The 140,226-nt window shown below is 54.7% G+C and overlaps 5 protein-coding genes across 9 annotated transcripts in view; all 5 read right to left on the bottom strand.

Moving 5' to 3' along the window:
- Positions 1 to 15,963, bottom strand: part of CELF5 (CUGBP Elav-like family member 5) — a 51,891-nt gene extending 35,928 nt beyond the window's left edge. For 2 of the 3 annotated variants that reach the window (XM_049875777.1, XM_049875778.1), the window contains exon 1: positions 15,675 to 15,963. In XM_049875777.1, coding sequence (XP_049731734.1) covers positions 15,675 to 15,933 — 259 coding nt within the window. In that variant the 5' untranslated portion in view covers positions 15,934 to 15,963. The remainder of the gene's footprint in view (positions 1 to 15,674) is intronic. The other variant, XM_049875774.1, reaches the window with a different exon arrangement.
- A 6,692-nt stretch (positions 15,964 to 22,655) lies between these two features.
- On the bottom strand, positions 22,656 to 47,811 carry NCLN (nicalin). 3 transcript variants are annotated; one of them, XM_049876358.1, is made up of 15 exons: positions 47,402 to 47,811; positions 39,414 to 39,604; positions 37,489 to 37,633; positions 35,502 to 35,596; positions 33,911 to 33,991; positions 32,104 to 32,207; positions 30,056 to 30,144; positions 29,820 to 29,959; positions 29,248 to 29,426; positions 27,634 to 27,721; positions 27,515 to 27,553; positions 26,448 to 26,611; positions 25,272 to 25,325; positions 24,476 to 24,554; positions 22,656 to 24,280 (listed from the first exon to the last, which is right to left on the bottom strand). In XM_049876358.1, the coding sequence occupies exons 1-15, from the start codon at positions 47,583 to 47,585 to the stop codon at positions 24,221 to 24,223; spliced, it is 1,692 nt and encodes a 563-aa protein (XP_049732315.1). In that variant the 5' UTR covers positions 47,586 to 47,811; the 3' UTR covers positions 22,656 to 24,220. The 3 variants fall into 3 exon arrangements, with proteins under 3 accessions (XP_049732315.1, XP_049732316.1, XP_049732317.1); XM_049876359.1 differs by having other exon boundaries at positions 26,448 to 26,608; XM_049876360.1 differs by lacking the exon at positions 47,402 to 47,811 and adding an exon at positions 40,171 to 40,346.
- Positions 47,812 to 58,448: 10,637 nt separating this feature from the next.
- S1PR4 (sphingosine-1-phosphate receptor 4) lies at positions 58,449 to 59,940 on the bottom strand. Its single transcript, XM_049876366.1, has one exon. It carries the CDS (start codon positions 59,930 to 59,932, stop codon positions 58,793 to 58,795), a length of 1,140 nt encoding a protein of 379 aa, XP_049732323.1. The 5' UTR covers positions 59,933 to 59,940; the 3' UTR covers positions 58,449 to 58,792.
- Positions 59,941 to 64,034: 4,094 nt separating this feature from the next.
- GNA15 (G protein subunit alpha 15) lies at positions 64,035 to 96,614 on the bottom strand. The gene is made up of 7 exons (XM_049876367.1): positions 96,101 to 96,614; positions 83,310 to 83,494; positions 81,520 to 81,674; positions 80,611 to 80,739; positions 78,575 to 78,704; positions 72,805 to 72,958; positions 64,035 to 66,611 (listed from the first exon to the last, which is right to left on the bottom strand). The coding sequence occupies exons 1-7, from the start codon at positions 96,243 to 96,245 to the stop codon at positions 66,385 to 66,387; spliced, it is 1,125 nt and encodes a 374-aa protein (XP_049732324.1). The 5' UTR covers positions 96,246 to 96,614; the 3' UTR covers positions 64,035 to 66,384.
- Positions 96,615 to 108,481: 11,867 nt separating this feature from the next.
- GNA11 (G protein subunit alpha 11) lies at positions 108,482 to 138,851 on the bottom strand. Its single transcript, XM_049876368.1, has 7 exons — positions 138,680 to 138,851; positions 116,217 to 116,401; positions 115,088 to 115,242; positions 114,463 to 114,591; positions 113,328 to 113,457; positions 112,975 to 113,128; positions 108,482 to 111,548 (listed from the first exon to the last, which is right to left on the bottom strand). The coding sequence occupies exons 1-7, from the start codon at positions 138,813 to 138,815 to the stop codon at positions 111,358 to 111,360; spliced, it is 1,080 nt and encodes a 359-aa protein (XP_049732325.1). The 5' UTR covers positions 138,816 to 138,851; the 3' UTR covers positions 108,482 to 111,357.
- Between the last annotated feature and the right edge of the window lie 1,375 nt (positions 138,852 to 140,226).

Here is a 140,226-nt window from a genome sequence, read left to right as displayed (position 1 = left end):
GATTGACACAGTGGCTTCAACACTGGCTCAGGAATAACAATGATTGTGAGGATGGTGTAGGACCGGGCAGTGTTTCATTCTGGTGTACATCCAGTCCCTATGAGTCCGAAGTGACTCGACTGCACCTAACAACAACAACTGGGCAGGGTAAAGGAGACCTGAGGTGAAAACCGTTATGCACTTGGCTGCTAACTGAAAGGTGGGCAGTTTGAACCCACCTAGAGGCTCCGAGGGAAAAAGACCTGGCAATCTGCTCCCATAAAGATTGCAGCCTAGAAAACCCTAAACGGCAGTTGACCCCTGTCATATGGGGTCACTGTGAGTCGTACTCGACTGGATGGCACCCAACAACAAGAGGGCTGAGGAAGGGGGAAGGGGTGGTTATCGCTTAAGAGGGCCTGACTTTCTGTTTGCGCGGGGAGGGGGGAGGATGAAATGCTTGAGGAAGTGGACGGTCGTGATGGTTGCACAAGGCGGTGAATGTAATTAACGCCACTGAATCGTACCCTTAAAAATGATTAGAACAGCAATTTTGTGTTATATCTATTTTCCCACAATGAAATTAGTGGAGATGGAAGAGGACACCGGAGCCGCCTTTTTGCGGCGGGGAGGGGGGCAGCTGTTAATTAAATCCGTGGCTGATCCTAGATGAAGGGTGCTAAGATCGCCGGGCCAAGCGGAGGTGGGTGCGCAGAGCAGCTGCTCCAGGGAGCAGCCCCAAGGAGCCAGACAGGCCCCTGGCATTAGGATGGGGAGCAGTGGGCTCTGCCCCTGGCCTGCTGTGTGGCTTTGGGACAGGTGCTACCCCTTTCTGGGCTTCAGATTCCCGCGTCAGAGCAAACCATTGCCTTCGGGTCGATTCCGACTCCTAGCGACCCTACAGGACTGAGTAGAACTACCACGTAGGGTTTCCAAGGAGCACGTGGTGGATTCTAACTGCCACCCTTTTGGTTAGCAGCCATAGCTCTAGCTCGTAACCAGTGTACCACCAGAGCTCAGAGCAGATGGTCTCAAACTGCCGTAGGACAGAACAGCCACGGGCGGGGGCGGAGCCAGAGGGGGTGCGGCTCGGCGGCCAAGGGCAGGGCCAATGAGGAGAGGCGAGGGGCGGGGCCAGCCCTGGGGTGGACCAGAGTGAGGGAGTGAATGGGCGGCTTCCTGGGGTGGGGGGCGTGACAGCGACCAGAGACACCGAGCGAGACTCAGAGGGGCGCAAGAGGAGAGGGCAAGAGAAAGATCAATGAGCAAAGTGTTTGGAAAGCTGTTTCCCCAGAAGTGGTCGGGGGCAGGTTGCAAGATGTTGGGTCTGCAGAGTGGTCGCAAGACCTCCCTAACCTCTGTGGGCCTCAGTTTTGCTGCCTGTGAAATGAGACCATCCTGGTCTGGTGTCTCTCTGACTCTCTCCTTGGGCCTCCCTGTGCAGAGCTCCCTGGAAATAGACCCATGGTGTCTGCTTCCACCCCAGGTGGGAGCTAATTAACGCTTCGTCTTGCTGGGCTACTTGCTGCGCCGTGGCTCCCACCTGGTGGTGGGGAGGGGTCTGCTCCAGGCCTGGAGCCTGAGAGAGGTGGGGACCAGGCAGAGCTGAGGGTGGTTTCTAGCATTTTTTAAACATTTGTAACTGGGGTATATTACAAACACACCCGAGGAGCCCTGGTGGCGAACCCACCACCTGCTCTGCAGGAGAAAAGACCTGGCAATTCGCTTCCATGAGGATTACAGCCTAGGAAACCCTATGGGGCAGTTCTACTTTGTCCTATAGGGTCGCTATGAGTCAGAATCAACTCAATGGCACAGAACAACAGCAACAACACCAACATACCCCCCCAGAACATGTAAGTGTACAATGTAACAAGCAATTATGAAGCATGCAATCAGGGAAGCAGCAGTCAAGAAATCAAACGCAACATTGCATTGGGCAAATGTGCTGGAAAAGGTCACTTTAAAGTGTCAAAAAGCAAAGATGTCACTTTAAGGACTAAGGCGCACCTGACCCAAGCTATGGTGTTTTCAATCACCTCACATGGATGTGAAACCTGGACAATGAACAAGGAAGACAGAAGAATTGATGCCTTTGAGTTGTGGTGCTGGCAAAAATAATATTGAGTATACCACGGACTGCCAGAGGAATGAACAAATCTTGTCTTGGAAGAAGTACAGCCAGAATCCTCCTTAGAAACAAGGATGGCGAAACCTCATTTCACATACTTTGGACATATTATCAGGAGGGACCAGTCCCTGGAGAAGGACATCGTGTTTGGTAAAGTAGAAGGTCAGCAAAAAAGAGCAAGACCCTTAACGGGATGGACTGACACAGTGGCTGCGACAGCGGGCTCAGGCATAACAACCATTGTGAGGATGGTGCCGGACTGGGCAGTGTTTCACTCTGTTGTACACAGAGTCACTATGAGTCAGAACCTACTTGACAGCACCTAACAGCAACAACAATATCTCTCAGGTCAAGAAATAGAACGTGGCAGAACCAGGAGACCCTTTGTTTCCCCCACCCCCATGTCATCACATCCCCTCCCTCCTTCAAAGGTACTTTGGTTATCTTGTGACGGCCACATCTTTGCTTTTCTTTATGGTTTACTATCCTGTGTGCATCACTAATCAACGCATTCGAGGGCTTCCTGTTTTTGAACTTCTATAAATGAAATCATTGCGTGTGTACACTTTCGTGTCTGGCTTTTTTCACCTAACATATGCTCAACAACAGGTGGCGGTGTGTAAAAATACCAGTTGCCGTCAACTCAACTCCAGCTCATGGCAACCCCACGTGGGTCGCAGTAGAAGTGTGTTCCATGGTGTTTTCAGTGGCTGATTTTTTGGAAGTAGATTGCGAGGCCTTTCTTCTGAGGTGTCTCTGGGTGGACCTGAATCTCCAACCTTCCAATTAGCAGCCAAGTGTGCTCACTCTTTGCACCACTGAGGGACTCCTGGTTGTATGGGTCAGTGGTAATTCATTTTTGTTTCTGTACAGCATTTTAGTGTACGAATATACTACAAATTGTTTATCCATTCTCCTGTTGATGAGCATTTGGGTTGGTTGCCCCTGGGGACTATTACAAATAAAGCTGCCATGAACACTGTTGTACAAGTATGTTGATGCACAAAAACATACCAGAGAGTGGAATTGCTGATCACAAAATGGACATATGTTTAGCTTTAATTGATTTTTTCAAACAGTTTTCCAAAGTTCATTATACCAATGGATACTCCCACCAATAGGATATGAGAGTTCTATTAATGCTTCAACTTCACCAATACTTGGTTTTGCCAGCCTTTTAAATGTTAGTTATCATGATGGGTGTGTCCTTGTACTTCGTTGAGGTTTCAGTGAACATTTCTATACTTATTAATGAGGACGGGCACCTTGTTGCTTTGTAGGAGTTCTTTATATATTCTGTATGTTTATCCTTTTTTAGTTATATGTGATGCAAATGTCTTCCCCCATGCCATGGCTTGTCTTTCCACTCTCTTTTTGGTCTTTCTGTGTTCTGAACTTAATTCGCCTAGGTTTTCAAGAAGGAGCACTGGTGGTGCAGTGGTTAAGCGCTCAGATGCTAACCAAAAGTCTGGCGGTTTGAACCCACCAGCCACTCTTTGGAAGAAAGATATGGCAGTCTGCTTCCATAAAGATTACAGCTTTGGAAACCCTAAGGGGGCAGTTCTACTCTGTCCTATAGGGTCCCTATGAGTTGGAATTGACTCGATGGCAACGGGGTTTTTTGGCTTAGGTCTTCAGAGAAAGGAGATGGGCTAAGACAACGAGCCCCTAAGGCCTGAGAGAAATGAGGCATAACTGGCAAGAAATTGGGCTGTAGGCAGATTAAAAAAAAGAAAAAATCAAGGGCAAAAATGTTTCTGCTGGGATTTTTTTCTTGCCTGTGGCATTCTTGTTTGCAGAACTTGAAGGGTCCTGGCCCCGGGAGGGTAGGGGTGGGGCCCCTAAGCAACCTTCAAGGCCCTTTACCCTCCTGTCTCGGAGGTTTTCATTTCAGCAAGAGGGAAAACCCCGCAGGTCGCTGTCCCTGGTGCTGAAACGCTTTCCGGTAGCCCTCTTGGTCTCTTAGCTTTTCCAGTTAGTGAAGTCTTCACTAACCAGGGGCCGATTAACCCGTAAGCAAGGCATGCAGGGGTTTATTTGTGTTTACTTACTAATTTGTAGAGCACAATTTTACATGGTTTCTACACATCTTTAGTAAGTAAGCCCGTGCGTACCTTGCTTATTGGGTAATCCTTCCCTGAGTGAAGATGTGTGATGTTTACTCCGTTTCTGCATAAGCTTTGACTTACAATCCCCAATCAGCATACCTTTAATAACATTAATAAAGTTCACTGTTTTTTAATACTAATCAGCTTATCCTCCATATAGCACTCATCACTGTTTTAATTACCACACGTAGTGATTCAGTCCTCACCACAACGCCCTCAGGTAGCTGCTATCATTGTCCCCATTTGCAGATAACAGGAGAAGTGATTTGCTCAAGGCCATACAGGCAGTAAGTGGTACTTCCAGGGTGTGAACCCAGGAAGTCAGGCTTAGAGGCTGTGTTAACCCCTGAACAGACTGTACTCGGCATCTTTTCCGAACTTTTTTCCCAAGGACATATGGGAAGGGTCACAGGCCCCTGCCTTACCCCATCTGTCTGAGAGTTTTGAGGAAGTTTGGGGGTGGATGGACTGCTGAAGAGGTCAGGGGTCCTACTTCTGTTTTGAGGGGCCTGGGCTGCTGTGCTCTGGGCAGAGAGCAGAGGATCTGTGTGTGAGGAAGGGGCCTTAGGATTCCCTGGTTAAGAAGTTCCTTCTCTGTGGAGTCTCTACTTGCTTACCTCCAAGGACAGGGAGCTCCCTCCCTCGTTCCCAAGAGAACTATGATGAGGCAGATCTAGTTATTAGGAAACTTTCATACACTGAACAAATCTCTCAGCCTGAATCACAGTCTGTCCAATGCCCATGGCAGATAAGACTCTTTCCCTGAGCCCAGCCCCAAGATCCAGGTCCACACACCAGCCCCGTTGAGGACAAAGGAGTGACTGAGGTGGGATGCTGCAGCCCTCCCCCAGGCTGGCGAGGCAGGGGCTCCGAGGGGATGAGGTGGGTAGAGAGGGCAGTCCCACCTGTGAGAAACGCTTGACAATCCTGTAATTCCTTTCACATCCACTCCCATTTTTAAGGCCTCGCCTTTGAAACCGCCCTGGGCGGGGGGGTCATAGGCACTGCTCACAAATCTCACGAGACCCAAGGAGCAAAGCAGGGATCCATGGGGGGTTCTTGGGGAGCAGGAGATTTACTCAGTGTACAAAATTTTTCTAATAACAAATCTGTCTCATTGGAATTCTCTTGGGAAGGAGAGAGGGAGCTCCCTGTCCCTGGAAGTAAGAAAGCAGAGGTTCCATAGAGAAGGAACTTCTTTACCAGGAAATCCTGAAGTTTCCTCCTCACAAGTAGATCCCCTGCTCTCTGCCCCGAGATCTGACCTTTTATGATTTCATGACTTAAAATTGTAATAATGGTAATAATTGTCCGTGTTGATTGAGTACCAGGTGTCTTATTGGGCATGTCACCATATTAACCCTTTGAATCCACAGATTAGTCCAAGAGAATGACACTATTATTTCTATTCACATTTATATTTTACAGATGTGAAAATGGAGGCACAGGCCATTAAGTTGTTTGCCCAAAGTCACATGGTGATGGGGGTCAGAGGCAGGATTTGAACTCTGGAGGTCTGACTCAAGTTTGAGCCCTTTTCCCCCATAATATCCTCCCTCTTATAAAGATAATAGTAATAGTAACAATAGCTGATTCATTGGGTACTTTCACAGGCCGGTGATTTTGTGGGGTATCCCTCTCAATCCCTACAGGAATCCTATGAGGTGGGCGTTATCACCTTATGAGAGAACTGAGGCTCAGAGGCACAGTGACCTGACTAAGACTGCACAGAGCTCAAGGGGTGGAGCTGAACCCAGGGGTATTTGAACTCATGGCCTTCACTTCTATCCAAGCTGCCTTCTTGGGGTTTTGGTCCCTGGGACGTGAGGCATCAGAGAGACCCATTTGTGTCATCTCATCTGAAAGTTCCCTGTTGTTAGGTGCCATCAAGTCAATTTTCAACTCAGAGCCATCCCATGTGACAGAGCAGAATTGCCTCAGAGGGTTTTCTAGGCTGTAATCTTTATGAAAACAGATCACCAAGTCTTTCTTCCACAGAGGTGCTGGGTGGTTTGAACCGCCAGCCAACATTTTAGTTAGCAGTCGAGTGCTTAACCATTGCACCACTACCCAACAAAATTTTCCTGAACCTACTAATATTTAAAGACAAACGTGGCCCTAGGGACATCTGAGAAAAGGCAATTACGTGCCATCTATAGTCCAGTTTGACACAAATCATTTGATTTGTAGAGATAAGTTGAATCATTTTGGGGGTTGCTTAATGATACAGGCCCCTCAAACATGGAACTCTGGCTCCTGAAGGAGATGGAGTAGCATCCACTCCCCCCACGGTAACACTGCGGAAGCCCTCAATGGCCCTCCAGTGTGAGAAGAAGGTGCCCACCTTTACAGATAAGGAGATTGAGGTTCCTAGTGGCCCAGATCACTCACAAGTAGTGGCAGAGTCAAATTTGAACCCAGCACCGCCTGACCCCTAGCATAGTACTCTTCCCCAGCCTACAAGGACACCTCTCTTCCAGCAGAGATGCTGCCCTTGGGGAAAGGGACAGAGATGGCAACAGATCCCTGCTTAGCTCGGGTTCCAGGGGATGACACTCGGATGGATGGGTGATGTGGGGGCTCCCAGGCTGGGGAAAGCAGAGCTGAACACACCACCATGCATGATCAGCTTGGGGCAGAAGGCAGGACACAGAGTGGAGGAGCCCAGGGATGGGTGAGGCTCTGCCTGGGAAGTCAGCGAGGGCTTCCTGGAGGAGGGGCCCTCAGAGCTGGGAGCATAGAGGAACGGCCACCTGTTCTAGGGAGCAGACACAGATGTGATGTGCCTGGTGTCTGGGACCCAGGCTTTCTTGTGTGTGGCTGGAGGTGAGAGATGCCATTGGAGGTGAAACGTGCAGACAGGGGAGAAGAGTTTTGAACGACAGGCAAAGATCGTGAACTGGACTTGGGCTTTCACCCCGACGGAGGGGGGAGCCCTGGAGGGCTGTGAGCAGAGGAGGAACAGGCTCTGACTCAGGTGCTCACGGGCGCCCTCTGGCTGCAGGGAGGACAGACTGTGGTGGGAGGGCGGAGCCAGGGAACCGAGGCGCAGGCGACTGCACTGGTCCAGGCAGGCGATGATGGGGCTGGGCCAGGTGGAGGCAGAGGAGGAGGGAAGAGGACGGATTCGGGATAGATTCTGGAACCAACTGGATCTGCTGATGGAGGGGATATGAGGGGGTCCAGGGTGTCTCCCAGATTCTGTCCTGAGCTCCCGGACGTCTCCCCTCCACAACCACCACGCTGTCCACCAGCTGCTCAAGCCAGAACGTGGTGTCACCTTCAACCAGGGCTTTTCCTCCTCAGCATTGCTGACATTAGGGCTAGATCGTACTCTGTCGTGGGGGCCGTCCTGTGCACTGTAGGATGTTGAGCCGCATCCCTGGCCTCCACCCAACTGATGCCAGTGGCCATCCTACCCAAGTTGAAACAACCACAAATGTCTGCCAAAAAAAAAAAAAAAAGTTGCTGCGAAATCGATTCATGGCGACCCCATGTGTGCCAGAGTAGAACTGCACTCCATAGCGTTTTCGATGGCTGATTTTTTGGAAGTAGACTGTCAGGTCTTTGTTCCCAGACGCCTCTGGGTGGATTCGAATCTCCAACCTTTCAGTTAGTAGCTGAGCGCATTAAGCATTTGCACCACCCAGGGACTAAAATGTCTGCAGACATTGCTAAATGTCTCCTGGAGGGGACAGAATCTCGCCCCCTTCTCCGTTGAGAATCAATTCACTAGATCCTCTCTTCTTTACCTCCCCCTCCAATCAGTTGCCAAAAGCTACTGATTTGACCTGTTAAATATGCCTTCCTCTATTCCCTCCTCTCTATACCTATGCCCTAAATGCCCTAAGCTCAGGATTCATCTTCTTCCACCTGGACCCTGGCCCCACCTCCTCTCTCACCCTCAGTCTCCAGTCCTGCCCTTATTCTTCCTCTACACAGGCCACCAGAAAATATTACCCCCACCCCGTTCTGTTGGTGTCCCTCCCCAGCTCTATATCCCACCATGGCTCCCTAGTGCCCCCAGGTGAAATCCAAGGTCCCCAGCATTTAAGGCCCTGTTCAGCTGCTTTGCTCCCTCCTCCTGGCCTCTTTTCAACATTTCCTCCATGGCCCTTTAAGCTCAAGGAGCCCCTGTCCCCTCGTCCTTCCCCAGATCCACCAGCCCCTTCATGCCTCCAAGCCTTCATTCTTGCTCTGCTTGCCTCGGGAATTCCAGCCTCATCCCTGACAGTCGCTTCTCTCCTCTATATAGTTTCTTTTAATAGACTTAATTTTGTTAGAGCAGTTGAGGTTTACAGAAAGTACTTATATTTTAAGTACATACACTCACTCTTCCCCTGCTCGGTCTCTGCTATTATTAACATCTTGCATTTGTGTGGCCCATTTGTTACAATGGACGAAACAATATTGATACATTAATCACATTATAACAGATTAATTACAATGTTTACAACTGCTCTGAAAGGTAGCTCTTGTTCCTTCTCTTTTACAATGAGGAAACTAAGGGTCAGAAAAGATGAGGTGACTTATCCAAAACCACAGAAATAAAAAATGGAGCCAGGATTGGAAATCAAGTCTGTCTGATTGCAAAACTGACAACCATTCTTACTCACCAGGTGAAGAGGAAGGAGGTAAATGTTGGGGAGATACTCTCTTCCATCCATCCATCCATCCACCCACCCACACATCCTTCTTTCTCTCCTCTATTCATTTATCCAACCAACTTCTATCCATCTTCTTTCCACCCATACATTCATGGATCCATGGAGCCATCTATCCACCCATCCACGCATCCACCACACATCCATTCACCCATTCATTCATCTCTCCATCCTCCATCTATCTGTCCACCCTCCATCCATCCATTCTCTGTTCATCTATCCATCCACTCATCTATCCATCCTTCCACCCATCCATCCACCCACCCATCCATCCACCCACCTATCCACCACACATCCATTCACCCACCATTCGTCCGTCCATCCTTCATCTATCTGTCCATCCTCCATCCAGCCACCCACCCATCCACCACACGTCCATTCACCCACTGTTCATCTGTCCATCCTTCATCTATCTGTCCATCCTCCATCCATCCACACATCCATTCACCCACCCAACTATCTGTCCATCCTCCATTCTCCATTTGCCCATCCATCTTCAGTCCATCTCCCATCCATTACCCATCCATCCATCCATCCATCCATCCATCCATCCATCCATCCATCCATCCATCCATCCATCCATCCATCCATCCATCCATCCATCCATATATTCACCTCCCACCCATCATCCATCCATCCACCCATCCATCCATATATCCACCTCCCATTCATCCATCCATCCACCTACCCACTCATACATCTATTCATCCATTCAGCCTTCCATCTAGCTACCCAGTTTTCCATCCATCTGTCCACTTATATAGCCAGTGAGTCATTGTCATCCATTTACCCATTGACACCTTCATTTCTCTAATCATGTGTCCATCTATCTACCCATCCCGCAGCCAACCCACCCTCCCATCCCCCCATTCCCTGATGCACTCATTCACCCACATGCTGCACTTCAAAGACAGTCCCTGCCCTCACAGACCTTACATGTGATGATAACTAAGACCCCAGACCAACTGGACAACTCATAAGTCAGTGTCTTCCAAACCCAGCAGTCCCTTTCTCTGGGCCTGGTCACCTTTTTGTCCACAGACAGCCAGCCTCCCAGGATGGCTTTGACACTGATATGTATCCACCATTACATCTTTCTTTCCCTCCTTTAATTCCTCTTCCAAAGTAGGTCAGGACTCAGGCCTACTCTGTGTAGCTTGGGGCTGGTTGTTTCCCCTCTCTTGGCGTCTTCTGCCTGTATCTATGATGATAGGGATGTCCATCTGTCTTGTTCACTACTGTGTTTCACACCCATACTAGGGCCTAGAACACAGTACGTGCTTATGTAAATGACTAAATGAAACACTTTCACCTCCTGGCAAGCTCCTATTCATCCTTCAAAACCCTCCAGGCAGAGTCCCTACTTTCTTCCTTCAGTTTATTCAACTATGCATACCTCCCTCTGACCCAATGGTAACCACTGTGGCTATAGGTGGTGATGTTTAGCTCTGTCTCCACTAGGAGAGGGGGCTCAGAATTCTCTCGCTCTGCACAAAGCAAGGTCCTAAAGAACTTGCAGGAAGTGGATGAATGAATGAGTGTGGTCTTACTGGGTCTTACTGGGTGTTCCCAATGGCCAGGGAAAGACAGGAGCTTATTTCAGGGAAAACCTTCTGGGTCCATCCCCAAGACCAGTACCCCTCAGACAAACCTTGTTAGATGAGCCCCACCAAAGAAAGGGACACTTGGGACTCTCAAGTCCCTTTGGTCCCTTCCTACCAGGGCAAAAACTCCATCTTCCCCTCACCTGAAGGGTCCCAGAGTTAGCTCTCCTCTGGGCCTTTGCACATGCTAGTCCCTCTGCCAGGAACACCTTTCCTTGTCCATAAATTCTTCTCACCTTTCTTCCAGGTCTCAGCTTAGAGCCACACAGTAAACTCAGCTTCCACTGACCGAGTGTGTACCATGTGCTCACCCCTGTGCCAAGAGCCTTAAATCCCATTTCAGCCTTCACCTTTCCCTGTTCCCTCCATCCCCCAGATGGAAGGTGCCACTGGACTCCTTGACTCCACAGGAGGCTACATTGAGGCTGAGGGACATTAAGACACCTGCTCAAGCCAGCAAGACGAAGAGAAACCAGACTTGTCTCCACCTCAAGCTCTTAGCTGCTCTCCTACACTGACTGTCTCCTCCAGGAAGCCCTCCTGGCCTCCATGCCCACAGGGGGAGGGTCTCTGGGTTGTCACTGTCTGTGTATTTCCATCATCACAACCTTGAACTCAATGCCTTGTGACCTCCTAGCTCTCCAGCTGTCCCCTCCACCATGAATGAGACTGGGCTCGGGGCGGGGTGGGGGGAGTTGCGGGAAAGATTTGTATCTGTTTTGCTCAACATTGTTTATCCCAGGCTCCAGTATATGCTCAGCTGCTAACCTAAAGGTTGACTGTTTGAATCCACCCAGAGGCACCATGGAAGAAAGGCCTGGCAATCAGCTGCTATAAAGATCACAACCAAGAAAACCCTATGAGGCAGTTCTACTCTCACACATAGGGTCGTCATGCATCGGAATCGAAGCGACAGCCACATTAGAACAGGGCTTGGCTTACAGCAAGAGGGCAACAAATGTTGGCTAAATGGGGGGATGGAGCAATGTCTTGCCCACTCCATGTGACTCCCAACAGGGTGCCTGTTCACAGGAGTGGTCACTTATCCAGACTGAATGGGGGCAGGAGCCCTATCACATCACCTGCGTGGCCTCATAGAAGTCTGTTGAATAAATGAAGAAGGGGGAGCAGGGGAAACCGAGGCACAGAGAGGGGTGTGCCCGGTCTGACGTCACACAGCCTCCAGGAAGGGGCTCACGCCCTCCTCCCTCCCTTGGAAAGTCAGGCCAGCCAGCCTGGCGGCAGGTTCCTCCCTCAGTCCCCCGCCAGGCCGCCTCCCTCGGGCTGGCACGTCAGACTCTCACGCCTCGGAGCTCAGCGTGCTCCCGGCTTCCCCTCCTCCCGCCCAGAGCCCCGCCGGCAGCTGGCGCTCCCATGGAAACCGCAAGCCCCCACCCGGCCTGCCGCACCCCCCCTACCTGTACAGTCCCCCGTCCCCTGGCGCAACCTCCGCTTTAAGACAAATATTGTCATTAACATGCAAATGCATATGCGATTACCATAAACGGGGGCCGCGAGGCGGTGGCAGCGGCGGCCAGGCACGCTGTCGAGGCGCTGTCCCCGGGAAGGGTGGACATTAATATGCACCCCGTGAGGGACGGGGGGCGGCCGGAGCCACGCCGGGCACCATGGCCTCCACGAGCGCCCAGCCCCCATGGGAGGAGGGTCGGGGGGTCTGCCCTGGCAGGGGCTGGAGGAGGGCGGGGAGGCCCCAATCCCAGCCCCCCCCAGTCCCTGACCGAGGCCTGGGGGGCCGTGAGCCCCTCTCTAGAGGAGGCACAGATCTGCCTCTCCCCCCATGCCCCTCTCTCTTTTGCTGTGGGGTGGGGGTAGGGGCTGGGACTCTCCCCGTGTCTCTCCCTCCCCCTGGTCTCTGTGCACCTCTTTGGCAGTTCTCCTCTGTGTGTCTCTCCCTTTTCTGCTCTTTCTCTGTGTCTCTGTCTCTCCTTGCATCTCTTTATCTCTGTCCCTTGTCTGACATTCTCCATCCCTGTCTGCTTCCTCTATTTCTCTTAAAATCAAAATGAGCCAGCGAAGGGCCTGCCCCCTTCTTAGAAGCCCCTCATTCTGGCCCTCTCCCCAGTCCTACCTTCTCCCCCACCTCTGCCCATTCCCAGCACCTAGGGCCTCCCCCTGCCACTCAGCTCCCTGTCTTCTCCTGGCCTCATCACCAGGCTCACTGCACAGACTTTTAGGAACCAAGGCACTCCCACCCACCCATAGCTGTGGCTGTCAGATGTTATAGTCCTCTCCCATCCTCCACGCCATCTTTGGGAGCTCCCCTTCAGTTTGGGGGAACCTGTCATTCGTCATCACACATATCTGCTTCTGCCCCTCTGGGCCTGAGTAGGAGGTGGATGGGTGATGGAGGGACCCACCTCTGGCCAGTCATGGGACAGTATTTGCCCTTCTGGGCTTCAGTTTTCCTTCCACGTGAAATGGGTTGAACCTTACAAGCCCTCCTCAGTGGGGGATCAAAGGAGATCCAGAAGGTGAGACCTTGCAGAGCATAGGGTTAAGGATGGGATAGAGATGAAGATGATGATGGTGGCCGTGCTAGACAGCCCTTCCCACCTGGGGTCAGGGGTGACAGAGACCCCTGGTGGGCGGTTCCACCTCAGCCCCACTCTGCACCCCTTCATCCCCTCCTTGCTCCCCAGCACATGGGACCCCAGCACCCTTGGCCTGGAAGACTCTGGGGAGGGGGCTTGCTGCTTTTCTCAGGGACTTCTCTCCATCCCCAGGGGTCCACAGCCCCTCGCCCTTGCCCCTCTGACCCAGCACCAACTGTGGGTACCCTGTGCCCTGTCGGCTTCCCAGAAACAGAGCAGAATCAGGTAAGTAATAGCTAGAGGTGCCCGGACTTCCCTCACTCGAGGCTCCTCTCCTCCAGTTCATCACCCCACACCTCTTTGGCTGAGGCCCAGAGAGATGCAGCCACTCACCAGGTGTCGCACAGCAATCCCTCAACCCAGGAATCCTTGACATTTGCTGGCCCTGGAGGCCTCCACCCCCAGTGTGTCCCCAGCACTCTCCCCTCAGGTGAAAGCCAGGTCAAGTCCAGCCAGGCCCAGGAAGGTAGGGACCAGGAAGGAGATCTCTTCTTGACCCAAGTGTGCTGGGGCATTGGGTGGGCCCATGCTCCACATGGGCCTTGATTATCTTCATAGTGAAGACCCCCTCCCTGGGTATCCTGTGTCTGGGCTGAGATTGACCCAGGACCCATAGGAACTGGAGGGCGAAGCCCAGCGGACAGCCCGGTCTCCTGGCTGCCTAACTGCCACCCCCCAAGGAAAGATGATAAACGGGGAAAAAGGCCTCAGATCCCAACAGTCTCCAATCAGAAAATTAATTCCGCATTCATCAGGCAGCTCCAGTGACGGTGGGGAAACTGAGGCCTGGACCCAGGTGAAAACTCAGCCGCTGCCCCCCCACTCCTCATCTCTGCGTGTGAGGGGGAGATTTTGAAATGAGAAGGGGAAGAGAATGGCTGACCATGTGGGCACTCCATCTCGCCCACACCCGTCTTCCCCCCTCCCACCTAGAGCTCACTAACATCCTTTCCATTCAACGTGTGGGGGCCACGTGGGCACCCCCAACCCCCATCGGAATCTTTCTAGAAATGGGCGCTTTAGACATACCGGGGTGGGGGGTGAGTGATGGGAGCGGGGAATGGGGTGCGTGGGAAAAGCCCTCGGATCAGCCAGGGACCCCTGAGCTTGACTCCTGGACCCTCCTAGACCACACCAGGGGTTAAATTCTCCAGGCCTCATTTTTATTTATTTATTAATTTTCTGGTGCTAGTTGATTTTGAAGACGGGTGGGGGATGGGGAGGGGTTTCTTTCCTTCCCCTCCAGGGTTCCAGCTGCAGGGTCTGGCTGAAGTGACAGGCCTGGGCTCCATCCCACCAGACTCTCCCTGTGGCCTGCCTGACTCATCATTCATTCATTCACTTTTCATTCATTCATTCATTCGTTAAACAAGATCCCGTGCTTCCTGTGCAAGCGATGTTAGAGAAAAGGTGGCGACAGATGGGACTGAAACAGGGCCTTGGGCCCTCTCAAAGACCCCTCCAGGGGGTCCACAAAGCCCCAGATGCGTCTCCATCTCCGATCCCCAACACCTGACAGCAAACTGTCCAAGTCAGCCTAAATTCAGACACTGGGCCCACAAGCTCAGCCAAGGGCTGGGGCCACAGTCGCCAGACAACCCCTCAGGGAGGCCACCTGCATGAGAATCAGGTGGGAGGGAAGCAGGCCGGGCCTCTCCAGCCCACCTGCTTGCTCTGATGGGCCTGAGGTCGCCCAGGCCTCCCTCCTCCTCCCTAGCCACCCAAGGATTGGGTCTCTGCCCGGTTGGATGGTCCAGGTTCTCATTGTCTTTGGCCCCAGACCCCAACACACTGCTACCGGCTTGGCGGCCAGTTTTAACTTGAGCCAAAGGTGGAGGCCAGGGAGGGGGAGGGCAGGGAAAGGGGGAGGGGAGGTGCTGCTCAAACAGCGATGGTGGGCTAGCGGGTGTGAGAACAGGAGCCTTTTAACGACCCGAACCTGGCACTCTCCACCACCCCCAGCTCCCATGCCCCCACCCCTTCTTTCTTTGTAGTTACCGATCAGCCCTGGGTCCTGGGATCCGCGTCCCTGCCCCGCCGGCCTGGCTTTGTAAAAATGACCCAGGCAATGGAGTGCAAGGTGCAAACTTCGACGACGGGGGTCTGGGGAGGCCGAATGAATGGGGGGGGAGGGGAGGGGTGTCGAGGATCCCAGCGGCTTCCCCAGCAAAGAGGTAGGAAAGAGTGAGTGGGGGAGGGAAGGAAGGGTGGGGGTCTGGGGGGAATGGGAGGGAGAGGGAGAGAGAGAGAGACAGAGAAGATGCTGGGTGGGGGGGAGGTGGGAGGTAGAGGGAGATGGGAGAGGAGAAAAAGGAAAGAGAGAGAGAGAGAGAAAGAGAGGAGATGCCGGAAGGTGGGGAGGGAGAGAGAGGGGGCGGAGGAGGGGAGGGGGCCAGCTCCGATCTGTCAGCTGCACCCCCAGAGGGGGGAGGAGGGGGTGGATGGGGGATGATGCTGTGGCAGAGGCAAGTGGAGGGAGGAGGTGAGGAGGGGAGGGTGGGGAGCGAATGTGCCGGAAGGTGGGGTGGGGAAGCCGAGGGAGGGGAGGGGAGGATGGGGGGGCCCGGGGCGCCCACCTTTGTGCATGCCCGTGTAGGGGTCTTTGAGCACCGTGAGCTCGTAGATGCGGCCGAACTGCTCGAAGAGCGGCTTGAGGTCCTTCTCGTCCAGGTTGCGCGGGATCTGGCCCACGAACAGCTTGATGGCGTCCAGGTCCTTCATGCCGTCGGGCTGCCCCCCGGGGGGCTCGGGCCCGCTGCTGCCCACCGGCGAGGGCCGCGGCTGCAAGAGCTGCTGCTGCTGCCGGCGCGCCTCGCTCTCCGTCAGGCGGGCCATGGCGGGCGCGGGACCGAGCCGGCGGCGGCGGACTCGCAGCTGGAACGACGGACGCCGCCTCCCGCCTCCCGCCCGCCCGCCCGCCGCGCTCCCCGCGCCTCCTCCCTGCTCCGCCCGCGCCCGCCCGCCAGCATCAGGACCACAAAAGGGCGGCGCCGCAGCGACCCCTGGCGGCCGCCGCACGCCGTGCAGCCTGGCCCCGAGCATCCTCGCGCGCTAGGGGCCGCTTGGAGCCCAGAGGGAGAAACTGAGGCCAGGCGGGCACTGGACTCCAGGGGGCACGCGCTGCCGCTAATAACAGCTGGAAAAACACTACAAATAGCTCAGTCGGATAGGTAGTTTACTAGGTGCTTCTAAGTCTATAACTGATTCCTTAATTACAATACCATCAGCCACAAGAAGGGACACTTTGATAATGTCTACTAGGTGCCAAGCTCTGTCCTCAGGATTTTTAAGTATGTTAACTGTTGTTGGGTGCCACCGAGTCGATTCCAACTCATTGCGATCCCATGTGACAGAGTAGAACTGTCTACGTAGGATTTCCTTGGGTTTTTTTTTTTTTTTTTTTTTAAATCTTTACTAAGGTGGATGACCAGGTCTTTCTCCCCCGGAGCTGCTGTGGGTTCAAACCATCAACTTTTCAGTGAGCTGCCAAGCACCTAGCCATTGTGCCACCAGGGCGCCTTAGAATAGCATCAGCAGCAACAAGAGGGAACACTTCATACTTATTAGGTGCCGGGCACTGTGCTAGGCAGTTTTCAATTTCTAATGCATTTAATAAAAATAGCAACAATTGTAGAAGTCCCTGGGTGGTATAAACAGTTAAGCGCTCAACTACTAGTTGAAAGGTTGGCCGTTCAAACCCACCCAGAAGTGCCTCAGAAGAAAGCCTGGCGGCCTGCTTCCAAAAGGTCACATCGCTGCAAACCCTAAGGAGCAGTTCTCTGCACGTACGGGGTCGCCATGAGTCGGAGCTGACTAAATGGCCACTGACAACAACAAAAACGGTAATAATTGTGTTTATATCAACAGCTACCAGAAAGGACATGTTTATCACACTTGCTTTATGCAGATACTATTCAAACTATTTCACAATGTATTGACACATTTGGGCCAAGTGTTACATGAATTTCAGGTCACGTGACGTCACATCACTCCTGCTCAGAACTCTGCAGACATGTCCCCAAATCAAAGGGAAAGTCCTCCCCACCATCCTCGAGGTCCTGCTCTCCCCTCCTCCTGCTGCCCCCTCGGCTCTCTCCGCTCCAGCCACATGGGCCTTCTCAGTATTCCTCCAACTCACCAGGCATGGTCCTGCCTCAGGGCCTTTGTACGGACTCTCTCAGCATACATTCCCTGGAACACTCTTCCCTCGAGTCTCCTTCAATTTCCTGTTTTTTGCTTCTCTAGAGAACCCAGCCTAAGACAGCTGCTAACTGAAAGGTCGACCGAACCCACTCAGCGATCTGCTCCCATAAAGATGACAGCCTAGGAAACCCTATGGGCAGTTCTTCTCTGTCACACGGGGTCTCTGAGTCAAATTTGACTTGACAGCACCCAACACCAACAACAACTTGTTCAATCCACACAGCAAACCCTGCGGTGGGCGCCAATAAACAGGACACTTTCAGACTGTGATAAATGAAATGAAAGTGCTAGAACTAGGGAAGTGTTTGTGAGACTTGAGGAGGGCTGCTCGGAGGAGGCGGCCTTCAAGTTAATATTGAATGGTGAAGGGGTGGCCTAATAAGAACTGGGGAAAACGACGCCTGGGCTGAGGGAACAGCCAGTGCAAAGGCCCTGAGGCAGGAAGCAGCCCGGCAAGTTGGAGGAACAGTAAGGAGACTGGTGTGGCTGGAATAAGATGAACACCGCATTGAGCAACTGGAGGCAGAAGTCTGTGCTGGGCTGTTGCAGGGGCTCCAGGCAGGCACCGAGTGAAGCAATTTATGTGAAGGTTAATCCTCAGGGCTGGGACTAGGGCGAGGAGACTGACACATTTTCCTCAAGTGCAAAATTCAAGGTGTGGGAACCAAAAACCGCAGTTATCAAGCTAAACAATATTCCGTTGTACAGATATACTACGTTTTGTTCATGGTATATCCATACAGTGGAATACCATAAAAATGAATGAAGTTCTCATACTTGCTACAGAATAGATGGACCTCAGAAACACTATGTTAAAGTGAAAGAAGCCAGACACAAAAGACCACATACTGTGTGATCCCTTTGATAGGAAAGGTCCAGGAGAGGCAAATCCACAGACAGGAAGTAGATTGGTGGTTGCCAGGGGCTGGGGGGGAGGAGGAAATGGGAAGTGACAGCTCCTGGGAAGGGGGTTTCTCTTGGGATGATCAAAATGTCTTGGAATTAGATAATGGTGATGTTTGTACAAGGAGCCCTGGTGGTGCAGTGGTTAAGCACTCAGCTGCTAACCAAAAGGTTGATTGTTCCAACCCATCAGCTGCTCTGCGGAAGAAAGAGCTGGTGATCTTGCTTTCGTGTGAAGAGTACAGCCTTGGAAACCCTATGGGGCAGTTCTAACCCGTCCTAATGGGTAGCTACGACTCTATGGCAATGGGTCTGGGGTTTTTTTGGGTCTGATATTTACACAGGTCCCTGGGTGGTGCAAGTGGCTTGCGATTGACTAGTAACCTGAAGGTTGGTGGTTTGAACTCACCCAGCAGCTCCATGGGAGAAAGACCTGAAAATCTGCTTCCATAAAGATAACAGCCAAGAAAACCCTATGGAGAAGTTCTAGTCTGTAACACACGGGGTCGCCATGAGTCAGAATCGACTCGACGACAACAGATTTGGTTATTTATTTACTTTTTATGTTTGCACCACCTCAAGAATATACTAAAAAGCCACTGAGTTGTAAAAAAAAAAAAAAAAAAATGATATTTTCGTGAAATATTTCATGTCCATTTTTAATAAAGACAGCATTGGGATGGCTGAGTTTTCCTTCTCCTGGGCACGGCACTGTTACTGATCCCGTCTTCATCGTAATTTTGCAATAGTTGTTTAGTGTCTTTATTTTTATTATAAATTTAAATTAAATAAAGAAAGACAAGACGGGTACCAGTGCCCCGCTGAGCCAAAAGGAAAACTCAACAATGCTGAGCCTGTCTATATTTAAAATGCTGGCACTTTGTGCATCATGAATTTTGTTGGCATTAATTTTGATTTAAAAATATATTGCATTAAACTATTCTTGATCCTGACGACGGAGTTCCTGCTCGTTTCTCCCAGCCACCTGAGGACACAAGTACTGTTCCTATACCCATTTTATAGAGGGGGAAACTGAGGCTCAAAGCAGCCAAGTCGTTTGTGCAAGGCCACACATCAGGGTACCTGGGATTTGAACTCCAACAGTTGGAATTGACTTGATGGCAATGGGTTTTGGAGCCAGTTCCAAGGAGCCTCTGGGTGGCTATTAGGTGAAAGGTTGGTGGTTCAAAGCCATCCAGAGGTGCCTTGGAGGAAAGGCCTGGAAATCGACTTCCAAAAGATCACAGCCTTCAAAAGCCTATGGAGCATGGTTCTACTCTGATACACACGGGGTTGCCATGAGTTGGAGCTGACTCGACGGCAACCCGCAACAACAGCAGCCAGCTCCAGAGCCCGTACGCTTCCCGTGATCCCTTATCGTATTTCCTATGCTTTAGGAAGCTAAGCCTCAGCCTTCTCATTTGCCAGATGGAGCTGAAAGAGTGCGGATCCTTGGGAGGACTAAATAAGCTAAGTCCTGGGACTTAGCATAGTGCTTGGTATATCCTTAAAAAACAAACAAACACCCCACTGCCACCCAGTTGATTCTGACTCATGGCCACCCCATGTGTTACAGAGTAGGACAGATCCATAGGGTTTTCTTGGCTGTCATCTTTACCAACAGGAGCCCTGTTGGCACAACGGTTAAGTGCTTGGCTGCTAACTGAAAGGCTGGAGCTTCAAACCCACCCAGCAGCTCCGAAGAAGAAAACCCCCAAAAAACCACACCCACTACCATCGAGTTGATTCTGACTCAAAGTGACCCCATAAGGTTTCCAAACCTAAAAATCTTTATGGAAGAACACCACAAATCTTCCTCCCATGGACAAAGACCTGGTGACCTGCTCCTGTAAAGATGACAGCCTAGGAAACCCTATGGGGCAGTTCTACTTTGTCACATGGGGTTGCTATGAGTCAGAACCGACTTGATGACACCCGACAACAATCTTTATGGAGATCGCCAGGCCTTTCTACCACAGCATTGCTGGGTGGACTTCAGGTTATTAGCTGAGAGCAAAAAGTTTGCACAACCCAGAGGGCTTGGGACATCCTTGGTGCTCAATAAACCGGCCACTGTCATTATAACTGGCAGCCAGCTGCTCACCCCCAGATGGGTGGGATGTTGGGGTTGGGTGAGGAGCAAAGCAGGGGTGAGGGATTAGGAGTGTTCTCACTACACTCCACCCCTTGGCCCTGCCCAGCCCTGGTACTCAGGCTCAGCTGAGGCCTGGCCAGGCCCAGGGAGGCAGCTACTGTCTCCATGGAGACCTGAGCAAGATGCTCAGAGCCCTGTGGGCCTCTGCTGTGATGCAGCATCACTAAGAAGGCACACATAAAAACCCACCGACCCTCCCATGAGCCAAAGACGTGTCTGTTTAGCCCCTTCCTCCTCCTCCTTCCACATAGAATAATTGTGTGTGTGTGTGGGCGGGGGGGAGGGCTGAGGGAAGCCTAATGCAGCTCAGGTCTGACCTCCGGGGGCTTAAATCCAGCGTTTTGACTCCCAAATGACACTCATCCCTGGAATTTATTCCCTGAGATGACTGGGCATAGCTCAGCCACATCAGGGAATGGCTGAGGGAGAGAAAGGTGAGTCTGTGGGCCTGGACACATCGGAAGCCCGCCCACAAAGTGGGTTCTGAGTTATCAGTGTTGTGTTGTTGTGGGTTGTGTCAGCTCTGACTCACGGTGGCCGCACGTACAAGAGAACAAAACATCACCCCCTCCCGCGCCATCTTCATGGTTGCTGGTATGCGTGTGGCCATCTCATCGAAGATCTCCCTTGTTTTCACCGACCCTCTACGTTAGCAACCATGGTGTCCTTCCTTCTCCAGTGATCAGCTCCTCCTGATGACACGTCTAAAGTAAGTGAGTCAAAGTCTAGGACAATATGTGCCTTGGAAGAAAGGCCTGGCAATCTACCTCCCCCAAAAGCAGCCACTGAAAATCCTATGGAGCACAGTTCTGAGACATATGGGGTTTAACTTACGTTTTATTGCCTTAAAAAAAAAAAAAAAAAAAAAGGTCCTCCAGGAACAGATGAAAGCCACTGGCCGCGGCCTCCTTTTGGTCCCCGGTAGAGTGTGCAATGCCCTCGAGAATGTGTCTCAGTCACCTCCTGTGCTGCTGTCCGGGTGGATGGGGACCTAAGGGGATGCACAGGGGCACTGAGGGAGCCCTCGCATCTGTCTGGCCTGAGCATGACCTGAGTTCACCTTCATAGCCGTCCTCAGCCTGTTGGGGACCTTTCCAAACTGCAAGCCTGGCCACATCCCTTCCCAGGGCTCCCATCACATTGATCATAAAATGCAAACAACGCCCCAGGCCCACAGCCCTCCCCTGAAACACTTCCCCTGACACCCACCTGGTTCTCGCCCACACCCCCACCGGCTGTTCCCACCGCGGCCACTAGAGGGCGCCCATAAGCATCTGAGTCGAGCCAGTCCCTCCTTTGCTCAGACTTCCAGGGTTCCCACCTCCCTCGGTGACAAGCCCAAGTCCTTCGTCAACCCACAGGGCCCTGCACGACCTGACCTGACCCAGCCCTTCCCTCCTCCTCTGCCCCCTCACTCACTCCACCGCGGCCACAGTCCTCCTAGCTGTTCCTCCAGCTCACCAGGCCTGGTCCTGCCCCAGGGCCTTTGCTTCCTGCCCATCCCCACATGGCTTAATCCTTGTCATTCTGATTTCCCTCAAAAGCCCCTTAGGGGTCTATGTGAACTGTACTTTCTGCACTTTTTCAGCAAACCCAAAACTGCTCTAAAAAATAGTCCATTTACACATCACGGCCTGTGTTCACCTATGCTCTGTCCCCACTGTAGGAATGCCCTTCCTGCCCTTGTCTGCCTCGTGGCAGACTCCAACTTTTCGTGGCACAAGACCCCTCCTCCAGGAAGCCTTCCGTGACTGCCATGCCTGACCCACGACCAAACTAGAACCAGTCTCACCAGGCCTTCTGGACAAGCCCCCCTGCCCCAGGTCCCTCTGTGGGCTGTGTCCTCCCCTGGCCTGTTCTGCCAGCCTGGGGGCCTGTGAGGGGGGTCCAGGGCTGAGCCCTTCTTGGACCCTGGGATAGGGTTGGGCACCCAGAGCGAAGGTTGTCATTGCTCCCCGAGTGGACGGGCCAGAGTCTTCAGTGGTGCCTGCACAGGGCGCTAAAGGATGCTGCGTCTGGGTGAAACCTTGTTCCTATTCGTGACCCTGGTGCCTGGCATTGAGAGCCACAGGGGTGACAAATGCTCAAGGACACAGATAGACACAAGGCGGCAGGTGTATCTTGGCTTGTACAAGGAGGCGGGCCGGGCTTGAGACCAGGCGGGGACCCCCCTCCTCCCACTGGGCTCAGGGCCAGCTTGTCCTTCCTGGTGTCATCCATCCACAGTGGCGGCAGATGACCCCAAGACAGGGCACGGACCACAAGTCCTCCAGGCGCCCACAAAAGACACTTGCAGTCGATCGTTCAATATGGCTTTATTTCTCTCCCAGAACAGCCACTGCCCCCACCAGCGTGGGCCCCCGGGACAGCCAGGCCACTGGGAGGCCCTGCCCAGGAAGGGGGAAGTGCTTGCTCAGGGACATCAGTGTTAACAGCTCAGAGGACCCCCACACACGCCTGGACCCCACCACCATGGCTGGGAGCCAGTCTCAGTGCTGCACCCGGCCCCTGGTATGCTTGATGGACAGGCTCTGAGGGGACCCCCAGGCAGGGCAGGGAGAACCTCCGTCCCCACGGCCGTGCCTCCCTACACGAGGAGCTGCTGGACCTGGGAGTCCAGTGACGCCAGGCTGGGCTGACATGGTGGGGGACAGCCCAGCTGGCCCTGGGAGTCGTGGGCCTGGAGACATTGCTACCAGGAACCTCCAGCGTTGGGGGGGATGGGACGCAGGGACTGGCTGGGCAGGAAGCTAGGCTCCCCCCTTCTTCAGTCCTGAGTTCTCAAGGACAGCCAAGGGCTGTATGTGGGCAAGGACCCTCCCAGGGCAGCCTGCCCCTCAGCATCAGAACCTGGCGACCATGGACACAGGGCCTCAGCAGGTTCCAGGCCCCTGTCCCTGCTTCCCTACCCTGGCCCTCTGGGGAACACTTCATTAATTATATTGCTAACGAATGGACACACCTGGGTCTCCCTGAGGTTAACTGCCTGCCCCCTCACACGCCACACGGCCTGGCAGGGTGCTATCAACAACGCCCCCCCAGTTCCCTGGTCTCCCACCTCCTCCAGGTCCCAGGAGGGCAGCCGAAAGGGGGTTAATGAGGGCACAGTGGGGCTGGGGGTCCCGGGGGGCCAGCGGCCCCTTCCCTCTTTCAGACACCTGCTGTCAACCTGTCTGGCCCAGCCCTTCTGATGCTGAGCCGCGCCCCGGCCCCGGGTCACCACAAACACCTGGATACCCAGAGAGATAGGCCACAACTGTGGGGCAGCCGTGGAAAAGCCACGAGGGGAGGGTGGGGCCAGCAGCCGTGCTTGGTCACTTTCGGGCCACATCAGCAGGAACACGACAGGAAGGGACAGAGGGGAGGTGAGAGGTGCGGAGGACAGAGCACCTGCAAGGCCACCCGGAGCCCTGGTCAGGGCTGCTGTCTTCAGGGCTCATGAGGTCCTGGCCTGCATTGGCCCCTCAGCTCTCTGGCCCGGCCGGGGACACCACACAGGCTGGCATGTGGGCAGGACAGAGGCAGAGGTGGCTGCCCAGGCCAGGCTGCCCTCTTCAGAGCACAGCCAGGTCCAGGTCAGCATCCTGGTGCGTTTCCTCTTTAATAGCTCATGCTACACGAAGCTGGTGGGGCTCCCCTGGTCCGGGGCTGCCCCTGGGCTTCTACCAGGCTCTCCTCCATGAAGTTCAGAGGGAAAAAAGGAAAAAGGAAAGCACCCCCCAAGTCCGAAAGAGCAACACGGAACACCTCTGTAATTCGGTGTTTCAACCACAGGTGTGGAAGGTAAGCTCTGTCCCCAGCTGGCACCTGGGCTGGCAGGAAGGCCTGGGGGGTCCGTGTGGCGCGGCCCTCCGGCCTGGGTCACTGCATCTTGGCCTTCAGGAGCACCCTCTGGACCGTCTTGTACAGGAGGTCGAAGTGCTGGGCACCATGGGAGGGAGGGAGGGAGGGCAAGGTGAGGGCCAGCAAACCCTGGGGGCCACATGGACACCTACAGGTGTCTGTGGCCAGCAGCACTGGGTGGTCACCTGCTCGGAGGCTGACACCTGGGTCTAGCCCCCACCACGTCAACCCCAGTCTCCAGGTGAGCCCCCAAGCCCCACCCTGCCTGCTCACCTGCACAGCTGTGTAGGCCATTCCGAGGTAGGCACCGATGCAGACAGCCAGGAGCAGGTCGAAAATGGCTGGTTTGACTCTGGGGGGAAGGGCAGGTGGTGGGTCAGAGAGTGCAGGGGCTGTCCCTGCAGCTGTAACAGGAGGTGTGCAGGGTGAACCTGGACTGAGATTCCGCGAGGTTCTGCACGGTGACCTGTCAGCCCTGGGGTGCTGGGCCCCCTGAGGTGGTCTGCCTGCCTGGGGCTCTGGTCTCACTGAGCAGTCCGACAGTGCTACTTAGGGTGGGGGATCTGGCACTCTCGTGTTGGTCAACTTGGAGACTGAGAGCAGCCACGTGGCAATCAGTGGATCAACGGGTTGATCAATCGTCCTATGTGACGGAGCCCCGACAAGATGTCTGGATGCCGAGGCTCAGGGAAGTGCCCCTGTTGGCAGAGTTCCGCGTGTCGCCAGATGTTGACACAGCAAGGCTGACGTGTCCCCCTGGACCCTGCCCCCGGCGCCCCTTCCTCGGGCTGACTTTAACCTGTCCCTTTCCCAGTGATACACCGTGACCTCGAGTACAACGGCTTCTGGGAGTCCTTCTAGCATTACGGAGCCCCTGGGCTTGTAGGTGGTGTCAGAAGTAAGGGTGGCCTTGAGTACGCTGCCTTACATCCTCACATGTGGGGACGATGTACGTGCATGGACTCCTGGTCCAGGGCAGCCTGACCCTGATGGACGGGGTGCTGCTGCTTGACGAGCTACATAAAGACACACTCCCAGAGAGGAGGCCAACCCACCACCTGCCACTCACCTGTACGCGTTCATCACTTGCTTCAGCTGGTCGTAGAAGACAAACTCTGGGTCCCTGGGGAGAGAGTGCGCTGTCAGGGGGCCAGCCCCATCCTGAGCCAACACCGGACTTAGCCCAGGAACACTAGCACCTCGTGGGTGTCGGCACAGGGCTGCCGACGGTCCCTTCTGGGGAAGGCTGTCTCTTGTCCTGAAATAAGATCCCTCCTATGACCGTTTCGGGGTGTTTAAAAGCGAAATGTGATGACTGTACAAATTTTTACTGTCCTGCAAGCGTCTCTGTAGAGGGAGGGAAACCTCGGCCTGCGGGTTTTGGGTCCACTCTGAGCTTCGGTTTCCTTTTCTGTCTAAGACTTCTGTCTCTCGAGAGAGCTATGAGCAGCCGTGAGACAGAAGGACAGAGTCGAGCCAGTGAGGGAGCACTGGGTGGTCTCAGGGGACATTTCCTGCCTATGATGCCCAGTGGGCCCCCCTCCTAACACAAAGGTCTTGAGGTGTTGGCTTGGCCCAACTGGGGAGCTCAGAAGCTCCAGGTGCAAAAAAGATAAAATCCGGGGACGCTGGAAGACACTGGAGCCTGAAAGGAACTCAGTGGGTGGGTGGGGTGTAGGGTCGAAACACAAAATGCGGGACCCCCAGTTCATACTGAACTTTCAGATCAACAATGAGGCCAAAACCAAACCCATTGTTGTTGAGTCCATTCTGACTCACAGTGACCCGACGGGACAGAATAGAACTGCCGCGTGGGATTTCCAAGGCTGTAATCCTTAAGGAACCAGACTGCCACGTCTTCCCCCTGCATAGTGGCTGATGGGTTTGAACCCATTAATCTCTCTGGGCTAGTAGCTGAGCACTTAACCGTTGTGCCACGAGGGCTCCTAGTATAAGTACAGGCCGTGCGATATTTGGTGTATACTTACACTTAAGAAAAACTTTTTCTTTTTAAAACTAACATCCAAATCTAACTGGGTGGCCTATAGTTTTTTCTTTCTATCCTCTACTTGTATTTGCTAGAGCTGGCTCCCTGGGGGTGGGGGGCTCCATAAGCTCCATCTGAGGTGAGGGCCCGCCCACTCGTGAGCTCCATTGTTTGGGAGACCAAGGCCCGAAGAGGGGCGGGCCAACCAGGATGCACGTAAGCAGCTGGGGGGAGAGGGTGGGGACACCCGCCCCGCACCGCTTGTCGGCCTTGACGTAGTGCTGCTTCACATCCTTCAGGTAGCGGCTCAGGTAGTACTCCAGGGTGCTCAGGAAGGTGCTGTCTTTGTCCACCAGCTGGGCAGCCCGCGGCTGGTGGGTGAGCCAGTCCATCACTGAGTCCAGTTGCTCCTGCTGGATCTGCTGCGGGGAGCATGTGGTCACCGCCCTGCCCTCCACATGCCACGGTCACTGCCCCCCCCACTGTGGTCACCACCCATCCAAGCCCCCACACCGTGGTCACCACCCCCATCCACCCCATGCTGTGGTCACCGCCCTGCCCCCCAATGCTGTGGCCACCAACCCCACTCACCCCCCTACACCATGGTCACCGCCCCCACCCACCCCCACACCATGGCCACCACCCCCAACCACCCCCACGCCTTGGTCACCACCCCACCCACCACCCTACACCATGGTCACCGCCCCCACCCACCCACCCCCAAGCCGTGGTCAGCACCCCCCACCCCCCCAAGCCGTGGTCACCACTCCCAACTACCCCCACGCTGTGGTCACAGCCCCCTACCACCCTCCAACACAGGGATCACCGCCTCACCATCGCCTGTATACCGTGGTCACCGCCCCACCCACATCCCACCATACTCACTGCAGCCTGCCCACCCCCACGTGGCAGTCACTGCCCCCACCTGCCCCCATGCCATGCTCACCGCCCTTGTCCAGCCCATCTGGCACGTTCTGCTCTCCTCCCATAGGAGACCCCCCAACACCCACCCTGCCCCCGTTCCCTTCCCCTCCCACCCAGCCCCAGTACCACCCACCCTGCACTGTCCCTACCAGGCTTCCTGTGCCCCTCCTACTCAGCTCAATCCCCTCCCTGCCCTGCTCCCCTCCAGCTCTGCCCCCCGCCCCAGTATTCCCATCCCTCCCTGCCCCCTTCCCAGTCCCCCTACCTGGCTCTTCCTCGCCCAGTCCGCCCTATTCACCTTAAGCTCACCCGCCCCGGCCCCCCTCCCACCCTGACACCCACCTTGGCCCCATCCCGCCCTGTCCCCCCACCCTGGCCCCCTCCTGCTCCGGCCCCCTTACCATCTGCTCGGTGAAGACAGGCATGTCAGGAGGGGTCCCCTGTGGAGAAAGGAGGGACGCCTGAGCCCAGGTCCCTGGTGGGTGGGCAGAGGACGGGTGCCCGCAGCCTGGGGGCTCACCTTCTCGGTCAGGTTGTAGATGACTCGGGTCAGGGCCTCCGCGATGATTCTTGTGTTCCGTGTCAGCGTTTTAGAGTCCACCCGGGACCTGCAAGGAGATAAAAAAATATGTCTTTTATATCTGTATTGCTTATAAAAAAAAAGCCAAACCCGTTGCTGTTGAGTAGATTCCAACTCATAGAGACCCCACAGGACAGAGGAGAACTGCCCCACAGAGTTTCCACAGAGCAGCTGGTGGATTCGAACTGCTGAACTGTTGGTTAGCAGCCAAATTCTTAACCGCTGTGCCACCAGGGCTCTGATGTAATAATAATACAATTAAAATACACATATTTTCAATCAGGGAAACCCTGGTGACATAGTGGTTTCGTGCTATGGCTGCTAATCAAAAGGTCGGCAGTTCGAATCCACCAGGTGCTCCTCGGAAACTCTATGGGGCAGTTCTACTCTGTCCTGTAGGGTCACTATGAGTCGGAATTGACTCGACAGCAACGGGTTTGGTTTGGTTTGATTTTCAATTGGCATCATTTGTAGTAACACAGTGATATAAAACAGACAGCCTCTAGGTTACCAATGTCACGCTTAGGTACAAACCAACCCGTAGTTAGGAACCAAACCTGTAAAGCCTATTATATTAAAAATTTGAGGTACATAAACAATTGTTTGTAATAACAAACATGTTATTTTGCAACGGCCATCAAAACGTTATTATTCATTACTGTATTTGTATATTAAAGATGTTTTAGTACACTTAAAAGTGTTTCTTTACTGTTTTTATGCACAGATACACAATATACTATATACTTAGATAAACATTTGATTAACTGATGTTAGATACAAACTGTCCCTGTCTGGGCTCATGTACAAATTCACCTGAAGACGGACTTTGGAATGGAGCTCAGTGGTAATCTGAGGATTGCCTGTATCTAACACCATAATCCCCAAGGGGGGAAGAGCCCTGGACTTAAGGGCAGTGAGCAGCAGGCACTGGGGGAGGCCCATGGGACCTCTCAGATCCAGGAGGGACATAGAAAAGGAATGCAGCAGGTGGGTGGGGGTGTAGGGTTGCCAGTCAAGATGCAAGGTGCCCGGTTAATTTTCAATTTCAGATCAGTGAGCACATTTTCAGTATAAATATAACCCGTTCACGTCTAGGATATACTAAAAAAAAAGCAAACCTGAAATTCAAATTTAACTAAGTGTCCTATACTTTTCTAAATTGGGTTTTATTTAAACCCATAAAACAGGTACTTCGAGGGCAAAACCTCACCATGCAAGTGGGTGCAAAAAGCAGAGGCCTCCAGGGAGCTGAATGAGTGGGTAGGGGCACCTGAGACAGCGGCCTGGAACCCCTGTGGGGACTGGCCTAGGATGGTTCTCCAGCCCCGGGACCCTGTGCCCTCACGGCTCCCTCTGCCTAGGACGCCTGCCCCAGCTCACCCTCAATGTCAATGCCGCCTCCTTCAGGCAGCCCTCCCGGGTGCCCTGACACCCCCCAGCCACCTTTCCCCTCAAAACACCCCATCCTGCTTTCACACTGACGACAGCTGCTCCCCAGACCTCACCCGCAACCCGCCTCTCTTCTCCCCCAGTGGCTGCAGGGCAGGACCTCACCGCACATCCATGATGCTGCTGCGCTGGCCATCGCGGTGGCTCTCCAGGTGTGAGAGGGTGAAGGCAGGCAGGCGGCGGATGGCGAAGCGCTCGTGCTCCCAGGCCAGCGTATCCTCTGCCAGGTTGATCTTCTTGTGCACCATGGAGAAGCGCACCTCAGGGAACTGATGGGCGGTCACCTGTGGGGGCGGGGTGGGGGGATGATGACGACGCTGTCAGGGCTCCCTGGGCCAAGCTCCCTCAGGCCCAACCCCACACTGACTGGCTCTGCTGACGTCCAACCAGGGCCCTGGGAGGCTCGGCCCAAGTCACCGGGGCTCTGGTGTGTCCCATACTACCTGTGTCTGAAGAAGGGGGACCTACGCCTACTGCCAGGAACTTGGTCTGAGCAGAGTGCAGGGCCAGGGGTGGGCAGGAGCCACACCCAGGACATGGCAGGGGACGGGGGCTGGAATGAGAGCCAGGGGCTCTGGGGCACAGGGGGGTTCCCACAGGGGTCCTGCTGCCCCCAGGCCCTGCTCATCCCGGACTGGCCCCAGGGGTCACAGTGCCGCCTGCCAGGGGGTGCCTACCATCTCGAGCTCCCGAAGGAAAGCGTGCTGCAGTGTGCCTTCCCGGGGGGGCTTGGACACGTGCAGGTGCAAACTGCTGCCCCGGCCCACAGTGTCCAGGCACAGGACGAAGGCCACGTTGTCCTGGAGCAAGCTGGAATCTGGGAGGCGGGGTAGAGCTGGTGAGAAGGGGAGAGAACTGCGGGGGATGAGAGCGGGGAGAAATCAGAAGGTGCCCTTCCCTCCCATTCCCTCACCTGTGTGGTCCAGGTTGTCTTCCAACCAGCGCTTGGTTCCCTGGTAGTTAAATTTGCCCCCTCCGGAAGCAAAGAACAGGACGTTGTACCTGGCGGGGGAGGACCGGGTGCGTTACTGAGACAGGTGAGCATCCTAGGCTGGAGGAGAGACAAGGCCAGGTCGCAGATCCCCATGAGGACCGGCAACTTGGGGAGGACCACCCACCTGACAACACCTGAGCAGCCCTTTGGGGCAGGTGTCTCCCCTCGGCACTGCTGACCCGGTGGCTGAATCTGTCTCTGGGGTGGGCCGTTCTGTGCACTGTAGGGTGTTGAGCAGCATCCCTGGCCTCCACCCAGTCAATGCCAGTAACGGCCCCCTTCCAGTTGTGACACTCACAAATGTCCCCAGACATTGTCCAGTGTCCCCTGGGGGCAGAATCACCTGGGTGAGAACCCCTGGGTTAGGGGTTTCCACTGACCCCCAAAAGACTCTGCATCCCATAATCATCTGATCGACTGATGATCTAGGATGCTGCCCACTTTTAAATCCACACACCGGGTAGGGAGGAGAAAGGAGGAAAATCACAAGAGCTGGAGGGTCCCCCTGGCTTACACTGTCTAACCCAGCAGCAGTTTTTTCTGGTGTACAGAGTGAGGTAGGAATTAAACTACAGCTTTCCAAATATTTAACGCAGGAATCCTCCCCCTCGGCACTGCTGACACGCGGCAGGTCATGCTCTGGGGGGGGCCGTCCTGGGAGAGGGCAGGGACTCGGTCTCTGTCCGCCCTTCAGTGTAGTCCTGGCTGCAGCCCTGCGTCAGGGGAAGCGGGGCTGCTTTTCTTTCATTCTTTATGAGGATAATTCTATTTCAGTTTTTGGATAAGTGGCGGTTGCTCATTTCAGTCAACTGACCCAGCCCCTCCCGAATCTGAGCGAGCTCAGAGAACCCTTTTCTGCCCCTCAGGGCACACCTAGGCGGATGTCTGGAGACATCTGTGGTTGTCATGACTGGAGAAGGGGGAGCTACTAGCATTGATGGGGTGGGGGCCAGAGATGCTGCCCAACATCCTGCAGTGCCCAGATGCCCCAACCCAGAGAAGGGTCACCCTCACATCAGCAGCGCCAGGGGGAAGGAAGCCGGCTCTACGCTTGAGGCTGTAGTACAAAGTGGTGGGAGCTTGGCCCCGGGTCTGGTGAAAGAGCAGCTCCCAATGAAAGACCACCACTGGCTCTGCGGTTGTGATCTCCAGGCCAGAAGCTCTTATGGGAACGGGCGTAAACATGCTGCTTGAACACCGGACCCCGTTGGTGAGCTGCCCTGCCCCCACCCAGCAGCTTCACGTGCACTTACATGGTCTGGGTGCCTCCCCCCGTGGAGCAGCCCACCCGTGAACACTTAGGTGACGTGGGTGCCCCCACCCCCCGTGAAGCAGCCGGCCTGTGCACACTTATGCAATGTGGGTGCCCCCCCCAAAGCAGCCCACCCGTGGACGCTTACGTGGCGTGGGTGCCCCTCCCCCCCAGCAGTCTGCCCTTGGTCACCTACGCAGCATGGGTGCGCCTCCACCCCAGCAGCCCACCTGTGCACACTTACACAGCATGGGTACCTCTGCCCCCCAACAGCCTGCCCGTGCACACTTACTTGGCGTGGGCGCCCCTCCCCCCCGGCAGCCACCCGTGGGCACTTACGCAGCGTGGGCGCCCCTCCCCCCCGGCAGCCACCCGTGGGCACTTACGCAGCGTGGGTGCCCCTCCCCCCCGGCAGCCACCCGTGGGCACTTACGCAGCGTGGGCGCCCCTCCCCCCCGGCAGCCACCCGTGGGCACTTACGCAGCGTGGGCGCCCCTCCCCCCCGGCAGCCACCCGTGGGCACTTACGCAGCGTGGGCGCCCCTCCCCCCCGGCAGCCACCCGTGGGCACTTACGCAGCGTGGGCGCCCCTCCCCCCCGGCAGCCACCCGTGGGCACTTACGCAGCGTGGGCGCCCCTCCCCCCCGGCAGCCACCCGTGGGCACTTACGCAGCGTGGGCGCCCCTCCCCCCCGGCAGCCACCCGTGGGCACTTACGCAGCGTGGGTGCGTTTGTAGGTGTAGAGCCTAGAGAAGAGCCGGGCGAGCTCCAGCAGCACGGAGATACCGCTTCCGTTGGAGTCTGCGCCATGGGACAGCCACTGCAGACGGGCCAGAGACCGCACGGTCAACTCGCAACCGGCCACACAAGTGCACCCTCACCTACTGTCTAAGGGACCCTAGGGGCGCAACGGTTCCATGCCTGGCTGCTGACTGAAAGGCTGGCGGCTCGATCCTACCCTACCCCTCTGCCAGAGAAAGGCCTGGCTGGTGATTTGCTCCTGTAAAACCACAGCCTTGAAAGCCCAGCAGAGCAGTCCTACTCTGGCACATGGAGCTGCCCTGAGTTGGAATGGACTCCAAGGCACCAAAAACAATACACAGTCTGGAGGCACCCTGGGGGCTCAGTGGTTAAGAATTTGGCTGCTAATCAAAAGGTCAGCAGTTCGAATCCACCTGCCCTTGGAAAACCTATGGGGCAGTTCTCCTCTGTCCTATAGGATCTCTGTAAGCTTGGCGTCCCTGGGTGGGGGTGCTGGCTAGGCAACCCCCAGGGACATTCAGAATGGGGACTCGGGAGGGTTCCCACCATTCCCCGATAAGAGCGGCTCTCTGTGCCTGCACCACTCATGTCAACAACGTGATTTGTGTGTTCCTTCTGAGGGTCTGAAATTCTGGGGGGTGCCAGGCAGGGGCACCTGTGACCAGCCCCCGAAATGACCACCCTGGGCGCTGGGTCTCTAAGAGCTTCCCTGGTGGACAGCCCAACTCCCTGCTGGGAATGAAGCACGTCCCGAGTCACCCCACGGGGAGGAGACTGGGTGCTGTGCCTGGGGCTCCCCGGATTCCACCCGTGCGCCTTTTTCTGACCATGCTGTGTTTTATCGCTGAGTCCTCCTACCAATTACCCAACTGCTGGTGGCCTGGGGGACCCCAGTGCAGATGTGCTGGGCTCGGTTCCAGAATTGGCCAACTGTTTGCCGTGGGTTATGGGTTGAATTGTGTCCCTCAAAAAATGTGTTGTAAATCCTAACCCTTATGCCTGTGGAAAGCAGCCCTGGTGGTGCAGCGACTAAAGTGCTCAGCCGCTAACTAAAAGTTCGGTGGTTGGAACCTACCAGCCACTCTGCAGGAGAAAGATGTGCCAGTCTGTTTCCATAAAAATTACAACCTCGGAAATCCTATGGGGCAGTTCTACTCTGTCCTATAGGGTCACTATGAGTCGGAATCAACTTGAGGGCAACAGGTTGACAGGTTTTATACCTGTGGATGTAATCCCATTTGGGAAAAGGGTTTGCTCTGCTATGTTAACGAGCCCACAGTGGTGTAGGGTGTGTCTTAAGGCAATCACTTCTGAGATATAAGGAGCAGACGAGGCACAGAAACCAGACAGCACAGATGGGGAAGACAGGTGCCATTGGGAGATGTCCAAGGACCTCCCCCCAGAGAGGACCGAGAGCGCCTTCCCCTAAAGCCAACACCCTGAATTTGGACTGCTAGCTTTCTAACTGTGAGAAAATAAATTTGTTCTTTAAAGTCACCCCTTGTGGTCTTTCTGCTGCAGCAGCACCAGGTGACTAAGACACCTGGGGGACCCCAGGCAAGAGACCCGGCCCAGCTCGCTTGACCTCCCCCTCAGCCACATGGTGACACCCAACCCCAGGGCCCTGGGGGATGTGAAGGAGGTAAAGGCCAGCATGTGACAATGCTGCCCTTCAGACTGAGGCCACTGGACAAACTCATGAATCTGAGCCAGGCTGAGGGTAGCCAAGGAGGGGCCATGTGGGAGTTGAGGGTTACATACGGGAGCCACTCCGAAGGCGTCGTAGTGGGCCACAATGACGATGGTGGGCAGGTCCTCTCCGCCCAGCCCAGTCAGCCGCCCCTGCAGGGAGAGTCTGTGAGGGGCCTGCTGGGCCAGGGACGGGCAGACAGACGGGCAGACAGAGACAGCCCCCCCCCACCCCCGGGCATCGTCACTGCAGGTTCCACATTGAACCTGTTACAGCCTTGCTCCCAGCCTTTTGTGGCCCCCTATCCCCATTTTACTCCCCAGGGGAACAGGGACCTCACCCCTGCCTCGGCACCCAAAGCCCCACTTTTTATATTTTCCATATCAAGGTTCTGTGGAAGGCTGTGTCTACAAGAGGGATGTTATACTTTAATAAAAGAAGATGCGCTGTTTAGATCAATGATTCTCTAGAAGAATCTTGGTCAAAAGGAGAAAATGCAGAAAAGAATTTCAAATTCTTAAGGAATCCAGACTTCCAGGAGCTAAGGGTGCTGGATGGGCCCCAAAACTAATCCTCGAAGATAATCTTTAAACCTTAAACCAAAACTGCTCCCTGAAGTCTTCTTTATATCAAACGATAGTCTAGCTTAATTAATAAGGATTTTTTTTTGTCTGTCTTGACCATTGTGCTCTTTTAAAGAATTATCTATATGGGATCAAACTGACAACAGCAACTCGAAAGGTTAGACGGGAAGCTTAGGAGGCAGTGAGATTATGGTAATGGAGGAGGAACAACTCAGAAAAAGAGGGTGAGAACGGCTGCACAACTGGAAGAATTTCATCAATATCACTGAATTATACATGGAAAAATCTGAAGTGCTATTATGTTCTAATGTGTATATTTTTACAAAAAAACAAAAAAGAGAGAGGCATGAGAAGAACTTTCCAGTAGGACAAAGGCCAAACCCCTGCCCCAGCACTCCGGTCCCAACTCTCCCTGCCTCTAACCCCGCCCGATCCCAGCTCTCTGCTCTAGCCCAGGGGTTAGCATATTTTCTGCAAAGCTCCAGATAGTATCTTTGACATTGTGGGCCGCATGATCTCCTTTGCAACTGCTAAGCTCCGTCATTTTAGTGTGAAAACCGCAAAGGACAGTCTGTCCAAAACACGGTGTGGCTGTGCGCCAATAAGACTTTTATTTGGAAACACAGGTTGTTGGCTGTTCTAAGGCCTCGGGGAGAGCTTTCTGTGAGGCAGCAACAGCCTGTGTACAGGCTCTGAGGTGGGACAAGGAGGCGCGAGTGGCTGGGGCGGTGATTCCAAGGGAAGATGGCAGGAAACAGGCCAGAGGGGCTGGCCGGGCCCAGCCACTGCGCAGGAAAGAATTTGGGTTTTATTCGGACACCACAAGAAGCCACTGGAGGGTTTTAAGCAAAGCAGAGGCACCTGACCACAGTGCCCTTGCTAAGGGCTCCCTCTAGTGGGAAATGGGTGGAAAGGCGGCCAGCCCAGTCATTACAGCGAGGCCCCAAAAGCATGGCTCCCCCAAGTCTCCTCCACTCTGGTCTGGTCTGGACCCCCGGGGACAAAGGCAGGGCTCAGCTCAGGGCCGGGGTCTTGGGTCCCGGGGCCGAGGTCTCGGGTGGGCAGGTGGAGCACTCACCTCCACGCTGGTGATGAGCCAGTCACTCACGGCCTTGCTCTGGACCCCGCTGGTGACCATCTGGAAGCCGTTGGCGGTGGCCGTGTGAAGCAGCACTGGACACAGAGGGGTGCGTCAGGCCGAGCCCCCCAGTGGGCTCGTGGTATGAGGTGCAAACAGCCCTTTGGGGCTCCTTTAGGCTGCACTTCTTTGATTCTTTTTTTTAATAACTTCCCATTCTTCCCCTCCCCAAGCCCCTAGCAACCATTAATCTTTCTAAGGGTTTGCCTCTTCTAGATGTTTCATGTAAAGAAGACCATACACTATCTGTTCTTTTGTGTCTGACTTACTCCACCCCTGTAAGCAGGTAACAGACCCCTGGGTGGTGCAAACAGTTCACGCACTCAGCTGTTAACCAAAGGGCTGGTGGTTCGAGTCCACCCACAGGCACCTTGGAAGAAAGGCCTGGCAATCTACTTCCAAAAGATCAGCCTATGGAGCACCTTCTCTGACACACAAAGGGTCACCGTGAGTTGGGGTTGACTTGATGGCAACTGGTCTTTGGTTATTTTGCTCGCTGTTTCTGACACAGGGGCTGCAACAATGAGCTCAAACACACAATGATTGTGAGGATGGCGCAGGACTGGGCAGTGATTTGTTCTATTGTACGTGGGGTCACCACGAGTTGGAACCAACTCGACAGCACCTAACGACAGTGTTTCTCGGGTTCATCCACGTCATGGTGTGTACCATAGCTTCATTCTTTTTTACAGTCAAACAATATTCCACAGTACAGACAGGAGCTACTTCGCTTATCCATTCGTCCCCTGGCGGCTCTTTGTTATCCCCGCTGGCCACTCTCTGCTCCCTTCCGCCCCACAGGTCCCAGCTCCTACTCCAGTGCTCAGTGTTGGTCCACCATCGCACTGGGTGAAGGCAGTGTATTTTCTTTCAGGATGCTACTGACTCACCCCAACATCCTCGACCAAGATCGTGGCTCTGAGGCTCTGCGTGGCAGGTGGGACGGACAGAGAGAAATGAATAGATGCCCGCGTTTTCACAAACCACACGAGAGGCTGAATACGGGACATGTCTCCTCTGAGTGCTCAAACATTTGTGTGCATTGGAATCTGGGGGTGCTGGGAGAATGCAGGGTGCTGGCCCTGGCCCAGAGGCGGAGATGCTGCCAGCGGGCGGGCGGGCAGGTAGAGGTGCGACAACCTGCACCTTAACCACAGGCCAGGAGGGCCACACGCTCACTTAGAGAAACACCCTCGGGCCCCTTCCCGCAGGGAAACCTGTTACATATAAATGAGCTCAAGGTGGCCCTGAGTGCTGGCCCCAGGTGGTTTAGTCTTCACACAGGGCTGGGGCCCGTTAGCCCCAAATCAAGCCTGCCGGTGCCAAATTCAAATTTGTGCACGTCTAACTGCTTTAAAAATAGCCCAAAGAGATAGATTCTTAGCCACTTAGAGCCTGCCTGCTTTGCATACCCCAAGAAAACTGCACGCAACGTCTGCCGGCCATAGATCAGACCCGTTGTCAGCTGTCATCGAGTCAGCTCTGACTCATGGTGACCCCACGCGGGCGAGGTTGAGCCGTAACCCATAGGGTTTTCAAGGCTGCGACCTTTTTGGAAGCAGACGGCCAGGCCTTTCTTCTGAGGCGCCTCTAGGTGGGTTTGAACCACCAACCTTTCAGCCAGTAGTTGAGTGCTTAACCGTGTGTGCCACCCAGGGACCTAAATTAGATAGAAGCTTGTAGTTACAAAGACTCCAAGGTGCTGCTGCCCTCCAGAGCTCTCTGAAGGAGAGACCCCCCACACCTTGCTGGTGGGGGACATCATCTAGACACACCGGGCCCCCCACCAAACGCGTCAATGCCCCGGACCCAGTAAAGCGCTTGCTGGGCAACACTGCCACCCTGTGGTCCTGTCTTTTTCCTGTCAGTCCCCACATCCCTGACCTCACTAGACCTCTCTGCCCGGGCCCCAGTGCCCTGTGCCCACCTTCAGCAGCTGAGGCAGAACCCTGGGAGGCGGATGCTGCCTGTGTCTGCTCGTAGATGGACAGCAGGGCCTCGTCCTCCACGGCAAAGTACACGGGGACAATGGTCTCCATGGCCAGCATCTCAGGCTCAATCTCCATGAATTGCTGCAGGACAGCCAGTGTTAGGGGGCTTCCGCCCAAAGTGTCATGTCGCTGAGTCAAAGAGAGCTCCTGTGTCCTGGCCCAAGCTGGTTACCTCTGCACCCAAGCTGAGTGAGGCCCGCTGGCCCAGAATGCCCACTGCACCAAACTCAAATTCGTACACACCCCATTGTTTTAAAAACGGCCCAAATAAGCAGACTTCTAGCCACTCAGAACCTGCCTGCTTAACGCACCCCATGACACTGCACCCAACAAGTGCTAGAACTTTGTTGTTGCTGTTAGGTGCCATCAAGGCGGCCCCGACTCATGGCGACCCCAGGCACAACGGGATGGGACCGTTGTGACCCACAGGATTTTCGCTGGCTGATTTTGGAAGTCGATCCCCGGGCCCTTCTTCCTAGACCGTCTCAGTCTGGAAGCTCCGTGGAAACCTGTTCAGCATCACGGCAACACACAAGCCTCCACGGGCGGGAATCAAAGTCATAAAACCCTGGTGCTATAAGGGCCCCAAGGTCCTGCTGCGTTTGGAGCTCTTGGACCCTGACTCCCCACAGTGCTGCAGAAGGACGTGGTAAAGGCTCCCTTCCCTCCTCCCCTCTGGTGACTCCAGTGCCCTTGCCTCTGGTCGACTTCCTGCTCCAGGGGTCCACCCCACCACATGTGGCTGTCACTGCAGCTGCCCCGGTAAATACCTTGTAGTACATGGTCCTATCTTTGTCCTCCACCAGCCCTGGTTTCCCTCAACCATACTACAGGCGACCAGCGGGAGCAGGGGGAGGGGCCCTAACGGCTGTCCCCTCCCGGAGGCACTCTGAGTGGGGTGTGAGGAGCAAGGGTGAGAAGCGGTCCAGCCGGGGTGTGAATCACGCAGGCAACTAGGATGAGAGGCAGGAGGCAGACGAGGGGACCAGGGGATGGGGAAGGTCTGTGGAGACCCCTCAGAGCCCCTCTGGACAGTCAGTGTTAGGAAGCGGATGGGCTGGGTGGAGAATGAATGGGCTAGGGAGCCAGCCAGGTCTGGGTTTGGATCCTGGGTTCACTGGGGCTACCCTCCACTGGCCCTCAGCTTCTTCAGCTGTAAACTGGATGATCAACGTGGGCTTCACGGGCTGATGGCAGGAGCCAACCAGCATAAAGCCAGCCTTACCACCTTCACCCACGGTATCTTCTTGGTGTTTATCAGATCCCGTGACTTAGAGGAAAATCCCAGAAGCTGGAGAACCAACCTGCTTTACCCTGTCTAACCCAGCAGGAAGCTCTCCTGCTGTATGGTGTGAGGTAGGGATCAAACTCACCCTTCCTCCCCGCCCCCCAATAATTAAGGCAGCCCTGCTGACACAGGGGGCCTGATCCTTCTCTGGGGTGGGTCATCCTGTGCACTGTAGGGTGTGGGGCAGCATCCCTGACCCACACCCACTGGATGCCAGTAGTATCCCCCTCCCAATTGTGACAAACATAAATGTCCCCAGACATCTTCAGTGTCCCCTGGGGGCAGAATCATCCCAGATGTGGACAAATGATCAAGGGGAACAAGCACCATCTCTGCTTTCCAAAAGCAGAAAGGCTCAGACAAGGCAGGCGACCTGTCTGAGGTCACATAGCTGGCTCCACAGAAGCTCCTGGAACTGAGCCAAGGGGAAGCTGTGTGGGCAAGGGAAGGGCTGGGAGAGCAGGGGGCGAGGGAAGAGAAGGGGTGGTACAGGCTGGAGGGGCAAGGAGAGCAGGGACTGGGGGAGCAGAACGGCGGGGAAGAAAGAGAGGGAGGGGGAGGTTCAGGGCTCACCCGGATGACGTCCTGCGGCACAGCGGCCATGGCGGGCGGCAGGATGATGACCACGGCGCCGGCCGACTGGCGCAGCGCCTTCTGGTACTGCTCGTAGGAGAAGTCCACCAGGCGCATCATGACGCAGCGGCGGCTCAGCACGTCCGCGTCCATGGTGCGCGCCTCTGTGTTGAGCACTGCGTTCCGCGTGCCTGTGGGGACAGGACGGGGGCCCTCAGCGGGTGCCAGGACACATGGGGAGGACAGCAGGCCATGTGGGGAGGACAGCAAGACATGTGGGGAGGGCGCTGGGCCACGTGGGGAGGACAGGTCATGTGGGGAGGACAGCAGGTCACGTGGGGAAGGGGGCAGCGTCCAGCCCCGTGCTGCCCTAGACACACACACCCGCCTGCACCAGGCGCTGGAGTCTCTGAGACGTCGGCTCAGGATCCTCCCAAGGTCCTTCCCAGTCTGTCCCCAATGTAGCTGGTGACGGGGACCATGGGGGTACGTGGCTCAGGTCCATTAGCAGCCAACCCATCCCACTGCCCAGGGGTACGTTGTCATTAGGTGCCTGGAGTCATTCTGACTCATAACGACCCCATGTATCAGAGAACTGCCTGATAAGGTTTTATAGGCTATAATCTTTAGGGGAGCAGATCGGCAGGTCTTTCTCCTGCAGAGCTGCCAGGTGGGTTCAAACTGCCAACCTTTCTGAGAGCAGCATCACCAGGGCTCCTTCCCACGGGCTTAGCGCTCGCTTTAAACCGAGACTTACCCTCCGTGGAGCTACAGTGTCTCCTGAGAGTCTGACAAAAGCCACAATCCGTCTCCTGCTCGTAATCCTAGATCAGGGGCCAGCAAACGTTTTCCCAAAAGGGCCAGAGAGCCCATACCGTCAGTTTTGCAGGCCACAATGTCTGTGTTGAGGACTCGGCTCTGCCACTGTAGTGTGGAAGTAGCCACAGACAATACGGAAATGAATAGGCGTGACTGTGTGCCAATAAAACTTCAGTTATAAAAACGGAGTGGGCCATCTACCAAGAACCCAGGTCACCCCTGCAGTTACTGTGATGATCTGTCCACAGCAACCAATGCCCTGGGGAAAGAATTCAAACTCCACCCCTTGCTTGCCTCAGTCCTGAGCCCCTGGCCCTGCCCTCCAACCTCACCTTGCCCACTCTGTCCACCTGCAGCTCTGTCCCCCTCTCTTGGGCACTCTCTCTGTGGCTCTCTCATGCCAGGCGTACCCACTCTCGATCTCAGGAGGTCTCCCTGGCCACCCGGTCTAACAGCCATTGTTTGCTCCCTTCACAGACCTTGGTACCTTCTAGAATTGGTTTGTTCACTTGCTATCAGCAGGCATTCAGGGTGGGCCCAGGACTTGTCTCGGTGGGGCTGTAGCCTCAGCATCACACACACTCTACTTCTGAAAATCAGCCACGGAGAACCCCGTGCACTGCAATGATTCGACTGGCAACTGACCACAGGGATGGTGCAGGACGGGAAAGCATTTTGCTCAGTTGTACGCAGGGTCACCATGAGTCCGACTGACTTGACAGCAGCTAACAACAAGCAACGAATCCAAAAGACTTCAGGGCTGTGCAGACCAACCCGAGAACATACAAAGCCTCCCCAACACTGTGCAGCTGGGTTTGGCCCCAGGGCCTAGGCAGGAAGTGCTCAGAAATACTGAGCTCAGGCAAGTTCAACGCCCAACCAGAGCCAACCTTGGTCCTAAGGGTCGGCCACTTGCGCTCAGGGGCAGATCTCTGTGAGGCCTCAGTGCTGCTTTGGGGTTGGGGCCAGGAGCGCAGCAGCCTCTGTGTCTGCTCTCCAGGGACATCTGGAGAGGCGGGCAGAGCGTGAGAAGAACCAATCCCAAATGGCACATTCTGACAGGCTCACACAGGGGTGCAGATAGGACCCAGGAGGAACGTCTGTCCCAGCTGGGCCGCCAAGGTGTCTGACCAAGGAGCAAGAGCAGGCCACCCACCCCAGGCCCTGGGCTCCCGCCTTGGCCCCCTGCCCCCTAGAATCAGTGGCTCAGGCCCTTGCCCAGGCCTATGCTCTGCCTTAGGCTGGGCCGGAAGGCCCCAAGGGAGAAAAAGGAGAGGAAGCAGCAAAGACCTTGAGGAGGTCCTTGGAGCCCTCGGATGCTGGGAGTGCCCCTCCCCCTCACGCCACCTGTCTCCTCAAGCCCTCAGCCTCTTCAGCCCCATGACCCTGCCGGGGGCAAATGTGAGCCCCATTTGTGAGAGGGAGCAATGGAGCCCAGAGAGGAGGTGCCTGGTGGCACGACAAGGCAGGGCGGGGATGGCTACTGGGCCTGGGCTCCCTGTGGGTCCCGGTTGGGATGAAGCTCCCCAGTAGCTCCACCTGGAGCCTGGGGCTTTATGGACGTGTCCTCAGTGAGCCTTGTGGTTCACTGATGGGGAATCTGAGGTCCAGAGGCAGGAGGGGACCCACCCAGAGCTCAGGCTCCTCCTCTGGCCCCTAGCTGCCAGGGAGGTAAAACCAGAGTGGCCTCCCTCACACCCGTGTCTGGACAAGCACAAGGCAGGGCGTGGTGGACAGCCACAAAGACAGGCGCTGGGCACCTGGACAGAAAGAAGAGTCTGGTTCCCCACACGGGAACAGACTTGGCAAACTTCTTTCTGTCAAGGGCCAGATGGTCAATATTTTCACCTTTGCTGACTGCACACCTCTGTTGCAACGTTCACCTCAGATGATGCAGTCAGCGCAAAGCAGTCACAGGCCATAAAACAACACATGGGGCATGGCTGTGTGTCAATAAAACTTTATTGACAAACACAAGTGAGGGGGCAGTTTGGCCTACTAGCTGTAGTTTCTCGAACCCTACCAGATTAAGTCTGGCTGGCAGGGGTCTTTGGAGCCGGGCCTCCTGAGGGGTGCTATTCCCACCTCAGAGGGTCCTCATGGGGATCAAATGAGATGGGACGGAGGGAAGCGGTAAACACAGTGCCCGGCACAATTTATGTGTTCAAAAAAACACTTGGTTGCTGTTATTAGCTGCCGTCTACTTGACTATGACTCATGGCAACCCCAAGCACAATGGAACAAAATGCTGCCTGGTCCTGTGCAGTCCCCATGATCGGTTGCAGATCGGACCATTGTGATCTATAGGGTTTTCACTGGGTGATTTTCAGAAGTCAATCGCCAGGCCTTTCTTCTTAGTCCCTCTCAGTCTGGAAGCTCCGCTGAAATCTGTTCAGCATCCTAGCAACACACAAGCCCCCAGTGACAGACAAGTGGTGGCTATGGATGAGGTACACTGGCTGGGAATCGAACCCGGGTCTCCCACATGGAAGGCGGGAATTCTACCACAGAGCCTCCACTGCCCTCCAGCAAACACTACCTGTTGTTATTAACTAACGCCTGGGACTCACACCAAGGAAGCATTCAGGGAAGGAGGGCCAGAGTCCGTCCAGCAGGAGGGGAGCCTTAGATTGCCTGCGGCCCTGAACCTGGCCAATTACCCTCAGACACCCAGCTCACACCTAAGCACAAAGAGCACACAGCTTGTCTTCCGACAGTTGGAAACAAATAGCCCGGCCCTAAGTTTCTCAACAGCCGCGGAAAGGAAGTTGGGAAAGAAGAGTGAACCAAGGGCGGCTCAAACAAGAGAAGGCTCTTAAGAGATCAGGAAGGTGATTGCAATCAGGAGTGACTCGGCAGGGGCAGAGGCACTCAGGCTGTCCCGGGGCTCCCTCGGGGATCCTGGGCCCATGGGCGAGCCAGGGAGCTCTCCAGCCCTCACCATACTGGCCTTTGGGCTGCTGCCAGAGAAGACAAGGAGTCAGATCTCCTGGCCTTGACCACAAGTTCCCTATTTTTTTTTAAATGCCTCCCCCCACCACACACACACAACCAACGTCACGTTGATCCCTACTCAGGGCAGTCCGCCTGTTACAGAACTGCTCCCTCCATAAGGTTTTCTGGCTGTAACTTTATGGAGTCTTTGGGTGGTACAAATGGTAGACATGCTTAGCTGCTAACCAAAGACTGGTGGTTCGAGTCTACCCACAGGTACCGCAGAAAAAAGGCCTAGCAATCTAGCTTGAGTCCAGCATAATTAAATGGTGCCCGGCTGTCACCACCGACTGCTCTGACAGGGATCACAACAGAGGGTCCCAGACAGAGCTGGGGAAAATGTAGAACAAAACTCTAACTCACAAAAAAAGACCAGACTTACTGGCCTGACAGAGACTGGGGAAACTCTGAGAGTACGGCCCCCGGACACCCTTTCAGCTCAGTAATGAAGTCACTCCTGAGATTCACCCTTCAGCCAAGGATTAGACAGGCCCGTAAAACAAAATGAGACTAAATGGGTACACCAGCCCAGGGACAAGGACTAGAAGGCAGGAGGGGACAGGACAGCTGGTAATGGGGAACCCAAGGTAGATAAGGGAGAGTGCTGACATGTTGTGGGGTTGGTAACCAATGTCACAAAACAATATGTGTATTAATTATTTAATGAGAAACTAATTTGCTCTGTAAACCTTCATCTAAAATACAACATTTAAAAAGAAAAAAAAAAAGAAAGAAAGGCCTGGTGACCTGTTACTGAAAAATCAGCCATTGAAAACCCTACTCCGACACACACAGGGTCACCATGAGTCGGAGTCAACTTGATGGCAACCGGTTTACAGGTGCCTACGATCGGAAACCCTGGTGGCGTAGTGGTTAAGTGCTATGGCTGCTAACCAAAGGGTCGGCAGTTTGAGTCCGCCAGGCGCTCCTTGGAAACTCTGTGGGGCAGTTCTACTCTGTCCTATAGGGTCGCTATGAGTCGGAATCGACTCGACTGCACCGGGTTTGGTTTTGTTTTGGGTAGGATGGGGTGAAGGAGCCCTGGTGGTGTAAGAATTAAGCACTCGGCTACTAATTCAAAGGTTCAAACCCACCCATCAGCTCTGCAGGAGCCTGGCGATCTGCTCCTGTAAAGATAACAGCCTAGAAAACCCTGTGGGCAGTTCTACTCTGTCACATGGGGTCGCTACAAGCTGACTCAATGACAACTGTTTTTTTGTTTGTTTTAGGGGGAAAGGAAGGGAGGAAACACAGAAGCTGAGGAAAATTCGAGAAAACAAAGGACTGTGGGAACAGAGGAGGAAATACGGTAAATGACAAGTAAGGTGGTGAAAAGAAAAGAAGGTTCCAGAAGGGTCTGCAAGGATTGGGAGGGAAACTAAGAGGACCATTCTCCCAAGTCGGAAAGTCTGTCCCAGTGAAGAAAAGGCGGGACTGCCACTTCCTGGGCAGGTTTGCAGGGAGAGAGAGGGTCCCCCTCCGTCTGCAAGCAGGACAGCACGTCAGCCAGGGGACGCCTGAGGGGGGTCAGCTAGATCATTGCTGCCCGCTTGCCCAGGGGCTGAGAGAGAAGTTGGGGGTGCTGGGAGGGGTTGGCAAGAGCCTCTTGGCCAGGCTGTGGGCAGGCGAAGGGGGCAGGCGGGGGAGGGGCTGAGACAGGAACCAACAGCCACTTGGAAGGACCTGGAGAAAACAGGCTGACTCCAGTTCTGGAATCTGGGTTTCCTCTGGGAAATCCACTAGAGCCCTACACCCGGGCTGTCCAATGTGGTAGCCCCTAGCCGCACACGCGAAGCCCCGAGAGGCGCAGCCGGTGAACGCGCTCAGCCTCGTCTGACTCTACCCAGAGGCACCTTGGAAGAAAGCCCTGGCTATCGACTTCTGAAAAACCAGCCACTGAAAACTCTATGGGTCACAAAAGAACACCGTCCAACTCTCTTGCTCTGGACATGTCTATTCCGCATCCGTTTATCATTCATCTACTTAGGAGTCCCCGAGTGGCACTATTGGTCTGAGTCCACCCAGAAGTGCCTCAGAAGAAAGGCCTGGCATCCGCTTCCAAAAATCAGCCCCTGAAAACCACGCGAAGCGCAACTGCACGCTGACACACGCGGGGTCGCCGAAAGTCACGGTCCACTCGACAGCAGCCAGTTAGCATCTGTGGCTATTTAAATTTATTACAATTACCATTCAACGTTTGATTTCTTGGTTGGACTCAGCACATACCAAGTACTCAGCAGCTGCATGGGGCTGGGGACCGCTGTACCAGGCAGCGACGTGTTCCTTACGGCAGAAATTCCACTGGACAGCGCTGGTAAGGACCCTCCCCAGGAAAACACCAAGTGATGCCTACAAACGCGCTCATACTGCCGGCGGCTCCTTGCTTCCCACTCTCACCCCTCTGGGGCCTGGGACCTCAGACTTAGAATCTGGCTTTCTCCACGGTGGCTTGGCTGACACGGGGGTCGTCCGCTGCATTGTACCGGGTTAAGCAGCATCCCTGGCCTCCACATTTGAGGTGCCAATAGCACCCCCCCAAATTGTGACAACCACGGACATCACCAAGTGTCCCTGGGGGGCAGAATCACCCTCGTGAGACCCACTGCCACAAATGGAAACAAAGTGGCTTTGGGTAGGGGGTTCTGAGGGATGGTCTGGATCAGTCTCCAGGGACTGGGGGCCCCCAAGGGCCTGGCAGACAGCTGGAGGGGGCCAAGGGACCCCAGGCTGGGCCTGATATGTCCCAACAAAAGGGTCAGTTCAAGAGAAGCTGGACTTAGAATCCAGGGGGACAAGAATTTGGGAATGCAGGTCCTTTACGGGAAGGTCAGGCCTTGACTTGCAGGGGGCCAGGCTGGAAGAAAAACCAGGGGCTTCTGGTAATGCTAGAAGATTCTGGAACACCTAGACCTCACTGGGGGTCCCGAATACCTTCACAGTCAGGAGACAAGACAAGGGGATTTAGAATGATTTTGGCACTGGGGGAGCGGCCCTGGTGACAGAGTGGTTAAGTGCTTGGATGCGGACCAAAAAGTCAGCAGTGAACCCACCAGCCGCTCAGCCGGAGAAAGATGTGGCAGTCTGCTTCTGTAAAGATTACAGCCTCGGAAACTCTGTGGGGCACTTCTACTCTGCCCTATGAGGTCGTTAAGAATCAAAATCAGTTTGCATTTTTGGGTTTCAGGCACTGAGGTCAGGCCAGTAGGGGGCAGGACTGGTGAGAGGAAGCTGGGCAGGTTCCGGTGGGGGGCGGGAATCCTGGGGGTGCTGACTTGGATGAGGGGCCTTAAAGGAGGGGTGCTGACCCAGAATCAGAGACAATCAAGAAATCCTGGGACGATGGAAGAACTGAGATTATGGGAGGAGGGGGATCAGCATGCAACCCAGGAGGAGACAAGGGGTGGGGTCCAAGAGAACCCCAAGGAGTCCAAGCAAGGGGACTGAGCTGGGGAGGCAGGTGAAGGGATTACTCTGAGGAATCTCGATCTGGCCCATGAGCTGGGAGTGGGGCAAACTGCTTGGCAGAAAGGGGGACTTGATGCAGGCGCTAGAGCTGGGAAGTGGGGAGAGAGTGGGCATCGGATAAGAAGGACAGGAATACGCAGGGGCCGTGGAGAGTGGGAGCGAGGCAGAACCCGCAGAACCCAGGCGACGCTTAACTTCAAATGAAGCTGGCCAAAGGTTCCACCTCCGGGGCACCGGCCTGGGTGGTGGGCCGTGGGAGGGCGCCTGGGGCTGGAGGTCAGAGCAGGGGGCTCTGGTCACAGGGGCACTGGCCAGGCACCTCGGGGGAAGACGCCACGGCAAGGCAGCTGGGCTCGGGTCCGGATGGGGACCGGACAGGGGACCAATAAGGATCCAGAAGGGGGAGCCTGGCCAGAGGGTCGGGGCCACGAGCATGTCAGGGGGAGTCAGAGGGCCAGGCCTGGGTGCTGCGGAAGTTCGCGCGGATTACGGGGGCACCTGCCAAGGACAGCGGGGGCCGAGGAGGGGGTCCAGGACAGCCGAGCTCTGCCTCGTCCGGGGCCCAGGAGACGTCTGGCCGCCCAGGTGAGTTCTGCGCGGGACTTCACCTGGACAGGCCGGAGCGGCGGGTGCTGGGGCCCGGAGCGCCCAGCCCGGGCCGAGGGGGCCCGGGGCCGGAGCAGGGAGGCCGGGGGCGCGGGGGCACGCACCGTAGGGCTGGCCCTGCAGGTCGTACTGCTGCATGCGGTAGACGGTGAACTCGTGCGCGGCGTCGGCGGCGGGCAGCGGCGGCGCCACAAGCAGCAGCACCGCGGGAAGGAAGACGATGAAGCCGAGCGGCAGGCACGAAGCCTTCAGCATGTTCTCCAGCACCTCGCCGGCTTCCTCCAGCATCCTGGCCGGCGCGGGGCCGCTCGGGGCGGCGGTGGCGGGGACGGGACGGCGGCAGCTGCTCCCGCGGACTCACCTCGGCATGGGTAGCCGCCGGGGTCCTGTGGGCACCGCGCCGGGCAGCCCGAGCCCGCCGCGGGGTCCTGCAGGCAGCGCCGCGGACCGGCACGCCTGCCGCGCAGCCTCCTGGGAGCTGTGGTCCTCCCGCCGCGCACAGCCACCTGGGAGTTGTAGGCCCACTCTGGTATTCCTCCCAATCTCTGCTGGAAACTGTGAACTATTTGGCTAACGCTGCTGAAGTTTCACATAAACTCATGGTCCCAAAATAAAATGATTAAAAAAAAACTTGCAATCGAACTTTCTTAAAACCTGTCTTTATGGCGAGGGCGAGGGGCGAGAGGCGGGGCCAGGACGTGACCTTGCGACCCAGAAGGAAGTTGGGCACTAGGGAAGGGAGGGCCTGTTTGGTGCGCAAGGCCTCCTGGGAATTGTAGTCCTGGTGAACAAGCGCAGAGGCTCATGGGAGTTGTAGTCTTCCTGGCAGAAGTTTCAGAGGTAGTCAGTTAAAACTCCCTGGGAATGTAGATTATAAACTCCATGGAGGGAAAGACTTTTGTCCGTTTTTGCGTTGATGTATCCCCAATACCTGACATAAGACCCAGCACACCATAAGTGGTCTATGCAAGGTTTGAATGAATGAAAGAAGAAATTACGATAGACGTTTCCTAGGCAGTGGATTATGGGACTTGTAGTGTGGAGAGAGAGATAATATTTATATTTATACTTATCTATATTTTTTACATACTCCCAATTGCTCTCCCCCTAATGAGACAGTTTGCTCCCTCCCTCCACTCTCTCTTCTCGTGTCCATTTCGCCAGCTTCTAACCCCCTCCACCCTCTCATCTCCCCTCCAGGCAGGAGATGCCAACATAGTCTCAAGTGTCTACCTGATCCAAGAAGCTCACTCCTCACCAGCATCCCTCTCCAACCCATTGTCCAGTCCAATCCATGTCTGAAGAGTTGGCTTCGGGAATGGTTCCTGTCCTGGGCCAACAGAAGGTCTGGGGGCCAGGACCACCGGGGTCCTTCTAGTCTCAGTCAGACAATTAAGTCTGGTCTTTTTATGAGAATTTGGGATCTGCATCCCACTGCTCTCCTGCTTCCTCAGGGGTTCTCTGCTGTGTTCCCTGTCAGGGCAGTCATCGGTTGTAGCTGGGCACCATCTAGCTCTTCTGGTCTCAGGCTGATGTAGTCTCTGGTTTATGTGGCCATTTCTGTCTCTTAGGCTTGTAATCACTTTGTGTCCTTGTGTAGGGTAATGCTATTCAGCTATATGCATTCCCTCCCTAACGGAGTTAGCTTTGGTCTTCCCTGAAGCATGCTGGGGATGAATTCGGAATGGACTCAGGCTAAGGTACAAAGCCGGGAGTGGCATGACTGAGCCAGCGGTCAAGGCTGAAGAATGCCTTAGCAACAAGAAGGAAAACATCTGGGCCTGGACATGAAGTCCCTGGGAACACTGACTGCCCAAGGACGTGGGAGAAAACGATGAACCTTGGTCCCAGCTGGAATGGTATATAAGCTTGGGTCCCTTGCTAGGTGGTGGAGGAAAAACTCCAGCCAGCCGCCACTGGACAGCAGCTGCTTGCCCATGTCAGTAAGTTTCCCTGAATAAACGTATGAATCTGGAAAGGGCTATGTGTCAGTTCTTCGGATTATCTGCCAGGATGCACAGCGAGGGTCTTTCCTTGCTGGGGCTGTTCCCCGACAAGTGGCGCAGTCAGCAGGATCTGAAGGGCACACCATGCCTTCCCAGATGCATGGGGAAAAGCGGGCTCCACTGGGGGAAATCCCAGGGTGGCCAGGGACGCATACCCTGGGACCACTAGCCCAGGCTGTTGGTGCCTGGGGACCTGTGCATGAGTATGGGGACGCCCCTAAAGTGCCACAGGGATTGTTGCAGTTACTAAAGCCTTTGCATGCTGAGAAAGAAAAGGTTGTTCGTGGTTTGGTTGCGGGAGTTGTGTGGCTGCTGTTGTGGGCATGGCGATATTCTTGGGAGGCCCCAAAGCAAAAGCCACATTGCCATACTGAGGCGGCTTGTGTGGGGTGGCTTCTACTGGCAGCGCTGAGAGGGGCGTCCGATCCCGAGCCAGCCGCTAGGGCCCTAACTAGGCAGCTGGAAGCAGAGCTGCAACTGGAGGATTTGCGGGCAGCATACTCCTCCTCCCCTGAAACATTAGTGCCCCGTTTGCAGAAGCAAGAGGCATTTTTGGGGGACAACGACCTCTGTGTGGGGAGGTCTGGCCTGTATGCTTTTCTGTGGGAGAAATCCTGGGATGGCCAGCGACCTCTATGTGGGGAGGTCTGGCCCGTATGCTTTTCTGTGGGAGAAATCCTGGGATGGCCAGCGACCTCTATGTGGGGAGGTCTGGCCCGTATGCTTTTCTGTGGGAGAAATCCTGGGGTGGCCAGCCAAGCCTGGCTAGCTCAATCAGTAGAGCATGGGACTGGAGCTACTTGGAGGGGATAAACAGGTCCCTGGCGCTGAGAACACCCTGTAACACCCAGTGCAAAGCAAGAGTTAAAACAGCAGGGAAAAAAGAAAAAACAGGAGTAAAAAGCCCGTCAGGATAGCTCGTGTTGAGCGACCTTGAAGAGACCTCAGAATTCTCTGACAGCTGCCCCCACCAAGGTAACTGAACAGCAACCTAGCTGTAGCTGCAATGGTAAGGGGAAAACTAAAAGAGGGGGCCCACCTCCAGGTTACCAGGTAACTGGGCTGGACCCATGCTTGCACTTGGTGTGATGGAGGTGTGGCCCCATAAATGAGTGAGGGCTCTGCCAACTTTTCCCAGATCTTTCAGAAATAATTAAGATTGAGGATTAAGCCTAATTCCTCTGTTACCAACGAGGAGCAAAGGCCTTGTGTTAAAATTAAAGTCCAGTGAGGTATACTTTGGGTCTGAGGTCACTCTCACTGAGACACTTACCCCAGCCTGACTATGGAGAAGTCCCTTGGAGCCCCTACAAATCCTTACTGCATGTACTGATGATGTCAATGTATTAATGCACACCTTTGTAGACTTTTGCCTCCAAGTCCTGATGGGAATTGCTGCAGTTAGGGCCATTTTTAGAGGGGCACGAGGAAACTGTGACATGGGCTATAGCTAACAGCCTGGCCATTCAATCTGGCCACTGAAAACCCTCGGACTGACATGTAAAGCAATCCCCTACAGAGATGAGACATCTGGACGAAATAAATAACAAAAGCAGTCCTGCTCCTGAGAAACTTTTGTTACTTGTGTGGATAGTCATCAGAAAAGCCCCTGTGCTGAGAGTGGAAAACAGCCAACGAGCAGACTGGTCTTACCAGCTGACTGCAGAGGCTGAAGCATTGTCTGCTCCAGGGTGAAGAGATGTGCAATCGACCACCTCCTGGATGTAAGAGAGGACTGCCCATGGAATTCACGCACCCTCCTAGACTTGCCCTACACGCATGGACTGCCACTGTCATCAGAAAACGTTGGATAGCACAGGAAAGCTGACCTGCCTACGAGACCCTGGCCAAGACTAAACCTGTGCAGGGACAGATTCCTCAGCCAACAGGCCAGGGTGTTCTCAGCAGGTAAATCGTATCGGGGCATTTTATCCTATACAGAGGCTTCCACTGGATCTTGAATGAACTCTTCATACTCTTTATCACCCCAAGACATAGGGGCAGTTGAGCACTTCAATGGACAGGTTTAAATGGCTGATGGGAGGGGACGAGACAACCCCAGCCCGGACCATGCATCTCAGAGAAGCAGTCTGGGGTCTCAGTGCAGCAGTTCCCTGCAAGGGCATTTATTTGTGCCGTATGTTCGATCAAACTGTCTATTCTATAAAATGTGTGTCTTTGGTGTAAAATTGTTCCTGACAAAAGATCTGAGTTCCACAAAGGCTCTGACCAGAGCCCACGAGAGAGGAGGCCAAGCCTCAGGCTCCCCGACCAAGGGGTGGGAATCTCCCTCACCCCTGGACTAGAGGTGTGGCCAAGGTGCACCGCAGGTGCAGGAAGCCCTCCGCTGGGTGACAGGGGACCGGAGGCCACACATTGAAATGATCATACGCTGGACCCTCACCAACAAGCAACATGTTTTGACTTTGGTAGACACCGGAGCAGAATGCAACCTGATGTATGGTAACCCAAATAGCTTTAAAGGGCCACTAAACAGCTATCGATGGATACGGGGGTGGGGGTGTCAGGGTGCAGCAAATCAAACTAGTGCTGCAACTTAGAAGGCTACCCCCAAAGGCCTTCCCATGCCCTGATACTGGAATTCATTCTGGGCAGAGATACCTTGTTGGGGCTGGAGTTGCAGACCTCCGGTGAGTTCTGCCTGCAAGTGAAAGCCATAAAAACTGTAGTACAGGGTAATGCTAAATGGTTCCCTGTGCAGTTGCACTCCCCAGCTCAGGTCATGGCCCTTAAGCAGCACTGCCTCCCTGGTGGGCACCAAGAAATCACTGAGGCCGTGAAGGAGCTACACCCAGTGGGGATTCTGAGACCAGCCAAGAGCCCCTTCAATAGTCCTGTCTGGCCAATGCACAAGCCGGACGGCTCCTGGAGAATGACGGTAGACTACTGGGAATTGAATAAGGTGGCTCCCCTCTTGTTTGCAGCTGTACTCAACATCACGCAGATGATGGGGCAAATGGGGGAGGCATTGGACACTTACCACTTGGCTAGTGCTTTCTTTAGCATCCCTCCACACCCAGACAGCCAGGACCAGTTTGCCTTCAGTTGGGAAGTGAGGCAGTGGGCCTTCACCGTGCTCCCACAACGATACCTGCGCAGTCCCACCATATGCCATGGCGTGGTTGCCACTGACCTCAAGTGGTGGATTCCCCTTGCTGAGGTGGCTGTATTCCACTATATTGATGATGTCATGCTGACCTTTGACTGTTTGCTTCTTTGCAGACTGCAGTTAGTGAAGTAGTCATGCACTTCCAGTCGCGGGGATGGGCAGTGAATGAGGGAAGAACGCAGGGGCCTGGTGTGTCGGTCAGGTACTTGGGTGTTTTGTAGTTGGGTAAGACACAAGTGATGCCTGAAGCAGCGATAGATAAAGTCCAAGCCTACCCATGCCCAGAAACTGTGAAGCAACTACAGGCAATTGACTGGCTCCTGTTCTTGGGGTACTAGCACCCCTTAGTACCCCACATAGCCCACACCCTATGGCCCCTATATAGGTTAGCGAAAAAAGAAGTGAGACTGAAGGAGAGAAACAAAAAGATTGGATGAGAAAGCGATATGGGGGGCTAGAGGGGAAGAGAATGAGAGAGAGAGACAAGTGAAACTAGGAAGAGTTCTAGAAAGCGAGGGTATAAGAAGAGAGACAGAGAATGTGAAAAAAGGGCAGTGTGGGACTGAGAGACAAAGGAAGAGGAGGCCTTCCAGCAGGCCAAGTTCGCTGGAAAACAAATACAGGCTTTAGGAGTGTTAATACAAGGTCAGCCGTGCCAACTGGACATACCCTGTTACCCCGAGGGGTACAGGTAGGGCCTGTGGCCACAGCAAAGCAATGAGAGAGTGCCACTGGGAATTCGGTCCCGGTTGTGGCGAGGAGCGGAAGAGAGGTACAGCATGTTGGAGAAAGTCATGCGCAGTGTATAATGCCTGACTGCAGGTGGAAGCAAGTCCTTATAAAGGGCCAAGCTCCCCTTTACTGGGAGCATCGGAATGGGACTAATACCTCTTGTCCCCTCAGAGTGATGGGTTGGACCCCCAATAACAGTGTGCTAGAACCCTGCTAGTTGTTGCCAATAGTTGGTTAGGGAAGCAAAAGCAAAGCCTATGGGCAGGGGCATGCCCATCACCCAAGGGTGGCTTTGGACATGCGGCTTCCATGGGTGGCCATAACTGCCCTACAACTGGGTGGGGAACTGCACCTGGGCGGCTGTACATAGCTGTTGGTATTTACACCACAACTGGCAAACTGTAACAGTCCAGCACAGATACCAGCGCGCATCGTGGTGGTTTTGCCCCTCGTCCCTGTTCTCATCCCAGGCCACCACTATAGATGTGGACTGGCAGGTAGGGGTGCTAGCCAGACACACCACAGCTGCACTTAACACCACCAGGTCGGTTAGCACCCTTCTGAATGGGGTGACTCAACAAATACGGAAGGTCGTCCTTTAGAGTAGGATGGCCCTTGACATCCTGACTGCCACCTACGGTGGCACCTATGCCATGATAAAAGTTGAATGTTGCATGTATAGCCCCGATGCCTCTAAAAATGCGTCTTTGGCTCTGTAGGACTTGCAGCAACACCACACTTCTATCAAACATGACGCTGCTGACCCTGTCTCCAGCTGGCTGCAATCCCTCCCGTCCGCCTGGCGCACAGGCTTCTGGGTGATATTGGGACTCTTACTACTATGTCTGTTCCTGTGTTGCTGGTTATACTGAGAATGTGGTCTGGCTTTGCCACGCTCCTCTGCATGCCAAGTCCGAGGGCTATCACAGAAGAGGGGGCCGTAAGATTGTAAGGACAATAGGAGGGTATGCAGGGGTGGACTGTAAGGTAATGTTATTCAGCTATATGCATCCTCCCCTAATGGAATCAGCTTTGCTCTCCCCTGAAGCGTGCTGGGGTTGAATTCGGGATGGACTTGGGCTAATGTACAAGGCCGGGAGTGGCATGACTGGGCCAGTGGCCAAGGCCAAAGAATGCCGTAGCAACAAGAAGGAAAACATCTGGGCCTGGACATGAAGTCCCTGGGAACACCGACTGCCCAAGGACGTGGGAGAAAACGATGAACCTTGGTCCCAGCTGGAATGGTATATAAGCTTGGGTCCCTTGCCAGGTGGTTGTGGAAAATACTCCAGCCGGCCGCCACTGGAGAGCAGCTGCTTGCCTGTGCCAGTAAGTTTCCCTGAACGTATGAGTCTGGAAAGGGCTATGTGTCAGTTCTTCAGATTATCTGCCAGGATGTGCAGCGAGGGTCTTTCCTTGCTGGGGCTGTCCCCGACACCTTGGTATTCTTCATTCTCCTTTGATCCAGGTGGGTTGAGACCAATTGATGCATTTTAGGTGGCCACTTGCTAGCGTTTAAGACCCCAGACGTGCGGCAATGATTTTAACAGGGTATACCTGTGGTTATATCCCGTTTGGGAATGAGCTGTCTTTGTTATGTTAATAAGAGGATTAATGTAGGGTGTGTCTTGAGTCAATCTCTTTTGAGATATAAAAGAGATTAAGCAGGCGTGAGAGAAGCAGAGATGGGGGAAGAGAGATGCCAAGACACATGAAGATTGCCCAGGAGCAGAAGCTGAAAGGAACAAGGACCTTCCTCCAGAGCCGACAGAGTGAAAGCCTTCCCCCAGAGCTGACATCCTGAATTCAGACTTGTAGCCTCCTAAACTGTGAGAAAATAAATTTCTGTTTGTTAAAGTCCATCATTTATGGTGTTTCTGTTATGCAGCACGAGATAACTAAGACACTTCGGCATCTCTAGGAATCCAGGTCTCGGGACCAGTGGTACTTAAAGACTATCAGCCACTCCACCCCTTGTACAGATGGGAAGACTGAGGCTGGAGGATGCAGAAGATTGCAGCTCTGGCCCTCAGCGAGTTGACAGCCCAGGCTCTAATATGGTTGCCTCCTAAAAGGGCTTGAGACCTCTCTTCTTACCTGCATAAGGCTAGTCACCTGACTACCTCTCTGTGCCTCAGTTTCTCCATCTTTCAAATGGGGTTAATGGCGGTACCTACCTGTGTTCCTTGCTTCCAAGGAGCATTCTAATGCATGTCATCAGAAGGGACTAATGCCTGGAGAAGGACATCATGCTTGGTAAAGCAGAGGGTCAGAGAAAAAGAGGAAGATCCTCAATGAGATGGGTTGACATAACGACTGCAACAATGGGCTCAAACACAGCAACAATTATGAGGATGGCACAGGACCGGGCAACGTTTCATTCTGTTATACGTGGGGTGGCTTCAGGGCCAGATTACCCAATAAGCAAGGTATGCACTGGCCCAATTGTGCCTTCCCACCGATCTGCAGTGCACAATTTCACCTGTCCACTACCACGTCAACTATATGATGAAACCCATGTGAAATTGCTCACCACAGATTAGCAAGTAAATACAATTTCGTACCTTCGTACCTTGCTCAATGCAAAGCGGTGCACACCATGCGTACTGGGTAATCCGCCCCGGGTGGCTATGAGTCGGAGTCAACTTGGGAGCGTCTAACAGTAACAACGTGCATTAGCTTTTTAAGGCTGTCATAACAAAGAACCACAAAGTGGGTGGCTTTAAACAACAGAAGTTTATTGTCTCACAGTTCTGGAGGCCAGAAATCAGAATTCAGGGCATTGGAAGGGCTGCGCTCCCTCAGAAGGCTCTAGGGAAGGGTCCTTCCTTGCCTCTTCCATCTTCTGGTGGCCCGAGGCATTCCTAGGCTCGCAGGTTCACCTTCACGTGGTTGTCTGCCTTCTCTTTTTCCCTGAGTCCCCTCTCCTTTTTCATAAGACACCACTCAGGTGGGATTAGGGCCCACCCTACTCAGTATGACATCCTGTGAATTTAACCGATACCATCTGCAAAGATCCTGTTTCCAAACAAGGTCACATTTACAGGTACCGGGGGTTAGGACTCCAGCGTATCTTTTTAGGGGACACAATTCAACCCATAACAGCACCTTATAGGGGTTTCATGAGGATTAAATGAGTTAATACAAACTGCTTAGAACAATGCCAGGCACCAGGCGATACATAAGGGTTTGTCGTTATTGTTATTCTTTAAAACACACGCGCACACGTCCCATTTCGTGAACACTTGCTAAGTGCCAGGGTCTTTATGTGCCCGATCTTGCCAAATCCTCACAGCAACCCAGGAGGGCAGGGGCTACCACCATTCCCATTTTACGGATAAGGAAACTGAGGCCCATGGTTTGTGGCAGAGCTAAGGAGCAGCAATTGTTACAGATGCCAGCACAGGGGTCATTGTTAGCCACTGAGTTTTCCAGCCAGCACAAGTCAGGGCTCTTGAGGACAGTCCTGCTGCCACCAGGAAAGAGGCTGAGTGGAGAAGGAGCAGGAGAAAGAGACTTCCAAGGCTCAGCCACAGGCGGGCTGCTGGGTGCAGTTCTCCCAGAGCTCTGGCTGCTGAGCGACTACTGTGTGCTGGGCTCGGTGCCGGGGACACAGAGATGACCAAGACAAAGCTACAGTCTCCACCTCATGGAACTCACAGTCCACTGGAGGAGGTGGATATATAACTAGGGGATATCAGAGCCTTAATGGGGGGGCACACAGGCAGCTGGGGGAGCCACAAGGAGGCCTAGGGAGGAGAGGAAATCAGGGGAGCCTTCCTGAAGGAGGTGGTACTTCAGCTGAGACCTGAAGGTTGAGAAGGCAGCAATCAGGAGGAAAATGAGAGAAGACGCAGGCCAGGCAGAGCCACAATAGGGGGTGCATAGGCAGCTGAGGGAGCCCAGAGGAGGCCTAGGGAGGAGAAACTGGGGAAGGCTTCACGGAGGAGGTGGTGCCTCAGCTGAGACTTGGAGGATGGGCAGGTGACAGTCGAGTGAAGAATGACAGACAGTGCAGGCGCCCAGTGGCTCCACGGTAGAAAGACCTGGCAATCTGCTCTCGTAAGGATCAATTACAGCCTTGGAAACCCCATGGAGCAGTTCTACCCTGTCACATGGAGTTGCTGTAAGTTGGAATAGACCCCACAGCACCCAGCAACAACGACATGGGGATATTTAAACATAAATTAATGGACATTAAATAAAGTTAAAAGTTCAGTTCTTCAGTTGCCCTGGCCACCTGTCAAGTGCTCAGCAGTCACACACACAGGCTGGTGGCTGCCGTACGGGACATCGCAGGACATGTTATGGGACCACTGAAAGCCCAGCACAATGACCAGCTCTGGGTGTGTACCTCGGGTCATAGGTGCTGCCACGAGCCCATTTTACAGATGGCACTGAAGGGAAAGCTAGAAGAGTGGGCCAGATTCCCCCAGGCCAGGTGGGCCAGGCAGCCCCTCTGCCAGTTCCCAGGCTGAGACCTGGAAAGACAGAGACCAGAGCCCGCGGACCAATTTAGCTTCAGTTTGTGAAAAATTGGCTGGACAACTCCTGGGGGGTGGGGGAGGAGCCTGGGGGCCCCCAGCCTGAGGTCAGGGGAGGGGAAGGGAAAGGGGAAGTGAGCTAGAAGGGGCGGGCCTGGGAAGTCTCCAACGGCCGGACCAGACACATGGTGAGAGTGATTGGTGACACACATGCACACGCACCCAAACATGCATGCACAACACGTGCTGACATACACGCACACAGGCATGCACACGCCCGTGTGCACACACACGCACACACGCCCTCGCACGAGAGAACCGACACGCAGGTGTCTGTGCACACGCAGACATATGAACATTATCTACTATTTATGTTACACTCAGGGCACACACTCACGGGCACACCCCGAGGTACTAGTTCGCCTAAGCACACACGTTCAGAAACATCGTACACACAGATGCACTCACACAGAGTCAGAAACACACGGCGCCCCAGATGCCTGTCTCTCCCTCTCTCCCTGTCCCTCTCTCCCCCTCTTTCTCTCTCTTTCCCTCCTTCTCTGTCTCTCTCCTGTCCTTCTCCGTCTCTCCATCTCTCACACGCGAGGGAGGGTACCCATCCACTCGCAGACGCACGCACCCCCACGCCCCCTTGTCCTCACAGTCACACCCCCAAGCCCAGACTGCCCACCCTCCGGCTGGGGCCACACCCACCCGCACGCTGCCGGCTCTCGGCCCCACACATGGCCCCTCAGCACGCACACACACGCATGAATAAGAGGGAGACCTCGGCATGTCATACCGTCATCGAATGTCATTGTTGCCAGGGCATCAAACCCACAGCCTGCCCCTCGCAGCCTGGGGCCAGGACTCCCCAGAATCACACAGGCGCCGGGCTGCAGGCAAACCCACTGGCCCGCCTCCGGAGTGCTCTCTACTCCAACGCGCAGTCCTCTCCTCCACGGAAACGACCGGAAACCTGCTCGGTATCAGGGGAGGCCTCCGGAGGGCCTCAGGGCCCGGCAGACCCCTTCTCTCGCACGCCTCTCCTGAACCCGCTGGCCCCAGGCCCCCCTCTTCTGCCGAAGGAGGACACCGCGTGGGCACACGCCTGGCGGCTGTCCTGTCACCCCCGCCTTGGCCCTAGATGCTCCTGACGCTGGAGATGCTGGACAGGGGCTCCCGCATGCGGAAGCTGAGCGACCTGGAGCCCCGGAAGCTGTCCCTGGGCCTCAGCGAGCTGTCAGTGGTGGAGGCGCCGGAGTGGGCCTCGGCGGCGCGGGCCAGGCAGTCCCCAGGGCCTCGAATGCCGAGCCACAGACAGCCCCCGCACAGGAAGGCCAGCACAGCCCTGCACACCTCGCGGCTGCGGAAGGAGTAGATGATGGGGTTGATTGCAGAGTTGAGCACGGCCAGCGTGAGGATCCAGTCCATGCCCCGCAGGTACTCCTGGGCCCAGATGTTGGAGCCGAAGATGTCGGCCAGCAGCAGGCAGAAGAGCGGTCCCCAGCACACGATGAAGGCCACCAGGATCATGAGCACGGTGCGGAGCATCCGGCGGGACCGCGGGGCCTGGCGACCGTTGAGCCGCACCAGCCTGAAGATGGCACCGTAGAGCACGGTGATGGCAGCCAGGATGAGGGCGAAGACGACCACGCAGAAGAAGATGTACTCCTTGGCATAGAGCGGGAGGAGGCTGGAGCAGCGCTGAAAGGTGCACACACAGTTCCAGCCCAGCATTGGCAGCAGCCCCATCAGCGCGGCCAGCAGCCAGCACAGAAAGATGAAGCTGAAGACTCGACCCTTCTTCGTGGTCCGGCTCTCCGCCACCAGGTGCACCATGGTCACAAAGCGCTCGCTGGCGGTGAACAGAAGGCTGAAGGTGGACGCGGCCAGGGCTGTGAAGAGCAGGCCCTCCCGAAAGAACCACATGGTGGGTGTCAGGTGGAAGGTGCGGGCGCCGGAGAGCAAGACGTTGACCAGGTAGGCCACACCTGTGAGCAGATCGCTCATCGTGATGTTGAACAGGCAGTAGAAGACCCAGCGCCGGGACCGCATGCAGGTCGTGATGGCAGCCAGCACTAGAAGGTTCTCCAGCACCACCAGGCAGCTCACAGCCACGAAGAGGCCCCGCAGGGCCCCCAGGCCGCTGTCCTCAGGCCCCCCGCGCCAGGCCAGGCGCCCCGAGTGGTTATAGTGCAGCAGGATGAGCCGGCTGTGCCCCTCGTCTGCCAGCTGCTGGCAGAACTCAGGGGCCACCACCGGGTACCCTGTAGCATTCATAGCGGGCCCCGGGGCAGACTGCCGCCCGGTGTGGCTGGGCCGGGCAGGGTGGAGCTACTGCCTTGCCCCGGCTGTTTCCTGTTGTTTGAAATTTCCTGTTATGTTCGAGGTACCCCCAGGGTGGTGGTGAGGCCTGGGACAGGGAGGAGCAACCCAACGGTCGGCTCGATGGGGCCCAAGGAGGGTACCGTGGCCAGTCTCTGCTGCAGACCCTGGCCCTGCCCCAGCTGCCCCCTTCTGGCCCTCGAAAGCCCTGGAGGTGGCAGGGGCCAACTGCTGGAGTCACCCAGTGGCGAGGGTCCCCACCCTCCCTTAGCTACGCCCTCCAGGTCTTGTGGGTCCCCCGACTTCTAGAAGCATGCCTGGAATGGTCCACTCTTCCTGGGCCAGGTTTTGGGGTACGGGGGTGGGAAATGGCACAGGAATCCAGAGGTGTGAGTATGACTGTCCCTGCCTGGCCCCTCCCCCACCCCACAATCACCTCCTCGACCAACCCACCAAACCCCCGAGGGGTGACCTCCAGCCACCTGAGAAGGCCCTGCAGGTTCCCCACATGCCCCTAGGCCCCCTCCCCACCCCAAGGTCATTTGATCAAGAGCTTACCCGAGACAATGGTGGCCCCTGGCCATGGGGAGGAGGTGGTGGAGGCAACTCTACTAGCCAGATGTCCCATGAAAGGCACAGGTGTCCTGTGAAAAGTACAGGTGTCTCATGGGGGACAGATATCCCATGGGGGGCTCAGGTATCCCGTGGGGGCATAGATATCCCATGGGGGCACAGGTGTCTCATGGGGGTTCAGGTATCGTATGGGGGCTCAGGTGTCCCATGGGGGCTCGGGTGTCCCGTGAAAGGTACAAGTGTCCCATGGGGCACAGATATCCTCAGGAGAGACATAGGTATGCCATGAGGGGCATTGTACTGACCCTGGACTGAGCCCCGACCCCAACCGAGCACGTAGCTCCTGCTGAGGCACTGAGCCCAGGCCCAGACAGTAAACTCAGGTCTAAATCAAGATGTGCTGAGAAAGCAGAGGTCAGCTGAACGTAGGCAGATCTGTCCAACGGGGACCTTCCATGAACTGCAGCCTCCTGCGTGAGAGGCTTTACCTGCATCGTTGTTGTGAGCTGCAGTGGAGTTGGCCCCCACTCACGGCGGCCCCGTCGACAACGGAACAGGATTTTGCCCAGTCCTGTACCACCCCATGATCAGTTGCGAGCTGGACCTTTGTGCTCCTCGGGGTTTTCACTAGCTGATTTTCAGAAGCCAATTGCCAGGCCTTTCTTCCTAGTCCCTCTTAGTCTGGAAGCTCCACTGAAGCCTGTTCTGCACCCCGGCAACATGCAAGCCTCCACTGACAGACGGCTGGTGGCTGGGCATGAGGTGTGCTGGCTGGGAATCGAACCCAGGTCTCCCACATGGAAGGCGAGAATTCTACCACTGAACCACCGTTGCCTCTTATGTACATTTGTTGTTGTTAGGTGCGGTGGAGTCGATTCTGACTCATGGTGATCCCATGTCACAGAGTAGGACTGCCCCCGCCATAGGGTTTCCTAGTCTGTAATCTTTATGGCAGCAGATTGCCAGGTCTTTCTCCTGCGGAGCCACTGGGTGGGTTCAAACCATCAACCTTTTGGTTAGCGGCCAAGCGCTTCTCATTTAATCCTACAATTATCTCCGTGTTATAGACATAGTCCCCCCTCTAGGAGATTACTCTGAAGATACAGCTCTAACAAAATTAATACGCAGAGGTGGATTCATCGATGAACAAACAAATCTATCTCGGAAGAAGTGCAACCAGAATGCTCCTTAGAAGCAAGGATGGTGAGACTTTGTCTCACGTAGTTTGGACATATTATCAGGGGGGATCAGTCCCTGGAGAAGGACATCATGCTTGGTAGAGGGTCAGAGAAAAAGAGGAAGACCCTCAACGAGATGGATTGACACAGTGGCTGCAACAATGGGCTCAAGCATAACAATGATTGTGAGGATGGCGCAGGACTGGGTAGTGTTTTGTTCTTTTGTACATATGGTCACTGTGAGTTGGCACCGACTTGATGGCATCTAACATTCATTGATGTGTAGTTTGTAAGTGCAAAATAACAGAAAATGCCCAAATGCCTATACCCAGGAAAGTGGCTGAATAAACTAATCTGAGCCCATGGTGGAGTACTATGCAGCTGTGAAAAAGGAGGAGGATGGCTCTATGAACAGAATGGTGTGATTTCCAGGACCTAGTATTACATTTTTTGGAAAAGTGCAAAAAAGTGTATGTAGTATGCTACCTTTTGCGTAATAAAGAAGGAGAAAAAAATACACACATCTGCTTATTTTTGCAAAATAAACACAGGAAAGATAAACCAGGAACTAATGAAATTGGTTACCTACAGGAACTAATGAAATGGTAAGTAGAATGGAAATTGGACAGGGAAAGGAATGATGCTCTGTGAGTGGGTCGTATAGTAGTCTTTGTGACGTTTTTACAGGAGTCCCTGGGCAGCCGAACGGTTCAGTTCTCCGCTATTACCTGGAAGGTTGGCAGTTCAAACCCACCCAGAGGCTCCATGGAAGAAAGGCCTGGCAATCTGCTTCCCAGTGGCGTTACTAGAGTTGGTGTCATCCAGTGCGGTAACTCATGGTGTCACCCCGCCACGGACTTCCTCCCGTACCACACCATACAGAATCCTTAGTCATGTTTTTTGCACTACTGTTACTTATACATGGTAATTCCCGTATATCACTGCCTCCTTCAATTACTACTTCGTTCTCAAAAAAGTATTGATATTAGGTTCACAAATACTCATTACCACAATATTGTAGTTAAAACATTAAAAAATTTGGCAAAGTCAGCGACTATAAAAACACCGGCAGGAACAAAAACAACAGGGTGTGCAGACGAAATCACGGGACTTGCTGCATCATTGTGATTGGGTAACAATGACAGCTCTGACCGGAGGGCGTTAGAAGGGTCAAAAAGTAAACGGTACAAAGTTTTAGCTGCGTAGATACCTTGATACCTTGTAAGCTGGGCTTCCGAAAAATGTTTTTGTCGTTATACTAACCACTGAGATATTTTTTTTTATTAAAAATGATAAATTTCTGCTGAAACAACACAGGATAATTTTATAGACAGTCATTTTGGTGTTGCCCCCTCTGACAGTGTCACCTAGTGTGGTCTGCACCCCCTTCATCCCTCTAGTGATGCCAATGCTGCTTCCATAAAGATCACAGCCTTGAAAACCCTATGGAGCAGTTCTACTCTGCACACATGGGGTCTCCGTGAGTCACAACTGATTTGACAGCGACCAACAAAAACAACATAGTTTTTATAACTTTGTTAGTGTTGTCTATACTCAGAAATGTAAAATTAAATCAACAAGGATGGAGAAAAAAAGTGCTTTAAAATGAAACACAAATAGAAAACAAATGAACTGAAATGTATTTCAAATGAACAGCATAACCACAATGAAAAAAAAAAAGAAAAAAAAGAACCAGTCCATGTAACTTTCAAACACAGCACTGAGTCTAAAGATAAAAAGAATGACAAAGAAATCGTGAGATTTATTTAGTCGGTTTGTAGTTGGGAGCGGTACGGGTGTAGCAATTCTGAAACTATCACGGGTATGATGGCTTCGAGAAACGTAGCAGATATATTGATATTATCAGGAACCATGTTCTTCACTGGGGGGGAAAGAAATATCCAAAATAAGTGAGCTGAAGTCTCACCATCCTCGCTTCTAAAGGAGCATTCTGGCTGTCCTTTCTCCAAGACAGGTTTGTTCATTCTTCTGGCAGTCCATGGGATAGTCAATATTCTTCACCGACGCCATAATTCAAAGGTGTCAGTTCTCTGTCTTTCTTCCTTTTTCACTGTCCAGCTTTCACGTGCATACAAGACATTGAAAATCTCATGGCTTGGGTAAGGTGCACCTTAGTCCTCAAAGTGATTTCTTTGCTTTTTAACACTTGAAAGAGGTCTTTTGCAGCAGATTTTCCCAGTGCAATACCTTGTTTGATTTCTTGGCTGCTGCTTCCGTGGGCGTTGATTGTTGAGAATAAAGTATGGAGTTCAGTTAACAGCAACATACCAATGTTGGTTTTTCAGTTGTGACAAATGGACCACACTAATATAAGATGTTGTTGTGTCTTTCACTGTACTTATTTAATCTGTATGCTGAGCAAATAATCCAAGAAGCTAGACTATATGAAGAAGAACGGGGCATCAGAACTGGAGGAAGACTCTTTAACAACCTGTTTTATGCAGATGACACAACCTTGCTTGCTGAAAGTGAAAAGGACTTGAAGCACTTACTGACGAAGATCAAAGACCACAGCCTTCAGTATGGATTGCACCTCAACATAAAGAAAACAAAAATCCTCACAACCGGACCAATAAGCCACATTATGATATAGGGAGAAACAACTGAAGTAGTCAAGAATTTCATTTTACTTGGATCCGCAATCAACACCCATGGAAGCAGCAGTCAAGAAATCAAAAGACGCATTGCACTGGGCAAATCTGCAGCGAAAGTCCTCTTTCAAGTGTTGAAAGGCAAAGATGTCACCTTGAAGACTAAGGTGCACCTGACCCAAGCCATGGTGTTTTCAATCGTGTCATATATATGTATGTGAACGCTGAACAATGAGTAAGGAAGACCAAAGAAGAACTGGCGTCTTTGAATTGTGGTGTTGGGGAAGAATAGTGAATATACCATGGACTGCCAAAAGAATGAACAAATTTGTCTTGGAAGATGTACAAACCAGAATGCTCCTTAGAGGCAAGGATGGCGAGACTATGTCTCACATGTTATCATGTTGGACACATTATCAGGAGGGGTCAGTCACGCTTAGTAGAGTATAGGGTCAGCAAAAAAGAGGAAGACCCTCAAAGAGATGGACTGACACAGCGGCGGCAATGATGGGCTCAAGCATAGCAACGATTGTGAGGAGGGCACAGGACCGGGCAGTGTTTCTTTCTGTTGTGCGTGGGGTCACTATGAGTTGGAACCGACTTGACGGCACCTAAAGACAACAATATAAGGCGTTACCAACAGGGGAGACTGGGTGAGGGCTAGAAGGGAACTCCGTACCATCTTCGAATTTTTCCCTCAGTCTAAAACAGTTGTAGAAGATTGTTTGTTTTACAGTAAAAAAAAAAAAAACAAAGTGTATATTTTCACCAAAATAAAAATATAATAAAAAAAAAAAAACCAAATGTGATGGATGGATGAATGGATGGAATCTTGGCTCTATCGCATTCAGGTGTGTAACTTCGGTCAAATCATTCAACCTCTCTGTGCCTCAGTTTCCTGATCTGTAAAATGGGGGTGATACAGCTCCTACGTAATGGGGCAGCTCTGAGGGTGGCGGGAGGCATGAACCAGAGTCTAGGATAGACTAAGTGAAGCCATCCTCATCATCTTCCTCGGCCTCAACCAAGCTGGGCTGGGGCTGCTGCTGGAATTTGGAGGGGAATGTGGCAACAGAGGGTCTGCCACTGTCTCCTCAATCGGGGAGGGGGCTGGGAGTCCACCGCCTGGCTCAGAGTGACCACAGTCCCGCTTAGCTCTGGCACTGCTCCTGGCACAGGTGGGTGGATAACAAGTAGAACTTCCCTTCCTTCTCTATATTGCTATTCCCACCCCCTCAACCACCAGAACCGCTGGTCCCGGGGAAGACGATCTAAGAAAGGAACAAGAGGGACAGAAGCAGGATGCTGGCGACCAGGTCCTTAAGAAATCATAGGTTTCCAGAATGTCATTTTTTTAATGCTGCAAGGGGCCCCGCAGAAGGTGAGGGAATAAATACAGAAGGGCGGGAGAGGCAGTACGCCCTGGCCCCGGCCTCGCCTGGACAGGAGGGGGTGCCTGTGGGCCTCGGGTTTCCTAGTCTGTAAAACGGAGTTGGCGGGGAGGTAGTCTCTGAAAAGGGCAGCGTTTCCTGGTGGCCTCTTGGTCCCTAGGAAACAGAAGACCCTACGCTGCCCATGAAGTCCGCTAGGTGGCGCCAGAGCCCGGGTCTCTCGGCCTGAAGGACCAGGCCTCGCTTCCCGGAGGTGCGTCCCCCCTCCAGGGGTCCCAGACCTCTAGACAGGAGGCGACATCCTGGGGGTGGGGCTCCTTCGAGAGACATACCCACTTAAGTACTCGAGCCCCCCCCTTTTTAACTCTTTCCTCCCCTCTGGCAACACAAGTGGCCATTTTGCTCCCTTTCCAAGCAGGGAAACTGAGTCAAGGAAACGCGAACTGTCCTGGTGAAAGGCAGAGAGTGGCGGCCACCAGTCTCCCACCTTCCGAGTTGCTCGATCGCGGCCCTCCTGACACCTGGGCCTAGGAAGACAAGGGGCTTTGAGGTCCAACGGAGCAAGTGGCCCTGCGCGCAGCCTGCGCCCTCAGGATGCCCCGCGCGCCCCCGCCGCCAGGGCGGATCTGAGCCCCATAGGAACCGGGCCTGGGTCACAGCAGGTTGATCTCGTCCAGGTAGCGAGCGAGCACAGAGTCCCGCACGTCCTTGAAGACCTTGCGGATGTTCTGCGTGTCCGTGGCGCACGTGTAGTGGCTGAAGAGGCGGCGGGAGCGCGGACCCTTCTTGTTCCCTGTGGCGCCGTCTGCGCAGCCCGTGTACATGCCGGTGTACATGTCCAGGATGAACCTCTTGGCTGCCTCAGCATCCTGCTTGGGGCCTAGGGGAAAGGATGCGAGGAGGTCAGGACAGGTGGCATGTAGGGGGCTCTGGAGAAGCTTTGATGAGGAGCACCCCTCTTCCATAACCACAGCATCAGGGCTGGGTGCGCCCCAACAACTCCTGCGGCCAGAGTTCCAGTATGTTGACTCCACCTTTTGGTTTTATAGCTGGTCACATGACTGAGTCCAGCCAATAAGAGCATCAACCGGTTCACATGACCTGAGACGGCCAAATGGGATTTTGCTTTGGGACTTTGGGCAGAACTGTGCTGCTGAGGGAATGGGAGCCTGAAGTGGCAGAGACAGACATCCCAGTACTATGCAGAGGGGAATCTGAGGCCAAGAGAAGGGGAGGGCAGTCCCCAAAGGCACCTTAAGTGGCTCCCCGGTGAAGCGCACTGGAGCACTCGTTACATATGTGTTGAAAACGCAACGGGAATAAGACCTTCTGGATTCCCAGACCCGGCCCTGTGACTTACTGTTGTTGGGTGGTGCCGGGTGAATTCCGACTCATAGCGACCCCATGTGACAGAGCAGAATGGCCCCATAGGAATTCCTAGGCTGTAATCTTTATGGGCCACCATGTGTCTGGCAGTTTGTCATACTGTGGTGCCTTGCAAATTGCTGTGATGTTGGAAGCTATGTCACTGGTATTTCAAATATCAGCAGGGTCACTCATGGTGGGCAGGCTTCAGTAGAGTTTCCAGACTAAGACAGACTAGGAAGAAGGACCCGGCAGTCTACTGCTGAAAAAACCTGACCAGTGAAGACCTTATGAATAACAATAGAACATTGTCTGCTTTAGTGCTGGAAGATGAGCCCCTCAGGTTGGAAGGCACTCAAAATAGGATTAGGGAGGAGCTGCCTCCTCAAAGAAGAGTTGACCTTAAAGATGTGGATAGAGTCAAACTTTTGGGACCTTCCTTTGCTGATGTGGCATGACTCAAAATGAGAAGAAACAGCTGCCAAACATCCATTAATGATCAGAACAGGGACTGTACGAAGTATGAATCTGGGAAAATTGGAAGTCATCAGGAAATGAAATGGAACGTATAACATCAATATCCTAGGCGTTAGTGAGCTGAAATGGACTGATATTGGCCAATTTGAATCGGACAACTTACTATGCTGGGAACGACAACTTGAAGAGAAATGGTGTCGCATTCATCATCAAAAGAACATTTTAAGATCAATCCTGAAGTATAAAGCTGTCAGTGACAGGATAATATCCATACGCCTACAAGGAAGACCAATTAACACAATTATTACTCAAATTTATGCACCAACCACTAAGGTCAAAGATGAAGAAACTGAATATCTTTACCAACTTCTGCAGTCTGAAATTAATTAAACATGCAATCAAGGTGCGTTAATAATTACTGGTGACTGGAATGAGAAAGTTGGAAACAAAGGAGAAGATCAATAGTTGGAAAACAAGGCCTTCGTGAGAGAAATGACGCTGGAGATTGCATGATAGAATTTTGCAAGATCAATGACTTCTTCATTGCAAACACCTTTTTTCTACAACATAAACGGCGATTATACATGTGGACCTTACCAGATGGAATACACAGGAGTCAAATTGACTACATCTGTGAAAAACTATGAAGAAGAAGCTTAATATTATCAGTCAGAACAAGGTCAAGAGCCAACCGAGGAACAGACCATCAATTACTCATATGCAAGTTCAAGTTGAAGCTGAAGAAAATTAGAACAAGTCCACGAAAGCCAAAGTACGACTTTGAGTATATGTCACCTGAGCTTAGAGACCATCTCAAGAATAGATTTGAGGCATTGAACACTAATGACCAAAGACCAGATGAGTTTTTGAGATGACATCAAAGACATCATAAATGAAGAAAGCAAAAGGTCATTAAAATGACGGGAAAGAAAGAAAAGACCAAACTGGACGTCAGAAGAGACTCTGAAACTTGCTCTTGAATATAGAGTAGCTAAAGCGAATGGAAGACATGGTGAAGTAAAAGAGCTGAACGCAAGATTTCAAAGGGGAGCTTGAGAAGACAAAGTAAAGTATTACAATGAGATGTGCAAAGACCTGGAGTTAGAAAATGAAAGGAGAAGAACGTGCTCCACATTTCTCAAGCTGAAAGAACTGAAGAAAAAAATTCAAGCCTTGAGTTACAATATCAGAGAATTCTATGGGCAAAATATTGAATGATGAAGGAAGCATCAAAAGAAGACTGAAGGAATACACAGAGTCACTGAGCTGGCAAGAATTGTTTGATGTCCAACCATTTCAGGAGGTAGAATATGATTAAGAACTGATGGTATCCAAGGAAAAAGTCCAAGCTGCATTGAAGGCTCCAGGAACTGACGAAATACCAATTGAGATGTTCCAACAAATGAATGCAATGCTGGAAGCGCTCACTTGTCTACACCAAGAAATTTGGAAGACAGCCACCTGGTCAACCTACTGGAAGTGATCCATGTGAATTCCTATGCCAAAGAAAGGGGATCCAACCGAATGCAGAAATTATTGAATAATATCATTAATATCACACACAAGTAAAATTTGGCTGAAGATAATTAAAAAACAGTTGCAGCAGTACATTGACAGGGAACTGCAAGTTGGATTCAGAAGAGGACGTGGAACCAGGGATATCGTTGCTGATGTCAGATGGATCCTGGCTGAAAGCAGAGAATGCCAGAAGGATGTTTACCTGTGTTTTATTGACTATGCAAAGGCATTTGACTGTGTGGATCATAACAAATTATGTATAACATTGTGAAGAATAGGAATTCCAGAACACTTAATCGTGCTCATGAAGAACCTGTACATAGATCAAGAGGCAGTCATTCGAAGAGAACAAGGGGATATTGCATGGTTTAAAGTCAGGAACAGTGTGCGTCAGGGTTGTATTCTTTCACCATACTTATTCGGTCTGTCTGCTGAGGAAATAATCTGAGAAGCTGGACTGTGTGAAGAAGAATGTGACATCAGGATTAGAGGAAGAGTTGTTAACAACCTGCGTTATCCAGGTGACACAACCTTGGTTGCCGAAAGTGAAGAGGACTTGAAGCACTTATTGATGACAATCAAAGACCACAGCCTTGTGTATGGATTACACCTCAGCCTAAAGAAAACAAAAATCCTCACATCTGGGCCAATAAGCAACATCATAAAAAAGGAGAAAAGATCAAAGTTGTGAAGAATTTCATTTTACTTGGATCCACAATCAATGCCCACGGAAATAGCAGTCAAGAAATCAAATGACATATTGCATTGGGCAAATCTGCTGCAAAAGACTTCTTTAAACTGTTAAAAAGTGAAAATGTCACTTTGAGGACTAAGGTGTGCCTGACCCAAGCCATGGTATTTTCAATAGCATCATATACATGCGAAAGCTGGACAATGAATAGGGAAGACCGAAGAAGAATTGACGCCTTGGAGTTACGGTGTTGGCTTAGAATATTGAATATCCCACGGACTGCCAGAATAACAAACAAGTCTGTCCTGGAAGAAGTACAACCAGAATGCTCCTTAGAAGCAAGGCTGACGAGACTTCATCTCACATACTTTGGACATGTTATTAATAGGGATCAGTCCCTGAAGAAGGATGTCATGCTTGTTAAAGTAGAGGGTCAGTGAAAAAGAGGAAGACCCTCAATGGGATGGATTGACACAGCGGCTGCAACAATGGGCACAAGCATAGCAACGATTGTGGGGATGGCGCAGGACCGGGCAGTGTTCTGTGCTGTTATACAGAGGGTCTCTATGAGTCAACTGACTCACCAGCACCCAACAACAACAACAACCTCAACAACAATCTTTATCAGAGCAGATCACGAGGTCTTTCTCCCACTGAGCCACTGGTGGGCTCAAACCACTAACCTTTCGGTTAGCAAGTGAGCACTTAACCCTTGTATCACCAGGGCTCCTTCCTGAGTTACCTCATATAATCCGTGCTAACCTCTCTGAGGCTCAGTTTCCTCGTTTGTAAAATGACGATTGTAACAGTCGTGAGCCCCATAGGCTTGTTGTGAAGACACAACGCTATCATGTAGAGGACTTTGTGTTCAGTTGTCAGAAGCCTTTGTGATCTTGTGTGATCATCATTATTTCAGAAGGCAGGATAGAATAGTGGCTAAGGGCGGAAGGCTCCAGATTCAGACACCCTGGGTTCAAATCATACCTCTACCACTTACTGGCTGTACAACTTTTGGCAAGTGATTGAATGGCTCTCTGCTCAGTTTCCCCATCTATATGATGCTGAGAAGAATAAGTCCTACTGCATAGTGTTTGAATGAGGGCTAATGAGTCCCTGTTAGCTCTAGGGGGAGCCAGCTGCCATGTACCGACTACCCTGAGGCTGCCATGCTGTGAGGAAGCCCAACTTACATGAAGAGGCCCTGGATTTGAGACACCAAATGGGGAGAATGAGACAAAGAGAGGAAGAGAGAGACACGCCAAGGAACACCAAGGCACCAGACACATAGGAAAAAAAGCTGTCTTGGAAAGATATCTCCAATCCTAGCCAACCCCGCTCATTCTGTGTGGATACATCAGAGGCGAATTCACCCAGCAGAACCCCTCCCGGATGGCTAACCCACAAAATCGTGAGTGTGTGGCTGAAACCCTGGTGGTGTAGTGGTTAAGAATTCAGCTGCTAACCAAAAGGCTGGCAGTTCAAATCCACCAGGCGCTTGTTGGAAACCCTGTGGGGCAGTTCTACTCTGCCCTATAGGGTCGCTATGAGTTGGAATAGACTCCAGGGCAATGGGCAATGGGTAAGCCACTAAGACAAGGCACGTGGGTGGTACAAATGGTTTGTGCTCGACTAGTAACTGAAAGGTTGGCAGTTCAAACCCACTTAGCGGCACTATGGAAGAAAGGCCTGGCAATTCGCTTCTGTAAAGGTGGCAGCCAAGAAAACCTGACGGAGAAAACCCTACTCTGACACACATGGGGTGCTATGAGTTGGAATCAACTTGAAGGCAACGGATTTGCTTTTTTTGTTTGTTTATTTAGTTTAAGCCACCAAGCTCGTTACCTCAGTAAGGGGTAACTAGGATCCTTCTATCACCTCTCTGTATCCTCAGAGTGGCTCTCTGGGGAAGGTGCTAGCTAATACATACCTTTCCTACCCACATCCCTGGATTAACCAAAAACCTACATCCCCTCTGTAAAATATACTAAATGGTACCCAACACTTTAGGAGCCCTGGTGCCACAACAGTTAAACATTCAGCTGCTAACTGAAAGGTTGGTGGTTCAAATCCACCCAGCAGTTCCACGGCAAAAAGACCAGGCAATCTTCTCCAGTAAAGATTACAGCCTAGGAAACCCTATGGGGCAGTTCTACCCTGTCACATGGAGTCTCTATGAGTCAGAATAGACTAGATGGCACCCAACGACAACCCAGAGTTTACTGTGTTTCTCCCCAGTTGGCCTGGGGCCTTTGCCCTTCTGGTCGAACTGAAGATTTGATCCCAAACCTGTTTATGCCAGTTGTGCTTGTCTTGATTAACACACAATTAAACAAAACGTTAACCCATTGCTGTCAGTTGATTCCAACCCATAGCAACCTTATCAGACAGAGTAGACCTGCCCCATAGGGTTTCCAAGGAGCAGCGGGTGGATTCAAACTGCCAACCTTTTAGTTAGCAGCTTAATGCTTAGCCACCGTGCCACCAGGGCTCCAACATGTATATGTATATATACACACACACACACACACTAAAACCTGTGAAAGCTGGAACCTGTGTAAGGCAGAAGCCTGTCAGAGAAGGAAAACTCAAATATTTTCCACTGACAGAGACAGAGAAGTGGTAAGATTGCACCCTGTGAAAGGCAGAAAACTTGTGAGACCTGGAAAAACAAGGCGGTCCTGTCGAGTTCTAGCTCTCAAAGGTTTCATAGTGTTGCTCTGAGTCGTAATTAACTCAATTGCACACAACAGCAATATATACATATTTTATAATTCTTCACTTTAGTCTAGATTGGATAACCTAAGAGGACTTCTTCTCTTTTATCCCCATTTTACAGGTGGGAAAACTGAGGCCCAGGGAGGTTGGGAAGGGGAAGGAGTTGGGCCTGGAACTCAGGTCTGTCTGGTCAGAAGTCCTGTTTGAAGCCCCAGGGACTCCAGGCTGGGGTAGGACCCAGAGTGGTTTTTCTCTTGGGAGCTTCTTTTGGGAGGTGACACTTGTAGAAAGCCCTAGAACCACTTACCCTGGAAACTGGGGAAGTAGGTGGCCAGGTGGGAGGTGGGGATCTTCTCCTCAAGGATGTCAGTCTTGTTGAGGAAGAGGATGACAGATGTGCTTTTGAACCAGGGCAGTTCCAGGATGGTGCCGAACAAGGCCAGGCTCTCCTTCATGCGGTTCTGGGTTGGAGACACAGACACGTTAGTGCTCCAGTCAGCTAGCTCCGTCTTTACAGGGAACCCTCGTCCACGTGGACATGTGTCCCTTCCTGCCCTGCTGGGCCTGAGGGGGTGTGCCCATGTTTCTGTGTGGCCAGCTGCCTGACATGGCTTTGTGCCCACCCTCAGCTTGTGTGCCCGCTGTGCCTGGACACGTGTGGTCGCTGAGCTGGGTCTGTGGTTGGGGGTCTGGGTGTCCTTCCTGAATGTGCACTGTCTGTGGCTTTCTCTCTGGACCCAGCTGTGTGTTGTATATCTGGTCGCATCTTTGCCTGTGCCCCCCGTGAGGCTGCACATCCATGTGTGATGACCGTCTGAGTGGATCTGAGTGCCTGGGAATGTCTTTGTCTGCGTAGCTGGGGATGGCCCCCGTGTCTGGTTTTGGCCACAATCTTCTGGCTGTATGTATTTCTGTCACGTATAAGTAAGATGTGGTCTTGGATACGTGGCTGAATTCTAGGAAGAGGCGTGTCAGAATGACCCAGAATTCATTCGACCTGATTCCCTCTGAAAGCTGAAATTCTCACATTTGAACCTCAGAGCCCCAAACCGTGTGAAACTTTAACCCCTGAAGGTACACATCCCTTAGATAATCACTTTTCTGACTTGCACATTTGGGTGTTAATTAGGAGGAAAGGAGAGAGGTTCACACCTACAGAAGAGCCACCTCCAGCCTTTCCGAGTCAAGGCAACAATGTGACTGTAGAAAGTGTCCAGTCTTCCTGCGCGAGGCTGTGAGGGCCCGTGAGGGGCCGTGAGGGCTGTGAGGGCTGTGAGGGGCCGTGAGGGGCCCTGAGGGCCGTGAGGGGCCCTGAGGGCTGTGAGGGCTGTGAGGGGCCGTGAGGGGCCGTGAGGGTTGTGAGGGCTGTGAGGGGCCGTGAGGGTTGTGAGGGCTGTGAGGGGCCGTGAGAGGCCGTGAGGGCTTTGAGGGGCCGTGAGGGGCCCTGAGGGGCCGTGAGGGGCCCTGAGGGCTGTGAGGGGCCATGAGGGGCTGTGAGGGCTGTAAGGGGCCCTGAGGGCCGTGAGGGCCGTGAGGGGCCGTGAGGGGCCGTGAGGGGCCGTGAGGGCTGTGAGGGGCCGTGAGCGCTGTGAGGGCTGTGAGGGGCCCTGAGGGCTGTGAGGGCTGTGAGGGGCCGTGAGGGGCCGTGAGGGGCCGTGAGGGGCCCTGAGGGCTGTGAGGGCCGTGAGGGGCCCTGAGGGCTGTGAGGGCCATGAGGGGCCGTGAGGGGCCCTGAGGGGCCCTGAGGGGCCATGAGGGCCGTGAGGGGCCCTGAGGGCCGTGAGGGCCATGAGGGGCCGTAAGGGCTGTGAGGGGCCCTGAGGGGCCCTGAGGGGCCATGAGGGCCGTGAGGGGCCCTGAGGGCCGTGAGGGCCATGAGGGGCCGTAAGGGCTGTGAGGGGCCATGAGGGGCCGTGAGGGGCCGTGAGGGCTGTGAGGGGCCCTGAGGGCTGTGAGGGCTGTGAGGGGCCCTGAGGGCTGTGAGGGCTGTGAGGGGCCGTGAGGGGCCGTGAGGGGCCATGAGGGTTGTGAGGGCTGTGAGGGCTGTGAGGGGCCGTGAGGGACGTGAGGGACGTGAGGGTTGTGAGGGCTGTGAGGGGCCGTGAGGGGCCCTGAGGGCCGTGAGGGGCCGTGAGGGGCCCTGAGGGCTGTGAGGGCTGTGAGGGGCCGTGAGGGGCCGTGAGGGCCGTGAGGGGCCGTGAGGGCCGTGAGGGGCCGTGAGGGCCGTGAGGGGCCGTGAGGGCCGTGAGGGGCCCTGAGGGCCGTGAGGGCCGTGAGGGGCCATGAGGGCCGTGAGGGGCCGTGAGGGCCGTGAGGGGCCGTGAGGGGCCGTGAGGGGCCCTGAGGGCCGTGAGGGGCCGTGAGGGGCCGTGAGGGGCCCTGAGGGCCGTGAGGGGCCCTGAGGGCTGTGAGGGGCCGTGAGGGGCCGTGAGGAGCCCTGAGGGCCGTGAGGGCTGTGAGGGGCCGTGAGGGGCCGTGAGGGCCGTGAGGGGCCCTGAGGGCCGTGAGGGCTGTGAGGGGCCGTGAGGGGCCGTGAGGGCCGTGAGGGGCCCTGAGGGCCGTGAGGGCCGTGAGGGGCCATGAGGGCCGTGAGGGGCCGTGAGGGCCGTGAGGGGCCCTGAGGGCTGTGAGGGCTGTGAGGGGCCGTGAGGGGCCGTGAGGGTTGTGAGGGCTGTGAGGGGCCGTGAGGGTTGTGAGGGCTGTGAGGGGCCGTGAGAGGCCGTGAGGGCTTTGAGGGGCCGTGAGGGGCCCTGAGGGGCCGTGAGGGGCCCTGAGGGCTGTGAGGGGCCATGAGGGGCTGTGAGGGCTGTAAGGGGCCCTGAGGGCCGTGAGGGCCGTGAGGGGCCGTGAGGGCTGTGAGGGGCCCTGAGGGCTGTGAGGGCTGTGAGGGGCCCTGAGGGCTGTGAGGGCTGTGAGGGGCCGTGAGGGGCCGTGAGGGGCCATGAGGGTTGTGAGGGCTGTGAGGGGCCGTGAGGGACGTGAGGGACGTGAGGGTTGTGAGGGCTGTGAGGGGCCGTGAGGGGCCCTGAGGGCCGTGAGGGGCCGTGAGGGGCCCTGAGGGCTGTGAGGGCTGTGAGGGGCCGTGAGGGGCCGTGAGGGCCGTGAGGGGCCATGAGGGCCGTGAGGGGCCGTGAGGGCCGTGAGGGGCCGTGAGGGCCGTGAGGGGCCCTGAGGGCCGTGAGGGCCGTGAGGGGCCATGAGGGCCGTGAGGGGCCGTGAGGGCCGTGAGGGGCCGTGAGGGGCCGTGAGGGGCCCTGAGGGCCCGTGAGGGGCCGTGAGGGGCCGTGAGGGCCGTGAGGGGCCGTGAGGGGCCGTGAGGGGCCGTGAGGGGCCGTGAGGGGCCGTGAGGGGCCCTGAGGGCTGTGAGGGGCCGTGAGGGGCCGTGAGGAGCCCTGAGGGCCGTGAGGGCTGTGAGGGGCCGTGAGGGGCCGTGAGGGCCGTGAGGGGCCCTGAGGGCCGTGAGGGCTGTGAGGGGCCGTGAGGGGCCGTGAGGGCCGTGAGGGGCCCTGAGGGCTGTGAGGGCTGTGAGGGGCCGTGAGGGCCGTGAGGGGCCCTGAGGGCCGTGAGGGCCGTGAGGGGCCATGAGGGCCGTGAGGGGCCGTGAGGGCCGTGAGGGGCCGTGAGGAGCCGTGAGGGGCCCTGAGGGCCGTGAGGGGCCCTGAGGGCCGTGAGGGGCCGTGAGGGCCGTGAGGGGCCGTGAGGGCCGTGAGGGGCCGTGAGGGCCGTGAGGGGCCGTGAGGGTTGTGAGGGCTGTGAGGGGCCGTGAGGGTTGTGAGGGCTGTGAGGGGCCGTGAGAGGCCGTGAGGGCTTTGAGGGGCCGTGAGGGGCCCTGAGGGGCCGTGAGGGGCCCTGAGGGCTGTGAGGGGCCATGAGGGGCTGTGAGGGCTGTAAGGGGCCCTGAGGGCCGTGAGGGCCGTGAGGGGCCGTGAGGGGCCGTGAGGGGCCGTGAGGGCTGTGAGGGGCCGTGAGCGCTGTGAGGGCTGTGAGGGGCCCTGAGGGCTGTGAGGGCTGTGAGGGGCCGTGAGGGGCCGTGAGGGGCCCTGAGGGCTGTGAGGGCCGTGAGGGGCCCTGAGGGCTGTGAGGGCCATGAGGGGCTGTGAGGGCCGTGAGGGGCCCTGAGGGCTGTGAGGGCCGTGAGGGGCCGTGAGGGGCCCTGAGGGGCCCTGAGGGGCCATGAGGGCCGTGAGGGGCCCTGAGGGCCGTGAGGGCCATGAGGGGCCGTAAGGGCTGTGAGGGGCCCTGAGGGGCCCTGAGGGGCCATGAGGGCCGTGAGGGGCCCTGAGGGCCGTGAGGGCCATGAGGGGCCGTAAGGGCTGTGAGGGGCCATGAGGGGCCGTGAGGGGCCGTGAGGGCTGTGAGGGGCCCTGAGGGCTGTGAGGGCTGTGAGGGGCCCTGAGGGCTGTGAGGGCTGTGAGGGGCCGTGAGGGGCCGTGAGGGGCCATGAGGGTTGTGAGGGCTGTGAGGGCTGTGAGGGGCCGTGAGGGACGTGAGGGACGTGAGGGTTGTGAGGGCTGTGAGGGGCCGTGAGGGGCCCTGAGGGCTGTGAGGGGCCGTGAGGGGCCCTGAGGGGCCGTGAGGGGCCGTGAGGGCCGTGAGGGGCCATGAGGGCCGTGAGGGGCCGTGAGGGCCGTGAGGGGCCGTAAGGGCCGTGAGGGGCCCTGAGGGCCGTGAGGGCCGTGAGGGGCCATGAGGGCCGTGAGGGGCCGTGAGGGGCCGTGAGGGGCCGTGAGGGGCCCTGAGGGCCGTGAGGGGCCCTGAGGGCCGTGAGGGGCCGTGAGGGGCCGTGAGGGGCCGTGAGGGCCGTGAGGGGCCGTGAGGGGCCGTGAGGGCCGTGAGGGGCCGTGAGGGCCGTGAGGGGCCCTGAGGGCTGTGAGGGGCCGTGAGGGGCCGTGAGGAGCCCTGAGGGCCGTGAGGGCTGTGAGGGGCCGTGAGGGGCCGTGAGGGCCGTGAGGGGCCCTGAGGGCCGTGAGGGCTGTGAGGGGCCGTGAGGGGCCGTGAGGGCCGTGAGGGGCCCTGAGGGCTGTGAGGGCTGTGAGGGGCCGTGAGGGCCGTGAGGGGCCCTGAGGGCCGTGAGGGCCGTGAGGGGCCATGAGGGCCGTGAGGGGCCGTGAGGGCCGTGAGGGGCCGTGAGGAGCCGTGAGGGGCCCTGAGGGCCGTGAGGGGCCCTGAGGGCCGTGAGGGGCCGTGAGGGCCGTGAGGGGCCGTGAGGGCCGTGAGGGGCCCTGAGGGCCGTGAGGGCCGTGAGGGGCCATGAGGGCCGTGAGGGCCGTGAGGGGCCATGAGGGCCGTGAGGGGCCATGAGGGGCCGTGAGGGGCCCTGAGGGCTGTGAGGGGCCGTGAGGGGCCGTGAGGAGCCCTGAGGGCCGTGAGGGCCGTGAGGGGCCGTGAGGGCCGTGAGGGGCCCTGAGGGCTGTGAGGGCTGTGAGGGGCCGTGAGGGCCGTGAGGGGCCCTGAGGGCTGTGAGGGCTGTGAGGGCTGTGAGGGCTGTGAGGGCTGTGAGGGCTGTGAGGGGCCCTGAGGGCTGTGAGGGGCTGTGCATGTATATTTGCATGTGTGTTTGCAGGCCCGTGTCCCTGGGCTTGGGTGTTCCTGCGTGGGAGCACGTGACTGTGGATCCGTGTCTGTGACTCCCCCGAGGCTGTGTCTGTGAACAGGTGTAACTGTTCTAACTGTTCGAGGGTTTCTTGGGAGGAGCCGCTCTGAGCTTGAGCCCCTGGTGGGCAGGAATTTCCACGTGCCCGGTTGGTGTGTGTGGGTGTGTGAGTGTGTGTCTGGGATATCTAGTTGCGTGTGTTTGTGCATGTGTGTGTGTGTTGCGGGTGTCGGTTGAGAGTGTGTGCACGTGTCCGGTCATGTGTGTGTCTGGTTGAGTGTGCGTGTGTGTGTACTCATGTGCGTGTGTCTGTGTCTGAGATACCTGGTTGAGTGTGTGTCTGGGGTGTCAGCTGAGTGTGTGTGTGTGCACACACGTGTGTCTGTATGTGTACCGGGGCTCCCCTCTGTAACTGCTGTGGGTCTGCGTCTTGGGGCTTCCTGCTCAGAGCAGGGTCCCAGGGCTGCAGGGGGAGGCCCCTAACCTCCTGGTTGTTCTCCTCCAGGCACTGGTCGTACTCGCTCAGCGAGGCCAGGTAGATGAGTGCAATCACGTTCTCAAAGCAGTGGATCCACTTCTTGCGCTCCGACTTCTGGCCCCCGACGTCCACGATCCTACAGGACACCCCGTTTCAGCTCCAGGGTTGAATCAGCACCCCAGACCCTAGTCAGGCCCAGGCACCCCAACACCAACGATAACAACAGCAAGACCATGGGACTCTTCACATATATCCTGTGGATTGCCGCCAGGCACCCCCATAAGGCAGGTGTAAACGTCATCCCCATTTTACAGATGAGGAAACCGGGGCTCATCAGGGAGGAGAGAGAAGACTTTGCCTAAACTTCCCCAACCCTGAGCTGCCTGCTTTCTCCTCGCCCCCCAGTAGAGGGCACCAGTCAGACAGAGCTGGTGTCTCTCTGGTGTGACTCAGGAAAGATGGCCTTGCCTCTGCAGAGCTCAGTTTACCCCTCAGTAAAACTGGTATGAGAGTCTCCACTCAGGGGCACAGGTGGCAGCGAAGGCTATTCTGACAGCAGACATCCTCCACTCTGTGTGTGGCCCAGGGCAGGGCCCAGCCTCCGCCCCCACACGCCGCAACAAAAGCCTGAGACCTCCTCCCTTCCTGTTCCCTCTTCTAAGAAATGTGGGTCACTGATAGCAGGCTACGTCATTTCCCCCAGGGATGCGACCGTTACTCAGGCGGCCTGACGGGAAATGCCAGAACTGAGGCTTGGGAGGAGACCAGAAACCTCAGAGCAAGAAGGGACTTGCCCATTTTACAGGAGGGGAAACCAAGGCCAGGGATCCAGTGGCTGGGCTCTGTCCAGGCCTGAGCATCCTGGTTCCCAAGACCAACCGCTCTCACTTGTCTTCAGACTCCCTGGAACCCCATATCCCAAGGGGGTTGAGGGAGTACAGGGGTAGAGATTGGGTAGGTTTTGAAGCTGAGGTCAGCTACCTGATGGTCAAAGGACTTTGGGCCAGTTACCTCCCCTCCAAGGCTCAGTTTCCTCTGAGATGTCACTCTAGTCATTAGACTCAGCCCCAAAACATATTCAACGCTCTCCCCAACCTACAAATAACCCCTCAGCCCAACTTCCCTGTGAACATCCTCCATCTCCTAACTGTTCTATCCATTCATCCAGCCATCCATCTGCCCACCCATCCATTCATTCATCCATCCATCCACCCACCCACCCACTCTTCCATCCATCCATCCATCCATCCATCCACCTATCCACCCACTCACCCACCCATCTATTCATCTATCCATCTTGCCTTCCATCTATCCATTCATCCATCTATCCACCCATCCATCCACCCACCACCCAACCATCTATTCACCCATCCTTCCTTCCTTCCATCCATCCACCTATCCATCCACTCATCCATCTATCCACTCATCCACCCATCCATCTACCATCCATCCATCCACCCATCCACTCACCCACCCATCTATCCATCCACTCATTCACCCACCCACCCTTCTACCCATACACCCACTCATTCATCCACCCATCTATCCATCCAGTCATCCGTCCATCCTTCTGCCCACCCACCCACATTCACCAGCTCCCACTCTGACCTTGAGCTGATCACTAGAGAAACAAGAGAACCAAACTTGGCTCTAACTTGTGGACTCTCCTTCCACTGGAGGAAGTGTTTGGAAAGAGGGACAAAGTACTGGGGGACTGAACACAATCCCTGTCTCCATGCATTGCCTCACATCCCTCCTTAGGAACCTGTCATCAACCTACAAGCAGACCCTAGAGGGTCACGACTAGGGAACTCCTTACTCACCCTTCAATGCCCCAATACACATGCCCCTTCTCCTGGAGCTCCCCTACACCTTGTTTATCCCTCTGTCCCAGTCCTAACCATGGGGATGGAGGTGTCTATGTAGTTTTGCCTCCTCTAGCCTGACAGCTCCTTGAGGGCTAAGACTGTGGAACTCTTATTCATCCCTCAGAGCCCTACCTCCCTTGCCCCTCTTATAGGTGGGCCTGGCTGAGTGCTCACCGTAGGTTGGTTTTCTGCACAGAGAAGCAGTATTCATTGATGCCAGTGGTGGGCATGCGGCTGCGGAGCACATCCTGTGCCGTGGGGATGTAGCCCTCCTCAGTGATGCGTTCCAGGTGGGACAGGTAGCTGTGGAGCAAGGAGCCCTGAGGCCTGGCTTGTGGCCTCCTGTTGCTTCTCAGACCCCCACCCAGGGCCCAGAGAGGATGCTCCCAGGGGAGGAGAGCCCCCCGCTCTGGGTTCTGTAGGTGACCAGGAGCACCCCCTGCAGCAGTGGGAGCATCACTGAGAAGCAGTTTTTCCTGGAGCAGCGTGGCCCCAGGAACAGCGAGATGTCTAGAGCATGTCACCAGGAAGCGGTGTCACTCCAGTAGAGCTGCAGCCCCACAGCAGCTCAGCACCAAGAACAGGGAGAGACCAGGAATGGTCCCAGGCAGCAAAGCACCCCAAACGATCCAATGTTACCCCAAGAACAGCAGCGCTCCAGGAGCCACAGGGACAGCGTCACCTCAGAACAGTGTTACCCCAGAACAGGGTTCCCCAGAACAGTGTTACCCCAGAACAGGGTTCCCCAAAACAGTGTTACCCCAGAACAGGGTCGCCCAGGAACAGTGTACCTCAGGAGCAACATCACCCCAGAGGTGATATCACCCCAGGAGGAGCATCACCCCAACAACAGGGTTACCCCAAGAACAGCATCACCCCAAGACCAGGGTTACCCCAGGAGCAGTGTAGCCCCAGAAGCAATATCAGCCTGGAGCAGATCACCCCGCTGTCTGTGTCCAACATCTTTCCCCAGCCATGGGGAGTGGTCCCCTGGGGCGGGGTTGGCAACTTCTCCCTCTGGCCATGCCCAGTGCTCCCTTCCCGTCGCCCTCCTGGCCCGTCCCCCATGGAGCCCAGACTTACTACATGGCTGAGTCCAGCAGGTGGAACTCATGCCGCCGCTCATAGCAGGTGCGGATGCCCGGGTCCTTCCACAGCCACTGCATGGCCAGTGCTTGGCGCTTCTCGAATGTGGTCACTTTGTAGGGGTCCTGCTTCATGACCAGGCTGGCGTGGTGCTGGGGGGTGGGTGGGCAGGTCAGAGCTACCCTTCCGGGCATCTCCGAAAGTCTCCTCTCCCCTCCTATTATGGGGTGAATTGTGTCCCCAAAACACATGTTCAATGTACATGTGAAGATTGTTGACATGGCAAACATTCTGAGGCCTAGGTAACAAATAGGTATATCACAGTGAAAAAAAAAAGGTATCTAAAAATATTAAAAATAAGTCCCTAGGTGGCACAAACATTTAAGCTCTGGACTACTGGCAGAAAGATTGGAGGTTTGAATCCACCCAGATGTGCCTTGGAAGAAAGGCCTGGCAACCTGCTTCCAAAAGATCACAGCCTTGAAAATCCCATGGAGCAGTTCTACTCTGCACACATGGGGTCGCCATAATTTGGAATCGAATCAAGAGCAACTAACAACAATGTTCAATTAATCATCAATTAAAAAAATAAACCAACTAATTATCGGTTTTGTGAACACTTTGCCATTTATGTTTAATTATGATGCATAACTGATTATGCATATCCCTAAATGTATTGGATTTAAAATATGTATATGTTCAAGTCCTCCCCCTGGTACCTGCAAACATGACCTTATTTGGAAATAGGGTCTTTGAAGAAGTTATTGTTAAGTTAATATAATGTCATTCGGCCATGGGAAATGGAGGCTCTAGGGGGTACACGGCCCTGCTCTAGGGGAGCCTGAGCGGGGACAGAGCCCTGCTCTAGGGGAGTCTGAGGGGGGACACGGCTCTGCTCTAGGGAATCCTGAGGGGAACAGAGCTCTGCTCTAGGGGAGCCTGAGGGAGAGACACCACCCTGCTCTAGGGAATCCTGAGGGGGGACACGGCCCTGGTCTAGGGGAGCCTGAGGGGAACAGGGCTCTGCTCTAGGGGAGCCTGAGGGGGGACAGGGCCCTGCTCTAGGGTAGTCTGAGGGGGTACAGGGCCCTGCTCCAGGGAATCCTGAGGGGGGACACGGCCCTGCTCTAGGGGAGCCTGGGGCAACATGGCCTTGCTCTAGGGAAATCTGAGGGAGACACAGCCCTGCTCCAGGGAAGCCTGAGAGGTGACAGGGCCCTGACCTAGGGGAGCCTGAGGGGGAGATACTTCCCTGCTCTAGGGGAGCCTGAGGGGGGACAGGGCCCTGCTCTAGGGGAGCCTGAGAGGGGGACATGGCCCTGCTCTAGGGGAGCCTGAGGGGGAGACACTGCCCTGCTCTAGGGGAGCCTGAGGGGGGACAGGGCCCTGCTCTAGGGAATCCTGAGAGGGTACAGGGCCCTGCTCTAGGGTAGTCTGAGGGGGGACAGGGCCCTGCTCCAGGGGATCCTGAGGGGGGACACGGCCCTGCTCTAGGGGAGCCTGAGGGGGGACACGGACCTGCTCTAGAGGAGCCTGGGGCAACATGGCCTTGCTCTAGGGAAATCTGAGGGAGACACAGACCTGCTCCAGGGAAGCCTGAGAGGTGACACGGCTCTGACCTAGGGGAGCCTGAGGGGGAGATACTTCCCTGCTCTAGGGGAGCCTGAGGGGGGACAGGGCCCTGCTCTAGGGGAGCCTGAGGGGGGACACGGCTCTGCTCTAGGGGAGCCTGAGGGGGGACAGGGCCCTGCCCTGGCGTCTGAAGGAGACATGGCGGTCGGGCTCACCTTGCTCTCAGGCCTGCCGAAGGGGATCTGCAGCCGGTCCATGGCCTCGATCATGGCCTGCATGGAGATGAAGATGTTCTGGTAGACCAGTGGCCGGAAGCCCTGGCGGTCCTCCTCCGAGTAGCCCGCCCCGTGGATAATCCGCATCTGCTTGATGAACGTGCTCTTCCCGCTCTCGCCGGGGCCTGTGGGGGTGCCATGATCACTCAGCTCTCCACGCTGAGATCCCCCCAGAGACACCCGCATCAGCAAGCACAGGCCACTAAGGGCCACAACCTGCATCCACTCAGGCGGTGGCCGCCTGAGTTCAAACCCCTGCTCTGGGCCCTGGGTGAGCCACTTCCCCTCTCTGTGCCTCAGTTTCCCCATGTGTAACACCTGGGTGGCCATCTGTTGTTATTAGGTGCCATAGAGTCGGCCCCCATGCACACCAGGACGAAAGGCTGTTCAGTCCCATTCCATCCCGTGATTGGTTGTGGATCAGACCATGTGATCCGTAAGGTTTTCATTGGCTGATTTTCAGAAGTAGATAGCCAGGCCTTTCTTCTGAGTCTGTCTGAGTCTGGAAGCTCTCCTGAAACCTGTTCAGCATCAGAGAAACACACATGCCTCCACTGACAGACGGGTGGCGGCGGCACGTGGGGTGCATTGGCCAGGAAACGAGCCCTGGTCTCCTGCCTGGAAGGTGAGAATTCAACCACTGAGCCACCACCGCCTCCGCCCTGCCTTGTGAAGTTGACTTGAGGAATAAATAAGTTCACGGTAAAGTGTCTGCAGCAGGGGTCAGGCAAACTCCGGCCCACGGGCAGAATCTTTTGTATGGCCAGCCAGCTTTTATGTTTTTTTTTAAAAAATTTTTTTCAATACTTTTTGTGGTTGTGGTTTTTATATTTTTAAGTGCTTGAATTAAAAGAAGACTATTTCTTGACACATGAAAACTCTTTGAAATTCCTATTTCAGTGTCCATCAATAAAGTTTTATTAGCACACGGCCATGTCCATTCGTTGATGTATTGATGTATAGCATTCGTGCTAAAAGGCTGAGTTGGGCCGTCGAGACAGAGACTGTCTAGCCCATGAAGCCGAAAATATTGACTTTCTGGCCCTTTATAGAAAGTGTGCTGACCCCTGGGTTAGAGCAGAGACTTGGAGCTGGGCAGGGTTAGGGACACGAAGAGCAGGGAACAGACTGCCAGGGTCAGGAGCTTGGTGTTTTTTCTGTAGGAAAGTTATTCTCTCCTCTCTCCCTTTCTCAAGTTACCACACCCTTCCTGAGACACAGTTTTAAACAAAACCGTGAGGTAATAAATGTAAAAGATGGGGCCCTTGGGGTTGAAGCGGGGCTGGGTTCCTCTTCCCTGGGGAGCTCCCTGGGGCTCTCAGACTCCGATGCTTATAACCATGCCTGGCACAGAGTTGAAATTCCTGGGTGGTGCAAATGGTTAGCCCTGGGCTGGTAAGTGAAAGGTTGGTGGTTCAAGTCCACCCAGAGGCACTCAGAAGAAAGGCCTAGAGGTCTACTTCTGAAAACTCAGCCATTGAAAACCCTGTGGAGCACAGTTCCCCTCTGACACACAAGGGGGCGCCACGAGTCGGCGTTGACTCGGCAGTAATGGGTTTGGTTTTTGGCACACAGTAAAAGCTACATGTGTTCACTATTATTATTATTATTACTTCCCATGTAATAACAATGGTGTTGTTGGGGGCCATCAAGTCAAGTCCAACTTACGGCGACCCTATATGACAGAGTAGAATTGCCCCATAGGGTTTCCTAGGCTGTAATCTTCATGGGAGCAAATCTCCAGGTCTTTTCTCCCCCTGCTGGGTTTGAACCACCAACCTTTTGGTTAGCAGCTGCGTGCTTAACCATTATACCACGAGAAACCCGTTACCCGTTGCCATCTAGCCAGTTTCAACTCATAACAACCCTATAGGAGAGAATAGACCTGCCCCATAGGGTTTCCGAGAAATGCCTGGTGGATTTGAACTGCCAACCTTTCAGTTAGCAGCCATAGCTCTTAACCACTATGCCACCAGGGTTTTCTTGCACCACCAGGGCTCCTTATATATGATAATAAGAAGAAGAAATATTACTTCCTACAGTATTTTCCTGTAATAATAATTATTATTGCTATTTGCTATAATAATTTCAGGTGGAGAAAATGTTATGAAGGAGATAAGGCAGGATAAGTAGGATAAGTGGCAGCTGAGTGGTCAAGGAAGGCTTCTTATCAGAGGTGCCTTGTGAGGTTGAGATCTAAAGGTGGGGAAGGCAGCTATCATGCCTGGATCTAGGGAAGGGTGTTCCAGGCAGAGGCAACAGCCCGTGCAAAGGCCCTGAGGCAGAAACGGGCCTGGTGAGTTGGAGGAACAGAGAGGAAGCCTATGTGGCTGGAGCGGAGTGAGCGAGGGGGAGAGAGGAGGACGGGAGGGCAGGGAGGGGACGAGGCAGGTCTTGCAGGGCCCTGTGGACCACAGGGAGGACTTGGTCTTTTACTGAGGGAGGTAGGAGCCCTGGAGGCTGTGAGAAGAGGAGGGATTGAACTGACTCAGGTGCTCGGGGGCACTCTTTGGCTGCTGTGGGGAAGACAGACTGTGGGGGACGAGGGTGAGAGCTGGGGACCAGATAGAGGCTACCGCACTGGTCTAGGTGGGCCATGATGGGGCTGGTCCAGGTAGCCACCGTGGAGGAAAGAAGAGGACACATTTGAGACATATTTGGAGGCAGAATCACCATGGCCTTGGTGACAGATCAAACAAAGAGGGGAGAGGGGTCTTTGAAGGGCTGGCTACAGAATTTGGGGGAGGGGGACCTCTGCTGGCCCTTGGTCTGTTGTAATAATACTCAAAACTCCAAGAGCCCAGGACTTCCCCTGAAAGTACCTTTTAACTAAATAGCGGATTAGCTCAAAGTCCAGAATGTCACCCTTGAGAACTGCTCTTTTAAAATTTATCCGTATGAAACCAAATGGACAACAGCTACTGCAAAGCACAGATGAGAAGTTTGGGGGCAGGGGGTGAAACAGCTAGGTGGAAATAAGAATGCCGGCACAAACTGAAGAATGTCACCAACCTCGCGGAATATTACATACAGAAATAGTTGAATGGTAACCTATTTGACTGTGTAGAAACCAAACCCACTGTCGTAGCGTTGATTCTGACTCGTAGCGACCCTACAGGACAGTGGAGAACTGCCCCATAGGGTTTCCAAGCATGTCACTTTAAGGATTAAGGTGACCCAAGGCATGGTGTGTTCAATTACCTCATATGCATGTGAAAGCTGGACAATGAGAAAGGAAAACCAAAGGATGGATGTCTTTGAATTATGGCGTTGGTGAAGAATATTGAATATACCACGGACTGCCAGAAGAAGGAACAAATCTGTCTTGGAAGAAGTACGGCCAGAAAGCTCCTTAGAAGTGAGGATGGCGAGATTTCATCTCACGTGATTTGGACGTGTTGTCAGGAGGGATCAGTCCCTGGAGAAGGACATCATGCTTGGCAGAGTACAGGGTCAGCAAAAAAGAGGAAGACCCTCAACGAGGTGGATTGACACAGTGGCTGCAACAATGAGCTCAAGCATAACAATGATTGTGAGGATGGCGCAGGACTGGGCAGTGTTTCGTTCTGTTGTGTGTAGAGTCACTGTGAGTCAGAATGGACCCGAGGGCACCTAACAACAACAACAACAGTCTTTAAGGAAGCAGACTGCCACATCTTTCTCCCAAGAAGCAGCTGGTGGGTTCTTTCAAGCCTCGGACCTTTCAGTTAGCAGCTGAGCACTTAACCACTGTACTGCCAGGGTTCTCTTTGCTGTGTGTACTTTCACCAAAAATAAAATATTAAAAACAAAAAAAAGAGAGAGCCCAAGACTTGAAGCTCAAAGACTAAGGCTAGCTCCCTATTGCCAAAACTCTGAAATCCCAAGATGGTCCCTTAGCCTCTGTTTTCTCATCTGCAAAATGGGTATAGTGTGCCTGGAGGCTCCTGTTGGACACTGGCCACAGGAGGCTCAGGGTGAGGATTCCTTCCTGCCTCCCCCAGGATGTGAAGTCGGTGTCGGAGGTGGGGAGGTTGGCACAGGAGGAACTGGAACAAGCAGAAAAAAGGGAAGGGGTGACCCGACTGGAGCCCAGAATGAGGAAACAGGAGGAAGCAGAAGGGGATCAAGAAGGAGGGCAGGGAGGTGGGAAGCCAGAGAGGAAGAGGGCGGCCATCTTCCCAGAAGCTCCTGCCAAGGGCCTCTCTGTCCTCCATGTGCTTACCAACACCCCAACACCCCAACACCCCAACGCGCACACTGTCAGCACACGTCGGGGTGGCCGCCTCCCATTCTGCCCTGGGCTCCCCAGCTGTTAAATAGGTTTATCGGACTTTTGGCCCATGACAACTGGCTGCTTTCCTCTTGCTATAAAGGACTTTGGTGGAGAAACTGGGAAAGCTGGCCCCATGTGAATAGGGTCTGTGGGTGAGCGGGAAGCACTGCAGCCTGCTAACTGCTGACTGCTGTTTTGATCATTTGATCACGGTCCTGCCATTTCTAAGTGAGGCTCAAAAACCCACCGAGATATTTAGGCTTGAAAAGTTATCATGCCCAGAACTTAGGAATAGTTTAGGGGAAAAAAAGCATGCATGTGTGTATTAAATATATGAATATGTAATACGCAAATTTATACACGATTATGTATGATATAAATTGTAAGGGTATATACTGACCACCAGTCGCTGTGGATTTGATTCCGACTCACAGTGATCTCACGTACCTCAGAATAGGACTGTGCTCCGCAGGCTTTTCAATCAACCACCAACCTTTTGGTTAGTAGCCCAGCGAGCTAACTGTTTGCGCCTCTCAGGATGCCAAGAACATATATACCAAAAAAAGACAAAAACCAAACCTGTTGCCGTTGAGTCAATTCCGACTCATAGCGACCCTATACGACAGAGTAGAACTGTCCCATAGGGTTTCCACCGAACGGCTGGTGGATCTGAACTGCTGACCTTTTGGTTACCAGCTGAGCTCTTTAACCACTATGCCACCAGGGCTCCAAGTCTATACACGCCTGAGTACATACTAGACATATCTGTGTGTGTATGTGTGTGTGTGTATACATACACATATATGTAGGTATGTATACGAAGACCCTGGGTGGGCTAACAGTTAAGCACATGGCTGCTAATCGAAAGGTCGGAGGTTTGAGTCCACCCACTGGTACCTCAGAAGAAAGGCCTGGCAATCTACTTCTGAAAACTCAGCCATTGAAAACCCTATGGACTGCAGTTCTCCTCTGACACCCGTGGGGTTGCTATGAGTCACAGCTGGCTCGACAACACCTGTTTGTTTCCTTTGGTTTACGTAAGTGTATTATAGACATATGTACGTATTCACATACATGGAGAGAGGAGAGAAGTAAAGGAAATGTAGTAAAATGTTAACATTTGGGGACTCTGGGTGCAACTTTTGTATAAGTCTGAAATTATTTCAAAATAAAAAGTTTGGCGCGCGCACACACACACACACACACAAAAAGCCTTCGATGCAATGTGGAACAGAAAAAAATGAGGCTGGCACCCCCTCTTCCTCAGTGGAAAACCGGTCGAATCCAAATAAAGTCTGGAGTTTCATTAGTAAGGAGGCACCCACGTTCATTTCTGGGTTGTGGCAAAGGCACCAGGTGTCGGGGACACGTTAACCTCGGAGGAAGCTGGGTGGGGGTAGACAGGAACTCTGGGTATAATCTTTGCAACTTTTCTCTAAAGCTAAAATTATTCCAAAATAAAATTTACTAAACAAAGAAAAACAAACAAAAAAAACCCCACAGGTACACAATCAGAAACTCTCTGAAACGCTCAGATGGGGGGCTGTATGTATCTCAGATTCGGGGATCGCTCGGATTTTAAGAAGAAGACGCAGCACGTTGGCCACACACCCAGGGCAGCATCTGGGGCCGCACGCGGTTATCAAACTCATGAATTTTTTAGCAGCAGAACCTATGAACGTTCACAGCAGAGAGTCAGCAGGCACCCTCCCACCATTGCCAGGAGGTCTCCCTCGTAGAATCTTCTGGAGACCTTCAGGTTTTCAGAGCTTTGGAAGTTTGGGGATCCTGAAGGGGGACTGAGGGCCTGCAGAGGTGGCTGTGAGCTGGCTCGCTCTATATGGGATGCTCACGACGTGCTAAGAACCTGACATGCACCATCTCGCAGGAACCCCAAAGAGAGAGGGACATCTCTTCATCTATTTTTCACATGGGGAAACTGAGTCTCGGATGGGTGAAAGGGATTGCCTTGGGTCATGTAGCTGGTGAGCTGGGACGCACAGCTCATGAGCTTTTTTTTTTCTTTTAATAATTCTTTTAATTAATTAATTAATTTTTTGGAGCAGAGCATACTCCAATTCAACAACCTGTACGTATAGTTCAGTGACATGGATTACATCCTTCGAGTTGTGCAACCGTTGTCACCTTCCTTTTCCAAATTGTTCCTCCCCCATCAACACAAACTCACTGCCCCCTAAGCTTCTCGTCTGATCTCGTCAGTTTGCTCCCATAGAGATAGTTCTTTAAAAGAGCACAATGCTCAAGGCAGACACTCCTTAGTTACAAGCTAGACTGTTGTGAGGTAGTTCTACTCTGTCACACAGGGTCGCGATGAGTTGGAATTGACCCCACGGCCCACAACAACAGCATCCTTTGGTTTAAAGAAGAGTTCAGGGGATGTTCTTGTTTCAAGGTTTAAGGATGATCTCAGGCAATAGTTGCCCATGGGATTTTTAATGATTATACCCAAGAATTCCCCCACGTCCCACCTGAGTCACCACCAACATCATCATCGCCATCATCACAACGAACCTCATTTAACTCTTTCCATCTACTGAGGCCTCATTCAATCCTCACAAAACCGGAAAACAAACAAACAACAAAAACAGTTGCAGTGGGGTTGGTTCCAACTCACCAGGACCCCCGTGTGTGTCAGAGTAGACCTGTGCTGAATAGGATTTTCAATGGCTGAGTTTTCGGAAGTCGGTTGCCAGGCCTTTCTTCCGAGGTGCCCCTGGGCAGACATTAACCTCCAACCTTTTGGTCAGTACTTGAGTGCTTAACTGTGTGCACCCCCCCCCCACCCGGGGACTTCTGATTCCCACAAAGAGTCCCGCTATTTTACAATTCAGAGAGGAGGCCCTTGGCTCAGAGAGGTAAGGTGACTTAGCTGTTCAGCAAACTCCCAGATGAGTAAACCCAGGTCTGGGCCCCTAATCAAGCGGATGGGACGTGGCCAAGGAAGAGGCTGGGTCAGGGGTCATCAAAATGCCGGTTAATATGATGTTTCCATGGCCACTTGAAGCTAGATGGCTTCTGTACTAGTCTCTGTCAAGTAGATTCCAACTCATGGCGACCCCACGTGTTACAGAGTAGACCTGCGCTCTATAGGGTTTTCTTGGCTGTAATCTTTTTTTTTTAATCGTACTTTTAGATGAAGCTTTACAGAGCAAATTAGTTTCTCATTAAACAATTAATACACATACTGTTTTGTGACATTGGTTGCCAACCCCACAACATGTCAACACTCTCTCCTTCTCAACCTTGGGTTCCCCATTATCAGCTTTCCTGTCCCCTCTTGCCTTCTCGCCCTTGTCCCTGGACTGCTGTGCCCATTTAGTCTCCTTTTGTTTTATGGGCCTGTCTAATCTTTGGCTGAAGGGTGAACCTCAGGAGTGACTTCATTACTGAGCTAAAAGGGTATCTGGGGACCATACTCTTGGGGTTTCTCCAGTCTCTGTCAGACCAGTAAGCCTGGTCTTTCTTTGTGAGTTAGAATTTTGTTCTACATTTTCCCCAGCTCTGTCTGGGACCCTCTACTGTGATCCCCATCAGAGCAGTCAGTGGTGGTAGCTGGTCACCATCTAGTTGTACTGGACTCAGTCTGGTGGAGGCCGTGGTAGTTGTGGTCCATTAGTCCTTTGGACTCACCTTTCCTTTGTGTCTTCGGTTTTCTTCATTCTCCGTTGCTCCAGATGGAGTGGGACCCGTGAAGTATTTTAGATAACCACTTGGCTGTAATCTTTATGGACCCCGATCACTGGGACTCTCTTCCACAGTGCCACTGGGTGGGTTCAAATCACCAATCTTTAGGTTAGTGTTTGCACCACACGGGACTTCAGGCAGTTTCTCTGGTGCTACTGAAGACGCTAGTTAGACCTCAGGCGGGGGGTCGGACCCTGTGACCCCTCAGGCATCTTTCAACTCTCAGATTTAGGGTCCCCCCAAAAATGCATAGAACCAACAAATGTTTCACGAAGCAACAGTTAACTTCATTTTGTTGAGTTGGATTGATTTCTCTCCTCTGTTCTTCTTCATTAAAAAAAAAAATAAAAAAGTCCAGTCCATTTGGGGTGATGAAATATTTTCGGAAATGAATCGTGGCGATGATCACACAACACCGTGAATGTAATTGTTGTTCGTTGCTGTCAAGTTGGCTCTCACTCACGGCGAACCCACGGGTCTCAGAGTACAATTACCCCACAGGATTTTCAACGCTCTGAACTCTCAGAAGCAGATTGCCAGGCCTGTCTTCCGAGGCACCTCTCAGTGGGTTTGGGCTGCCAACCTTTCAGCTAGTAGTCGAGCACTTAACCGTTTGCACCACTCAGGGACTCCATGAATGTCATTAGTGCCAGTGAACTGAACACTTAAAAACGGTTAAAATGGCAAATTTATGTTCTATGTATTTTGTTGTTGTTGGGTGCCGTGAGGTCTATTTTGACTCATAGCAACCCCAGCAACAAAGTAAAGCTGCTCCATAGAGTTTTCTAGGCTGTAATTTTTACAGGAGCCGATCGGCAGGTCTTTCTCCCGAGGAGCAGCTCTGTGGGATCGAACCGCCAACCTTTCGTTTATAGCAGTGCTCCTTATGTATATTTTACCTTAAGAATATTTCTTAATTCTGGTCACAATCTACTAAACGGACTTCACCAATGACAAGTGGGTCACAACCCAAAGTTTCGAAACTTTATCAGAGGTGCTTCTTTCAGGCTGATGACTGCCCTGAAGCTTCTCGGTGGAAATGAGGGGAGTGGTCTGTTTCTGGAAATCCCCCCAAATGGGGCTGGGGTCTGTGGCAGAGCCTTTCCCACCTGGTGCGGCCATACAGCCCAGACAGGAAGTGGCTGCTTCCTCCTGGGGGTGAGCAAGGAGGAAGTGGAACCAGGCAGAAACTGGGAAGGAGTTGGGAAAGACGCCAAGCCCAGGACATCATGAGGCGGCCTGCGCCCAGCTCTTCCTGGGTGGGATGGCCACCCCGGCACGCATTGCCACCTGCCCAGGAAACGGGGCTGCTGGGGAGACAGGAAGATGGGCCTGGGCAGCTGGGGGCAGGAGACTAGCTCCCAAGCCTGGCTCAGGCTGCAGACTGCAGACTAATCTTGCTACTTCCCGGGGCCTCAATTTCCCCATCTGTTGTTGAGGTTCTATGGCTCTTCCCTGCCAAGGCAGGCTAAACAGGGCAGTCAAGGATATGGACTTTGGAACCAGAATTCTAGGTTCCAATCCTGGCTGTGCAACCTTAGGCAAGTCACTTCCCCTCTCTGGGCCTCAGTTTCCTCACCTGGAGATATAAGCAGTACCTACCTCAAAGTGCTAAGGCCAGAGCTGGCACGTTTAATTGCTTTATTCTGCTTTTTTTTTTTTTTGTCCCCCCATTCATGCCAAGGACAGACCTCCAAGTCCCTTGCCCTCTTTCTCGAAAGGATCGCCAGCCACCACCTCCAGGGAAAAAAAAAAAAAAACAGAAAACTTTTGGATTCAATTTGTTTTCAAGAAGAGAGGAAGGTGTAAAGGTGACTCTCAGAGTTGGGATGGGGATGGTGTAAACGACAACCCATAGTGCCACCATCTGCGCTTGGGGACGAAGACAGACCCCACTACCACCAGTAGAAGGGGCTTTCTGATTTGGGGCTGGCTGAGCAGTGGTCAGAATGTTGTGGGTAAAGGATGTCCCCAGCTACAGGAAGATACGGTACAGCCTCTGGGGAAAATACCCTCTGAAACAGGATTTGTTCATTCATTTAAAAACATTTATTGAACTTTCTGGAGCCATTGAGGCTGGATGAACCCCCAAACCTATTGGCCTGAGATAATGTTTAAACCTTAAACCAAAAATATTCCCTGAAGTCTTCTTTAAACCAAACAACCATTTAGCTTAGTCAGTAAAGAATGTCTGCCTTGAGCATTGTGCTCTTTTAAGAACTATCTATATGCGACCAAATTGACAGTGGCAACTCAAAAGATTGGATAGGAAGCTGAGGGGGCAGTGAGTTTATGCGAAAAGGGGAGGAACAACTCAGAAAAGGAGGATGCGAATGGTTGCACAACCTGAGGAATCCAGTCAGTGTCACTGAAGTGTACATGTAGAAATTGTTGAATTGGTGTATGTCCCGCTGAGTAGATCTTCAACAACAACAAAAAATAGAAAATTAAAAAAACAAAAGCATTTATGGAGCAGCTACTAGGCACCAGGCTCTGTATATCTGTGCTAGATGCTGGGGACACAAGACTGAACAAGACGGACACAGCCCCTGACCTTGTGTCATATGCTGGATAATTGGAGATACGGGCAATAAAGAAATAAACAGGTATTTCTAATGAGTGCTATGAAAAAAAAAAAAAATCAGAGAAAGGGGAAATAGAATGATGGGCCTATCTTTGTAGTTAGGCTAGTCAGGGTAGACTCTTCTGAGGAGGTGACTCTTCAATTGAGACCTGAATGAAGTAAGGGAGCCAGTCATACCAAGGTTTGGGTACTGCTGAGTGCTCTTGGCAGGGCGAATGGCAAGTGCAAAGGCCCTGAGGTGGGAATAAATTAACTTGAGATGTTCAAGGAAAGAGAAATAATTTTATCAATTTTGATAAACACCTAGCCTGATGGATCAAGAAAAAAGAGCAAAGACACAAATGACCAGTATCAGGAATGTAAGTCGAGACATCAGTACAAATCATACAGACATTAAAAAGGATAATGACAGAATTATTATAAACAACTTTATGCCGATACATTTGACAACTTAGAAGAAATGGACAAATTCTTTGAAAGATAGAAATGACCAAAGCTCACTCAAGAAGAAATCGATAGCCTCAATAGCCCTATACCTATTAAAGAAATCAAATAGGAATATCCGCTAAAGGAATTGAATTCATAATTTAAAACTTTCCAGGCTCAGATGGTTGCACTCATGATTCTACCAAACATTTCAGGAAAAAAATGATGTAGTCAATGAATAGCAAAGAATCCAGGTAGCTGCAGCCAACGAATTGTAGGAGAAAAGAGTAGACGCTGACATTAGAGAGGTCATGGGGGGCCAGAGTTTGAGTTTTGTGCCATACCAGCTCCTCGGAAGAAAAATTATTTTACTTAGCTCAGCAAGAGGGACCAAGGCTAGAGTTGGAAGGGCTCCGAATTACGGTGTAATTCCTAGGGGGCCCTGCTCCCCACTGTTTTTCCCCACTCTCCACTCTACAAGCTGTCTCCTCCCACCTAAAGAAAAAAAAACCTAACAAGGGAAAAAAGATGGCGACCATACATGGTGACCTGCCTCTTTGCCCAGCAAAGACCTTAGGGTGCCTGGAACCTTCTCTAGCCCCCATCTCAGGAGCTTCCATGGCTCTGGGAGTCCCAGAAAGACCCTCCGAGGCTAGAGTTCTTGCAATAAGGTTGGTCACGAGCAGGGGAAGATGGTTGGGTGAACAGAGACTTGTGGGCTACAAGACCTTGGGGCCTTACATCAGCAATTCCAAAGCCGCCCCAAGTCACTTCTACTCCCTTGCCCTGTTTTCTTGCCCTTCTACCTCTTCTCACTGCCTGAAATTATTTCATTTGCTTATTGGCTTACGCCTTAATGCCTGTTTCCATATTGGAAGATGAGACCCAGGGAGGCAGAAATCTTTTCTATGTTGTTCGCTGCTGTGTCCCTAACCTCTGCTAGTTGTTGTTGTGTGATCCCATGTGATGGAGTAGAACTGTCTCATAGGATTCCCTAGGCTGTAATGGTGCAGTGGTTAAGAGCTCGCCTGCTAACCCAAAGGTTGGCAGTTCGGATCCACCAGCTGCTCCTTGGAAACCATATGGGGCAGTTCTACTCTGTCCTACAGGGTCTCTGAGTCGGAATCCACTGGACAGCAATTTTTTTTCTTTTAATCTTTACAGGAGCAGATCGCCCGGTCTTTCTCTCAAGGAGTGACTGGCGGGATCGAACTGCTGAACTTTTCGGTTAGCAGTCAAGCGCTTAACCATTGAGGGCTTAACCTTCGTGGACAGTGGGTACTCAGTAAATCATGAATCAATCAATCAGTCCCAGCCCCTAGAAGGGCTGCTACTGAGGAAGCTGCCAGAACCAATCCCAACCAGCAGGAGAAAGGATAGGAGGGTCCAGAGCCCTCTGGAGGACAGAGCAAGAGGCAGGAGACGGCCCAGCCCACGTGGCTCCCCGGCCAGGGCCGGTTGCACACCTGAGCCATCATTCCCTCCCGGTGACACAAAAGCAGGCTGGGCGGGCTGGGCCTGCCTGGCAGGAGCTGGGCTGCCACCAGCTGCTGGGCTGAGCCACTTCTACCCTCACAGATGCCCTGCCAAGTGGATGGGCCAGGGTTCGAGTCTCACCTTGAATGAAAAATGTGGCCTCTCTGAGCCTCAGTCTTCCCATCGGTAAAATGGGCTCCCCGTGTCTCCTGGCACCACATTTGATGCAAGTAGGTCCCGTCTCGGCCTCCCATGTCCGGTTGGTCCCCCCTCCCCCGGACTCACCCAGCAGCAGCAGCTTCAGCTCCCCACGATCCCGCTTCTTCTGTTCCAGAAGGATCTTGTTAATCTCCTGGTCGATCCGGACGGCCGTCTTCTCATCCTCTGTCAGGCACCAGGGGCAGCAGCGCCAGGTCAGCGCCCGGGCCATGGTGTGGGCCTCAGAGGGTGCCAGGCGGCATGGCCCCCCGGCCCCCACGGGGAGGGCACCCCACGCTGGCCGGTTCCAGGGAGGGCTCCACGCAGCCGCATGCAAAGGAGATGCCTTCTTGGGGGTCACCCCCCCAGGTCCCCTGACTTCCTTGTCTCAGGCTTCCGGGGAGCCCAACTCAGAGGCGCTTGAGTCTGGGAACAGGGAGGGGCCAGAGGAGGGGCAGGAGAGGTGGGGAGGCTCAGGGCTCCCCGCCCATCACTAGACCTGCCCAGACCCAGCCAGACAGGTTGCTGGGTGAAAGGCACCCCAAGAGGTGAGATGGGTGCCCCTGGCGAGGGCGGGGTGGAGTCAAGAAAAAACCCCAACAGCAGTCTGGGTCCCGGCGGTTTCCGCTGGGCTCTCCTTCCTCATTCCGGAGAAGGGGTGGACACTCTCCTCCTGGGGCCTCTAACGCTTCTCCCGCTGTCCCCCCCCACCACTTACTCACCCTCCTCCAAGTCAGTTGGAGATGCTCATCATAACACTATTGTTGTTGGACTGCTTGGATAGTGAAAACGGTTAAGTACCGAGCTACTAAACAGAAGGTTGGTGGTTGAGCCCGCTCAGAGGCAGCTCGAAAGAAAGGCCTGGAGATTTATTTCCGAAAGGTCACGGCCATGAAAACCATACAGAGGGTACTTGTACTCTGAAACACATGGAGTTGTCATGAGTTGGGATCCATACGGCGGCAACTGGTTAACAATGACTATTAAAGCAATTACAACTGTGTTGCCGCCGTTGTTAGGTGCCGCTGAGTCAGCTCCAACTCATAGCAACGCCGTGCACAACAGAACGAAACACTGCCCGGTCCTGCGCCACCCCACAATCGTTGCTGTGCTTGAGCCCATTGTTGCAGCCACTGTGTCGGTCCATCTCATTAAGGATCTTCCCCTTTTCCACTGGCCCTCTACTTTACCAAGCGTGACGTCCTTCTCCAGGGACTGGTTCCTCCTGACAACACATCCACAGTACGAGAGAAAAAGTCTCACCATCCTTGCTTCTAAGGAGCATTCTGGCTGTACTTTTTCCAAGACAGATTTGTTCGTTCTTCTGGCAGTTCACAGAATATTCAATATTCTTCGCCAACGCCATAATTCACCATAATACACAATGTCTGCCACCACTTGTCTGTAAGTTTGTCATATTGTGGTGGCTTGCGTGTTGCTGTGATGCTGGAAGCTATGCCACCGGTATTTCAAATACCAGCAGGGTCACCCGTGGCGGACAGGTTTCAGTGGAGCTTGCAGACTAAGATAGACTAGGAAGAAAGACCTGGCAGTCTACTTCTGAAAAAACTAGCCAGTGAAAACCTTATGAATAGCAGCAAAACAATTATAAGTGTATAGCCCATAAACAAGACCACAATAAACAATACTGTCGTTGTTGTTGGTTGCTGTCAAGTTGGCTCCGATTCATGGTGACCCCATGGACAACAGGATGAAATGTTGCCCAGTCCTGCACCGTCTTCACCGTTGTTGGTCTGCTCAAGTCCACTGTTGCAACCACTGTGTATATCACGCACCTTCCAGCCTGGGGGCTCATCTCCCAGCACTATATCAGACAATGTCCCATTGTGATTCATAGGGTTTTCTTTGGCTGATGTTCAGAAGTTAATTGCCAGGCCTTTCTTCCTAGTCGGTCTTAGTCTGGAGGCTCTGCTGAAACTTGTCCTCCATGGCTGACACTTCAGGTGTTTGAAGGACTGGTGACATGGCTTCCGGCATCACAGCAATGCACAAGCCAGCACAGTATGACAACCTGACAGACAGGTGGGGCGCCGTACTGTTGTTGTTAAGTGCCATCGAGTCAACGTGACAGAGTAGAACTGCCCCGTAGGGCTTCCTAGGCTGTACTCTTTATGGGAGCAGATTGCCAGGTTTTTCTCCGGAGGAGAAACCTTTCAGTTAACAGCTGAGTGCTTAACCTTTGCGCCAGGAGGGCTCTTTAACCTCCAGTTACTAGTATTATTCCCACTTTACAGATGGGAAAACTGAGGCACAGAACAGTTAGAGAGACTTGCGGGGACCACACAGCTAGGACGAAACCGAGCTGGGATTCTGTCTCTCGTCTGTCGGGCCCAGAGTCTAAACTCTAACCAGGCAGCTTTGGAGGAGGGAGCCTCTGCCTAAGCCACTCATTAATCTGCAAACATTTATTGAGTGCCTACTGTGTGCTGGGCACAGTGCTAGGCACCAAGGGCCCAGCGGAGAGGGAAATGACAAAAACCCCCAACCTCCCTCAGCTAACATTCTCACTAGGGAGACAGAAAATGAAAAGAGTAAACAGAATATTCAAGTGATACATTTGGGGAGAAGTATTTTTTTTTTATAAAGCAGAGAAGGGAAATGGTAAATTGAGAAGCTCAGGGTCGGGTCTTTAAAAAGGGTGGTCAGGGAAGGCTTCACTGACAGACGACATCTGCGACCGGAAACAGATATCAAACATGCAGCTAAGGTATTAAGGGACTTTGGAGTTGAATCCATTGGTCAAACACGGCCACGAGGTCGCCTTGCTGGCCCCTCTCAGGCCCAGGGCCCTGGAAGTGGAGCGTCGAAGTGGAAGTGGCGTGACAAACAGGGCTGATTTCTAGGCCTGTTGCCATGGAGTGCACCTCGGTTCATGGGGCCCCCTTGTGTGTCAGAGTAGAACTGCGCCCCACAGGGCTTTCGATGGCTGGTGTTCTAGATGGCCAGCCCTTCTTTTTGAGGCACCTCTGGGTGGACTTGAACCTCCAACCTTTCAGTCAGCAGCTGAGTGCATCCACTATTTGCATCACCCAGGGTCCCCGGTTGTAGATGCAGCTAAAGAGGGGTCTTGGGGCATCTCCAACTCAACAAATCTTCACTGCTACGTTGGGGTGCAGACTTCCCACTGGGGGAGTCTCTCTTGAAAGTTCCTGCTCGAACTCCCTGAGAGATACTCATCGTTTGGGGGGCCTCTAGACCCCTCACAGGAGCGCTGGCGGTTGCTAACTGAAAGGCGGGCAGCTGGAACCCACCAGCAGCTCCGTAGGAGAAAGACCTGGCTATCTTCTCTTGTAAAGATGACTGCCAAGAAAACCCTTTTGGGCTGTTCTATTCTGTCACATGGGGTCGATATGAGTTGGAATCAACTCGATGGCACCCAACAACAGACCCCTTCATGGATAGCACCAGCGGGGCTCAGAGAGGGTGAGTGAGGCACCCAGGGTGCAATTGGCTGCAACGGTCTCACCTCCCCCACACCCGGGCTTTGTAGTGGCAGCCGTTGAAGGGGCCCAGGCCAGCTCAGCACAAACGTGTGGTTTTCTCCGCCGTTGATTCATAACGAATGGCAGATGGCAAGCGTGATAGGGGCCCTTGGTGGGTCACCAGGGCCAGCAGGCCCTGCCCTGCCCCCTCTAAGGCTCCCCAAGGCAGGAGGCTGGGGGACTTCCTACTCTAGGCAGGTGAAGAAAAGCAGAAATGGGTTGGGGCTGCTCAGCAGCAGCTGGACAGCTGCTTCTGCAGAACAGAAATGACCAGCTTGGCCGAGCAGGAGGTCAGGCAGAGTCCCAGCCGGGAATGAAGGGAGGCCCAGGTCCTGTGATCACGGAGGGTCACCCTCCTGGCTGCTCCCTGCTGTCCATTTACGGGTGGGACGCCAGATCCCAAGCAAGTCACAACAGGAGGGCGTCCACGGTGTCAGGCCTCCGTCTACCACGTTCTGTGGCTCCCGCTGACTCCAGGAAAGGGGCAGTTCCCTTGCTCAACCCCGGGGCCTAGCACGCATTCTGTGGTCTAGCCTCTGCTCACGTCCCCAGCTTCAAAACAAGGCTCCCTTCTAGTTCCCCAAACAGGCTTCCTCACCACGTGGCAGGCACAGCTCTGGACTTAGCATCATTTAGCTGCATTTGAGGAGACCACGGTGAGACGAACAAATCTGTCTTAGAAGAAGTACAACCAGAATGCTCCTTCGAAGCAACTATGGCGAGACTGCGTCTTACATACTTTGGACATGTTGTCAGGAGGGATCAGTCCCTGGAGAAGGACATCATGCTTGGCAGAGTACAGGGTCAGCGGAAAAGAGGAAGACCCCCAACGAGGTGGATTGACAGAGTGGCTGCAAGAATGAGCTCAAGCATAACGATTGTAAGGAAGGTGTAGGACCGGGCAGTGTTTCGTTCTGTTGTGCATGGGGTCTCTATGAGTCGGAACCGACTCGATGGCACCTAACAACAACAACAGGGTGAGTGTGTTGGCAGAAAATACACAAAACACACAGAAAATGCATCAAACACGAGTGTAGAACCTAATAACCAAAAACCAAACCTGTTGCCATCCAGTCAATTCCGACTCATGCTGACCCCATGTGTCACAGAGCAAAACTGCTCCGTAGGGTTTTCTTGGCTATGATCTTTACAGGAGCAGATTGCCAGGCTTTTCTTCTGCAGCACCACTGGGTGGGTTCAGACTGCCAACTTTTAAGTTAGTAATCGAGTGCAAACCATTCATGCCACCCCTCCCCCCAAAAAAACCCAAACCTGCTGCTATGGAGTCAATACTGACTCGTAGTGACTCTATAGGACAGAGCAGTACTGCTCCACCCAGGGACCCACATAACTTAATAAACTGTTAACCGACACTCTCCAAACACCCACTCAGCCAAGATAAAGGATATTATCAGTGGAAATAACGGAAATGTCCATCAACAGATGAATGGAAAAGCAGAGTGTGGCCCATCCCTACAATGGAATATCCCTCGGCCCTAAAGAGAAATGAAGCTTTAATACGTGAACCCCGAAAACACGATGCTGAGTGAAATCGGTCAGACACAAAAGGACGAATATTGCATGGTCCCACTTATATAAAATAAGCAAATGTATAGAGACCAAAAGGGGCCCTGGTTGCTCAGTGGTTAGCCGTCGGCTGCTAACTGAAAGGTTGGCGGTTTCAGCCCCCCCAGGGCTCCTCAGGAGATAGACCTGGTGATCTGCTCGCATAAAGATTACAGCCTAGAAAGCCCTACAGGGCAGTTCTACTCTGTCCCATAGGGTGGCCGTGAGTCAGGAGCGACATGAGGGTGCTCAGGAAGGACGAGGGGAAGACGGAGGGGGAAAGGGGAACTCATAGCTTGACGGAGGGGGAAAGGGGAACTCATAGCTTAGGGGACACAGAGCTCCTGGGGAGGGGGATGGAATGATCTGGAAAAGGACAGTGGCGATGTTTGCACAACGTGAGTATAATCAATGTCAGTACCCGTAAAAAACGTTGAATTGGCAAATGTTTTGTTATATACTTTTTATCACGGTAAAAAAATTTGAAATAAATGAAGGGCATTATTAGCACCCGTGATATTGTTCTCAGTCACGCCCTTCTTCTTCTTCCAGCTCTAACCACCGTTCTGATTTCTATGGTATTCACTTACACGTTTTAGGGTTGGGCTTTTTTTTTTTTTTTGACTAATAAAATTTATTTGACTTTTAATTTTTTAAATTTCCCTAGAGTTTTATTTGCTTTCCTCCGTGTTCAGTTCTATGAGTTTCAGCGAATGTATGGATTCCTGTCTACCACCCGTCTGTCAGTGTGCCATACTGTGGTGGCTTGCATCTTGCTGTGGTGCTGGAAGCTATGTTACCGGTCTAGTGGAGCTTCCAGGCTAAGACTAGGAAGAAAGGCCTGGCAATCTACTTCTGAAAATTAGCCAGTGAAAACCCTGTGGATCAAAAGAGAACATCCGACTTGCTTACTTTGGACATGTCATCAGGAGGAATCAATCACTGGAGGAGGACATCATGTTCGGTGAAGTACAGGGCCAGGGAGAGTGTGGGAGACCCTCAGTGAGATGGATTGGCACAATAGCCACAAAGATGGACTCAAATATGCCAACGATCATGAAGATGGTGCAAGACCAGGCAACGGAGTTTATAGGCTAAATGAACCAGGAAGAAAGCCCTGGTGATTGACTTCCAAAAATCACTTAGTGAAAACTCTTGGATCACCATAGACGATTGTCCGATATAGTGCTGGGAGATGAGTCCCCTAGGTTGGAAGGCACTCAAAGTACACAGTGGCTGCAACAACGGACTCAAGTATACCAATGATCATGAAGATGGCACAGGCCTAGGCAATGTTTCATTCTGTTGTACGGGGGTTGCTATGAGTCGGGGACCAGCTTGATAGCAGCGAACAACCATGACAAGTCCTGGCCTGACAAGTGCTGAATAAGTCTTTTGCGCCCTTGGGTGCTATATCTCCAAGCTTGGAGGGGTGGACCGTAGTGGACCTTTTTGGGCTCTACCAGATCCCTCTTCACAGCCGACTCCCCTCTACCCCCAGGTGCTGGGAGTATTGGCTGCTGGGGGCCCACAGCTGTGTCATTTACGGGACTCTGCCCTTGCCCTTGGCCATGGCCAATGTCTTTCCCGCTCTCAGGGGTAGCCCACAGCCAATGCTGGAACACAAAGACCTGGCCCTTCACCCCCCACTTTTTTTTTCTTTTACTGATGAACCATTTATTTGGACAAGAAAAAAAGTCTCTATGCTACTTCCTTTTATAAAGGAGGTAGAACATTTTGGATATTTTTGTTTTTCTCTTTTTCAGTAGGATTCGTTTCAATCTGGTCCCAGGAACTGCTGGCTTCTTCATTTAGGATTCCCGTTTAGTTACACCCATTATGGCCAAGGAGCCCCTGGGTGGTGCAAACGGTGAACTCACTCAGCTGCCAAGCACAAGGTTAGAGGTTCGAGTCTGCCCATAGGTGTCTCAGAAGAAAGGCCTGGCAATCTGCTTCTGAAAAATCAGCCACTGAAAATCCTACAGAGCACAGTTCTACTCTGAAACACATGGGGTCGCCATGAGTCAGAACTGCTTTTGGTTTATTACAGCCAGAAGGACACACTTGGGTTTTGGGTAGTCATTCACTACTGTGGTGACTAGACCAACATATGGGAAAAACCCCTTTGCTCTTTCCAGCAGATCCTTGAAGCCAGCTGGGAAAGGGCCACCCCTGCGCCAGGGCTCCCCGGGGGACTGGCCGGACTCTCAGCAGCAACTGCCCTGCCCCCTGCTTCTTAAGCCTGCCATCCTGACCCCCTTACAGGTATGCCCCGAGAGTTCTTCCCCCCATCTCCTGTCTTAGAGTTTGTTTTCAGGGAACCCACCTAAGACAGGGGATGGGATTAGATTTTCTCTTGGACCCCTTGTAATTCTAAGTTTTTGTTCTTCTCGGCTCCAACTCACGGCAAACTCATGTACAACAGAACGAAACACTGCCCGGTCCTGCGCCATCCTCACAATCGTTGTTATGTCTGAGCCCATTGTCGCAGCCACTGTGTCAACCCGTCTCGCTGAGGGTCTTCCTCTTTTTCGCTGACCCTCTACCAAGCATGGTGTCCTTCTCCAGGGACTGGTCCCTCCTGATAACATGTTCAAAGTATGTGAGACGAAGTCTCTCCATCCTTGCTTCCAAGGAGCATTCTGGCTGTACTTCCTCCAAGACAGATTTGTTCAACCTTCTGGTAGTCCATGGTATCTTCAGTATTCTTCACCAACACCGTAATTCAAAGGCATCAATTCTTTTTCAGTCTTCTTAATTCACTGTCCAGCTTTCACATGTCTGTGAATTGACTGAAAAATATTATGGCTTTGGTTGGGCACACCTTAGCCCTCAAAGTGACATCTTTGCTTTTTAACACTTTAAAGAGGTCTTTTGCCCCACTCTAAGGCTGATCCCAAAATCCCAGAGAAACTAACCCCATGCTTCCTGACTCCCCAGTAGCTGGCCTCCCCAGCATGGGCACCATGGGTCGTGCCTTCTCCATAGCTTCCCCAGGCACTGTGCATCCCCATCTCGGCTTGTGGGGGTTCACCTGTCTTTCCAACAAGACCAGGCAGTGAGGGACTGGTCTCCTTCTGCCCTGTGCCCCCTAAACACTCAGCCCAGGGCCCAACAGGCTGTGGGCACTCAATACGTGCTCCTGGGGGTGTGGATGAGGAGATGACTCCAGGCGGAGAGTCAGATGGTCTGTGTTTGAGGTCTGACTCAGCCTGCTGCTGCAGAAATGTCATCTTGGGCAAGTCCAAACCTCTTGGGCCTCTGCTTTTGAAGGAGTGCATCAGAAGTCAGAAGCACCTCCCCAAGGCTACCTGTGAGGACAGAGGGAGAATTCTAACGTTGGTGTGGGTGGGGGAGCCTGGGGCAGCAGCAGAGCTGGCTTCATGGGCCTAGGACATTGCTCAAGGTTTAAGGCCCTGCTGTCACCATCTTGAAATTCAGCATCATTGTTTAACATGGGTCCTTCGTTTTCATTTTGCACCAGCCAGCAAAGTACGTCGTCAATCTTGGTGGCACGCCTGAGCTGGCCGGGCAAACTGGACTGTGGTGTCAAGGCCTGGGAAGAGCTAACTGAAAGATTGGAGGTTCAAGTCTACCCAGATGTGCCTCAGAAGAAAGGGCTGGTGATTCAAATCCAAAACTCGGCCAATGAAAACCCTTTGGGCAAAGATTCTACAGAAAAGTCCTGATCAAAAGGGGGAAAATACAGAACAGAATTTCAAATTCTCAAGGACTGCAGACTTTCTGGAGACTTGGAGGCTGGATGAACTCCCAAAACTATTGCCCTAAGACGATCTTTAAACCTGAAACCAAAAATGTCCTAAGAAATCTTCTTAAACCCGAACAATGTTGTTGTTCGGTGCCGTTGAGTCAGTTCTGACTCATAGTGACCCTATGCACGACAGAATGAGACACTGTCTGGGCCTGCGCCACCCTCACATTGTTGCTATGCTTGAGCCCATGGCTGCACGACTGGGCCAATCAATCTTGTCAAGGGTCTTCCTCTTTTTTGCTGACCCTGTACTTTACCAAGCATGATGTCCTTCTCCAGGTAGTGATCCCTCCTGGTAACATGTCCAAAGTACGTGAGATGAAGCCTCACCATCCTCACTTCTAAATAGCGCTCTGGCTGTATTTCTTTCAAGACAGATTTGTTTGTTCCAAACAATAGTGTAGTATAACTGGAGAAGGATGCCTGCTTTGAACACTGTGCTCTTTTAAGGTCTATCTATATTCCATCAAATTGACAGCAATAACTCGAAAGTTTAGATAGGAAATTTAGGGAGCAGTGAGCTCGTGTTAGCGGGGGAGGAACAATTTGGAAAAGAAGGGTGAGAGCAGTTGTACGATTCCAAGAATGTAATCTACGTCACTGAACTGTATGTGTAGACACTTGAATGGGTGTACGTCCTGCCAGTCACGACACTAGGGTTGGTGTCACCCAGTGCAGTAACTCATGGTGTCACCCCCCATGAACTTCCTCCCGTACCAGACCACGCAGAATCCTTAGTCATGTTTTTTGGGCTACTGTTACTTGTAAATCGTAATTCCCATATATCACTCCCTGGTTTCCATTAATTACTACTTCGCTCTCAAAAAAGTTATTGATATAGGTTCACAAATACTAATTACCACAATATTGGAGCTAAAAGACCAGAAAATTTGACAAAATCAGCGCCTATAACACCAGCAGCAACGAGAACAACAGCGCCTGCTCGTAGCGTGTCCAGATGGAACCATGTGATTGGAAGCATCCTTGTAATTGGCTAATAATGATGGCTCTGATCAGAGTGCATTAGAAGGTTCAAAAAGTAAATTAGCACAGAGTTTTAGCCTTGTACTTACACTGATACATGTAAGCTGGGAGGACTCGGAGCACTTGCTGATGAAGATCAAAGACCACAGCCTTCAGTATGGATTACACCTCAACACAAAGAAAACAAAAATCCTCACAACTGGACCAGTGAGCAACATCATGATAAACGGAGAAAAGACTGAAGTTGTCAGGGATTTCATTTTACTTGGATCCACAATCAACAGCCGTGGAAGCGGCAGTCAAGAAATCAAAAGACGCACTGCATTGGGCAAATCTGCTGCAAAGGACTTCTTTAAAGTGTTGAAGAGCAAAGATGTCACCCTGAAGACTAAGGTGCACCTGACCCAAGCCATGGTATTTTCAATCACCTCGTACGCATGTGAAAACTGGACAATGAATAAGGAAGACTGAAGAAGAATGGACGCCTTTGAATTACGGTGTTGGGGAAGAACATTGAATATACCATGGGCTGCCAAAGAACAAACAAATCTGTCTTAGAAGAAGTACAACCAGAATGCTCATTAGAAGTGAGGACGGCAAAGCTTGGTCTCAAATACTTTGGACGTGCTATCAGGAGGTCTTGGTTCCTGGAGAAGGACACCATGCTTGGTAAAATGGAGGGTCAGCAAAAAAGAGGAAGACCCTCAATGAGATGGATTGACACGGCAGCTGCAGCAATGCGCTCAGCCACGGCAAGGATTGTGCCATGGCTCCGGACCAGGTACTGGTTCGTTCTGTTGTACATGGGATCCTTATAAGTCGGAACTGACTCGATGGCACCTAACAACAAAGCTGGGCTTACAAAAAATGTATTTGTTGTTATAACTATAGGGATATTTTCATAAAAAATAACAAATCTCTCCTGAAACACTGCATAAAAATTTTATAGACAGTCATTTTGGTGTTACCCCTCTGACAGCGTCAGCCGGTGCTGCCTGCACCCCCTGCACCCTTACAGACACCACTGTTCTGCTGTGTATATTTCCAACAACAAAAGAAATCTACACAAACAACAAAAAAAGAAAACCCTGTGGAGCGCAGTTCTACTCTGACACACATGGGGTCGCCATGAGCTGGAATCCACTGGACGGCGACCTCCCTTCTGTGACTCAGTTTCCCTTTCAGAAAATGTGGACAAGGAGAGGTCCTGGCTTCCGATGGTGGGTGGGAAAGGCTAACTTCTGGCAGCCAAGGCTCTCAGCTGCTTTTGGTGACACCTGCTGGACACAGGAGGAATGACATCCACAGGCCCTCTTCTTTCTCCCCCCACAACGGCAGCGTCGTCTGGGGCGCCCTCCACAGTATCCCTTGATACTGAATTCGACTTCCCCACCTCTGCTTCCACCTGGTCCAGCCCCTTCATCGCCCGTCTAGACCAGCACAGTCGCCTCCACCCTGGTCCCCGGCTCCCGCCCTCATCCCCAAAGTCTGTTCTCCCTGCAGCCGCCTGGGGGCGCCCGTGAGTACCTGAGACAGGGTCCGTCCCTCCTCTGCTCACAGCCCCCCAGGCCTCCCACCTCCCTCAGTAAAAGCCCAAGTCTTCCTTGCGGCCCACAGGGTCCTGCACAACCTGCCCCATCCCCTCCCTGCCCTCCCCTCCTCCTCTCTCCTCCTCACTCACTCCACTCCAGCCACACAGGCCTCCTCACTGTTCCCTCAACTCACCAGGCCTGGTCCTGCCCCAGGGCCTTTGCACGGACTGGTCCCTCTGCCTGGAATGCCCTTCTCCAGACACCCGCTTGGCTCCTGGCCTCACCCCCCACCCCCCAACACAATCTGTTCTCCCCATAGCAGCCAGAGGGCGCCCGTGAGCACCTGAGTCAGGGCCCATCCGTCCTCTGCTCACAGCCCTCCAGGGCTCCCACCTCTCTGGGAAAGCCCTCAGTCCTCCCAGCGGCCCACACAGCCTCCTGTACCTCATCCACTTCCCCTCATTCACTATTGCAGCCACACTGACCTCTTCTTGGCTGGTCCTTGAATGCCCTCCCACCCCAGGGCCTTTGCACGTGCTGTTCCCTCTGCCTGGGACCTCTTCCCTGGGGTAACAGGATGGCTCACTTCTCGCTGGTGGGGCGCCCATTGAAAATCACGACTGCCACCCCCACCCACCCCCTCCTCTTTGTGTGCACACATAAAATGTCATGGTGACCAGAGCTTTCTCCCTGGCTGGGGGGGGGGGGCGGGGTTGTGTCACAGTGCCCAGCACAGCGCTAGCACCCAGTGGGCCCTTGGGGCACATCTGACTGATGAACCGGTAGATAAAACTCAAGGGAAGTGGAAGATTCGCTGGCCCGACACCTCGCTATTTGCCAGAATGGAGGCCCAAGGGGTGCCCTTCCCAAGGGCCTCTGGGACAGAGTGGCGCGTTGGGCCCCAAATCCGGGCTCTCCCATCTGTGTCCTCTCTTCCCTAAACAAGGTGTGCAGTCCCAGCCCCCCTCCCCGCCCCCGCCATCAGCCCAGGCGGCAGCCTCGAGGGCCTTCAAGAGCTTCCCTGGGAGCCAGGCCTCTGCATACCCGTCCCCAGCCACCAGTTAGGAACAGCAAATAAGGCCAGAAGGGGGCCGCAGCATTTAGGAACAAAATTTATTCCAATTTAAAACAGACAGTTCATTTTAGGAGAAAGATATGAAAAGTCGATTTCCATCGGTATTTCTGGATTAGGGGGTCAGGGCCCCAACACCTTGAGCAAAATTCGTGCTGCCCCACCCGCTGAGGACTTGGGCAGCCGCCAGTCGAGGGGGTTTGCACTGAGCGGGCACACCCCACTCCTCCCCCCAGTCCCAACAGGCACGACAATACATGCATTTCAAATGACAAAAGGTTTAAAAACGGCGCTTTATATAATCTTCTCTTTGAAATAGGTCACAGTTCAGGCTGTCTCAGGGCGGGCCGTGTACTGTACAAGTGTGACCGGAGGACGTCCACTCCGCTGGCACTGTGAGTCTCGAGTGTGACCCTGGGACGAGGGCGGTTGGCACAATAACACTTCTCGGGGGGGGGGGGGCGGCGACCAGGGCGCCAAGCTGGACTTCTGTTGGCAACTGTGCCGCCCTGATTTCAGACAGGCGAAGGCAGGCAGCACTCACGAGAAAGCAGTTACAGAAATGAAGTTCATCCAAAAGACAGTAAAACCTCAGACATGGGGAACCCGAGGGCCTTGCTGGCCACGCACTTGGAAGCCAAGGTCGGATGGAGGCCCCGGGTTGGGGCTGGCAGGGCCCTGGGGTGGGATGCCCCTTTCCCGCCCCCAACTGGCGTGGGAACTGCTGTCTTGTGTTCTCTGGGGCCAAGTGGAGGGGTCACCAGCCCTGCCTCCACTCTTGGGGTGCGGCGCAGGCAAACTGGGTTTCTGTGAGGTCCTGGGATCTGGCAGTCCCCTTCCCTCCTGGCCCCCACCCCCAGCTCTGGAATGCTTGGCTCTCTGACCCTCAGGAAGGGTCAACACTGTCACCTCCCCCACGTTCTGAGTAACTCTCACACCACCCCCAGAGAGCCCCAACTGGAGAGGGGCCTGGGCGGTGGGTCACACCTGATTCCTTTCCTGGGAGACACTAAGACATGGAGGTGCTGGTTCCAGGGGACCCCAAGCCGCTAGCAGGTGTACTACCAGCAATGGACAGACACATGGGACGGGGCCAAGGCTGAGGGGAGCCTGTCTGTGCACCTTTTCTGGGACAACCCTCATAAGCAGACACATGGCACAAGAAAGGGGCCTTTGGGTAGACACTGAGGGAGATGGGTGTGAGGAAGGGGTTGCCCCAACCCCCTCCTGCCCCTCAATGGGGCTGATCCCCAGGAACGTCGCTGCCCCCCAACTGACTTGTCTCCCTGCCCCCCACCCCCTAGGCCTCCCCTGGTTTCTGTCCCCTGCCTGGAAGAGAAGCGAGAGGGGGCACATAAGTCTGCTGTTTGGCTGGTCTGACTCTCAAGTGGTTGTTTTCATTTTGGGGGGGGCCAGAGAGCAGTGGCTGCATGGACTGCTGGGGGGCGAGGTCCCCATGTCACAAAGGGGTCAAAGGCATCGCTGGCAGTTCATTACTCCCATGACAGTTGTACAAAAACAACCAGAATGCATAGAAAACACAGTAGTGTTCAGTCTACAACAGATGAAAAGCCTACCTACCCCACTACCCCCCCAAAAACTAAAAGCCCCCGCTTCGGTGCCTGCCTTCACAGCCCCTTTGGGAGAGCTGGGTGTGCGGGCCCTGCAGAAGCCCCGAGGGCTGCCATGTCTGGCTCAGTTCTGGCTGTGGTCGGAGCTGGCCAGGGGGGCTAGGTGCCAGCTACCGCTTCTGCAAACCCCTCTTGGCCGGCCGCGTTGTGCAAAGTGCCCGTGCGGGGTGCCCCGCGGGACGGCCGGGGCAGGGTGAGCAGAAGCGCTTCAGCTGGCGGCTGTGCGGCAACAAGGAGGCGTCTCCCTCACTGGCCCTTGCTCTCTCCACCTCTCGGGGACAGACCTGAGAATGTTCTAAAAGTCCCCACCCCACCCTCCTTTTGCCCACACGGGTGAAAAAACAAACTAGAGTTGGGTGGGGCCCTGACACTCGCCTCCCAGCTGTCGTTCCCTCCGTTCCTGCTGTTCCTGCTCCCCAGGCCCGGGTAGGCCCACAATCCGAGGCACTCCGACCTGGCCACGTTTTGGCACTGGAAATGCCGCCCAGAGAAAGCCCGAGCCCCACAGCTCGGGGCACGGGGCCAGGCGGCATCTCCTCAGGGGCCACAAGGGAGGCCCAGGGGTGCCTCTCCCACCTGCAAAGCCAGGTGTTGTCCTTGTTTTTCCTCCAAAAAAAAAAAAAAAAAGTGGTTAGGCACTTCCCAGGGTGGGCAACTGGGGGCGCTGCCCACCCCCTCTTCTTGGAGTCCAGTGAGCGAAGAGAGCCGTCAACCGTGAAGATGCACAGGACTCAATAACTTAAAAACAGAGAAATCACAGCCTCCGAGTCTCCACACCTTCCATAATCAAGAGGGAAAAAAACGGCAGGGCAGAGAGAGAAAGACTCGGCGACCAGTGACGGGGTAGGCCAGAGCGGGGTGGGCGAGGGCCCCCAACATTTGGCTGGAAGGGTGGCCGGGCCGGGGAAAATGGGGTGCCTGCATGTGGCCAGTCCTTGTGTTTCATTTAAAAAACGAAAACAAAAACAAAAAAACCCGAGCTTCACGGTCCAGGCCAGGAAGAGGCCGCCCTGGCGGAGCCGGGTGAGGAGGTGCCGAAGTGTGGAGTATGTAGAAAGAAAGCTGTCCGTCCCCTGATAGCTGTGAAATAAAAACCATCGGTTAAAAACAGGAAGGGAAAAGACGGGAGGGCTCCTCCACGGCGGGAGAGCACGCTGGGGGACGAGCCCGAGCCAGCTGGGGACGAGCCCGCTGGGGGACGAGCCCACTGGGGACGAGCCCGAGCCCGCTGGGGACGCCGGCTGCGGCTGGCCCGGCCTGAGGCCCTGGGCGCCTGCCCGGGCGTCAGACCAGGTTGTATTCCTTCAGGTTGAGCTGCAGGATGGTGTCCTTGACCGCGGCGAAGACGAAGCGGATGTTCTCCGTGTCAGTGGCGCAGGTGAAGTGCGAGTAGATGATCTTGTCACTGTCGGGGTTCAGGTCCACGAACATCTTCAGGATGAACTCCCGAGCGGCCTGGGCGTCCCGCTGGGGTCCTGGGGGTATGGGGGGGCAGTCAGGCATGCACTCACGGGGGGCTCCTAGACGCCGCTGCACGGCTGATCCTGACTGACACCCACCCACCCACCTGGCCTTGCTCACTTGCGTCGCACCCCCCAGGGCGATCCCTCAGGGTCGAGGGCCCGCTTTCTGCCCCCAGCCCCTCAGGGCTCTGCCGGCTTTACCCACAGTCCCACCCACCACCCCTGGTGCTCAGCCCAGCTCGCCCGGGAAGCTCCCGGCCCTGGGGCCCCACTGGATCCCCCTGCTGACCTGCTGAGCAGCTGCCCTGGCCTGAGGCAAAACACAAACACTCTGCCCAGGCCCTGATGCCCACGGCGCCCCCTCCCCCGGGAAAAACTCCCCCCACGCCTGCCCCTCACACCCATGTGCACATGGAATGACACAGGTGCACATATGCACAGTGTACCCTCATGCGCGCGCACACACACACGTACCCTTACACTGCCCCCAGTGCCTGTCGCAACCGCTACATCACAGGGGGTACTCCAGCCCCCAGGAGGAGAGGCACTGGCCCAGGGTCCCCTGGGGACTCTCTGAGCTCCCGCCACTCTCCCGCCTTTAGACCCCGATGGAGCCTCCTACTCGGCTCCAGCCTGTGGGGGCCACCAGCACTGTTACCCACAGTGACAGCTGCAGGACCCTCCACTCACTCGGGGCTCTGGCACGTGACACTCTCCTGCGCCCCCCACCAGCACAGCCCCGCCCATCTGCCCAGCCTCACCTGCCCCCACCCACTGATCCCAGCTGAGTGGCTATGGGGGCTGTGTGGGAAGGTTCAGGGACCACCCGCACACAGTGCTTCGCTCCAGGTAGGCCTTGGGTCAGTTGGCAGGGGTCGGGCGGTGGTCCTGGGGCATCCTTCAGTCCACCCTATGGCTTCCCAGGCCTCAAAGAGTGCCCTCTGCTGCCCTTTTGGTGGCCGTGGGTGGTGGTGCACAGGCTGCTGACTGAAGGGCCTCCTGCTCAGAGGAGCTCAATCAGACCAAGGGGTCCTGAATGCCAGCTCCTGCTGTCCGGCTGCCAACCGTCTGAGCCCCCGTGCCCAGGTGCCGAGCAGGAGGAAGGCCCCGCAGGAAGGCAAGGCTCCTGGAGCTGAAATCCAGCGAAGCCTCGGGGCTCCCCCTCCCTGGGAGGCCGGCCCCCCTGACCTAGCACCCTGAGCAGTGACAACAGCACGAATAATGGCCAAGGCGTCTGTCAGATGCTCTGCTCGGAAGAGCCCACTGAGCCCAGTGGGGGTGTCATCCCCTGGATCCCTGCGGACTGAACTTGACATCCTTCTAGAACGTTCCCCGGGTCCCATGAGGACCTCGGTGTATAGAGGCTGGGCAGAGCCTGGCCACACCTCAGGCAACCTGTCTGCGAAGTGGGGCTGGGGACCCCTGCAGGCCAGCTCACCGTCGAACTCGGGGAAGTAGTCAACGAGGTGGGAGTAGAGGATCTTGTCCTCCAGCAGGTCCTTCTTGTTTAGGAAGAGGATGACGGAGGAGTTTTGGAACCAGGGGTAGGTGATGATGGTCCGAAACAGGGCTTTGCTCTCCTCCATGCGGTTCTGGGGGCAGAGCGGTGAGGCCTCACTCACCCCTGACCAGCCCCACACAGGGTGCCCCCCGCGCCGGCCCGACCAGGCGTGTCCCCTCACCCAGCCCTGAGGCCTCAGCTCTGTCCCCGCCCTGGGAAGCGTGGGGGGCCACGTCCCACATTCACCGCCCATACCCGGCCCCTGACAGCCCCACTCGCGGGACGCCCACCTCGTTGTCAGACTCCACAAGAACCTGGTCGTACTCGCTCAGGGCCACGAGGAACATGATGGACGTCACGTTCTCGAAGCAGTGGATCCACTTCCGCCGCTCCGACCGCTGCCCACCGACATCCACCATCCTGCGGGGGACACAGGCGCACAGGGGACTCAACGCTCCCGACACCAGGTCTGCCGACATGATCCACCTTCCACAAGCCCCGTGCCAGTCAAGAGGTCCCCACTGCTGCAGGTTGAACTGTGTCCCCAAAGCCTTGTGTTCCGGTCCTAGCCCTGGTAGCTGCAACATGACCTTGTTTGGAAACGGCGTCTTTGGAAATGTAATCAGTTAGGTTAACACAAGGTGGCACTGGGCTAGCCTGGGCCCTAATACCGTGAATGGTGTCACATAACAGAGAAGGGACAGAGACAGAGGCACAGAGAAAAGACGGCCGTGTGACAACGGAGGCAGAGACTGGAGTGACATGGCCATAAGGAGCCCCAGGCCAAGGAACACCTGGGACCACCAGAAGCTGGAAGAGGTGAGGAAGAATCCCCCCCTACAGCCTCCAGGCACCGCAGACTGGGACTTCTGGCCTCCAGGGCTGAGACCGTCATTCTGCTCTCTAATCTGCCCAGTGGGGAACTTAGACAACAGCCTCCCTCAGAGCTCGTGACAACAGAGGCCACCTATGCGACAGCGTGTGAGAGAGGGTGGGAAGGACGGGGTGGGAGTCCCTTGGGGGCCTTTAGGACAACTCCCCACCCCACCCCCCGCTCCTCAACCTCAAGTCCCAAGCAGCTTATATTTCCACCTTTCCAGCTGTGGTGACTAGGACCCCTCGCCCTGCCCTGCAGCACCAGGCTCTGGCAGAAGTCCGGACTACCCCGCCCCCCTCCATGTCCCTCAGACCCAGAATCAACACTGGAGTCCCCATTTCATCTCCCAAGGCCTAGCCAGGTGCCGTTCCCTGGAGGTGGCTGGGAGCCACCACACCCCTCAAATGTCCCTTGGCATCTGTCCCTGTGGCCATCAGAGCCCGGGACACTGAGACTGGGCCAGAGTCTTTATCAGTCTCAGGGTTCCCTGAGCATGCCTAGGGGATGCACGCCCCCCTCCGCCCCAGCTACCACGTCCCCCCGGCTACCTGAAGATGATGTTCTCCAGGTCGAAGGGGTACTCGATGATGCCGGTGGTGGGCACGCGGACCCGCAACACGTCCTGCTGGGTAGGCAGGTAGCCCAGGGTGGCAATGCGGTCAACGTCAGTCAGGTAGCTGGAACACAGTGCGGCAGAGGGGGCTGCTCAGGCCGGTACCTGCACCGCATCCCAGCCACATGCTGGCCTCCAAAACCAAGGGGGGCGGGAAACTCGGGAATCATTTGGGGATGGAAGGCGGCAATGGCCAGCTGGGGAAAGGAGGCAGGCGCAGGCCAAAAAGTGATGGAATGTGCCAGAATGTCCGTGAAGGGCTCCCGCCACTGCAGGCATGAGCTTACCAGGCCAGCGCCCAGAAACTTCCATTCCACTCAGCAAAGAGAACCAGGCCCCACTGCGAGCCCGGGTGTGGGAAAGGCAGGGGTTCCTGCCTGGAAGGTGAGGCCCCGGAGGGCTGGAATGGAAGAGCTTTGCAGGTCTCGGGTGAAGTGTCTGGGGAGCAGGGGTGGGGGGCTTCTGGCAAGTTTGGGAGAGCCACGCCCTGCAGCCATGCGCCATCTTCACTAGGCAGCCCCCTCCTGCGTCCCAGGCTGTGCCAGCGGGGCCACACTCACTATTTGGCAGAGTCGGAGAGCTGGTATTCGCGCCTCCGGTCGTAGCACTCCTGGATCCCGGGGTCATTCCACAACGTCTTGATGGCGTTAACGTACTGGTGCTCGAATGTCGTCACCTTCTCCACGTCCACCTCCCTGATCAGGAGGGCGTTGGCCTGCAAGGTGGGGGGAGGGGGGGCAATGAGCCGCAGCAGTGGGCCTGGCAAAGGGCGCCACGCCCCATGGAGCGACGGGAGCCTCGTAGCTGGGCCCCTGTCGGGGTCTTGGCCCAACCAGGCAGCATCTCTCTGACCACAGAGCTGGAATCATGACTCAGGTTTCCCATGAATATTCATCTGAAAGAAGCGAAGGCCAGTGATAGTAATGGTTTCTCAGTACAAGTCCCCCACAGTAAAACCCACCGATAAAGCAGCCCTGTGGAGGAGAAAATCCGCATGGACAGTTTGTCAACAAGTGAGCGTGACTGTGTACCAATAAAACTTTATTGACAAAAACAACTGGAGGACCGGATTTGGCCCAGAGGCCATAGTATGCCGACCCCTACTCTAGATGCTGTTGGAGATTTGTGTGCAAATACAAACCTGGACGCTCATAAAGTGCCACAGCTGGAAGAGACCGTAGAGGGGAGGCAAACCAGGCCCAGGGGCAAGATACTCACAGAGACCACACACCCAGAACACTCCAACCCCAACCCAACAGCAGGCCCTGGAAGGATCCTGATCATTTGTGAACAAAAGATAAAGGGAAGAAGACTCAAATTCAAGACATACTAGAAGGCAGGTTTACTAGCCTTCCCGAGCCTTACGTAAACGTGTTAATTTCAACCACATTTAAACAAAAATGCACTCCATGCCAACCTCCAACCAGTTAGCCAGTTGCTGTCAAGTCAATTCTGAGAGCAAGCAGCCTGAGAAGGAAGGTATCACTATCACTCATTGATGGCAGGAGGAGACAGATGGTCAAAGTGGACCCGTGGTTTCTAGGAGCCCCATGAGCCACCCTCCCTGGGCCTCGAAGCCTGCTCGTGGCCCAGGGTCAATTCTCCTCTCACGGAACGCCCTGAACTTCAGAGTCCAGTGACCCCAGCACCCCTCAGGTCAATACTGTGGTGCCCTGGCTGGCAGCTGACCTTGTTCTGCTCATACTTGTACAGGATCTTCAGGGTCTCCATGGCCCGGATCATAGCCTGCATGGCCGTGAAGATGTTCTGGTAGACGAGCTTGGTGAAGCCCCGCTTGTCCTCCTCCGAGTAGCCAGAGCCGTGGATGATCCGCATCTGCTTGATGAACGTGCTCTTCCCGCTCTCGCCCGTGCCTGCAAAACCACGGGGGGGGGGACGTTGGGGCCGGGGCCGCAGGGGGAGCCCCGTGACTCGCCCACGTTTGCCAAGGACAGTCCCCATCAGCCACGTGCTGCTTTAGCGTACCCCGGGCGCCGCTGTAGTGCACGCTGGGCGCTGCTGTAATGCATGCTGGGCACCGCTGTAGTGCATGCTGGGCACCCCTGTAGTACACACTGGGCACCCCTATAGTGCACGCTGGGCACCCCTGTAGTACACACTGGGCACCCCTGTAGTGCATGCTGGGCACCCCTGTAGTGCATACCAGGTGCTGCTTTAGTGTACCCCAGGCACCCCTGTAGTGCACGCCGGGCACCCCTGTAGTGCATGCTGGGCACCACCACAGTGCACACTGGGTGCTGCTTTAGTGTCCCCCAGGCGCCACTGTAGTGCACGCTGGGTAACACCCACTGGCACACTGAATCCTGCAGATGAGGAAACCAAGGCACGGAGAGGTAGGGTTCCTTGCCCAGGGCTCTTGGTGGGCCGGGGCCAAAGCCTGTCTGTTAGCCGCCTCGCTAGACCCCTCTGCTCTAGGAACGAAGGCTCTTAGAGGGTAGGGGCTGCTGCTCTGCCGGCTTCACTCCTGGCTAAGGAGGGCAGGCGTCTAGACGTTTAGATGGCAGGCAGCTGCCCACTTTGTAAAGCTCTTCCCCGTGTTTTACCTTCACTATCCCCTCATGTATGCCCCCATTTTATACAGGAAGAAACTCAGGCTCAGGCGCATGAGGAGTGATGCTTGCAAAGTGCTTACCCCAAAAGTATAAGACCTGCTTAGTAAGAACAAAACTCCCATTCCTCCCAAGTGACGTGCCCGGAGTCACACTGCCAGGAAGTGAGTGACAGAGATGAAGTCAAACCCAGCTCTTCTGAGGCTGAAAACCAGCAACAGTACCACCACCAAGACTAGTACCCAGAGTAGATCAGTCGACGTCAAGAAAAGCAGATCACCCTCCAAGTGTGGTGGGCCTGATCCAATCAGTTGAAGGCCTTAAAGGGCGGTTCCCCCAGGGACACGGATTCTACCTCAAGGCTGTAACATCTATATGCTGTGGGGCTTCTAGCCTGCTGCCTCAACTATGACTTTTAGACTTGCCAGCCCCCACAATCACGTGACCCAATTCCTTAAAATCAATCTCTATATTTAATCTCTCTCCCTGGGAAAACCTTGGTTCTTGCGCCTAAGGCTTTCAGCTGCTTGGACCAGGCCCACCCACATCGTAGTGGGTAATCTGCTTTACTTAAAGGGGACTGACTTCAATGTTAATCATGTGTGAGTCACACCTTCACAGAAACTGACCAAATAGCCAGGCACCAGGGCCAAGCCAGCTGTGGTGTGACAGGTCACTTTTGTGTGGCCTTTCCAGCCATGGTCTTCTAACTCCCAGCCAAATGACCGGGCGGGACTGTGTGATAGAGCAATTGTGGTTCACAAAGGGACTGGTCAGTTTTGCCACCCCACTGGGCTTGAAATGAGCCACCCCAGAGGTGGGAGCGAGATCTGACACCACCAGGGAAGAACAGCCAGGAGCCAGCACGTCTTTCGGATCCCGGATCCCTGTGCTGAAAAGCAGCAGGGGACTGGGAGAGAGAGAGCTGTAACCCTGAAGAGAGTGAGAAGTGGTGGCAGGAGAGACCTGGCAGCAGGAGACAGCGCTGTGGGCTTCCCAGACCACGGACGGAGACAGCTGCGTGCCTTCGGGCAGAGGCTGAGGGCCAGGAGAGGTGTGCCTGTGAGCACGGCTGGGGAGAGGCTGTCCTGAAGAAAGAACTGTATCCTAAGTGTTCCTGAGCTCGAGTTGTAACCTGTTACTTCCCTAATAAACCCTGTAATCGTGAGCACAGTCTATGAGTTCTGTGTGGCCGTTGCCATGACTTATGGAACCCAGGAGGGAAGTAGCGAGTGCCGTGGGAGGGACGGTTGGTGTCACAGTTGGTAAAGATGGTGGGGAGAGGAGGTATGTCTGACCTCCGGCTCACAGGAATCAGCCTCGGGCTGTGGATCTTGTTCCTCCCTCTCCCTGGTGAACAGAAAGGAGGTTGGACGTGGTCCCCAAGCCGTTATATAGCAGCTGACATAAAATTCCCTATCACAGAGGAAGAGCTGCTTGTCTGAGGGTAGGAGGGCCTCTGGAGGGGAGCCTGTGAGAGGAACTGCGCTGAACCCTGTAAGGTCGGTGCCCAGACAGAGGGAGTATAAATACAGATCTCACTGGCTCTGTCTCTCTGGAGAGCCCTGACTAATACAACCTTCCCAGGAGCCCTGGGGGGTACACACAGTTAATGAACTTGGCTGCTAAATGGCAGGTGGGAAGTTTGAGTCCACCCAGTGAGACCCTATGGATCCCAATGGTCCGATCCACAACTGACCGTGGGGACGACACGGGCCTGGGCAGTGGGTTTATTCCATGGTGTGTGGGGCGACTTGACAGCAGCTAACAACTGCAAGAGTGTCAGCAGGGATCAAACCGACCTCTTTTCCAAATAATTAATACCACTTTCTCCAAATCGGCGCTGTGGGCATTCGGGGCTGGATCATCCTCTGGCGTGGGGCCGTCCTGTGCACTGTAGGGTGTTGAGCAGCATCCCTGGTCTCCACCCACTCGATGCCAGTAGCACCTTTCCCCAGTTATGACACCCACAAATGTCCCCAGACATCACCCACAGGACCCCTGGTTTGTACAAAATGCTATTACAAACATGACTCCCTGCTGGTTCCTCCGTAAGAGTATTTCACCTGGAAACAGGAGAACAGGTACAGCCATCTGAAGCCCAATACCCAGAGCAGGGGCAAGCCCGGCCCGTCCGCTACAAGACGCAGCTACTCCGCTGGCCCCTTTGCTCGCCATGGCCCAGCGCACAGCCCCTCTGTGCTGCCACCACCTCCCTATGGCATGGGGGGCAGGCCTCAGCCCAGCAGCGGGCTGGGGAGATCCAGGAGGCCACGAAAGCACCTGAAAACCACAGAACACTGCCCGAGAGGCCGAGGAATGGCCCGAAAGTGTGGGCACACTTGGGGGGAGGGATGTGGGGACAGAGCTGAGTGGCCGCAGGCCATGTGGAAGCCTCAATGGTCAGAGCGAGCAGGCTGCACTTTGCCCTGAATAGGAAGTGAGCGCCTTGAGCGCTGTGCTCTTTGAAGAACTATCTTTATGGGATCGAACTGACAACAGTGACGCGAAAGGTTAGACAGGAACCTTAGGGGGCAGTGAGTTTATGTTAATAAGGGAGGAACTAGTCGGAAAAGGAGGCTGAGAATGGTTGCATGACTCGAAGAATGTCATCAATGTCGCTGAACAGTACCTGTAGAAACTGCTGAATTGGTGTATATTTTCCTGTGTATATTCTCAACAACAAAAAATTATTTTTTACAAAAATAGGAAGTGAGATTTGAGTGTGTTCTAAACGCAGGTGCACTGGCCTGGCTCCCGGCGGTGCTGCGGGCAGCGGAGAGGGCAGCGGCTGCCTGGTTAATCATTGCTAGCCGTCCGCTCTGGCCTCTCCGTGCTTCGTTCTCGTTCTATCTGGAGTGCCACCAACGACACCAAGGTTCTGAAGCAGCAGCCTTCGACCAACACGCCCAGGTCCAGGCCCCACGAGAAACGAGCATCTCGTCACTTGGGCCCAAGATGCACCATTGCAGCTGCAAGTTCGAATTCCTCCCCAACCTACTTACACATCAACACCTCGCCCTCTGACAGCCCCTGTGTTTCTTTAAGCCAAGGCCCGGGGACCCCAACCTCACCAGAGATACACCACACACTGCACGGCACAAACGGTTAAGCACTGGGCTGATAATCAAAAGGTTGGCAGTTCAAGCCCACCCAGAAGCACCTCAGAAGAAAAGCCTGGGTATCTACCTGTGAAAGCTTGAAAACCCTATAGGGTGCAGTTATATTCTGATACATATGCGGTTGCCATGAGTCAGGGTCGACTAGGCAGGGGCTGCTTTGGTTTTTGTTTTTGCAAGAGGCTGGGTATGGCGTGACGGAACAAGAAGCTGCTAGATATAAACTTCAGGGAAACAGTCACACACTTGCCTCCAGGGGCTCGGTATGAGAACACTCTTTGTAGCATTCTTTGGGATAGCAGAAATTTGGAAGCAGCCTAAAACAGAATAATAAATACCGGTCAGTTCTAATTATTCACCATAGTTGAATTTCAATAGTCTATAAAACGTGCTCCGGTGGCACAGTCGCTAATCACCCGGCAGCTAACTGAAAGGTCGGCAGTTTGAACCCACCAGCCGCTCCATGGCAGAAAGACATGGCAGTCTGTTTCCAAAAGGATTACGGCCTTGGAAACCCTAGGAGGCAGTTTTACTCTGTCCTATAGGGTCGCTGAGTCAGAATCGACTCAATGGTAACGGGTTTGGTTTTGGGTGGTTTACAGTCTCGCAAACACAGGACCAGCCGCCCTGCGCGTGAGCTAGTCTGTGAAAACAGTGCGAGTGGACAGGCGGTCTCGCAGATAGGGAGTTGCAAATGATGAGGACCAAGCGTGCTTTACAGTCACACCACTGGGAGGTGAGTGCACCGTGCAGGTGGGGAGCCCCGCAGGTACTGGGCACTTCGCACACACTGATGAATGTGGTTCCCATGACTCCCCTGGGGGTGGCCGCCACGACCCCAGGACAGAGAGGTAGAGATGAGGCTCGGGGAGGTGATGCTGCTGGCCCAGCGTGGGAAGGGGGGTGCTGAGCCCATCTAGTCCATGTGGCTCCAGGCTCTGAGCTGCCCAGCCCAGTGGAGGCACTTCAGGAGAGAGGCAGGGCCTGCAGGTGGGCTCAGAAAGGAGGGGGCAGGTAAGAGGCAGTGAGACCCCATTCGCCCTTGAGGGGATGACAGTCGGGCTGGAGTGAGGACTGCACGGCAGGGTTTTCCCCGGGAGCCCCAGCAGGGCCCGGGACTCGGTGGGCAGTATGGTTAAGCGACAACAGCACAGGCCACGTGGGAGCACGCACGTCAGACAGCTCAGAGGAGCACGAACCCACAAACCTCGCCCTCTAGGATGCCACCTTCCCAGATGTCTCCAGGACATGCCAGCTAGAGAACCAGCTGGGGGCCTGTCACGGGCTATACTGTGTCGCCCAGGGCCACGTGTTGGAATCCCAGCCCCTCACCTGTGGACGCGGCCGTCTGGATACTGGGTTTTCTTTTGTTATGCTAGTGAGGGTACACAGGAGTAGGGCGGGCACTAAAGCCAACCCTTCCGCCTGGTACCTTATGGAGGGGTTCGACTCCACTTGATGATGGGCAGGCGCAAGCCCAGGAACGCCCAGGACTGCTGGCAGCTCCTGGAAGGTGGAGGGCAGTGGCAGCTCAGGGGTAGCATCCTCGTCTTCCGTACGGAGGCCTGGGTTCGAGTCCCAGCCGGTATACCTCATGTGCAGCCATCACCCACCTGTCAGTGGAGGCTCACGTGTTGTTCTGATGCTCAACAGGTTTCGGCGGAGCTTCCGAATTAAGGTGCACGAGGAAGGAAAGGCCCGGAGATCTACTTCTGAAAATCAGCCAATGAAAGTCCCACAGGTCCCAACGGTCCGATCTGCAACCGCTTACGGGGATGGCGCGGGACTGGGCAGTGTTCCCTTCTGTCGTGCACAAGGGTCTTCTTGAGTCGGGGTCAGGGGCCAACTCGATAGCAGCTAACAACACAACAACTAAAAGTTGGAAGAGACAAAGAAGGGCCTTCCCCTGGAGCTGACGCCCTGATTTCAGACATCTAGCCTCCTGAGCTGGGGCATGGTAAGTTCCTGTTCTTCAAAGTCGCCCACTTGAAGTATTTTTGTTACAGCAGCACTAGAGAACTGAGACGCAGGCCGAATGGGAAGCGCGGGGCCTCACTCCTCTGCTACGTGGGGTCTGTCTGCGTTTGTCTTCCGGGGGTGTCTCTGTGCCTGGTGCCCATGGGCGGGCGGTGGAGGCAGGCAGGCAGGTGGGAACCTCGGCTGCCTCATCTGATAATGGTCAGCTGTTGCCATGGCCACGGCTTCCACCGTCCCTGCCGTTAGGGCCAGGATGTGTGTGGGAAGGAGACACTCGTTTCTCCCAGGGAGGACGGGGCCCAAAGGACGAGAAGGAAATATCCAGGGGATGCTGGAGCCAACGTGGCAAGAGCCAGAAAGGGCCTCCTGTGTTCAAAAACCAGCAAACAGTGCGGCACCAGGGGTGAGAGAAGGGTGCAGGGGCCTCAAACACCAGGAAAGAGCGTGACCTTGACTTTGGTGGGCAGATTAAAGCTGCCAAGAAACAAACAAAGACGATGGCAGAGAACGGTGCCATCTTCACCAAGATTTGTGAGTAAGGCGGGCAGTGAGAGAGCGGGTGGAAAGGCTGATAAATCAGAGACCCCGCGGGCTGGGAGGCGGAGTCCCCTGTCAGACCCCTCCCTTAGAATCAGGAGGCGAGAAGACACAGGACACGGAGAAGGCCCAAGGTGGGAACGGCCACCTGAAAGGTCAGAGGGTCCTTAATGAGGCAGGGGCCGGGGTCACCCAGAAGTGTGTCTTGAACCCTGCCCATCTATCTGGTCTGTGGATGTGCCAGCATGTCCGGATGGGTCCCCAGGAATGGGGCCACGAGTCATGTCCCTCACAACAGCGCTGTCCCGCCAGCTGTCTCACAGGCTCACGAGACAAAGCAGACTGCCCACGACTGACCTCCAAAGAAAAAAACCAAGCCGGCTGCCGTCAAGTCGATTCTGACTCACGGCCACCCCACGTGTCCCCGTAACTTGTGCTCCACAGAGTGCTCACGGCTATGCCCCATCAGAAGTAGATCACCAGGCCTTTCTCGTGTGGTGCCTCTGGGTAGGTTCAAACTGCCAACCTTTCAGTTAGAAGCCGAGTGCTTGACCATTTGCACAACCTAGGGACCAATCTCCAGGAGAAGCATGAAGGACCGCCTGGGGGTAAGGGACCGGCTGTCCCCATCTGCCAGGAACATAGGACTCTCAGTGCTCAGACTGACTGGTTGGCCCCTCTACCTGGGGAAACTGTCCCTTTGGAAGACAGATGAGGTACCACGGAAGGGGTGGGAGGGCAGAGGTGGACGCAACCATGGCGTGCTGCCCCCTCGTATTACGCGCGCTCTTGGCCAGCAGTGTCCAAGCCAGAAGGGCCAGCACCTGGAGCGTCGTCAGCTGCGGTGGGAAGTCAGGCCAGGCCCAGCTGGCTAGGGCTCGGCGTTCTGCCCCTGCTGAGCCTGGCCACCAGGGCAGGGCGGGAGGACGGCGGAGGCTGTGGCCGGCATCCGAGGCAGCCATTGCAGCCCAGGTTTGGTGGCCAGCTGCCAGCTGTGCTCCTGAAGACCTGGCCTGGCCCCTGCTCAGGCCGCCCTCTCTCCCTGAGCCAGCTCAGTCCAGCCACCTCTCTGCACACGGTGCCTGGGGCCTGAATGCAGGCCGAATCAGAATCTCTGTCTGGGCCTCCACACCTGCACGCTGTACACCGAGGGGAGGCTCCAGACCCCAGCCCAGCGAGGACTCACTTCCTGGCCCATTGGGAACTGGCTGTCCCAGAATGCTCATGGGCTCCACCCCAGGACACAGGCCTCTTCAACTCTCCGGCACCACTTTCAATATCAACTGCCCCCAACTGGGTCCTCCTTCCAGACAGCAGGGACTCCCTTTCCAGAGACCTAAATTGATGTCTCCCAAGAAGAGCCCCAGCCCTCCCAGTCACCCCTATGAAGCCCCCCTTCTCTTTTCCACAGCACACCTACCTGTAACCGACCCCCCACTTGCACGGTGGGTAGGTCCCAGGTTCCCCAGCTGCCCCCCACACTGGGATGTCACCCGCTAGGGCAGGGAGCCTGTCTGGCTCACCCACCTCACACCCCAAGCCGATGGCACAGGGCCTGGGACACAAGGGGGAGGCACGTATTTTGTGAATGAATGGACGATGGACCTGGTACCTATCCTTGGTCCCTGCCCGTGAGGCCAACTTCACTGCTCCTCTCCCGCCTCATGCTGCTGAGAACAAGGACCTCGTCCCAACCCTGGAACAGGCCAGGGGTCCTGGCCCTGCCCAGCCACAGGACCACAGCAAGTTGCTCTGCCTCTGCAGCCTGAGGGTGTGTCTGGGAAACGGGGCAGGATAGCTGCTGGACTGAGTGGCCTGCGCGGGCTGGGGGACAGAGGAGCCACTGACCACAGGCAGTGGCTTGAGTGTCATCGCTGGCATGACGGCAGAGCCAAGCTTGAAGGAGGGGAAGGAAAGCAGAGGCCACTAGGGCAGGAAGAGAAAATCGCTGTCCCCACCTTGACCACTGGGTCACGGTCTAGAGACACACCAGGAGGGGTTACTTCTGAGCCGGGCCACTGGCCAAGGTCCCCAGGTAGCGAGGGGAGGATCGGAGCAGCAGGCATTTGGTGGGCCAGCTCTGACAGCCCAATGTCTATCTCAGTGCACAGTGACCACAGACCCACAACCCTGGCAGGGAGGGTGAAGTCTGGACAAGGGCACGCAGCTCGGAGCCAAAGCCCAGGGCTCAGGCGGCAGCCGGCTGTGGGCCAGTGAGGCCCTCCGGGCCGTGGCTGTGTGCTGGGGACGATGAGGCCACCTGTCCCCAGGACTGCAGGAACCTGGAGGGCAAACTCCAGACACACCCAGAGCAGCGCAGGCCACGCTGGGAACTCTGATAACCCCTGGTCAGCGCCAGGGAACACACGGCCTCAGGGGTGATACATGTGGTATCATGTGCACGCGTGCCTGCATGTGTACGTGTACATGCACGTGCACATGTGAGCACGTGGGTGCGTACCCGCGTGTACATATGTGTCATGGGTCTGCATGAGCATGTGGGTGTGTACCTGCGCGTACGTATGGGTTGTGGGTGTGCATGTGAGCATGTGGGCGCGTACCTGTGTGTACATATGTGCTGTGGGTCTGCATGAGCATGTGGGTGCGTACCTGTGTGTACGTATGTGCTGTGGGTCTGCATGAGCATGTGGGTGTGTACCTGTGTGTACGTATGTGTCGTGGGTGTGCCTGTGAGCATGTGGGTGTGCACCTGCGTGTACGTATGTGTTGTGGGTGTGCATGTGAGCATGTGGGCGCGTACCTGCGTGTGCGTATGTGTTGTGGGTCTGCATGAACATGTGGGTGTGTACCTGTGTGTACGTATGTGTCGTGGGTGTGCATGTGAGGGTGTACCTGTGTGTATGTATGTGTTGTGGGTGTGCATATGAGCATGTGGGTGCATACCTGCATGTACGTATGTGTTGTGGGTATGCATGTGAGCATGTGTGTGCCTGTGTGTACATGTGTTGTGGGTGTGCATGTGAGCATGTGGGTGTGCACCTGCATGTACGTATGTGTTGTGGGTGTGCATGTGAGCATGTGGGTGTGTACCTGTGTGTACATGTGTGAGTGTGCGTGTTCTGTGCACACGCGCGCATGCGCGTGCATGTGTACGTGTGTGCCTGTGGGTGTGTGCCTCTGCGTGTGCGTGGGATCTCAATGCTCCTGGCCTTTGGAAATACAGCCCAGAGATCTCACGGAGCTGAGGATCACAAGCTGTGTCAGCAAGTTCAGGCTCAAGGGCACTGACTTCCTATCCAGGCAGCGGAGAAAGTGCAAACCCTCTGAGGAGGACAGCTCCACGTGTCAGCTTTACGGTTCACTGCCGCAGGTTTACAAACTGCTGCCGGCACGTGCGTCCTCTCACTGAACTCTCAGGAGCCCTGGGGCAACCGAGACCATAGCCCCGGGTGACAGGGAGGACACTAAGGCACAGAGAGGTCAAGCAGCAGCCTCAAGTCACACAGCGGTGCCTGTCAGAGCAGAGCGGACTCAGGTCTTCTAGCTACACAAGGACACCTTGTTTCTACCACCCCAGGATGGTGGTCTCCCCCTGTTTCACTGGTACCAGTGCTCAGGGTCTCAGCAGGCACAGTGGGCTGGACCAAGGCCCTCATGGCCTCGGGTCTCCAGGGAACAGAGGAATGGAGGGCACCTGACTGACACAGTTCGAGGAAGAGCAGCGGGAGCCTCTGCCCTGCAGGTGACGGGTGAGGACTTACCTCTGGACTCTGCCAGATAATCTTATCACCTGTGCAAGAGGCAAAGCGTGCCAGAGGGACTTACCTCTGGACTCTGCTGGGTAATCTTATCACTGTGCCAGAGGCAAAGTCTGCAGGGGGCGCAGGGGCCTGGGGGAGGTGCAGACCCATCCTCACCTTGGGGCCCCAGCCGTGCTACCCTGTTGTGACCAGGTCTCCACGCACACTGGTGAAGGTGGGGATGCCTGCCTCCACCGGGCTCCGTGGTGTGTCATTCATTCAACACGTGTTTCTTGAGGCCCTCATCCTTGTCTCCACACACTGTAGTCTGATCACAACCCCTCCTGAAGCCACTGTCCATGGCCACACCACATGGGGACCTGGGGAGACCTGAGTGAGCCTGAGTCCTGCCCAACCCACCATCTGCACCATCTCCCTTGGGTAAAAGCCCCAGCCCTCCCTGCAGCCCACAGGACCCTGTGCCTTCCTGCCTCCCCTCCTCCTCTCTTCCCCCCGCTCACTCTGCTCCAGCCACACAGGCCTCCTTGCTGTTCCTCCAACTCGCCAGGCACAGTCCTGCCCCAAGGCCTTTGCACAGGCTGTTCCCTGTTTGGAACCCTCCCTCTTGGCTTTAGAAGGACAGCCTTCTCACCTGCCATTCAGGTCACAGCTCAGAAAGGCCATCTTTGGCCACCCAAAGTAAGCTGTCATCCTCCAACACGACACACACAGCAGTCCTATCTAAACCTTAGTTCCTTTTTCCTGGTTTACTATCAGCTCCTCCTCTCCCCTGGGTTGCTGTGTTCCCCGAGCCCAGCTCAGTGCCTAGCTATCTGTTGTTGTTGTCATTGTTAGGTGAAGTTAAGTTAGCCCTGACTCGTGACGACCCCACACACAAGTGGAATGAAATACTGCTGGGTCCTGCGCCATCCCCGTGAGCGGCTACGGATCGGACCATTGCAATCCCTAGGGTCTTCACTGGCTGATTTTCACAAGTCAATCACCAGGCTTTCCTTCCTAGTCTGTCTCAGTCTGGAAGCTCTGCACACTGCAACCTGTCCAGCAGCCTAGCAACACACGAGCCTCCGCTGACAGATGGGTGGTGGCCGCACATGAGGAGCACAGGCCAGGAGCCAGACGCGGGTCACACAGTAGCGGGTGAATATTTGTTGGCTAGCTGAGTGCCTGGGCAAGCTGTGTGTTCCTGTGGGTGCTGGGCCTGGGTGTCCACAACATGACCAGGCTGAAGTCCTGGCCTGCCCAGTTCAGCGATGCCATGAGGCTCGGGTGAGAACTGTGATGTGGGACGGGGAGGGGCAGAGTCCCGAGAAGCCTCAGACCTGCCCTTCCACCCAACACCTACCCCTGGGGGGCCTCCAGTGAGGGCTCTGAGCTGCCAGTCTGGTCCCTTCCAACTCCAACCCGGCTGAGGCCTCTGGGCAAAGGGTGCAGAGTTGGGAAGGGTGGTTTCCACTGGTTCATTTGACAGTGTCCAGTGCACACCCACTGTACCAAGCTAGATCCAGGCACTGCAGATCCAAGAAGGTACTGGAACAGCCAAAGCTGTGTGGCCTCATCTCGGGGGATGCCTGCTGTGGGACAGGGACACCCCGCTCAGTGGTCGAGGGGATCGCCACCAATGGGTGTGGACCACAAGGAACAACAATAATGACGGTGATATCCTTTGCCATGAGACCAGAAGAACTGGATGATACATGGCTACCGTTACTGAATGTTTCAATCCAAAACTCTATATAAGAAGACTGACCAAAAGAGGGAATATACAAAAGTGCAAATTCTCATGGAATCCAGGCTTTGTGGAGTCATGGAAGCTGGGTGAACCTCCAAAACTACTGCCCTGAGATAATCTTTACATCTTAAACCTCAAACCAAAAATATCCCTGAAGCCTTCTTTAAGCCAAATAATAGTTTAGCTTAATTAGTAAAGAAGGTCTGCTTTGAGCATTGTGCTCTTCTACGTGAACCACTGCCTCTTCCACCTTGAGACCAGAAGGACTAGATGGTGCCCGGCTGCTGCTACTGACCCAGAACACAGCAGATGAATCCTGATAAAAAGGGAGAAAAATGAGGAACAGAACTTCAAATTCTTAAAAAATCCAGACTGACTGGACCTATTGAGGCTGGAGGAGTCCCCAAGACTACGGTCCTGAGTTACTCTTCAAACCTTGAATTGAAACTATCCCCTGAAGTCACCTTTAAACTAAGAAACACTTCAGCCCAATGAGTAAAGACTGACATCCTTGAGTATTGCATTTATTTAAGGAAGACCAAAAACCCACTGCTGTCGAGTCGATTCTGACTCATAGCAACCCTACAGGATGGAGTAGAACTGCCCCGTAGGGTATCCAAGGAGTGGCCAGGGGATTCGAACTGCTGACCTTTGGTTAGCAGCCTGAGCTCTTAACCACTTCACCACCAAGATTCCATTTGTTTAAAAGAAAAAACAAAAGTTATCTACGTAAAACCAAAGGGTCGACAGCTATTTTAAAGCAGAGAGAAGTTTGGGAGGCTGGGCGATGAAGGACATGGAAGCGACCAGAACAGAAATAACGAGAATGCTGACACAATGTGAAGAATGTAGCCAATGTCACTGACCGCTACAGCTAGAAACTGGAATGGGCGCAGGTTTTGCTCTGTATATTTCCACCAAAAATAACAGAACTGTCTATATGGGATCAAACTGACAACAGCAACTCGAAAGGTTGGACGGGATGCTTAGGCAGCAGTGGCTTAGGTTAACGGAGGAGGAACAGCTCAGAACAGGAGGGTGGGAATGGCTGCACGACTCGAAGAGTGTGATCAGCGTCTGTGAATTGTTCATGCTGAAGCTGAGGAATTGGTGTACGTTCTGCTGTGTACAGCTTCAACAACAACAAAAAAAAACTGAAAAAAAAAAAAAGACGACGACGACAATGGTGATCACGAGCATGGTGCTCCCCTGCTGGACAACACCCCCCACGCAGATCACCCGCTTAATCCTCACAATGACCCTAAAAAGTCTAACTATTTCCATTCAGCAGAAGGGAAAACTGAGGCTCAGGGAGGGAGACAGTACAGTAAAAGAGCACCTGACTTTGAGGCCGGCCGGGGAGAGCTCCATCCCTCCACAGACCAGCTTGGTGCCTCCCGGGCCTCGTGGTCCTCATGCATAGGCTGGGCAGCACCTACCTCCCAGGATTCCGACTACTTTGAAGAGCAAAATATTAATCCTATTTTGCGCTAAAACCCTTCACTAGCACCATCTCACGTAATTGTACAATAAGCCCCTGGGGGAGTGGAATCGTTCCCATTTGACAGATGGGGAAACTGAGGCTTACAGAATTGAGGTAACTGGCTGGCTGCACCATGGTGGCTTTGTACCCCCAGGCCACAGGGGGACAGAGAGGAGGGCAGCTGGCAAGAGGCACAGCTCCGGGCTGTCCCTCGGCACCCCATCTTTCCAGAGGGTCCTCAGCCTCTCCACACACACAGGAGCACTGGAAACGCACCCCAGGCCAGTGTGTGAAGGCTCCCGGAAGCCGGGTGTGGGGAGCCCCAGAGGATTTCCATTCAACTTCCCAGATTTGTGACTCCAATAAGTAAAGTCAAGTCACTCAACAAGCATTCTGGAAGGCCTGAGACTCACACGGCCCTAGGCTGCCTGTCGTGGGGCTGGGAGCTGGTAACACACAGCACTGCTTCCTGGGGAGGGGCACCCAGGACCCCTAGTCAGGCCTATGGGGAGGGAAATGGGGAGGTTCATAAGAGGCACAAGTCAGTAGTCCTTACCCAGGGGTGATTCTGGTCCCAGGGAACACTGGGCAATGTGGAGACGTCTGTGGTTGTAACAACTGGGAGGGCTGCTACTGGCATGGAGTGGGTGGAGGCCAGGGGTGCTGCTCAACACCCTACAGTGCGGTGCACAGGACGGCCCCACCTCAGAGAAGGATCAGCTCCCGTGTCAGCAGTGCCGAGGTGGGGAGACCCTTCTGAAGGTGTGCCACGGGGCAGATTCTAGCCAGGGATCTGCTCACAGAAGGGTGCTAATGGGGCACCCACTGCGTGTCCTTCGGCTAGCACTCGGTGAACGCTCCGCATCGGTCAGCACCGATTCCTCAGTCCCGGCCTTTTGTTTAACAGACACGGAAACCGAGGCACAGGCCTAAAGCCACACGCCATCAAGTGGCAGCTGTGGCCTCTGAGCCTCTGCAGTCGCCGCAGTCCCTGGGCCCACCCGCCACATGACACTGCCCAGGGGGCCCGGGATGGCCCCCAGGGCCACGGAGGGGCGCCGAGGAGGGGCGCCGAGGAGGGGCGCCGAGGAGGGGCGCCGAGGAGGGGCGCCGAGGAGGGCTGGAACTGCCCGCCCGGTCCTGCCTCCGGGAGCAGCCTGGCAGCAGGGGGCGGGCAGGCCGGACTAGGAGGATCCAAACCAGATAACCAACCAGCTGCCGCGGAGTCAGCCCCGACTTCTGGTGACCTCGTGTGTGTCGGAGTAGAACTGTACTCCACAGGGTGTTCAGTGGCTCATTTATGAAAGTTATCTCCAGGCCTTGCTTCCTGGGCGCCTCTGGATGGACTGGAACCTCCAACCTTTTGGTTAGCAGCCAAGTGTGTGAACTGTTCGCACCGCCAGGGACTCCATCGCCATCTCCCAGTGGCTGCGAACACAGCCCCAGCCAGCAGCCCCAAGGTGGAGGGTCCCAGTTCTGTAAGTCGTCTTCATTTCAGCCAAACAAAATCCCACGTGTGTGTGCTTCCAAAGCCCGCGGCCACCCCAGCTCTTGGCAGGGCTCACCGTCCTCAGTTCACGGCCAAGGGCGCCGAGCCTGGGACAGCAAACGCCAGAGTCGGTGGGGCTGGGGCTCCTAAGTCTAATTGAGGCGTGTCCACACGGCCCCACCCCAGCCCTATGCCCACCCGTTTCTTCCGCTGCACACCCCTCCAAATCCCCAGCTCCCCTGGCTGCACACAGGGCCGCCAAGGATCCTGGCCTCTAGCGGAGAGCAGCTGCACCACAGAAAGCAGAAAGTGAAACCGGGTGTGGTTGAGGAGGCAGGGCAAGTACTTCCTCCACTCCAACCGCGGTGACCACCAGGGGAGGGCAGGCAGCGGGCAGCACGCAGAGCAGGGGCAAAACCGTGGTGACCGCCAGGGGAGGGCAGGCAGCGGGCGGCACACAGAGCAGGGCAAAACCGTGGTGACCGCCAGGGGAGGGCAGGCAGCGGGCGGCACACAGAGCAGGGGCAAAACCGTGGTGACCGCCAGGGGAGGGCAGGCAGCGGGCGGCACGCAGAGCAGGGGCAAAACCGTGGTGACCGCCAGGGGAGGGCAGGCAGCGGGCGGCACGCAGAGCAGGCGCAAAACCACCAAACTTCAGTCACTGGCGGAGAGGTCCCCATCACTGCCCGGGAGCCCCTAGAGCCTGGATGACACCTGGGAGGGCGGGAGGAAGGCCGGTGGGCTGGCCGAGGTCCTGAGCTCTCTGTGAACACACGCCGTCCTCCTGGGGATCATTTCACGGCCGGTGCAAGCAGTTTGCACTCGGCCGCTAACCTAAAGGTTGGCAGTTCAAACCCACCCAGTGGTGCTGCAAAAGAAAGGCCTGGCAATCTGCTTCTGTAAAGATTACTGCCAAGACAACGCTATGGAGCATTTCTACTCTGTCACAGGGGGTCGCCATCAGTCAGAACTGACTCAATGGCAAGAGGTTTGGTTTGGTTTGGGCCACGAGCTCAGTAAAGGGAAGAACTGTACCCTAAGCAAACAGCTTCCTGGGGTCCCCCTCCTGGGACATGCAGGACGAGGAGGGGTCTGAGCCATCCTGGCCTCCTACTTGCAACTTTCTGTACTTCCAGGGACGGAACCCTGAGAACACAGCCCCTTCAAGCAAAACTGTAAATACAATTAAAAGGATGAGTCCTGGGGTGAGTCACTGGCCTTCCACAGCCCCAGGCTCTGGCCTGGGGTCTGAGAGGCTGTCTGAGGGCACTTCCTCTCTTGAGATCCACGAGGGATGTGCCATAGAGACTTTGGGTGTGCCTGTGGCCACACTACGTGCCTCCAAAGCGCTCAGGGGCCATGTCCTTCCCGTCTGCCGGCCGGTCATACAGATTCTCTGCCAGTCAGAGCCCACTGGGGGCCTGCGGAGGCCGGACAGGAAGCCTCCAGAACTAACCACCGAGCTTTATTTAGAAATCCCGGAGTCACTCTGCTCGGCTATGCGCAGGGCCACTGAGACCCCAGGATCAGGATGCCCAGGGAAATCCTGATTTTAAAACAACAGACCAAATGGATCAAGGGTCCCTTTGGTAAATGCACGGACCACCTAGGAATCCCAACTCCAGTAGCTACAAACTGGGTCTTTAGTCCCTCGGGGCCCTGGAATCCTCATTTGTAAAATGGAGGAATAGTGCAGAGCTCTGGGAGAGGCGAGGAGGATCCACGGGCAACCGTGGCAGCGTGTCTAGCACAGTGGCTGGTATGGTGCACGGGAGAAATGACAGTACACAGTACTCCCCTCGCCATCAGCAGCTGCCATTATCAAGAGACAGGAAAATGAATAAGGATGCAGACAGGAATCATCTAGACGCGTCAGCTGCTGTCCAGCAGGCCCCCAGCTCACAGCTACCCCATGTGTGTCAGAGCAGAACTGGGCCCTAGGGTTTTCTTGGCTGCAATCTTTCCGGAAGCAGATTGCCAGGTCTTTCTTCTGCGGTACCCCAGGTAAGTTCAAAGCACCAGTCTTTCATCACAAACTGCTTGCTCTATCCCAGGCTGCTAACAAAAAGTAAGCCTGTGAAAGCTGGAACCTGTGTAAGGCAGAAACCGTCAGTGAAGAAAAACTCAAATATTTTCCACTTTTTAATAGAGAGTGACAGAAAAGTGTTAAGACTGCACCCTGTCAAAGGTGGAAAACTTGCAAGACCCCGTAAAACAAGGCAGTCCCATTGTGTTCTGGCTCTTGCAAGTTTCACTGTATATTTTGTTGTTGTCGTGTGCAAACGAACCAATTCCAGCTTATAGCGACCCTATAGGACCAGGCAGAGCTGCTCCATAGGGTATCCTAGGCTAAAAGCTTTACAGGAGCAGATCACCACGTCTTTTCCCCCATAGCTACTGGTGGGTTTAAACCACTGACCTTCTGGTTAGCAGCCGAGCACTTAACCATTGCGCCACCACGGCTCCTTCCGAATACAAACATTCCTACATATATTGACCACCGAACACATGGCGTTCCTGGGTGGCGGTGCCAACGCTGAACACACCTGGGTGCTAACTCAGAGGTTGGTGGTTTGAATCCACCCAGAGACACGTCACAAGAAAGGCCTGGCAATCTACTTCCAAAGAATCATCCACTGAAAACTCTGGAGCACGGTTCTACTCTGACACACGCGGGGTCGCCAGGAATCAGAACCAAGTCGATGGCGGATGGTCTTACTGAATTCATACGTATGCACACACACATGGCTTTGGGCTTTACAAAACCACTCACTTTTCAAGCATCCATGAAACATGTGATTCATTAAACACCAGCTTCTCAATAAGCATTTTATGTTGTGTACCACTGTACTGTGTGAAGGAGCCCTGGTGGTGCAGTGGTTAAGCACTTGGCTGCTAACCGAAAGGTCAGTGGTTCAAACCCATCAGCTGCTCCTCGGGAGAGAAATGTTTACAGCCTTGGAAACCCTATGGGGCAGTTCTCCTCTGTCTTATAGGGTTGCTAGGCATCGGAACTGACTCAGTATCAACGGGTTTTTTGATTTGGTGTGAAGGTGGTTCTTATCGGTGGTGATTCTGCCCCCCAGAGGACACCTGGCGATGTCTGGGAACATCTGTGGTAGCCACAGGTGGGGGGAGGGGCGCTACTAGCACCGAGTGAGCGGAGGCCAGGGGTGCTGCTCACCATCCTACTGCGCACAGGACAGCCCCACTCCAGAGAAGGACTCGGCCCCGTGTCAGCAGTGCCGGGGTGTGGGGTGGGGAACGCTGCCCTACAGGAAGGAGACCCAGATTTGAGGAGTTAAGAGGAATTCTTCACAGGCGCTGCAGAGGCAGTCCAGGATGGAGGGCCTGTGCAGACCGGAGATGGGACCAGACTCCAGCTCTGGGCTCACCAGAGACGGGCTCTGGGACCCCCACTGGGTCACTGTCCCCCACCACCAGGAAAGTGTCATTAAAAATCCCTACCGGGCTGCCCTCCTGGGCCCCAGAGTCTAATGGGGGGAGAGATGAGAACCCAATAAACTGTAACGAATACGGTCACCCTAATGGGGCACTGACGGTTCAGTGGTGCAATTATCACCTTCCGCACGGGGCCCCGGGTTCGATTCCCCGCCAGTGCACCTCAGGCACAGCCACCACTCATCCGCCAGCGGGGGCTTGCAGGTTGCTATGGTGATGAACAGGTATCAGCAGAGCTTTCAGACTAAGACAGACTGGGAAGGCAGGCGTGGAGACCGACTTCTGAAAACCAGCTGGTGAAAACTCTGTGGACCACGATGGTCCCATTCACAACTGATCATGGGGATGGCGCAGGAGGGGCCAACATTTCATTCCACTGGGCATGGGGTCACCATGAGTCGGGGACAACTCGACAGCCGCTAATAACAACAATGGAGGAAAAAAAAAACCTGCCAGGCCGAGCCACCCCACAGGTGTGTGCAGCCCCGGAAGGTGGTGGACTGGAAGGACAGCATGGGCCAGGCCGCTTCAAGTGACCACAGCAAGCCCCACCTGGCCACAAACACAGGTGTCAAAGCCACTTGCTGAGTGGCCTAGCTTTCTGGAGGCAGGGGCCGGGGCCAGGACCATGCACCAAAGGGGTGAGCCCTGCGGCTCTACCCTCAACCCCACAAAGGAGGCACGTGGGAGCCCAGGGCGTGGAACCGGTGCTAACCCAGGAGGAGCCGGAAGCAGTTGAGCTCCGGCCTACGGGGGAGGGGGAGGGAAGAATTCCAGGAAAAAGCAAGGCCTGGCTCCCACTACAGTGCAGAGGGGACTCTGTGGCCTCAACGTGGCGATCCCCAACACCCGCCTATTTGCTGCAGGAACGGAGCCTGACGGCTCCCCCCAGCTGGGCCAACCTCACGGTAACCCTCAAAGTTCTCCCTACAAGATGGGGACCATCACTCACCCACGGCCTGCTTCCTGGGAGCGGGATAGCTCCCTGGAAGCAGGTGGTGCAGCTAACATGCTTGGCTGCCAATTGGAAGGTTGGAGGTTCAAGTCCACCCAGGGGCGCCTCAGAAGAAAGGCCTGGATATCTGCTTCTGAAAAATCCGCCACTGTAAACCCTGTGTCGCACAGTTCCCCTCTGACACACATGGGGGCGCTATGAGTCAGGGGTTTAGTTCACAGCAATTGCTTTTAAGCAGGTGAAGGGTTGAGTTCCCTCTCCTGCACCCTCCAGCCCTATCCCCTGGACATTAAAATCCTCCCAGCAGGGTGTCCTCAATCTGTGATACAATGTGGCTCAGATGTGAATTTTCAGAGAATGAGGGAGCATAGGTCCCCTTGATTCCTGAGAAGTCCCCAAAACAAGCGGAATCGCCATAGGAATCAACCCTCAGGGTTTCGTTCTGAGATACCTCCTCCAGGAAGTCCTCCCAACCCCAAAGCTCACTGCTCGCACCTCTGCTGGGCATTGATACCTGCCTTCCTTGACTCCCTGGCTGGCGCAAGAGGTTGGTGGTTCAAACCCACCCCGAGGCTCCCTGGCAATCTACTCCCACAAAGGTTGTTGTTTTTAGGTGCCTCGACTCAGAGCAACCCCATGTGTTCCAGAGTGGAAATGCTCCACAGGGTTTTCTTCCTTGTAATCTTTACAAAAGCAGATCGCCAGGCCTTTCTTTCGCATTGCCACTGGTAAGTTTGAACCACTAACATTTAGGTTGGTAGTCATGCACACACTGAAAGGTTATACAATGGGCCATCCTTAAAGATGACAGCCTAAAAAACCCTGCAGGGCAGTTCTACTCTGTCACATGGGGACACTATGTCTCAAAAACTGACCTGATGGCACCCAATGACAGCACTTGCTGAATACCTTCTCCTCTCTAGCCCAGGGTGGGGAGGGATGCAGAAGGGTCACTGTGTGCGGAAGCAACACACTCTCCACCGAGACCGCCACTTTCCCAGTGGCCACCCAGCAAGGTGCTCACTCACCATCAGACACAGCTTCTCAAACCCACAGCCACTGTCCTCCAATGCACCCCTCTGTGACGAGCCCTCCTCCCTCCCCCTCCCTCAGCCATAAAGCCAAGCGTCCCCTCAGTCCAGGAGGGAAACCAGGTGCTCCCCCAGTGAGGGCTTCTGTTGTGTAAACGACCTTCCTGCCTGCCTTTGACTGCAAAGGTAAGTCCTTCAACAGCCCTTATTTGGGGTGACAACACTTTGTGGACACCTGGGCCAGCTTACTACCTGTTAACAGGTGAGCCTCTGGGAGAGGAAGCCCTGGACATGAATCGCCCCCTCCCCCCCAGGAGGAGGACCTAGGGGAACATGGGCTTCGGGCCTGGCTGGCTGACTCCATACCCCAGCTCCCAACACTTTAAGGAAAGGGGGTTGATGGCGCGGCAGGCGGACGAGTCGGCCCATCCTGAAAACTTGCAGAGGTGCCTTCAGGTATCAGCCCCCCGCCCTCCCCCCAGCCTCCAGCCAGCGCAGGCCAGCACAGGCAAACCCCGAGAAGAGAGGAAAGCTTTCTCCACACCTTGCAAGGGGCGATTTTTCCTGGAAACGGAGTAGAGGCAGGGGAGTGGCCCTGAAGGGAAGGGGGCCCAGAGGCCTCTGGAGGAGGACAGGCCCTGTGTGTAAATGACAGGGCTCCACCTGGTGGGGAAGAGTCCAGATGGGATCCTGGGGGGTGAGGGGTGCATTATGTGGATTACGGCCCTTGGGTGGTGGTGGGGGGCACCTAGAGAGCCAGTCCTGTGCGTGGAGGGGGCTTGTCCCCGGAGAAGAGGCAGGGCTGATCCCAGAGGATCCTGGGGGGACAGTCTGGACAGCAGAGGCAGGCTGGCCCCAGAGGGTTTGGGGGGTGCACCCTGACCAGCAGAGACAGGCTGGCCTGGAGGGTTTGGGGATACGCCCTGGCCAGCGGGAGCAAGGATGACCCTGGAAGGTTTGGGGATGCACCCTGGCCAAGAGGCAGCCTGGTCCCAGAGGGTTAGGGAGTCCACCCTCTCCAGAAGAGGTCGGGCTGACCCTAGAAGATCTGGGGGTGAACCCTGGCCAGTGGAGGCAGGGTTGACCCAGTGTCCTGGGGATTCAGGCTGACAGTGGGACTCTGGGGTGCACCCTGGCCAGCAGAACCAGGGCTGGCCCCAGAGATTTGGAGGCACTCTGACCAGGAGGCAGGCTAGCCCCAGAAGGTTTGGGGGTGTGCCCTAGCCAGCAGAGGTAGGGCTGACCCTGAAAAGCTTGGGGATGCACCCTGACCAGCAGGGGCAGGGCTGACCATGGGTGTGCTGGGGGTCCATTCTGACAGTGGGATCCTTGAGTGCACCCGGGCCAGCAGAGGCAGGGTTGGCACAGGAGAGATCCTGGGGCACACCCTGACCAGGAGGCAGGCTGCCCCAGAGATCTGGGGGTGCAACCTGGCCAGCAGAGGCAAGCTGTCCTGGAGTTCTGAGGCGCGCCCTGGCCAGCAGAGGCAGGCTGCCCCGGAGGTTCGGGGCGCACCCTGGTCGGCAGACAGGATGCCCTGGAGGTTTGGGAGCACACGCCGGCCAGGAGGACAGCTACCCCGGAGGTCTGGGGCGCCGCACCCTGGCCGGCAGGCAGGCTGCCTCGGAGGTTCGGGGCGCACCCTGGCCGGGAGACAGGATGCCCTGGAGGTTTGGGAGCACACCCCGGCCAGGAGGACAGCTACCCCGGAGGTCTGGGGCGCACCCTGGCCGGGAGACAGGATGCCCTGGAGGTTTGGAAGCACACCCCGGCCAGGAGGACAGCTACCCCGGAGGTCTGGGGCGCACCCTGGCCGGCAGGCAGGCTACCCCGGAGGTTCGGGGCGCACCCTGGCCGGGAGACAGGATGCCCTGGAGGTTTGGAAGCACACCCCGGCCAGGAGGACAGCTACCCCGGAGGTCTGGGGCGCACCCTGGCCGGGAGACAGGATGCCCTGGAGGTTTGGAAGCACACCCCGGCCAGGAGGACAGCTACCCCGGAGGTCTGGGGCGCACCCTGGCCGGCAGGCAGGCTGGCCCGGGCGGCAGCGTGCGAACAGGCCCCGCCGCCCCACTCACCGAGCAGCAGCAGCTTGAGCTCGCGCCGGGCGTCGCGCTTGTCCCGCCGCAGCTGCTTCTCGATCTCGGCGTTGATCCGTTTGGATTCCTTCACCTCATCGCTCAGGCAACACGCCATCATGGACTCCAGAGTCATCGTCCCGGCCCCGGCCGCCGCCGGCCGCCCCCGCCGCCGCCGCCCCCCGGCCCGGGTCCCGGCCGGAGCCTCCTCGGCCGCCGCCCGCTCGGCCCTCGGCCCCGAGCCGGCGCGGCCCCGCCTCAGCCGCCGCCTGCGAGCCGCCGGGTCTCCGCTCGGCCGCGCGCTGCGCCGGCCGCCCCTCAGCCCCCGCGCCGCCGCCGCCGCCGCCGCCGCCGCCGCCACCCGCAGCCGCCGCGACCGAGCGACAGCGCCGGACAACCTAACCCCTGGGAAAACAGCCCGCGGACTGGCAGGCCGCGCGGCCAATGGCAGGGGGAGGCGGCCCGCGCGCCCACCGCGGGGCGGGACTAGTGGCGCGGCCGGGGGCGGGGCGTCGCGGCGAGCGAAGGGCGGGGCGGCACCGGGCGGGGGCGCCCGCGGGTTTGGTTGCGCCGACGTGGGAAGAGGGCCGCGCAGCCGGGAGCCGGGGCGCGGCCGCCCAGGATTGTGGGAATGTGGCGGACTACAGGGACAGGCTCGGCTCCGCTCGGCTCCGCTCGGGTCGGCTCGGGTCGGCTCGGGCCGGCCCTGGAAAGAGAGACGCAGACCAGGCAATTGGGAGGAGGGGAGGGAGGGGTCGCAGCCTTCCAGGTCTGCGCGTGCGCAGGGAGCCAGCGCTTCCCCCGGGAAGCGCCAAGGCATGACATAACTGGGAACGAACTTTCCGCTCATCCATTAAGGGAACAAGCATGAACGGAACTCATACTGTATACCAGGCGTGGAACAACCATTAATGCAGAGCCTGCTGTACACAAGGTGTGGAACAAGCATTAATGGAGCGCCTACTATATACCAGACATGGAACAAACATTTGTGCTAGCAAATCTCTAAAACTGAGGCACTTGACATAATAAAATGGCTAACATAAGGTCCGAATCAAAACTCCAGTTTGTTACAAGTTCCAGCTCCAGCATTCCTGAGAATGTAACCATGACTTCTTCCCATTCATATGCATACAGCCATGCGCCTCCGGCTGGGTGGAACCAGGAGACCCTGGACCCCTATCAATCATCTTGTTTAACCGCCTGGCTTTTGCCCCAAGACACTTTTAATAAATAAGTTGGGGGTCAGGAATGTGGCTGTAGGAAAACAAGCCTACTCAAGATTTTCCTGAAACATGTTGCTGAAAGTGAAGAGGACTTGAAGTACTTACTAATGAAGATCAAAGACCACAGCCTTCAGTACAGATTACACCTCAACACAGAGAAAACAAAAATCCTCACAACTGGACCAATAAACAACATCATGATGAATGGAGAAAAGATTGAAGTTGTCAAGGATTTCATTTTACTTGGATCTACAATCAACACCCACGGAAGCAGTGGCCAAGAAATCAAAAGATGCATTGCATTAGGCAAATCTGTTGCAA

This window comes from Elephas maximus, chromosome 3 (assembly GCF_024166365.1).
Source record: "Elephas maximus indicus isolate mEleMax1 chromosome 3, mEleMax1 primary haplotype, whole genome shotgun sequence".
In the NCBI taxonomy this organism is placed as follows: Eukaryota; Metazoa; Chordata; class Mammalia; order Proboscidea; family Elephantidae; genus Elephas; species Elephas maximus.
This window is presented reverse-complemented; position numbering and strand designations above follow the sequence as displayed.

Bases quoted from the DNA above. Each gene is read 5' to 3' on its own strand.
- GNA11 (XM_049876368.1), bottom strand. From the start codon at position 138,815: ATGACTCTGGAGTCCATGATGGCGTGTTGCCTGAGCGATGAGGTGAAG. The intron at 114,592-115,087 runs GTGAGTGTGGCC...ACTGTGTTCCAG, and splicing joins CTCTCCGACTCTGCCAAATA to CTACCTGACTGACGTTGACC. The intron at 113,458-114,462 runs GTAGCCGGGGGG...TGTCCCCCGCAG, and splicing joins CTGGAGAACATCATCTTCAG to GATGGTGGATGTCGGTGGGC.
- NCLN (XM_049876358.1), bottom strand. From the start codon at position 47,585: ATGCTGGAGGAAGCCGGCGAGGTGCTGGAGAACATGCTGAAGGCTTCG. The intron at 39,605-47,401 runs GTGCGTGCCCCC...CTGTCCCCACAG, and splicing joins CCTGCAGGGCCAGCCCTACG to GCACGCGGAACGCAGTGCTC. The intron at 29,960-30,055 runs GTGAGGGAATGG...CCCGCCTCCCAG, and splicing joins AGACAACCTGGACCACACAG to ATTCCAGCTTGCTCCAGGAC.
- S1PR4 (XM_049876366.1), bottom strand. From the start codon at position 59,932: ATGAATGCTACAGGGTACCCGGTGGTGGCCCCTGAGTTCTGCCAGCAG.
- GNA15 (XM_049876367.1), bottom strand. From the start codon at position 96,245: ATGGCCCGGGCGCTGACCTGGCGCTGCTGCCCCTGGTGCCTGACAGAG. The intron at 81,675-83,309 runs GTGAGCCCGACC...CCCACCCCCCAG, and splicing joins TCGGCAGGCCTGAGAGCAAG to CACCACGCCAGCCTGGTCAT. The intron at 66,612-72,804 runs GTAAGTGGTTCT...CCTTTCCCCTAG, and splicing joins CTACTTCCCCAGTTTCCAGG to GCCCCAAGCAGGATGCTGAG.